The following is a 117,500-nucleotide window of genomic DNA, read 5'->3' as shown; positions in this document are numbered from 1 at the left end:
TAACTACAGTATTATTACTAATATCTACCACATGGGTTGTCCCAGAGCAACCCCCAATCAAAGAGCCAAGAAGGGAACAAAAAGAAGGAGGAGGAGCTGATAGCAAACACATTAGGCAGAGGGAGAGAGACCGTTCGACAATCTCTTTGGGCAGGCGGGAATACTGAACCATGTGTTCTTTTCCCCAGATCCCTCTCCTCGCAGATATAGGGGACTGCTACTGGAGCGGAGTTCTTTCATCGCGTCCATTGTTCGGGTGGATCTGAAGTGACGATCCCGAGGATAAACATCTAATGCCTTTGCCCTTTTGTGTCAAACCAAGTACTTAGTAACACAGTTGAACTCCTGCTCCACTCATTAAGTCTTGCTGAGTAGACCTAAATCACCGACCCAACAGACTCTGCTGAAACTGTTAGTGTCATTAAGAGATACACCTGTAAAGTTCTAAGAGCGCTCGCTTTCCTTTTTAATGATGAAACTGTACACTTTCTCCACCTGTGCAGTGGCAAGAATAAATCCAAATTGGCTACGAAAGACTGAGGAGGAAACCATTAAGGCAAGAACAACTGAATGGTACATATAATTTAACCAGGTGCTGAGGCTGAAGAAAAGAAAGAAAGAAAGAAAGAAAGAAAGAAAGAAAGAAAGAAAGAAAGAAAGAAAGAAAGAAAGAAAGAAAGAAAGAAAGAAAGAAAGAAAGAATACAAGTCAGAAAAAGAATAGGCCTAAAAGCCAAGATTAAACAATGAAATATTCATTGTCACTGCTGTAGGAAAATAGGATAATAGATGCTCAATATCAGCATCTCTTCTGTTTGCAGTATCATTACAGAAAACAAAATGAAAGAAAGAAAAAGAAAATGTTCAGCGGGGACTGAAATAGTGAGAGAGAGAGGGAGAGAGAGAGAGAGAGAGAGAGAGAGAGAGAGAGAGAGAGAGAGAGACCGAGACCTCTCTCTGTCCTCCTCTCTCTTTCCCCTTCTCTCTCTTTCTCTCTCTCTCTCTCTCTCGATCTCCCTTTTTCTCGGGCTGCCGTGTGGATGGACAGCTGCTATTAAACTCTGATTGTTTCAGGTTCACAGGGTGTGAAAGGGGCTGATTGGGGGCTACGATCCCTATGAGGGTGGTCCGCATGGTGGGGGAGGGGGGCGGCAGAGGGATGAGGCAAAGGGAAGCGTCACGTGACGCGTGCATCTCACCGCACAGCCCGAAAAAGGAATCCTGCATGGGAAAAACATACCGCTTGTTGCCGCCTGCCTATGGGAGCGTTAGGATACACACGCGCGCGCGCGCGCACGCACACTCCTTGAAGGAGAACCATGGAGCCTCCCACCCACGCGTATTTAGGTCTTCATCATTTCCAGCAGTCTGCATTACTGAAGCAGCACTACAGAATAACTATTCCATTAGAAATCAGCTATTTCTTGTCTCAGAATTGTAGAAAAATGGCAAAAAAAAAACCAAATACCTATTGCTTCACTAAAATTCACTATTGGAATTTTGAAATCTCCATCAAAGCTTAAATTCCTCTGACTACGATACTGTGCTTTGCGTTTTGATTTTAGATGCAACTTCTCTTCACACACATCTGACGAGCTCAATTACAGCATAATAAGCATGTGATAATAGCATAAGAACTACATTCATTTGACAGTGAAGATCGGTCTTGAGTCCTCCACCTCCATGTTAGCAAAGGGTGGCAGGCATACACCAGCTCCTTGACACCTCTGTGTTAAGAAGTTAGGACAGTCTGTGAAGATGATTCTAAAGGAAGTTCAAATTTGTGTGTGTGTGTGTGTGTGTGTGTGTGTGTGTGTGTGTGTGTCTGTGAGTGTGTGCTAACGAGAGCCTTTTGGCCCTAACACTGCTCCATCACACACTGATAATGAATAACAGGGGAGAGGAAGAAACCCTACTGAGCCTTTCTTACCTCTCATAGGGCAAGTTCAGCTACCATGTCAACCTGGTGCAAGGCACTGTCAGAGGAGTGTGTGCGTGTGTGTGTGTGTGTGTGTCTGTGTGTGTATGACCGCACGTGTGCATGTGTGTAGACACATGTGTACCTGTCTCAAACCTTCACTGACAAATAAAGGCAATAAACTGACATCCAGAAGGATTTCACAGGTGACGGTCCATTGTATTTTATCCACTTAAGCTCTGCACGTGTCCTGAAATTCTGACTCCAGGTAAGTCCAGCTTTATTTGAAACATGAGATGATAACAGAAGTGAGTGAAAGGGGCCTACCAGGGAGAGACCAGGAAGAGTTTGGGTGGCTCCGAGCTCCAAGAACCTTAAGTGATCGGAGCCTTACAATACTTAAAAACTATATGCAAACTCAGTTCAAAATGCCTGCCTGATCCTAGTTATAAGACCAAACTTTATACTCGGTTTCTACAAGAACTTTGTGCCCTTGTTATGTGTGCTAATCATAATTTAAGTAGGCCTAATATAAGGTCAAAAATGACTTCTTAGAATGTTGACAGGATCTAACCACAGTAAAAGCCGAGCAGAGCGCTTTACATTGCAATTACATAGATTAGCAAAGATTACATAAGCTTTTAAACTCAGCTCTCGGACCTCCTCCCTCCTCCGCTCTTCTCCCTCTTGATTACGGTTCTGATCCACTTTATCTTTTAATACCAAATCATGGAAACTCCATTAAAGTCAAAATAACACGGAAAAGGGGTCAACAACGGGGAAACGTAAAAGGTTGCTTGGCTTTTCTGCCGTAGTTTGATGTAAGAATTGGAAGGTTTCTGAAACTACGTATTTGTGGGTTACTCGGCACTGTGGATTGGTCTGTAAATTTTAAAACCAGTGTAAACATATTACAACCAAAATGACGTTGCTGTTACGTGGTAGGTCTCATATGCACATTTGGAAAAGATATTGGCACCTCAAGCATTTCAGGTTACAAGAAACAGCTGCTGAGGTGCGGCCTACGAGCCACACAGGAATTCGGTGACCTCTAAACTCCTAGGGTTATGCTGCCAACAAGACAGGCATATTCTCAAGCAGGTATGCAAAGCGGAATAGATGAGATCTCATTCTAAAGTCCTGATGTATCTACATGTATTTGGCATAGTTTGTATAGTCTCGACTGCCAGAGATCGCCAGGACGCCTAAGACGATCTAAGGAGACTACCATCAGACATTTTTATTTAATTAATTTCTCTTTATTTACATTTTTATTTAAATTATTTATTTACATTTTTATTTAATTTATTTATTTTTGCATTTTTACTGACAATAGATAAACATGACAAATAACTGAGCTATGAAACTTTAAGCTTGTTATTCCCTTATATCGTTTAAACAGCTTCTTCAGGTCTTTTAGTTTTGGGAATAAATCACATACAACGTAGAAACATCAAGGGATATGCCTGCGTTCTAATCAAGTGTTAAATTGGCACCAGTCAAAACTCTTGATCTGTCTGAGAGTCTGAAAGATCACGCTCATCTTCAGTGAGCTCTAGCAGCTACTGAGGGACGAGCTGGCATGTTTGTATGTATGCTTATGTTCTTGTGTTCACCATCCAGTCAAGTGACTCTCCACAGCAGTGTATGTTATAGGGACATGTTTGGTTTGCTAATCAATGCGCAAACATTCCACTTGATTAACACTCCAACACACTTACTTGAGACCACCACTCAGACAGCTGGTCAATAGCCTTTCCATATATTAGCTCATTAAAGCCTTAAATATTATAGCAAACGTTGGCATTTTTCTTCTTCTAGGTACCATTTTTTCTCCCTCAAATGAAAAAAAAGCTTAATATAAAAATGTTACCAAGAGTAGAGAATAGTACAGTAGCCTACCTTTTAGAGAATCGTGCCCGTCTGCATCAGTTTGTGTGGCCCTAAATTGATCCCAGCAAATTCTGCTTTCCCTGGAAAAACTGCAGAGGAGAGCTGAAAGCCGAGAGCGTCCCACTGGGGGTTCGAGAATTTCCAATAAAGCCCCTCTTTCTCCTGCTGGACACACACATGCAGATGGAGACAAACGTCCAGTCGCGTAAGTGTTCACTTTATTCCAATTCTCTACTTCAGCCGCGTAGGAAAACCGCCTCCAAAAGTTTCGCTAAAGTTGCACTTGAAAATCACTGACAAAGTTAAGATCCATTTTCGGTGTCCGGGTTCCACAAGCCCAAAGTTGCACAGGCAGCGCGAGAATGCGAGCTCTCCTTTCCCCCTCTCCCCCTCCCTCTATCCCAGACTCCGTGGACCACCCCGAAACAGGAAGTTAACTTTTTGTTTTTCTTGAAGGAAAAAAAGAGAAAGCCCGACTGCTAAGCCTGTGCTTTGCCGTCATGCTTAAAGCATTGGCCACGTAACTCGCAACTCTTCTACTTACTTTAATTATACATTTATAATAATAATAATAATAATAATAATAATAATAATAATAATAATAATAATAATAATAATAATAATAATAATAATAATAAACGAGAAGAACAACAAATTGTACGTTATAAAGATTTAAAAGATTTATTTATACAATTATTTATTCACACTATTTAACTAGGCTGGTTTATAGTACAACGCAGCAAATACTTTATGTTAGCCTCTTTTTTTTAACTGTTGCGAAGTGTTAATGAGGTAGGACGGCATGGCAGCACATCCTACTATTGTGCCTTAATGTTGTTCGGACTTTTGTTATTTGCCCAGTCTGATAGCTGGGTTTTCTACGTTTATGAGATGCTGTGTGTGGACGATCACGGTCGATCGAGTCTGTTAAAGTGCGCGCTGCAGTAACCACGGCGGTGCACCGCAAAACCCGGGCTGGAGCCCGAACAATCACGAGAATGAGTCGACACTTTAGGGGGTGGGGAGGGGGTGGATCGGGTGAGATCGGGCGAGATCGGGTTTCCAAAACAGCAACGTAGGTCTGCGCTGCATGGGTTAAATCAAGACGCGGGCTCACTCGAATATCAAACGATCCATTCAAAATCTAATAAGAAACAACATGTATTCTCAGTTAAGACTGCTGGACCTAGTATCTCCCATTGATAGCAAACAGCCTCTTGTGAGAAGCATATTGTGAATAAGAGCTGAGGTTGTTTGTGTGTGAGTGATCGGTAGAGTAAGTCCGATACAGCGGGCTTTTTCTGAGGCAGATGCTACAGCCATATGCCAATAGGAGGCCAAGACCATCGCCTTACAGACCCGTACTCTCTCTCTACCTTTCTGTCGCCCCAACCACACGTTACTTCATATAGTAAAGGTCGACTTCTCTGTGACAGTGGATTCCGAAGGTTTGTTGCTTCTCTGATTAGGCCTCACATACACCATCTATTACTTGGTACATATTTAATTGTCCTAAGTGTGCTGTTATATGTATGTATATGTGTCTACACAATAACACTACTCACGAAATTGAATGGATGGAAGCACTGTTTTCCTGATCTGAAAATAACTCAGATCAAATAACTGAAAATAGCAGAATTTTACTATGCAACACGCTTTATTAAAATTAAAGGCAGAAGTATTTAAACACGAAAGAACCTAAAGGGTACTATGTAAAATGGTTTGTGCTCAGGACTCACTAGATCTCTCACCAGCTGACCTCATATGGTATGGTCTTCACTGCTTGGTGAAACAAGCATGTCTGAGCAATCAGGGACTTCTGGAAGAACAAAGACAGGTTTGGAATGCCATAACATCAATAGGCCTGCTAAAGCATCAAGAAGGGATGACTTGAAATTGTCAGGCAGTTATCAAAGCTAAAGGAGAATAGTTTGAAAATGTCAAATTTACACCCAACAAAGTAAAAGTCCTTTAGTTAAAACCCTTTGTTTTATGTTAAAAGAACTACTGACTATTATCTCATGAAAAAGTTACATATTTTTGCAGAGTGAAGTGGCTTCCAAAACCTTCACCTGCACGTGTGAACTGCATGAACTTTGACCCAGTGGAACATCTCATAATGGCTCGATCTCCACCTTCCTCAGGACAGATACAGCTTTTGCGCCTTCTGGAAGAAGATTCAAAGAGGCTTTAAGGAGAAATCCACCTGTCTCTCAGACACAGTTCAGCTTTACTAATTCAGGCTCTGAGGAACTATTAACCACCTGTGCTTTATTTTTTGAATGAGAACAGGTGAAGTGCAGCTTAGTTTGCCATCAGCCTAAAAGTAGCAGGTGTCCATTCACAGGTGTCTGTTTGAGCTCATTGAGAGGTTACAACTCTCACAGGATATGCTCACTGGCAGATCTATTCATTGGGCTGAATTAAAAGGAAAAGATGTGAGTCTGCCCTTTACTTTCCAAGCAAGCATGAGATTTCAGGAACTATGTCAGTGAGTACTTAAGCTAACGCAATTGTTCAGGTTTTGATATTGGTCATATGGAAGACTTGGAATGATTCACTAAAGAAGATTATTAGCAGCTAAGATGAAGCATCAGAAGTAAAAAATCTGCACTCTACAGCACTGCTGTCAAAAGACCATTTATGATCCATAATACTAATAAAGAAAAATACTAATATGATCATATGATCAGGGTTAATGATTATAATGACATTTTTTTCTTACCTCTTGTCTGGAAATTGTTTCTAAATCTTTTCTGTGAAACACCAGACATGTGAAGATTTCTGAGGTGCCAAATGCAAATCAGTGGACCAATGAAAATTCCACACAGATGCTGGTACCTTCTACTGGGTTATGGTTCAAGCCTTCACCTCAGCTGGAGAGAGTGTGGAAAGGTATGTGTGTGTGTTGTAGACAGAGACAGGGTGCATCTGTTACCTAGGCCTCAAGCATCTGGACAGCACTTCCCTGCTCTGCGAAATCCACACCATCTTTACCGGATTTGTTTTTCCATTACAGATGGTCACTTGCACATGTTTCCTTCCTATTGCCTCCAGACGGAGAGCTGCTACCGATACTCCACACACGGCTTGGCATAAAAGGGGAGCGCGAAGAGAGCCGAAGGAGCAGGAGAAGAACAAACTCACTTGTGCAGAGGTGCACTGAAAACACACTGAAGACCTGCAAATAACCTGTAAATACAGGTAGGTTCCTTTTTTCATATTGGAATGAATTCAGTTTCAATGCTAGCAGAGTTTTTTTTTTTTCCTCAGAAAAACTAGGATACTCGTTTGTCATTGAAATGAAGGTATTGATGCAAAATAGTGGCTGCCCCAAAATCTCATTTTTCAGGCCAAATGTAATAAAACAATAATACATGTTTATTGTTTGGCACATACAATTTCATTATCCCGTGTTGATCATATGATCATATTGTGTGCTATTGACCACAGACTGTATTTGCACAGACTAAGAATTTTGCACAACAGCTTAATAAATCATCGCCTAATTGAGCAATAGATGTATGTTTCAATTCATTGATTTTTAAAAATGTATAGTTCTAATGTAAATGCTTGTTTTAATATCATCAAAAGGCAAAGTTTAACATAATAAATAGCATGGCATTTCAGATGTTATCATACTATTTCATTTTTTATGTTCAACTCTAATATTACACTTCATACATGTGAATTCACAAGAAAAATAACTTATATCACACAGTATAATATCAAGAAATAATATTACACAAATTTCCCAGTGGTGAATTAAAAATGTATAATACAGTGTTGTATTAATAATTAATGTGTTTCATAACATCCATTTAGAAAGAAAAATAATAATGAAAAGCTATCATTAGTATGATACTATTTCATCTTTTTAAATTTTAAATCATCAGTATATTTTAAAGAAGAGCTGGAGATGGAGATACAATTAAAAAATGTAAAAAAAAAAAACATTAAACCACTGCTATTCTTTGTAGGCAAATTTTTTATAAACCTACTAATAAAACAGCACATGGACTTGCAATACTATTTATGCTTTTTACTCTGTGCTTTTTATTTTGTAAAGATGATTATATACTACAAAGGTCTGGGTTAAAGTTATTTCCTTGAAACGTTATATACTTTATCCTCTTATATAAAGGATCCTCTTATGTGATTCTGAAGATTTTCAATTGTAAAAAAAAAAAGAATACAAGATAAATATGTCTAAGGATTGTGGTACCAAATAATCTAGCAATACACTTGTAATCATCTTGCAATACACAGCATCCTAAATTCTTCTTATGACCAGCAGAGGGTAGTGCTGCACAATATGAGATGTAACTAGACTAGAAGTGCTTTTTTTTTTTTTTTTTTTTTTTTTTTTTTTGTTGCTGTTGATGGATCAGATTTGGCAGTGACAGCATTTGAGAAGGTTTTGCACGTCCACAGTTACATCAGTATTCCTACTGCAGGTAGTATTTGGAGTTTTGCTGTGTTACTAATATTGTTACATAAGGAAAAGCCAACTAAAATACAGGCAGCAAATAAATCAAAATCAAGATCACTCTAGTGATCAGTCATAGTGATTAACTTTTGTATGTCACTCCCTTCTCTCCTCTGACCAGATAATATTTTACTCTTCACAAAGTCAAATGATCAACCACAGTGGCTTAAATGCTTCCCTAGGCCAGGGGGTAGTTTCCATCTACTTGAACCTTAAAGAATTAGGTCTCCTTAGGAAATGATGTGTGTTCGTAAGCCTTGACCCAGAGGGAGTTTAGGGAGAACAACATAACCTGTGACATTAATTCCCTGAGCTGTGCTGATGCAAGCTCACATTGGATCACTCACTAGATAAAGCTACCAGCCCCTGTCCTTAGAGCATGCCTTCTTTGCTATGTTAGTCATTGTTCGTGTGCTAAGCTGTATCAGTGGCGACAGCATGCACTGTGCAGTATGTACCTTTGCTACCCAGGGTTAGGTAATAACAATTTTTCTAATAACCATTTTACCAGTTTTTTTGAGAAAACATCTTAAAATTCAAATTCTGCTTCCAGGTTGTTGCTCCATTTACATTTGCAATTAGCTGACAAGTTTGTCCAAAGTGACTTATAATTATGACTGAATACAGCTTGAGCACTTGAGGGTTACAAATTGAGCAACTTGGCAGTGGTGGGGTTTGAACTGTTAATCTTCTGAGTACTGAACCACTGAGCTATCATTGCTGCAAAAAGTTACATTATAAGTAAACATTATTTGTACAGGTGAGAAACATGAATGTGTACAATAGTGGTAGTGGCTCATAGCAATGTTAGTCTTGTATTATCACTGAATATTTTTCATATCACAGGGTCTGAACAAAATAAATTCTGCTTATAATACAAATGCAGAATGCATTTCCCCAAACATACCTGCAAACCTCAGATCAGTAATCCAATATAAGTTAAAACTATGTACCCAGTTTGCAGAAACATTATAGTGTGATCATCTTAGTAAACTATTAAAGTGAGTTCTCAAGGTTCTAAAAGTTCTAAGAACACTTTACCCACTATCATCTTTGTGTTTGAAGAATGTTGGGGCGCTCATACCTGAGCAGAAATCACAGCTACAAACGTCAGATCAATAAACAAAAATACACACAAAAGAAGTGTACATTAATTTCTGAGAATGTAGACATTATCCATAGTTTTTCAAGTTTTGTTTTTCTTAGCTAGTGACTATCTTAAGTTCTAAATGTTTAAGTAGCCTGAGGAACCTTAACTATAAGCACTTCGATTTCCTTAGTTTCATCATAAAATAAGCAGTGCTACTTTTTAAAAATTATGCTTCAGAGTAAATTTTGTGAAGCAAAACATGAAATTCATATGTCATAATTCATTGGTAATCTGTTAAGGAAGTTTTGTAAAAAGAGATGAAGCAGATTTGAACACATTTGTTTCATAACATCAAACCTAGAGTCAGGGTATTGAAGACCAATATCAGTTAAAAGCCTGTGAACAGTTTGCAGAAAGCATCATAATGTGATCAGCTTAACAGCTAACTATTAGAGAGAGTTCTCAGGGGTTTAAATTCCGAAGAATACTAGGATCTGTTGTAAGAATGTTGGGGAACTCATACCTGAGCAGATATTGTTGTGATAGATCTGTTATAAGAAGGTTGGGGAAGTCATACGTAAGCAGATATAGTTGTGGTGGATCTGTTGTAAGAACATTGGGGAACTCATACCTGAGCAAATATTGTTGTGGTGGAGCTGTTGTAAGAACGTTTGGGGAACTCATACGTGAGCAGATATTGTTGTGGTGGATCTGTTGTAAGAACGTTGGGGAACTCATACGTGAGCAGATATTGTTGTGCTTTTGAGTCCTTTCTCCCAGTACCAGCTGCACCAAATTCCCACCTACTATGCAGATTTTTACTGCCACACAGTACCAGCCGGGCCAACACCATCCCACAAAGAATTTGTTTGAAGCGGATTTTGTACTTGTAGTTCATTGAAATTTCACATCTGATTCCCTGTCACTTCATTTTATGAAGTGTAAATGTCAATTCTTATTTGATTTACTGCAAATGTATGTCTTATTTTTATTCTTGGCTTGTTCTTAAGTCATCATAACATCATTGAAAATAAAAAGCTTAAAGGGAACGTTAAAAGGGAAAAGGTAGCACTTCGCTGACAGTTTGAATATATCTGAAGTTTTAACATATAATCTAAAACAACTAAACCTTTGTAAAGTCAGCTTGATTATAAAAATTTCTTATGATTTATAACTGAAACATATGATGTCACTATTTGTCCGGGTGGAGGGAGGTCTTAACAAAAACTTGTTAGTAGATTAAATTGTAAGCAAAGTTAAAAATGTATTACAATTATTAGATCATGTTGTCATGATTTAATAGACAGTTTATTCCAACACTAGAAGTGCTTTGAAGCTAGCCAACAATCTGCCCAAAGAATCTGATGGATTTTTCCATGCAAGAAACCAAAAGGCTTGTGTGAACACAGTACCCTGATACAGGGATAGAGTTCACAATATATGTAACAAGTCCATCAAGACACAAATACAAGCAAATACACAAAACATATCTCCTTTTAGAATTTTAGATAGATTAGAATTTACTACCTATAATCAAGGATTGTTAGAAATTCCAAGAATCAAGTTCCTATAATATTCTATAATCCTAAAAGTAGGGATTTGACATTTAACATATTTCTTTTCCCCCTTTTTATAAAACTGCAATACTTTCTTTCTTAATGAGATTATTTGTATCTTACCCATCACTTGGTAGAATTTCACATGCATGGTACAAAAATTTGGGAATTTTATAAATTACATGTCCTATTGCTTTCTAAGAGTCTCAGAATAGTATGACCCCCAAAATGTGTTCCCAGTGTGTGCAACAACAATAAAAAGAACAAAAAGATATCCAACTGATATTTACAACTGTGCCAAATATGTTGATGTGGCCACTTTATTACATATGATGACAATACCCAGCTGTTGCTTATCTGTGAATCTTGGTGTCAATGGTACAAGATAGGTGTCTGATCTGTATACAGGGTCGACTTTTTCCATTTCATTTAGGAATTTTTGATAATTTTACAACAAAAATAAATCAAACAAAAAAAAAATCAAAACATTTCAAACTTACATGACTGAATTGTCAAGTCTTCTTGGATATATTCTAGAAGTTTTTGCCAGTAATTGGGCTGGTTTGGTAATATTTTGTAGAAGAGGTAGTCTTCCAGATGATAAAATCTGGATCAGAAGTGATTCAGGTGTCCTGGGCAATCTAAAGATCCACTCATGTTGGAAAATTTATACTTGACCCCTTCATTCATGAGGAACCAAGCTGATGACTTTCAAATTCAGATGTCTACCAGCTGAGAAGAAGTCAATTAAGAGACAAGGTGTTGATTTTATTTCATATTTTAGTTATTTTATTTACTGACAATCTGTTTCTTCTCATATTTGTGCAATATATCTTTAAAACTATTTTTAAAAAGGTGAACATAAACTCAATGGGGAAATATTTTCTGGTTGCATAAGCCCTAAAGGAACTACATGTCTGATGTCTGCATTGTCTGCTATATGATTCCATGTTAGCTGATACCTTACCTATCTAATATGGATGCCCTCAGGTTCAAGATACTATAATGCATCATAACCTTTATTATCAAATGGTAAATAATACTCAAGGGCACAGAGTATGATCAGATCTTGATCTTGATTTATCAAACTGAATTCATTTAAACACTTTCACTATTACCAGATGTAAAAATCAAAGACTGAATTCAGATGAACACTTTCATCTCTAAAAGACTTTTTGTAACCCAAGTTAAAATGTGGCTGCTTGCACATTACATAAATGTTCAGTGGTTTAAGACAATTAAACTAACAGACAAATAAATTAGTTATTGTTTCAGCTTTAAAACTATGTAGTTAATCAGACTGTATACAGTGTAAAAATAAAAGTGTCCTGTCCCTTTAAGAAGGTCTGCGAGCTACGGAAAAAAAAACGACGTGAACGAAGAAAAAAGTAGTTCAGTTAAATCAGACAAAAGAGAAACAGTGAAGAAAAAGTACTGAAGAGCATGTTTTTGAAAAGAAAACAAACAAGAATTTGAAAACTAAATTGCAAGTAATTGAGACTGAAGACGAACTTCTTTAGTCATCTAATGATTTGTTCAGGGGGTTTTTTCCCCCCATTTTCCATTTTTTCCCCCTTTTTTTCCATTCCATCTTGTGAGTTACACACAGACGTGAGTGATGAAAATTGCAGATACAAGATGACAAGCCAACCCATGGACACCGTGCCTAACTACTGATGCATGTTACCAGGACTAGAGTGAAGATTACATTGCTCAGATAGAGGTTTTGTTTGTTTTTTTTACTTGAAAGAAAAAAAAGGAGAAAAAAAAATATTTTTTCATCTTTTTTTCCCTGTTTTACCTACATCCAGAATATTCCTGGGCAGAACTGCTCAGAGAGCTAACTGACTTACTCAGTAAGTGGTAAGCCTAGCAAGGACACCAAGGAAGGAAAGAGCAGAAACATATTGTTGTGTTCATAGAAGTTAATTGAATTAAGGTGACTTATGGTATTTCTCATCTTTAGCTCTATTGTGTATTGATAGCTTGACAAAACAAATTGAAAAGAGGTTAGCATTCACAATACTAGTTTTAATGAAGGAAGCAATTATTGCAATTATTATAATAAACTGTAATACTAGTACTTCGGGCTGACCTCAAGCTGCCTTACATTTTACACACAGATATGAGCACTGTAGAGTTAGGCGCCATCCTTTACCAGGAGCAAGAAGGCAATAATCACGTTATGCCCTATGCAAGCCAAGGTTTGTCAAAATGTGAAGCTAGATAAACTGGAATTTCTTGCTCCTAAATGGGCAGTAAATAAAAGTTCCAAGCTACCTATATGGCAGCTCATTCCTCGTCACTGATAGTAACCCACTCATATGCATGTTTACTTCCCCCACAAGTTACAAGTGGCAAGCTGTATTATCTACTTTCTATTTCCAGTTGCAATACAGGTCAAGGAAACAGAATCAGGATGCGGACGGACCGTCTAGATGACCAAACTACACATTGACTGATGACTTTGCCTCTCAGAAAGAGATGTAAAGAATACAGCAGTTCGCAAGAAGATACTTGGTGGAACCTACAAACCATGAGTTACTATCTCAGAGCACAGCCAAAGCAATCTGTGAGAAACACCTAGTCCATTCATTGACAGGTTATGAACCCAAGAAACTTTTGCCTGGTATTCCCTTGGTCTTGTTACTTACGCTTCACTCCAATTCAATACCATAGAGCTTCGAGACATAGAGACAGTTCGATGGAACCTGTAGTTCCCCACCGCATAGCAGATGAACTGCAAGAAGAGCAGAGAGCTGACACTTGCATCTGACAAGTGATTTCCCAAATAGAGTCTGGGGAGAAAACACCTCCATCTCTAAGACAAGAACTTCCTGACTTCCACGTATTCATATGAGAATGGAACTGCTTAGAATTGATAGATGGTGTCTTGTACAGGAGAGACAAGATGAAGTACTTATCCAATATCAACATTTGTTGCCTGAAAAGTTGAGGACTATAGTTCTAAAGAACCTGCATGATAATATGGGCCACTTGGGTGTGGAACATACCCTGGATCTTGTGCAGCCCAGATTTTATTGGCCTAAATTGTCTGCTGGAGTGGAAGAAAAGATCAAAATCTGTGACTGTTGGGTAAGACAGAAAGCATCACCCTTAGTGACCGTTAGAGCTACAAGACCACTAGAAGGGTAAGACAGAAAGCTGCACCCTTAGTGACCGTTAGAGCTACAAGACCACTAAAATTCATAAGCATAGATTTCCTGACCATAGAACCAGACTCAAGCAACACTAAAGACATTTTAGTGATAACTGACTTCTTCATCCCTACAGCAAACCAGAAGGCAATAACAGTGGCGAAGTCCTTATTTGATCACTTCATCATCCTTTATTGTATCCCAGAGAAGATCTGGAGTGATCAAGGCCAAGACTTCAAATTTAGAAGTACCAGAACAACCCTTTAACATCCACGACTGAACCCCTTTGAATGATTCAATCGAACCCTCTTGAGCATGTTATGTACCTTGAGAGAACCACAAAAGGAGTAAATGGCATAACTTTGTCAAGCCCTTAGTACATGCCTATAATTGCACTAAGAATGAAATAACTGGATTTTCACCTTATGAACTCATGTTTGGAAGACAGCCAAGACTCCCCATTGATCTGGCTTTTAGCCTGCCATTCAGATCCCAGCCAGAGTCGCATTCACAGTATGTGAAGACACTCAAGTCAATTCACGAAGCAGAGACATAGCAAGATAGCAAGGGAGAAAGCCAAGAAAATAACACACCATAACGAGGTTAGATTTAATAAGCATGTTGTTGCATCTTCCCTGAAGGAAGGAGACAGAGTTCTAGTTAGAAACGTACCTTTTAGAAGCAAACATAAATTAGCTGATAGATGGGAACCAGCTAAATATGTGGTTGTAGGTCAGCCCAGATCCTTGCCCGTATATACAGGGCAACCTGAGTCTGGAGAAGGTCCAGCAAGGACCCTTCACCGTGACCTCCTACTGCCTTGTGGATTTCTTCTCGCAGCTCTAGTCAAAACGGATGTAAGAGAACACCCATGCAAACAAAGAACTCATTATACTTTCAGAAAGTCTTGCTCAGTTCAGTCTGATGAACAGGAATCATTTTCTGATTCAGATAAATACAACCTAGATAATTCCTATAACTTCACAAGCTGTATAGAAGAGACCCCAAGGTTTGACCATGTGTCCTGTACAGTGATGTTCCTACAGGGACAGCAGAACATGAATCACCCTCATGAACCACTTCTGTGGAGTCAGATCATTCAGAGGCATTCAGAGTCTTTCCTGAGGATGCTCCAGCAAGGACCATGGTTAGAGACCTACATGAAAGAAACCTGATTAGCTACTCACCTGTGGTTGATATGATACAAGAGTTCCCTGTTGATGACGGAAGTGATGATGGTATACTTGAGTCCTGCTGAGAAGGCACCTCAGAATGCAGAATTCCCTATATGAAGTGAAATGCAAAGAGAAGGAGATGTGGATAATATGACTGAAAAAGAACCTTGTGTAAAAGCACCTACTAGCTATATTGAAGGCCCAATAAGCCTGACTTACCCAACTTTAGGGAATCCACTAGTCATTGTAGTACAATCTTTGTTCCAAAGTTTGAGCACAGTGATCACAGGTGCCCTTGTAGACCACACTACAGCAAGACCTCATAACATAACAATGGTTCTACTTGTTTAGCCAATGTACAGGGATGTGGATAGGGTAAAGGGGGTAGGATGTAATCCAGGTTAAAATGTGGCTGCTTGTTCAGTGGTTTAAGACAGACAGAGAATTTAGTTATTATTGCAGCTTTAATCATTATTCAGACTGTATGCAGTGTAAAATAATAGTGTTCTGTCCCTTTAGCTCTGTGAACTAGAAAAAAATTGACATAAACAAACAAATAAGTATTTCATTTGAGTCAGACAAAAGAGAAAAACTGAGGAAAAAGTACAAGAGAATATTTTTGAGAAGAAAACAAACATAAGTACTTGTAAAACTAAATTGCAAGTAACTGACACTGAAGACGAACTGCCTTCATTAGTCATTGAATGATTTGGTCAGGGTTTTTTCCCTCTTTTTCTTTCCTTGATTCATTCCATTGTGTGAGTTTCACACAGGAATGAGTGACGAACATCGCAGATACAAGATGGCAAACCAACCCGTGGACACCCTACCTAACTACTGATGTATGATACCCTGTTCCTCTGGTATGGTAGAATTGGACCAAGTCAAAGTATACATCGCTCAGATAGAGCTATATTTTTTAGAAGTTGGAAGAAATAGAATTCTGAGGAGAGAAAGATTTTTTTCCCGTCTTTTTTTCCCCTTTTACCTACATCCGGAGTATTCCTGGGTAGAACTGTTCAGAGAGCTAACTGACTTACTCAGTAAGAGATAAACCTACCAAGGACACCAAGGAAGGAAAGAGCAGAGACATATTCTTTTTATTTCTTTTTATTGCTACTTTGTACATATTGTATTATATTGTGCATTATATTGTACACATTCTTGTGTTCATAGAAGTGAATTGAGTTAATTGAATTAGGGTGACTTTTGGTTACTTCTCATCTTTAGCGCCATTGTGTATTAATAGCCTGATAAAACAAAGTAAAAAGAGGTTAGCATTCACAATACAAGTTTTAATGAAGGAAGCAATTATTACAATCATTATAATAAACTATAAGACTAGTACAAGAAATATACTTACCTTGAGCATGAACTGAAACAGACCTGAAGACTTGATTACATGAAATGAGCAGAAATCATAAATCTGAATAATTACATTAAATAGGCATAGTCCTAAAACTAACTAATAACTGGATGTAAATAATAATGGATTTAGTCAGGGTTAACTGAAACCCAGATTAAACTGAGACAGGTATTTAAACCAAGACCTTGAACTAAAGCAGATTGGCAAACCCTGGAAAGATCACCACAATAGGTACAAATACTGGATGTTATATGTTTTTATCTTGAATATTGCATGTTAAACCACTGTACTCCATTTTGTGAGATTTGTACACAGAACATCCTGTACTAAATATTGAAGCAACCTCTTACGCTTGTGTCTGTGGTTACTCACTGCACCAATCCTCACAGACCTAGGACTGGCCCTGTACACATTGTAGTGAGGGATTCCTGGCAGAGCAGGCGGTACCTAATATATTTCAGTCTGATATTTATTATCTTATATTTATTATTAGTTTTTTTCTTGAATTTTGTACACTTTTAATTTTGGACATTTGTACTTTGATTCTGAATGCAAAAATTACTGCAGAACTCTACTGCAGAAATTTGTAAAGAAATACACATGACAACATTTTCAAACCAAAAGTCTTTCATTCAAACCAAAACAACTCTTTAAAAAATGGGACTGCTTTGTGCAACATGAAATCCAAGATAGCAGTAATAACTGCTTTCTACACATAGCTATTTGCACTTATGTTGGTGGTTCTGTTTCTTTACTACCAATTTAATCCCATGAGACTCCCAGGCTGGAATGAAATACTTGCATTCATTTTGTTTCATTAAAAAAATTATTTGCCCGGTAACATCTAGCTTTGATTATAATATATATTAAATCTAGATACTAGAACTAAAGCGTTCATCTGTGTTAGGAGGTGAGGATGTGCAAAATGAACAAAGATTGTCTTTTCATGACAATGTTTTATTTTCTAAACAAATGTAGAATATCATCAAATTAATTTTCTAAAGCACCATAATGGTTTATGATGAAATGCTAATATACACTTTAACATCCTGCAAATTGAATGTAGTCCTATCCTTCTCTGTGATGACTAAGAGGTGATGTTGAAAAGTTATTGGTTTTGCAAGAGTGACTGTGATGTAACTGAGTGGATATATCAAGTAACTGGGTCTAGTCTAATGGGATCAGCACAAGGCTTTGTGAGTTATTTGAAGTGGCTTGTGCTTTGCATTATGGGAAGATACAAGCACAAACAATCTACATCTACCTCCTGAGGATTGTATAAATGATTGGAGATGTTATGATATATGATTGTTGAAGTGGCACATGTTCAGTAAACATTTTATTATGTCCTCTCTATGAATGTTGGTTGTGTTCTGATAATACTAAAAACTGTATCATGTTTCTAATGAGAGTTCTGTAAGAATTCTGATAAATCAAGGCATTTCAGAGAGGTACATTTAAAAAGATTATACAGCCTTTAAGCAAGAATAACACATTATTTCCTGCAGTCCAAGTAACCTGTAAGAGTAGTGGAAATATGTTTTGTGAATTGTAATATGTAAATGAACCTTGGCATGAAGGTGCTATTGGTGCCGCTGTACAATGAAAGGTTGGTTTAACCACATTAGATGTAGTATCTACATGTGAGGACATTTTGTAACATTTTGCTTCACTGCAAATCAGGAGGACAAAGTGCCATTAATGAATAACATGGGTCCATCTTTTCACAGTGCACTGGAACAGAGTGTTCCAATCTCTCTTTGGTGTACTAGAACAGAAATAAGATTAAGTGATCTAATATCCCTGCCTTTGCACTGTCTCTCATTTTACGATTAAATAAGGCATTCAACCCTTTCCTTGGACAACATAGCTAATATTAAGGTTTAAAAAATCCTTTGTGCCATATAGATCCATTGCTTGATTGTTTCTTGTAATGTTTTCTCTGTAATGTTAGTTTAAGACTTTCTTTAAAAAATAACTGTGTTTTAGATGTGTGAGGCCTTGACATATTCACTTGTGTGCAATATTTTTTGCACAAGTAGTGCTGCTCCCAAGTTAATGTGGCTAACATATGTCTTGTGATTTTTAAATCCAGTGTTCCGTGACAGTTGCATATATTTAAATAATTTTTCCCTTTGTATATAGAATTTTGCCATGTAAGAATTTCCAAGGAGCAGCTACACAATCCTAGACATTGTACTCTGGCTTTCTTCCAGAGTAGTGGGTCTTTCTTTAGTTTAGTATGTACATAACATGTCTCACACTTTACACCATTACAGATTAATGAGATTGAAGATTATGTGTGTGTGTGAGGACACGTGTTTAGATTAGGTAAATCAGTGGGTCTGTAGGTTAGTATGTCAGTGTATCAGTGAGTCACTAGGTTTCCTTGAAACAAAACCATCTTTCCATTAACCACACAAATCAGACTCTTCCTACTTGTGTAGACATTCACATTTATATGTTGGTCTTCTCTTGCTTAACAGTGTATTGTGATATCTTGTACCTGTAAAACTGTTTGGACTGCAGTTTGAAATCCTGAAACTGGGTACTGTATCCAGTGCAGTAGTCATGTCATCTGATTTTGGGAGGTCTGTCACAAAGGCCACTGGAAAATGGGACCACAGCAATCATGGGCTGGGAGGCAGTAAAACGAAGCAGTTCATAGTAGCAGCTACCATGGAAACTTGAGTACAAACTGGGCACCACTCACTGTAATCCTGGTGGTTTTTAATGTCCTGTTCAGAGGGACATTTATGAATTTCAGAGAGGGCAAGGTGTTTTTGTTCTTTGGGGTCTGTGGACCACAAACTGGAAATAAAAATGTGATCCTGTTTGGCTTGAAAGTGGTCAGTATACACTGCAATGGAATACACCTTCCAGCCAGTGTCCAAAGGGTCAGCTTGATGGTAAGGATGTTGTAGTACCTGACATTGTTGTTCCACTCTGTACTTTGCCGTTTGAATAAGAAAGCACACAAATGGAGCAGGGCTGGGTCTCCTTACCACTGTGATAGATCAGCTGTCTTCAGTTCATCTTGAGATGCATCCACATCCATGACAAATGGGAAAGAAGTGGAGCCATGGTAAAATGATGTTTCCAGACAATGAATGACACTGACCAAGAGAGTCTGTTTGAAGTGCCTTGAGGAGTGATCTAGAGGTGCAGAGGCAGTGCTGTAGTTCCTAATATATGTACAGTTGAAGATGGAAAACCCCATGAATCATTGCAGTTCCTTGATGGTCATGGGGTGAACTACATGTACACCTTCCAGTGACTGACATAAGATGGAACCGCAGAGAGTAAATATTTCTCAGTATTGAGATAGAATGTGTTACAGTAATCTTGACAGTACTGCTGATGCATTACTAACATGTGTCAGGGGTGAAGTGGTTACAGCTCTGTGACTTTGACCTTGCTAAACACTTCTGTTAAGAATTGGTTGTTCAATGGGATAGGGAATGCTATGGAAATCCAAGTACAATGGGGTGTTTTGATGCATTCTGTACTGTAATGTCCAAAGCTGAAATGGACAGTGTTTCTGAGCTCTGAAGATGGGGACCTGAAAGGATTGGAACAGGTGCAGATTGAAGCTACCTACTACCTCTGAGTTGATCACTGATCAAGCAGAAGTATGCTTATTTTCACAACTATCAGTTTCAAATATGGGGAATGAATATAAACAGCTAGGGACAGGGTAGACATTATGACCACTAAGTTTCCACTTCTTTTTGTAACTCTTGGTCTGGAAGGTAACCAAATAGTTGCTGGCCAACCTGTCCAAAACTGTCTACATAGCTGCTGATCAACATATTTCAAACTATTTGTGGGATTGTAAAACACAGAACATAGGAAGTAAACCAATCTAAGTACCATGTCTTCTGAAGTTGTTCCAAAATCATCACCCACTAGCTTTGCTAGACAGTAACAAGTTGACAAATGCAACTTTTGCACAGCAGATGTGAACAACACATCACCTTGGGCAAGGTATAGGAAGAACTGTAAAAGAAGTCCATTATATCTCTTGGGTAACTGAGTAAGAAGTATAGAGTTTACCAGCCTTATAGGAGCCAATGTAGATAAAAAGGTGGTCAGCTGTTATACCAGTAGTTTCATGGGCTCTGTGAGCTGGTTGATCTGCTCTTTATATGACTTTAATACTAACGTTTTTGGTTTTTTTTATTCTACTTTAATAACGAAACCATGTGGAGGTACTTGGATGTTGACCATCCTTCTGGTTTCAAGCTTGTGGTTTCCATGTGAGTGAAGAATACCCAGGCATTTTAAGTTGTCCTCCAGGTCTGTTATATGACTTTGTGGTAGCTCAGTTTCCTTTGTCCTGTATATATTTTGTCAGGAAAGACCCAAGAAGCAGCCTGTTCAAATGAACTCTTAAGACAAATCAATCCTCATTAGCAGTGTATAATAATACACTGAGAAACATAACCAAGTGCCATGGATTATGCACAGAAACATATGCAAAGCATTTGAGCTTGACACTCAAAGTCCAAATAGACAGATCCACAGAGAGTCGTGGAAAACCACAAACCTAAGACCCTGTGGGACTTCCAGATCTGGATAGACAAGCAAGTAATAGCAAACTAACCAGATGCAGAGATGTTAAGATGCAGAGAACAGCAGTGATTATAGATATGGCAATACCAAGTGATGAAGACATGCAAAATGAAGGAATATAAGAAGTTGATGAAATACCAGAAACTGAGAAAATAGAAAGAATAGAAAGAAAATAGAACGAATGTAAAAGTAGCAGTAATGGGCTGGTTTCTGAAGTAATTTATGGTTATTGAAACTAAATACGATACTTGAAACGTTGTTTTGGCTGTGGGGATACTTGGATGAAGGTGGGTATTTGTGGCTGGCAGGTATTTGTGAGCTCTGAAGAGCAGTATGCTGATTGGAGTAATGACCTTAAAAATTTGCTCGAAGTTAGAGCAGGTGACATACAAGCATACAGGCTTGCTAGTAGTACAGTGGTATTAGAATGTTGAGGTGGGTATTTAAGAGTAAGGAATATTCAAATGCAAGGCACAACAAAACATGTAATATAGATTACAATTTGATATGTCATGCTTTGAATGTACAATGTTTACAAAGGAAGAAGGATATTATTTATATGCTCATAACATACAGCAAGAAATTTATAGCCATTTAAAATTTTTATATTTTAAAATTTATATTTGATCATCTTTTATGTATTGTTTTGTCTTATTTTAAAGCATTATGGTGTATGAAAGTAGACGTTTTATGATGCTGACTAATTCCCCCTTGCGCCTAACCTTTTAGGGGCACACTCCAACATGGCAAAGGTTTTGGTATCATGTAAACAGGGAGTACTGAAGGGAAGGTTTTTATGGGCCAATTGAGACAGGGTGAGTAAATATTGGCAACCAAACTTGTTAAACACAAATGTAATTTTTTATAAAATACCTGGAAATCAGTGCATAACTGGGTGAAAGTACTTTTTTTCTGATCCACAGACATATTTTATATCCAAAATATATACATACTAAGCAATTGCTTACTGAAATAATCTTAAATTTGACATAACTAAGATAATATTGTTTTTGCCATCTGCCTGTTTTTACTGTCTACTTCTGTTTGAATGACACTTGTTACTTCAGTATATACTTCAGTCATTGATCAGTCAATCAATGATCATTTGCTTATCTGATATTCTAGCATAACAGTATTGGATTTTTCAGCAACACTCCTTTGTTATGGGACTCATCTTATTCTACAATGGGTTTGGGCCTTGCCAGAAAAATGTAATGAATGTTTACTTGACAAATATAGACGGCCCATAAAAAAACCAATTGAAATGTTTGCCCAAGCAAACACGCTCTTTGCCTTTCAGACATCATTGATTTTAAGTCCCCAAAATCAACAGTGCAATCAATCATTTGGCATCATAAAGATTAGTTTGCTTTATCGTATATAATCTTATATTATCTTGTGGATTACATCACAATATATGCATATACACATTAGTGTAATTTGCTGACATATGTTGTAGATTTTTTCATGATATTTTATTTCTGTTATGATATTTATCTCTATTAGTGTTTAGATGAATGTTTTGATGAAAAACATGATGAAACTTTAATAGGTAAAATACATATTTATTTTTAAAAATGCTTTCAACAAAATCAAAATGTAAAGTACAAGATATTCAAACTATCACACTGTAAGAAAATAGTATTGGTATAAAATTAAACAAATTACATTCTAAAATGAATTAATTTCTCAGAACATGAACTTACAGTCTTTTATATATGTATATATATGTGTGTGTGTGTGTGTGTGTGTGTGTGTGTGTGTGTGTGTGTGTGTGTGTGTGTGTAGAAGTCAGGCTGGCATGACTTCATAAAAAAAAATAATAATAATTAAATTATGAGTTTATAAGAGGTAAAGTGCAGCTGCAAACATGAGTCTATGGCTGTGATAGAAAACATTTCAGTTTCCAGAAATCCTACAGGGAGGCTGCCAAAGCACATGATGATAAATCATAAAGCATTATAAAAGCCCATCATTTTAAAAGACTTTGTTCTGTTACTGAGACCATGACCCTGAAATCAATAGACTGTAAACGTGGAAAATGAAGCAAACTATGATGCCATATCCCTGATATGGGTGCAGTCTTAATTTGTTATAATATATTTCAGCAAAGGAAGTGTTTAAGAAACAGTCAATCAAAAGACATATCTTTGGGAGGACCTTGGGGAAGTGTTGGTCTTTCTGTGTTGATGATAAAGCTTTTGTTTTGCAGAAATTCTGAGCAAACTGCCTTCGCCAAAAAGAAACTATTTTAAATAAAAGCAACATGTCTAAAAGAAAAAGTCTTTAACTTAACATGCACCTAAATAAAATAACGCAGCATTGTAAAGATCGTAAAGACACTCTATGTTTTCTACTGCTAAATGTAAACAAAACAGTGAAAGCATTGATAATTTTAGTGGGATGTACATCATGTTTTGCTTGAATATGCAGGCTTAGACAATGTCATTTATCTTCCTCCAGAGCTTTAAAATCAATCACACATGAGCATGTCACATATTCTCATTTACCATCATGTCGTTTTTTAGACCTTCACTTGAGCATGTGGCAATAACTAAATATTTACCCACCTCATTGGGTAACCAGAGAGAGGTCAGGCCAGTGACCTCGGCCAAAAACTGAGGTACAGTGTAAAGGCAGAGATTAATATATCATATATATAAAATCAGAAAATATCATATAATCACTACAATAGTTTTAATTTAATTTGGCTTAAAACTTTAAACTACTGATAAATAGCATTGCTTCATACTATAACAACATATGATGTATCTGGGTGCATGCATGTGTGTCATAATCACAAACATATCTCAGAACATAATATAGCTCAGAAATCTTTATGGTAAAAGTGCTTTCTGCATGATTCACATGGATGTGACTCTGTCATGCCATTGCTGTTTATGTGCACCCACAGGACTCCACGATCATGTCGGGGACATCGGTCTTTACGATGCTGTGCTGAGAGTTGAAGTAGACCATGGAGAGTGGCCGCCTCTGGATGGGCACGCAGCAGGAGGAGAGGGTCGTGTGGATGCCATTGGCTTTCAGCTGGCTGAACACGGTGGCGTGGAAGGAGGAAGCAATGCCCGGCGAGCCAGCCAGGTGCTGCGGGCACTGGCCTATACAGTAGTTCATGTGGTAGCCCTCGGGTGCGATGATCCAGTCCTGCCACTGGATGTCACGAAACTTGATGTAGAAGTCCTTCTTGCAGCAAACGCTGACGTCGTCACCGCAACGCAGTGAGCGCTTGCTCAGGGCGTGCTTAGAGTCGTTGTCACGGAGACGCACCTGTGCCACCAGGAAGGGCTGCTGGGGAGTGTCAGCAGCTGTGCCACGGTCGCACAGGTTGCGGTCTCCATTGCCGCAGCGCACCTCCAGCCGAAGGTGCCGCTGGTCACCGTCCAGGAAGGCCTGCAGGGTGTTGGTGAGAGGGAAGGTGTGCCAGCCACCCCGCACAACCTCTATATTGCGCTGGAGCAGCAGGGTGCGGTTGCCTCTGCCCGTGCCCGACAGGTAGACATGGGCGGGAATGTGGGCAGCTGGGTGGGGGCTATCGGCTGGGTGGATGTACAGCCACAGGGAGGATTGGAGCACCTGTATGCTCTGGCCCTGCTCCTGCAAGAACTGGAAGGACATGCTGGAATCAATGCCTCTGGAGTCAACATCATCTGGAAAGGAACAAGAGAGAATCATTGTTAAAAAATGGGAACAAATTGGTAGCTCTACGATGGAAGAGGGGAGAGAGATGTTGAATTTTTGAGAAAGAACTAAGAGAAAGGCATATAGATAAACATCTGCTCTGCAAAAATGACACTGGAGACATCAAACAAACAAGTACATTTTTAATTACCTATACATGCAAATAGCTAAATTATATCAAAAGCAAAGAACTAAAGAAATTTGGATTTTAGATTCATGGTAGACCGCCACAATACACGTAGAAAGTTAAAGCAGATTAAAGTAGCAAAGGTTTGCATGCTATATGATCCCCAAATAACGTGAATATAGGCTAATCAAACACTATTCACAACTTTCATATGTAGCTCTTTACCTGCCGTTGTTTCTTGCACTACTGTGTAAATTTAATACAGAGTAGTGCGAGATTACTGCCAGTGACTGAAAGGTTTTAAAAGTTTTAGATATGATAAAATCGACATACATATTTTCATGTTTACAGTGTGTAATACCTAGAAATACCTCAAATTGACTAAACTGCGTGTTTCAACCTATGACTCTCAGATCGCGTTCTTACCCATGTCTGCGAAATTGACTATCTCGTATGCTTGGTCTCTAGCATCTGTGTTCAGCTCCAATGTGCCGTCATGCCTGCCGCGGCCCGCGTGAAGTTTGCGAAGGGCTGTCAAGAGCGCTGCACGCGGCACAGTTTGTGTGATGTTTGGTCTCTCTCGTAGGTGAAGTTTGCTTAGAATCTGCTTTTTTGCTATCTCGGTCAGAAAGCGCTCCTCCGAGCCCTTGGGCAGCGGGCACGTTGCGCAGCCGGTGCTTCCCGCTGTTGTGACAGCTCCCATGCCTTCGAGCACCAGTGCGCTCAGCAACAACAACACAGACAAAAGAGTCGGCAGGAGTCCGCCGTGGGGACGTTCGGCACACAGGTAAATCCAGGTGGTTGAACAGAGAGAAACGACTGAGACAGAGAGTGAGAACATGTTGCTGTCCTCTTCACTTTAACTATCTCTCATTCACAAGACACGCACGTACAGGTTTGATGAAGAACCAGCTAGTGGTGAGACGGGTTGCTGAAGCGACTGAGGTGGACGGTGCAAGTGCCGTGTGCTAGAGGCAGGGCAAAACTGGGGTAATCCACCAAAAGTTAGTTATGACACGTTCAAGGGATGCACCAATGGACGTATCAGTACACACACACACACACACACACACACACACACACACACACACACACACACACACACACACACACACACACACAGAGAGAGAGAGAGAGAGAGAGAGAGAGAGAGAGAGAGCACAATGGGTACACGCGAGCGATACGTGCAGTAGCCTATGTAACTTCGACAATGTCCTCAGCATACTCAGTTGTGCAAATTTGCAGCCCTAAATAAAACAGAACAAACACAAATTGAAAGAAGACATCCGGTATCACAAGAACACACAAAATATAAAGAAAAATAAATGTTAGGACGATACAGTACGTGCCAAATAGCCACATATAAAGGCCAGGATGCGTGCATTCTGGCGCCGTTTCGATGAATAGACAGCGCATCATGGGTAGCGCGAGAGCTAAGTCCAGATCTCTTGATCTTTATCCCAGTGACCTCCATCCCTCCACAGATCCAAACCAAACAACCAACCTCAGAAAAGCATAAGGCAACACGTGTATTGTAAATATGATGCAATCTAGGCTAGTCACCTCCATGGGAAAAGTAGAAACTAATGGACGGGGTCGGGGAATGGAGGCCACCATACCCACGTTAGATGTTTGTTTATAGGACATTCTAACGGTTTTTCCACACTGGCACTATAGAAATGTTCGCTGTTACTACATAGACTTGCATGTTATCCCTGCAAACCAGAGTTTAAATGTTTATTATAAGTAAATAATTAAATGCGCTTATTTAAGCATTTAAGAATAAATGTATTTATATAGCACGTTTAATAGTAGACAGTCTCGAAGCTTTACAGGAACCACCTATAGACCTACAATGCGTAAGACAAGGGACAAGACTCAAAAGGGAACTCATCCGTTTTTGGGCACCCTGGATAGCAGCGCTCATTGCCCGAAAAACCCAATAATACAAAAAAGAACATTTCACTGTTTCTCCTTTTTAAATTTACGTTTAAACAATCTTACATGCAGTTCTTAAATCTGTATGTGGTTTTTAAAGACGGTCAGTTAATCGAATTAACAAAATATTGATAAACGCCGCTGATTTACATTCACAACTAATGATAGCCATATTGCGCACACAGCTTGTAGTCACCGTCTACCAGCGATACGCTGAGTGCAGTATATCTGGCATACCTATATCTCGGAGTTTGCAGACTATTCGTCAGAGACGGGGGAAATAGTATCTCTTCCAAATTAAAATTTACTGTAAAATACCTTATGGCAATTACCAACCTTTTCGACTGTTTCTAAATTGTCCGAAATCGATAAATACAATGGACTAAACGTTAGTTAAGTACAAGTTAGTCAGGGAGACAAGTAGCTGCTAGTTTTAGAATTGTTAGTAATATAGTTGGAATAATTTCTAAGTAGCCTGAGCTGTAGCAAACTTGTCAGCAATAGTATAAAACCACTCGATCGCCCTCTGGAGGACTCTACTTACGCCACTGCATAAAAGCGGGAACAGTAGTGCTAGTTGAGAACTTATTTCGGTTGTTAAATCGTTTGTTGCATGTATTGTTAAACAGCTTGCTCATAAGAACCTATTAGTAATCTTAAAGCCATTTAGTGGACGTAAATAGAATTACGATTTAACTCTTACGTCTAAGTAAAAGCAAAGTAAATGGTAAGTGGTAAGCCTGCCTGATTAGAATGACACTTTTTGATTTTGACTGTTAGAGGACAGAACAGGATTATCATGTCATTCTACCATGCAACAAGAAGTGAATCTGTACTTTGAACTGAGAAACAAACTTGGTTTCATAGGTGATCTCACTTGCTGCTGACTGTAAAACATGTCACATGAACTTTCCAAGTAAGTTTACCATAAGTCCTTATATATTTCTGGTTGATGTAATAAATATGATGTCACTAACGGCAATTATTATGTCAGAGTTGACCTTGTGAGGCTTAAGAGTACACTTTATGTGGAATGCATATCAAGAACACATTGGATGACCCTTGGATCAACTGAGCTGAACTAATATTATTATTTCAATAAATATTTTATTGTGAAAGTACATACTTCTGATAAATCACTGATAATATGATGATATAACATGACTTATGTTTTATGTTTGTGGGGGTATTTTTTAATCAAAAATGGAAAATATCAGAAATTTGGATGCCCTTTTTGATGTCAACAATTTTATGTTACAATGAACAGTAAAACAATAATTAAAACAATTATTTATATTTTATTTTTTTCTGTTATTTTGGTTACATTTACTCCATGTTGCATAGGTGTCAAATAACATACCTGGAGATCCACTGTACTGTACAGATCATCAAAAATGATGATAATTACCTTTGGATGAAGCACTCTTACATTAGATTATGAGTTGTGACAGGTACATTACAACACAAGAATCAAACTTGCTGTGCAAGAGAGCCATCTGCTATAGGAGGCCAAAACACTAATATGCAATTCATTTTTTCCTGCACAGGGCAAAATGTGGTTCAAAACATTTCAAGTTATCAAATGACTTGGAGCATGCTATTACTGATCACAGGTCTTAGAACCACAAAGGAGAGACAAAGGGATATCCAAGATTCCATGTAGGCATTTAAAAAATATATTTGATTATTTTGACAGAAGTGTTAAATTGATACAAAGAACATTTTGGACAACAGCAAGACATGACAAATGTAGTTTCAAATGTTTCTTTTTTCGTATCACCAATCATAATCACTTTACATACTGTATTTAAAAAAAAACATAAAAATGATTATGAAGGAAATAAAGAAAACAGTGGCTTATCTCACCTTATGCAAGGTTTTTAAAGCATAGCTGAGAATCATCATTTAGCCAAGAGCCACAGTACCATCTACTGGGCAAAAAAGTTGAGCTGCTTTAGTCAGCAAGAAAGGCTCAAACACACACCTAAAACTAAATAACTTTCCATCTGACTGGAATTGTGGCCTATGTGTTGCAAGTCACTCAGTAAGTGTAATTTGCATGCATTGCGAGTGTACTATATGACTACTCTTGTATGTCTTATGCCTATATTATAACAACTGGAGTAGATGTAATTGTGGAGTAGATGTAATTAAAAATTTTGTAGTTTGTCATTTAATGGTTAGTAATAGGATTTGGCTAAGGGATCTGGTCAAACATCAAACATAAATGGCTGTGTGTTGTTGTAATGATCTTTTAAAATGAAAACTTTTTCCACTGTAGAAAAAGTGTCTGACACTTTACATAGCCTGTTTAAATCTATGGTATAACTTTGAAAGACATTTTAATTGAATTGACTTAATTGAGCATAAGAATTATTTTCAGATGCATCAAGAAACCTTTATTAAAATAAATCTTTATTCCACCATGAGCTAATTTCTGATGAATGAATGAAGTTATGATAGATTGAAATAATAATAGATTGTGATTCTGCTTATAAATAAAGAAAACAAAACTACAAAAATTTAGTTGGGAAGAAAACTTTGGTGTTTTGACATATGTTATACATCTGTGAATTTAAAAGTATAGCATCATCTTAGCTTTCTCCTTCAGGTCAAAAGCATATCATGTAAGTTTGTACCCACTCAGAGGTTATAAAATTACCTCAAATCAATTCACCTATCCCCACAATGAAATCAGATACCAAGAGAGAACAATAAATAGTGCTTTCTGTTCAAAACATTCAGTTTCTCAAGAAACTTTGTGTCCTACATCATGCAGAATGTTAGCTTCAGTATAAGAATACTTACATGTTGGATGAAATGCATATGAATTGCAGCCAATTTTTGCAAACTCCCATTTCAGGGGACTATAAATAACTGCTAGCAGATCACTTGTTTCTTAGACAGGTGTGGCATTACATTAAGAGAAAACAAAGGGTCTAAAGTTAATTCTAGGTGTAGCATCTGTTGGAGAGACAACAGTTTGTTGATGTTTTCTTTTACCACAAGGACCAAATAAGGGTCTTCTGTTTTACGAATCAGTATCAGTAAAACAGGCTATTGTGGGGCTGATAATGAGAATAATGCAGAGACAGGGTTTGTCTGATTGGCTAAGTCCATAATTCAAATTAAAGCTTGCATTCTGTACTTAAGCCTAGTCATTGTTTCATTGATTTGGGTATTATCAATGAATTGGGTATTATTATTGTCAGTGTTTAAAGGTGTCTTAATTGCAAATGTATCTGCTTAAAACAGATCATATGAATAATTAAAAAGAAGAAGAAAAAAAACAAGAAATCACACGACACTGTTAAAAGAGTACATAAAAGTGACACAAAGCAAACAGATCTATTTGTGTTTTCTCTTATTTTACTTTAAATGTAATACAGCCAACCTTAGCTAATATTTGTACACAATATTAACACTGACATTCATTTCATTGTATTTGTAAGACTTGCTTTAAATTGCTCTTAGGTTCCCCGTCCCGCCCACAAAGCTAGTTTGACCATAGAGCGCATTTAACAGTCGGGGGTCGTAAGCAAAAACGCTAGCTAGCTAGCTAGATAATAGCACTCTAGCTAACCTAGGTTACATTAACCACACTTAACTAACATTTGAAAGCCGATGTATTTTAACTGACGAGAGACAGCAAATTGGATATTGGGACAGGGTCTACTGTGCTGGAGTAACTATCGAATGTTGGCAGTATTTATTTAAGCAAGATATACATGTATACCGTTAAATAGCAAACGCTTTTAGCTGTATGAATACAAGACACAGACCAGCCATTTATCCTTATGTAGACTAGCTAATTACAGTAGGCTAACGTTAAATTTATCAGTGTTGCTATAACTTGTGTGGTAAATTCGTTAGCGGGCTAGAGTTGGGTAACTTTAGCTGTATACGCAATCAAGATCGCTACCAGGGTACTACAAATATAGATATTTGCTGTACAAATATAGCTAGCTAGCTAGCTAACCTTATTCTGAGTCGGATGTTCGTAGGTAACAGTGGACTTTTGTCGTCGTTTCTGCTTTGAATGAATACATAAAGACGGTAAGTTGCTCAAATATAATACCAATTGACGTGTTTAACACGCGCGTAACGGCAGAAAGACATTGGTCATGAAATCTGGTTAAATATATCCATTCTAACAAATTTGGATGTCCTAGCTGGTCTAATGTTAGCTCGGCTACAGCTAGCTAGTTATCCAGCCGCAGGCGCCTTGAAGCACCACTTGCAAACGGTAGTATTAAACGTAAGCTAATTAGTTAACGTTAGCTGTCTAGCTAGCTAACTAGCTAAGCGAGCTTTCATAGCAATCCCCGCTGGCTTATATGGCGAGAGTAAAGGTCAGCCTTTACCTAACTAACTACTTTGCAGTGTAGGTTCGCTAGTTAGATTGGTTACTAACATCATCCCTTCCTATTCTTTAAAAAATAAACATATTTTAGATCATATATGTTCTGTGCAAGATTAGCAACGTTAGCTAGCTGGTTTGCTGACTGCATTGGGTCCAGCTAACCAGGACGACTAGCGAGCCGCGTTTGGTTCCGTAATGTTACATTATTTGAGGTGGGGAGAGGTGAAGTCAGCTAGTTTATGTTCCTTTAGGGTCCACCTCATTAACTGAAGAGTTAATTAAAGTAAACTGTTTTAGTCCTTATCTAACAAATACAAAGTTGCAAACTTTGGCCGAAGTAGCCTGTATTACAACAACCCTTAATACATATTTAATAGATTTGTGTTTCGATAGGAGATGTTTTGGTTTTAGACATAAGTCGACTAAACATTCGGACATTACGGTTGATGTCTGATGTCAGAAACCTCTTGGCGCTTTCCAAGTAGTCTGTGCATAGACTCTGACATGTACAACATGAGACATTCCTGGAGTCGAGATGTGTAGAGGAAAATTCCAGACTATCTTTAGATAGACTGAAATGTGTATTGGTGGTAGAGGATGCTGGATTTGTCAACATCAGTCACTAAAGATTAAAAGTAAGCTTTTCATCTTGCTTTTCTATTGCTGACTAAATTCAAAAACACATTGTAATTGTTACCGATTTATTTTTGAGAAATACACTTGGATCTGTGCCAAGTTTAAGTGTTTTCCTCCATTCTGACTTTATTAATTATGGTTGTATGCAAATGAATAAAAGTTGGTAAAATTTACTGCATTCCTACAGGCTAAGTCACACGTACCATTTTCTAGTGTAGGCTACATTGTTATTAATTGCAGTCTGCAGAGTTACTAACAGCAGCTCTCCATATTCCATCTTAGCTAATCATAACATCTTTCTGAAAAAATACAGCTTCAAAATTCTGTTGATCATGTTGGCTGAACAGTCTTTTATAATTATTTTTATTAGTTGCAAAGGAAGAAAATGGTCCTTCATGTAATTTGGGTTAATGACTTGTGTAGTATGTGAACAGCAATCATTTTCATTTCTAACACACCCAGTTCTATTTATCATTTTAAATTGTATTGTCTTTAATGAGCTGAATCTCATGTACTACAGCAGGAAAAGTGCTAAACTGTAGACTGCTTTGCCCCTCTAAGAATTAACTTTAGCTCTTTAGCACTCGACTGTATTATAGTCTTCAGAATTCCATAACAGTCTTTGGTTTTCCAGTGTTATGTATTGACAGATTTCCTACCCTAACATAAATCATATTGCACTCGCATCATTTAGCAAAATTGCAAAGTGAGATTTTGTCTATACCAAATGATAAACTAAAATAAGCCAAACCTATTGCTCTGTTTGATTCTATTCCATGTTCAATTTTCTATTACTTTGTTAAGAAAATGCAAGATTGTATGGCATAAGCTTACTGGCTTATGCCAGTGTCAGTGAAGCCTTTCCCTTGGTAAAAAGGCTACTGAGCTGGACACAAAACGGCACCCGGGTTGCTAGGTTACCCAGGGTACCCTTTGGAGCGCCTGTTATTTTTCACTTTTCAAAGTGAATAATCATTACAATTAATCAGATTGGTCTACTTGAGGAAAATATTTTTGCAGATGTATAATCAAATTCTAAAACAAGCCAAGTAGACAAACTAAAGTCTCTTGTAAACAAGACTTCTCATATCTCTAAGCTCAAGCAGTCATAAGGACTCCAATATACCTTAATATTTGTAGAAGACAGAGATTTCTTACCCACACCAGTAAAAAAAATGCTAATAATTAAGTCTTTCTGTACTTACATGCACCACAATCATGAATAATTTAGGACAAATTGATTGTCCCGTATATCCACCAGTTTGTTAAATCATTGAGTCTCCTTTCTCATATGTGGGCACTTTTCAAGACTCAGCCTTTTGCTTGGTGTGTGGGCTGGGATCAGGGACTTCGCACCATAGACATAATATTGTATTACACTTACACTGCTGGTGACACATGTTGGAACGTGACTTCATAAAATACACTGTGAACACCTTTTTCTTCTGACCTGGTTAAAGGCTGCACTACATGGTTTTGACAAAATAATTCTAAATTTGACAGACCATGGAAATGGCTATGAATCGTCATGGCACTTGTAGAATTCTGTTGCAGAACATTTGGAGAGACTTTCTGATTGGTAGACATGCTTATTTGCTGAGCAGGGCTCCTGTAGTCTGTCTAGGAATGCCTTGTAACTGTAATGTTCAGTGTCCTTACAACATGGAGTGCAGTAACTTTTTTTTTTTTTTTTTTTGTGAGCATCGTACCCTGTAGACCAGTTTTGACTTAATGACTGATATGGTGTATTGGTGTAGCCAGTTATGTGGATGTGGCTATTGTTAGATTTAAAAGCAATTGTCATATTTTTGTTGTTTTTTTTCCTGTCAAAAGGATAAATTTAGAGAAATTTGGTAACATCATCTGACATTTTAGGATTTCTCAACACTCGTAAACTTTTATAACATGGCAACTAAGGACTATGATCAAATGATTTGTGAATTAGCCTTATGCAGGTTATAGGCTATTTAACTTTCATTCTTGCATAGATGAAGCCATCTTTTGGACTAGGGATTTTGAATATGGATTACACTTAAGAATGCAGTTTAATTCAATTCCTCCTACCTCAATTTGATCTGCATCAGGCTAATCTTGTCCAGAATTGGTCATGATTGGTCTGCTCTTTTGTTCGATATTTGGCCATGTCTTCATGTTTGTTATAACCATGTGAAGCTTTATTTGGTGTCGTCCTCCCACGTACAGCAATGAGTCATAGATGTCGGTGATTCAGGCTCATGTTTAGCAGAAAGCGCTGCTTGAATATTGATGAGGGAGAATCCACAATATTACGTCTCAGTGTGTTTTGCACACAGCGTGTTTTTGGGGTTGGTACTGTGTCAAATGTTGTTCTTTTGGCTGCATATACACTGCAGTAGATGATGGAAATTCATGTGAAAGGAGACATACTGTATTTGTGTGTGTGTGTTCTCTCACTGCCTGTTTTCCATGTCTTATGCTGGCTTTGCAGCAGAAGCAGAATAGCCCCCCCCCCCCCTCTCAGAGATTTGAAGTGCTATTTATAGACCCCTACTGGAGCACCAAGCACACTCTGCTGCTGCCTTGTTCTCGCTCTCCCTCTCTTGCTCTTGCTCTTTTTCTTTTTGACATGCGTATGCACCATTACACTTTCCCCATGCTCAGTACCCTGATAAGGTTAATTGTCTTCCTCCTCTCTTATACCTTCATCTGACCATTTCCTTCCTTTCTTTGGTGCTTTTCCACCTTTTCTTTCTTCATGTCCTTTCCACTGCCCTTGTTTCAACATGCTTCCATTCTCTTATTTTGCCTTGTTGCCTCATTTTCGTCTTTCTCCTGCACCTCTGCCTTCTCTCTCTTGCGTGCGCGCGCTCGCTCTGTGTAGATTGCTGAATGTGAATTATTGATGGTAGCTGGAGGGTGGGGACTGCTGGCATGGCAAGCAAGGAATCTTGTTTCTGATTGGACAGACGAGCCTTGTCAGGCAGTGAATTTACTACATACAAACTCAGAATGGGAAGTGAAAGGTATTCTAATGCAAAAAAGCTGAAAGGAGCACAGACTGCAGCCTTGTTTCGCAGGAATGGCTTTTAGTGGCAACCTGATGGCTGAGGGTTTATTTGGCCACAGCTTCATGTACATGGAAGTCCTCAGACTGACAGAAGGATGGCCCTCCTGATTCTGTTTAGGGAAAATGACCTAGGGTCATACCTAAAGAACATGTATCTAACTCAACAACCATCCACAAATGTTTTTCCCAACCTTGTGTATGTGACTAGAAAACCCATGTTTCACTCTTAAGCCTTTTGGAAGATTGGCAGCAAAGCCTACTAAAGCAGACAGCACAAACACACACAGACAGACACACATCTCCAGTTCCTATTGATTGCAACATACCACCACCGTTCATTGGCAAAGTGCTGTACTAGTAGTCACGACTCAAGCTAACAGTTCTCTCCACTGCCCCATAGTGAATCACAGCATCTGGGTTTACTTATGCATGGACATTTTCCAATAGGCTACTTTTGTACAGTTTGAATAAATCTGGTCATGCAAGATTTGGAAAATATTGATTATTCAGTTTGGGGATTTCCAAAAAACACATCTGTCTGGCTACTGAATAGTCATTTGTTTGCTTGTACTCCAAGCAGTTAAATTATGAGTGAGGGGTGTATGTGTGTAATTTCTGTAATTATTAAATTTAGGCCTAGTATTTGATAATTTGTCAATTTATAGGTAAACATGCTTTCATTGCATATTCCTCTGTACCTAAATATCCTTGTATACTTTCTCTCTTTTTCATTTCTCTCATATACACAGATACACACAGCCTATACAAACACATGCAAGGGTCCCTCTTTTAGCTCTTGCAGTATTGGGTTTTATTAGTGCAGGTCTTTATGCTCAGTCACATGTTAAAACTAAGGCTGGCGCAGCATGCATGCAAAATTTAACACGTGATTTAAAAAAAAATTAAATTTAATTATAATTTGGAAGGGGGGGATAAATATATAAAGGAAATATTCAAAATGCTAAAATAGTAGATTTTCTTATCCTTGGTTTTGCTTTTCCCCCCCTTTTTAGATTTATTTATTTTTAAAAGTAAGCTTATGCTCATGCTTTGAGAGGATATTATTTGGTCAGTCAACTAACCACAGAAGTGTTACTTTGCAGAATTAAAGGTATATAGTGGGGCTAGCAATGGTGGGAGCTTGCTGAAACAGCAGGAAGCTGATTTAATAATTGCCCATTTCCCCAATCTGGGAGCATCATAAGGCTTCCCTGGTATGTCAAAGTTCCTACGATTTTATAAGGCACCTATACAGATTTGGATATCTGAATTACTAAGGGTGGATTTGTTAAAATCCAGTGTTTTAGCTTTAAATAGGAGTGTTTATTTTATTTATTTGTTTGTATTTTGGAGAGATGTAACAATATAATGTATCTTACTACTCCAAGCAGTTGGCTTAGAACTGAGCTCCAAGAGTGTGTAAATGTTTGTCGTTAGCTGGCCATCTCTGGGTCTTTGGCTGCTCATCAGTGCAATTACACTCTCACTATTTCAGAAAGAGAATCAATGGGTGTGGGGTTAGAATGAAGTAGCGCATGCTCACATGTCAGAGAGTGAGAGAAAGGGAGAGGAAGCGAGTGCAGCTCTTTTTCTCCTGCGCTTCATTCAGAAAAAGAAGGGGGGGCGTCAGAATCGATGCGCCCTCCGTTCACGGAGAAATAGCGGTGAGCGCGGAGGAGGAGTGAAGGAAGAGCAGACTAATAGGGAGAAGGGAGGAGGTCTGCCTCTCTCTGCAGGCATGGGTTGCATTCGTGTGCTTGTGTGCCTGCAGGTTTGCAATCGCCACCGCGCACACTGCTATCGCTAAAGCACTTCAGCACACTGAGCACCTGACGCTCACTGGGATCCCCAACGAATACAGCCCTCATCGCAGTAAGGTGTGTGTTTTGTGAGTGTGCGTGTGTGCGTGCGTGTGTGTGTGTGTGTGCGCGCATGCGTGTGCAGGTGCACACATGCATGGATGCTAAATATCTCTTTAATGGTACCTTATTGTGCAGTGTGGTTAATGCCTCGCATCATCTCTTCACTCCAAGCCTGTCTGTTCATGCCTCTGTTTCACCTCTATGATCATTTGCTGAGTTGCTTAGTGTGGCTTTGCTGTTTTGCTTTCCTGCCAGCTCAATAAAGATGATTTCAAAAATAGAGCTAGTTATGTAGCAATGGTGGTTTGTGTTTGATCGCCTCTTTTAAGCAAGTGGTGCAGATGCATTCTGGAACATTTAGTGATTAGCTAACTTGTGTGCAAGTTAGAGCAAGAAGCGGGGAAGAAAATGGGTCAGGGTCGTAATGCTCTGGTGGAATCTGAGTTTCAGTATGTACTGAGTTTTGCACGTGTGTGCACAAAACCATGTGTTCTGAACTTGAGGTGGGTGGTGACCTGTCAGGGTGTAAGTATCTTGTCTGCATGAAATAGAATAGTTTGGCTATTTCTTTTTGGTCTGTTCAGCTTGTAGAATGATTTTGTAATGGGATAACCGTAACGGACACCTTCCAAAGCCGTCATCTTGCCGCTAGAGTTTAAAACGTGTGGTGTGGCATCACGTTTTCACGTTCTTGTGCACTTGCTTTCGCCCCGTTTGCTCTCGCGTGTGCACGCGTGCACACACACAGTGAGAGAGATGGGGGAGGGTGGCAGGGCCTTTGCTGAGGTAATGAGGAATTCCCTTTTCCTGCATCTTTGCAGTCCTCACTCTGGAGAGAGGGGGAGAGAGAGAGAGAGAGAGAGGCGTCAACTTGCCGTACGATTGTCATATACATCGTCGCAGGGAGAGTGGTAGGGGGGTGGGTGTGTGTGTGTGTGTGAGACAGTGTGTAGGACTTGAGAACTTGGAGAAGGAATAAATTAAGAGCAATATCAGGGGGTGGCGAATGGAGAGCCAATAAGGGAATTTTCCAAAGACCTGTTCAGCCCGTTTACAATTGCACACAAATGCACAAATAAAAGCAGCCTCCCTCAGTTCCTGTCTCAGTAGCTGTGTCTACCCTTTCTGTCTGTATTTGGACTTTCCTTCTCTTTCTATATCTCTCTACCCCTGCAGAGCATCAGCCATCAACATCTCTCTCTGCACCTCCACCTGAGCCTAGCACAGGCGAATGAACAAGCACACGCGTGCACACACACTCACACAGGTTATTTTTGAACACTGTGTACTGGAACAGAGGCAGAGGGACAATGAGGGAGAAACGAAGAGGTAATAGGAAATGGGGGGGCATAAAGCACACCGAGAGGGAGAAAGGCAAAGCACGGAGACGCTTTCTCGAATAAAAAATCCGCTACTATAAATAGTGGGCAGTCCTCATGGCCTCGACACACTCTTGGGTTTCTTTTCCCCCACCCCCCTTTTAAACTACCTTTTCATCTCCTCCCTTCAGTCTCTCAGACCTGTTTCCTCTTGAAGCTTTCTCTCTCTCCCATCTCCCCTTGCACTGAGGATGCACGTGGCACTGTTTTGTTTTTTGTTTTGTTTTTCAAAATGTTATTCAAAATGCATCAGATCTTTCAATTGCAAAAAAGCTGCAAGCAACATTCAAAGGCCATCAGTTAGTTGCATTATTTTTTTAAATTGAATTGTTGCCTTATTGTTTGAAGTTTAGCCTGTATAATTAACAATAACAGTCCACCCTGTTACGCTTCATTCTCTCAGTTAGCTACAGGGACTGAAATTATTTCATTAATTACATATTGGCAGTAAGAAGCTTTGTTGTCATTATGGAATTTACATTTGTTGTGGAGAGGGTGCGTGTCGGTTAGCTGCTATCGCCGATGAACAACAGTGGGGCGGGGGGAGTAGAGTTTGTTCACTGCAAGTAAATGAGGACATGAGTGGATGGGGAAATCCAATCAATACTAACCTCTGGGATGACCAGCTCTGTAATTGGTTTTAAAGTCAATGAGGTCACAAGTTCGGAGACCAAATGCACACCCCAGTCATAAAGTTCGGATGTTCTCCTCCTGGATGTTGCATCTCACGCCCTTTTCTGCCTTCACCACAGATCTTCCTGCCCTGTCATTAACAGTTTTATCTTAGCATGGCTAAGAACCTTTTTCCTGTCTCAGTGATTGACCTGCGAATGCATAGACAGCCTCAAAACCACTCTGAAAGAAGTGGTGATGGAGTAAACCTGACTTTGTGTTCCTGTGAATGGTCCTCTACAGGATTAGTTTTATTTTTTATATATTTTTTTTAAACCTTGGATATTGGGTGCATGGTCTGAGAACTAATGTTGGATAAAAAAAATTATATTTATTTATTAATAAGTTATGTATTTTATTGGCTTAAATGCCGTAGATATGTAGTTTGAGGTTGGATGATTGTCTTGAGTTATATATGCCAGCTTCTTACCCATGTAATTCCTTTGTTGGTGAGAGTATCGTGGAACTTGCATTTTGTCAGCAGAATACTTGTGACATGCCCTCTTTAGAAACTCTGTACATGTTTCCCTGCTCCCTGTATAGTACATGAGACATGGAACAGTGTCCTATTATAAATTGAACTGCCATCTACATGCTTAACTATGGCAAGTCATGCAGTCAGACTTGGCTCACAAAGTTTCCAGGTTTCAGCTACTGCAGTGTTCTTCCCAGCAGCAAGCAACCTGCTGCCTGACAGCCCAGTGCAAACTCCTCTGAGCAAAGACATTGGAAGGACTACTCTCACAGGTTAGGCTTCAATTCTGATTTGAACTCCATTTAGGTCCCGAGTGGGATTTCAAGCGGCAAGTGTACTTTGGCTGCCTCATGTGTTGGAATCCATCACTTTATGCCTGCTAGTGAAACATTTGTGTTTGTCTGTTTGTTTGTTTGTTTATTGGTCAAGAGTTGTCGCAGGCCAGCTAGAATCATGCTATGACCTCACACGTAGAGTCATTCAAGAGATCTAGATGAATCAGTAGTGGCCCATGTGTGTCTGCATTCTGAGGATTTCTTCAGCCTTGTTGTGGAGGAGTGTCCAATGAGTGATGCATGTTTGAGCCTCTGTGGGTACTTTGGTCCCTCTGTGTGCCCAGTCCACCTGCCCACCACTCACATGCCAGGCGGTGGCCAACTGTAGGTTGTTCCAGGTTATAGCATGTGTACCAATTTCTCTGCTGTTCATTTCACTCTTTGGGTTCACCAAAGGATATTTCATGCCTTTTCTCTTCAAGAACACAAGAGTAAGCTACAGCTGAAGCAGCAGGAATACTGGGTGAAAATAGAAACACTTTTGCGCATAAGGGGGGGGGGGGGTTGGTAACAAGGAGATGGTGAAAGGACAGACACTTATGGGAGGGGTACAGTGAGTGTATACCCCTCACTTGTTTGTTTTTTATTGTTTTTGTTTATTTATTTTTCTTTTCCCCCCTCCCCCTGTCACATTTGGAGGAGAGTGGTACCTGAGCAGATGGCATGGCTGTATGAGAGAGATGCAGCGCCAGCACTGACGGGTCATTTACGTCACAAAAGACTGCTGCACCAACTCTGCAACACTAAAGTGCCAGGGCCACCAGTGAGTGTTCAAATACTAGATAATCAGAAGCCCAGGATAACAAGCTGAGCATTAGTGCTGGGCCATAATGGGGTCTAAAATTAAAGTGCAGTGTTTTTAAACCTATTGCTTTTGGTTTATAGCATCCTGTCTGTTTAGTATCCAGAATCCAAAATGCTTGCTGGTTGTACCGGAAGGTATTATCACCTACAAAATTTGTTTGTTTAGATTGCAGAAAGTCCATTTCATTTGCACTGAGAAAGATGCAGGTGCTTAGGTTCAGCCATGGAACAGGACTGTTGAATAGCCTGCATGGGACAGCCAGTGCAGAAGTGGACCTGCCATTGCATGTAATGGCCTTAGTGCCGGACATCCCACAAGGGCTCCAGCCTTACAGCTTTCAGTTCTACGTCACTGTTTGCTTGTGCTCTTCTCGCATCTCTTCACATTCACTACACTATGGACTTTGACAGCTACTAAACAGTCATGTAACTGGATTGTTTAAACGCAGGTTTAGCAATATAGCACAATATGACTTTATTCAAACTGGCATATTGGACTTACAGCTGGTGGTGTTTGTTCAAGTTTATTTGCATGTTTTCTCTGGTGGCGTTAGTGAAGAAGGCCTAAGTGATGTAGACTGATTTTGCTTAATACTCACTGGGATATGACCTATAATGCAGACTTTCTTAAAACTTGTACAATAAAATAATGTGAAACTATGATCGTAATATCTGTGCAGGTCTTGGTTTCACATGTGTGATGTTGAGTGTTAATGATTTTCATATTTTTGAGTGGGCAGGCTTTGTGTTTAGTTAGAATACATTTCTAATTTTTAATATCCTTTTTCATAACCCAACTATGGTATCACAAATGTGGAACTGCATGGAGTTTGTACTGATGCAAGAATTTGCACTAATGGTGTTATGATGCAGAGTTATTTGTTGCTGAGAGTCTTGATGGTATCTTTTTGTGGCAAAATGGTCCATATTGTCCAGTAAATGGTTCTCTCTACTCCAGCATGCCTTTGTATAATTCCACCCCATTCTCTAACCCAAGAGGCATGTGAGGTGTGGGAGGTGTTTGTCTGAGTTATATTGAGCTATGCATATGTGCCATGCAGGGCGTTACTCTAGCCTGAGCCATGTGCCCCAATGGGCACTCTGAGTGGATCTAATGAGGGCAGATTCTGCATTTGCCGTTTCAGAACTCAACAGATCTGACTGATGTAGACACAACCCCTTCTACTATTCTGACGCACTGAATTGCTACTGCAATCTCCATGCAAACCTACTACATTCAACTAGATTTTGGCTTCTTATTATGGATTTAATAGGTAATGTTAAGAATGTAGAGAGTAGATTTTAGTTCTTCAGGAAATATTTCAGTGCATCATAATCTCAACTTTCACCAAGATTTGATTCTATTATTTTGGTATGATTTCTGACACTGCTCGATGCTGAAGAGCTAATGTTAGCCATAACTAGAGTGCTTCTTACCGCTGTGCCTTCAACACACGGGTGTGTTCACTGCTGCTATGCACTGCTACATCTGGAATTTTGCATTTCAGAATACCTGTTTTGTTTTTTTGGTCAAAATAAGTGCAAATTTTTGATTGAAAATTACAATCAAAATAACATTCCAGAATTGATGCATTTCAATCGTCACCATCAGATCAACTAACCAGTGCATTTTTCTACTCCTGTGATGTAGTGTGAAGTCCTCAGTCCTCATGTCTATATAGCATTTTGTTTTGGTTGGAGGGGGTGGTCAGTCATTGGAGAGTGTAAACGGGTGACTTCTCTCCTGAGCAAACTGACATGCCAGAAGAGTCATGTTTGGCTGCCTATGGATGCTGGTGCTTCATCATTGCTCCTCAAAGGCACGGGCTGCTATCTTCATAAAGTTTCAAGTTTCAAGTTTGGTTTATTTGTCACATACATAGTCATACACAGTATAACTCGCAGTGAAATGGTTGAGAGTGCTCTGTCCAAACTGAGGAAAAAAAGAAAAAAGTATGGTATGATGCAGCATGCAGAATGTAGAAAGCTTTAGAGAAACTAAATCTTAAATACACACACACACTTAACCCCAGTAAGCAGCGTGTGGGTTTACTTGCCTCATGAGACTTGGATGGATGCAGCTGGTTCTTGACTTTTGATGCACTAAGCTTTTTTGGGGGGGTAGGGGGGTGGGATGTAGCACGTGTAATTTCTGATTAAAGCTTGGCGGTGCATTTATAGTTTACTGTGGGAAAGTGTTCACTGTAGAACACTGCACACTCGTTTTGGTTATATGTCCAACCCCTTTAAAGCCACTAGATCACTCTCTTCTCTGCTATTGTGGGCATGTCATGTTCGGTTGTTCAGTAACGATAGAGTAGGACGGCTACAGGAACCGATGTCCGTTATAGAACTAGGGATTGCCTTTGACTGATAGCGCTGTATATGATGCAGTCTTTGAATTTGGTCGAGACATGTCTCTGGCAGATGAGCCATGCCTTCTCCAGGTCCTCGTCTCATGAGCCTTTGCATGTTGCCTAAAAATGCAACATGCGGTTACTAGGTATAGAGCCTCTATGGTCATTCAAAGCCATTACTGTCTGTGTACCCGGAAGAAGAAAATTAGAAAGCCTAAATGTGAGAGGGAGAGATTGAGCAAGTGTGTTTACTGTCTCACTCTCTGATTGGGGTGATTCACCATGGTGTTTGTGTGCGCATGTGCGTGCGTGTCTTTGGGGGACAGGGTTGATGTAAGCCGGATGGGGGTTGTGGGAGATGACGGTTCTCTCTTGGTGACAGAGCCTGTTGCCATGGAGCTGCCTTTCCTATTGGTGAAATCCTTAGCCAATAGCAATGCTGCACAGACTGTTTCATCATTGAGAATTTTTTCCCTCTCTCTTTCAGTCTAACTTGGGCTCATGCTCGATCTGTTGCGCGCGCATGATCTCAGTCTTTACCTGTTTTCCCTTTCCACCCCACCTTGCTTCTTTACCCGACAGGAGAGAGTAGAGCAGTTGCACAATGGAAGTCAAAACAGGTCGATGTTTTACCCCAGGAGACTTATTTTTTAGAGAATCAAACATTTGAGGAGACAGGTGTTTTCAGCCCATTCTAATTGCCACACACACACTTAGCACTTAGCACACAGTTTAGCACTTTTTGGTGACTGGCACATGTATACCAGTCATATGAGTTATGCTTGCAGTTCAGCAGGAGTGCTTAGATAAATGGACGTCCTGCATATTATCAGGTTTGACCAGTTTAATGCTATCTGTCTCTCTCTCCCCTCCCCCCCCCTGCCTCCATCTCTCACTGCCTGTCCCTCTCCCTTGTGCGCTCTCTCCTTCCCCCCCCCTCCCTTTCTCTCCTCCGTCAGAGAGGATCCCCTCTGCTGCCCTCATGCCTCTCCTCCTTCTCTCTCATTCTCTACAGTGTAGTTTTATGTTTCTCTCTTTTCCCTTGTAAACCGTCAGGTCTGCTGACGCCATCCTCCCCCTCACAGCCCACTCGGTCCAGTGGGAACAGCTCTGACTCATCCCTCTTTCCCTTTCTTTCTTTCTTTCTTTCTTTCTTTGTCTCTCTCTCTCTCTCCCATCCATCTCTTCTATCAGTCTGCTGCTGCATCGCTCCCCTGTACATTTTCTTTTCTGCAAACACCCTTCCTCAAAAGGATGTTCTGTTCCTTGCTAAAACATCCACACTACATCTCTGCACATGACTGTGTTGCTATGTGAGGACACGCGCAGTCTTAAAGCCGAGTCACGATGCATTCTATTAAATGGATCCCAACTTTATATCAATGAATGTTCACCTGCCACCACCACATTCATATGCTAAAAAATAATTTCACATCCATTCTTCTCATTCAGCGGTACTCATTATCCTCTCAGCCAGACCAAGTCGGCTGTGTGGGAGAGCGCGGCTTCCCCGCAGCCAGGACTCGACAGAGCCAAAGCCAACAGAAAGAGATGCAGCAGACTGCAGCAGAAAATGGGAATGGAAAGAATAAATCGAAAGAAGAATTGGGTTTCCTCGCTCTTCCCCTATGCCTTGCTTTCTTTGTGCCTTTATTTCCTCACACTCTGTTCCCTCCCTCCTGACTAACCTTCAGCTCAAGCACAGAATGTTTTTAAATTTTAAATTTTGATGCACTGCCTCAACAGTGGGTCAGTCACGACTTCCAGTGACGATGACTGTGATCAGGAGGGCAGGCTCTCATCACAGCACTATAGTGGTGCTGGCCTTGCCTGGGGACGGCAGGCCGCCCTGGCCATGCTAGCCCGTAACAAGCCACGTTCGTGTTCGAGATGAACTCCTGAGTCTCCTCAGAGTCTCCACGGTGCAGAGTATGCAGAAATGGTTTAGTGATGCACCGCAGTTGCGGCTGGCCTTGCGCTTTTAGAAATACTTTTCAGCTCGACTTTCCAGTTGTAACGCAGAGTCTGCGGCACAAACACTAGGAACTTTCGGTCCTGGGAGGCAATGTGGCGAAAACGGTCAAAAATAGGCCTGTTTGCGGGACACGGACGCCACCGCGCCCTAGCTCGCTCCCGCTTGTTTCGATGTGAGCGAGTGACGTGGTGTGTGGACGACACCCGTGCGTCTTTCGCCGAGATTAGCTGCAGCTGTTGTTTTCAACATCCACGTTTAGCATTGGTGCTTCTCGTTGATGACTTTTGTTTTGTTCTGCTGTATACTAAAAGTATACAGCAGTTTCATGTCTTCAAATGCAAAACAAGCAGGTAGACCAGAAAGTAATAGTAGACTTTGTGTACTATTTATGATTACCTTTGTGACCATTATAATCGGGGCTGTTTCGTGAGATGCTGATGAAGTGGCAGCAGGTATGATTGTCACTGCTATTCTAAAATATAACACAAAGTCTAATATATGGTCAATCTGGCACATCGAAAATACATACAGCTTAATGTTCCAAAATGATAGTATATCAGATTTACAAATGTGCGCGTGCACCCACACAGACGGTACACATTCACCGGTGCACGTACACATTTGAAGGTCGCCTTAAAAACGTCTTGAACACTACGTTTTGTGTGCGTTTCTGTGTGTGTAAACCAGACCTCATATTGCCCATGCATTTGGTAGTTTGTGTGTATGCTGCACAAGTGTGTCCTCACCCAGGCCAATATAGTTGAATTCTTTTTGAATTGGACAGCATGAACAAGGGCACGTGGTTTCCGTGGTTACCAGAGTCCGCCCATGAACACGTTGTTTAACACAGTGGGAGGTGGTATTTGCCTTTCACCGTCTGGAAAACAGATGACTCTGTCTGTCTGTCTCTCTCTCTCTCTCCTTCACCGTGTCTGTTTCCCCCCACACTCTCTCCTCATATTTATTTTTAATTTCATTCCTCACTTTGCCCTTCTCTCACTAGCATAAATGGCAGCAGCTGAGAGTGACGTTACCGTCGCCTTGGCAACCCAGCGTGCCTGTGAAAAAGGGAGAAAGAGCGCAAGAAGAGGGGGAGAGGGGAGAGGGGAAAGGGGGAGGGGGAAAGGGGAATGAGCGAGAGATCATTCATTCATGAACATTTTCACCCCCATTCACTTTTACTGGATTTCTGTCATCTTGTGACAGTCTTCTGTTGCCATTACCGAAGCTGTAACATAAAAGCGTTGCTGTTACAAAGCGGTGTGTCTGTGTCTGTGTCTGTGTGTGTGTGTGTGTGTGTCTGTGTCTGTGTCTGTGTCTGTGTCTGTGTGTGTGTGTGTGTGTGTGTGTGCCTGCTAGCATGTGGTGAAGGGTTGTATGTGGGTGGCTGGTCAGCAGTGTCACGGACTGCTGATGACGTCTTCACTGCAGTCGGGAATCCCTGGTCTTTGTGTGTCTGTGTCTCTCTCTCGCTCTCTCTTGCTCTCTCTCTCCTCCCCATTGTCTGTCTGTGTGTGTCTGTCTCTCTGCCCTCTCTCTCTCTCTCTCTCTCCTCCCCATTGTCTCTCTGTGTGTGTGTGTGTGTGTGTGTGTGTGTGTGTGTGTGTGTGTGTGTGTCTCTCTCTCATTTTGTGTGTGCTGCTCTTGCTGTCTCTTGCTCCATTGCTCACCCACTTGTCCGCACTCCATCCCCCCCCCCCCCCTCTGCAGTATGACGTCACCTTTGGAGGTTCCTCTCTTTTCCTTCAGGCAGCACAGACTGCTCTACTTCCTTCACTCATACAGCCCCTGGCTTGTGCAGCCTGTGCCCTGCAACTTTGCAATTGTATGACTTTTAATGACGCGTGTTTGTGTGATTTTTCATTTCTGCTTTTCTGTGTGTACATACATGTTTGTTCAGTTTTATGGCAGATGGCAGGTTACTCAATCCTGGCACCTTGTGATCATACTGTTTCCCAGCCAAACACACACACACACACACACACACACACACAAGGGTAAGGTTTGTGTACATGAGGGTGACGTTCTCTTGAATCAGCTTGTTGTATGCGAATCTGTGTTTTTGAATGCTTTGCTGCACAAGATATAACTCTTGTTACATCACAAACTCATTCACACAATGCTCACTTTTTCCTGTAGAAATACTTAGTTGTTCTGTCATTTCACATGTTACTACTCACCCGCTTTTCCTTTTCTCTGGCTGATTCAGTGTTTTCCCATTCTCTCTCCAGCAGGAGGAGTGGGTGGGTGGATGTGTGGGTGTGGGTGTGTGTGGGGGGGGAGGTTGTGCAGGATGCAGGAACAGTGAGGAGACACACCCACTCTCGCCATGGCATGCTCGCCAACTCCTTTCCCTGTTTGAGCACCATCCTCCCTACAACTTGTCGCTGGGGCTTCAGAGTGGAGCCCCACCCAGCGCACACACACCAACACACTACAGCCCCCAGGTACTTTTGAATGTTACAGAATACCATATGTATGTTATTAAAGTATGATATGGTGCTTCCCCCCCGATGAGTTGGCTTTATCAGGTTATTGGAAAGATAAGAGTGGGTGCATGCACTAGAGCCAATTTCTCTCTTTCTCCCCTTGCTTTCTGTCCTCTTATCCTCTCAGCCATCTGTGTGTGTGCACAAGGTGTGTGTGTGTGCGTGCGTGCGCACGTGAGAGTTGGGTTCTGGCCCCCTGCCTGAGCGACCATGTCTGTGGTGTTGCCCCTGGATGGGATGAGAGAGGGGGAGAGTGTGCCAGCTTCTGAGGCCCTCGCTAGCACCCGTGGTAAAGGAGCCAGCACTACGCCCGGCAAGGACGCAGCCTCCGATAACGGCCCCGATCCCGACGATAATGTCTTGCAAGACACACAGGTAACACCCTCGCCATGAACCATCCAGTTAAATAAGAGACTTTGAGGGATGAGTTGTGCAGTGATGTACACTGAATGGCCACTTTATTAGACACACCCACGTTGGACGTCTTTTGGCCTTCAGAACTGCAGCAATTTATCGGGCCATAGATTCCACTAGGTATTGAAATCATTTTTGCATAAATCTTGGCCCATGTGGACAGGATGGCTTCTCCCAGCTATCGCAAATTATATGGAAGTATTGACATTGTCCGAAAGGTCTGCTCTACTTCATCCCAGAGGCAATCTATAAGATTATGATTTAGGGACTGTGTTGGCCAGCGAAGCAAGAAACACTTGCTGTCATGTTCCTGGAATCCATCCATGAGTATATGATGTTTGTGACATGGTGCACTGCCCTGCTGAAAGTTCTGCCATAAGGTAAACAGCTGCCATAAAGGGGTTAACTTTGAAGGCCACAATGCTTAGGTAAACTCTACTGTCCAAATGTCCATCCACAGGTATCAGAGGACCAGAGTGTGCCAAGAAAACATTCCCCATACAATTATTCCACCTGCACAAGCCTGAACTGTTGACATCTGACAGGAAGGGCTCATCAATTCATGCTGCTTTCACCAAATTCTGACCCTTCCATCAGCATGCTGCAACAGAAATCTGCAGTCATCTGACCTGGCAACCTTTTTCCACTGCTAAGTGATCCAATTTTTGTACTTGTTTGTCTACTGGAGTCTTTCCTTTCTCTTTGCCTGGCACTTGAACTGGTTGTCTGCTGTTATATCCCATCCATGCCAAGGAATGTTTGGTCTGGACAGGGTAGTTGAAGCACCAGCATTATATTTGCAATTTGCTTGACTGCACCTCCTGCTCATCAGAACGAGTCTTGACATCCTTCTCTGACCCATTTCATAGACAAGTTGTTTGTCTACAGGATCCATTTTTGTTGGATGTTTTTCCTCAATCTCAAAAAATGTTATGTTGCGCTCCCATATAATTTCCATACATGGAAGCTCCAATCATGAAAGGTCAGGTTTCACTAAAAGTGGTCATTCAGTGTATGTGTACTGCTGAGGTTAAATTAGGAGCTGTCTCCAAAGTATAAAGAACCTCATCACTGTCCATTAGCAAAAAAAAGCTCTAATGGCATGGCCACACAAAGGGATTATGTTGTCACATATTCCTGTACCAATGTTGAGACTTGCATTATAGGTTTTTTACATTTCTCAAAATCTTTTGAGAACAGATCAAACAGGCTTGCCAGTTTTGGCAGGGGTTTAATATTGTTTTGTTATAGCTCTTACTTTTATGTGATTATACCAAAAGCCATGAAGGTCAAGAAATGCATCTCACCCTCAGACACTGATCCCTCACACTGTTCTGATGCTTGCTGTTCTCCTATATTTCTATTAACCCACAGCACATCTCCAAAAAATGTGTGGCATTCAGAAAACCCATTGTTTGAGTATTGAATTATTTATGAAGTATGTGTGCGCTCATTTTTTCTTCTTTTCCTCACTGTGCTTCAGAAGCGTAGTCAGAACCATGGCCATACAAGGAAAAGAGCCAAGGTAAACAAGGCAGGGCTGCAATGTCCCATTAGGTCTGCATGTTCTTCTCCCACTCGAGTGCTAAGCTTCACGGAGGAGTGAGCATGTAAATGTGCACACATTTTAATCAGTTATGATCGAGGCTGTAGAACACGAGTGGAGCGTGAGCACTGCAATGGCATGTGTATTCCAGCTCTGTGTGCATGTTGAGTGCTCTCCTGTCTTTGTGAAGCTCTCTGCCATCTGCTTTTGTTGTTGTTGTTGTTGTTGTTGTTGTTGTTTTCTTTTATTCGCACACAGAATCAGCAGCATGGTCTTATAGAAGTTAGTTTTGATTGAGTTCTCTTTTCATATAATATCATTCAATCAGTGCTTTGAGAAATCCAGTTAAATTTTATGAATTTTAGTATTTATTTGAAATATTGATAGAGCGTTTAATATCTAAAAAAATTTTTATTCTAAGTCTTTTGATTTGATCAGCCTTGCTGATGTGTTCTGTCTCTATCTCTCTCTCTCTCTCTCTCTCTCTCTCTCAGTCCAATGCCAAGCTGAAGCTGGTGAGGAGTCTAGCAGTATGTGAGGAGTCTTTGGGCCTGTTCTCCACTGATGGATCCCCAGAATCCCAGGTACTGTAGCACACCTTCCTATTTCTGCTCCACGGTTAATAGTTCAAGGTTTACCAAGTATATTCATTTCTTGAGCCCTGCATAATTGTTTACTGAAGTTCCCAGATGCTCATATGATTCTGAAACCTCCAGGACATTATTCAGCTCCACATCAGCTGCCCATCAGACAAAGAGGAGGAGAAGTCCTCGAAAGACGAATATGAGAGTGAGGAGCGAGAGAAGAAGGACAAAGCTCCACGCAAGATGCTTTCTCGGGGTACGACACAATCGGTCACCACCTGTACTTTCCCTGGGAACAACTGCTCCTTCCTCAGATCTTCCTTCAGCCTTCCACACCTGCTTCCTCTGCGCTCACTGCAACAAGCGGTTGTGGCCCCTTGGTCGTTAAGTTAAGGCTGAGGTCTGATCTGCTGTCTGCCCCTCTTTTTTTTTTTTTTTTTTTTTTTTTTTTTAAACCACTCCTCAGTATATCCAGAATGGCCTCCATGTTTGTCAGTACTTGGGTCTTCTTGACACAGGGCAGACTGGCAGCAAGCACTGTGCCATTAGTAGCTAACCACTTCCAGGCAGTCTTAGTTTTCCTAATGAATTAATAATAGACTTAATACAGAAAGGGAGGTTCAGCTAGGTGCTTGATATATAAAGATCAAATTTATATAGTTTGTTTTTTTGTTTATTTGTTTTTTTATTTATTTATTTTTTCTTTTTGGAAAAATGTGAAGGTTACAGCAGGCTAAAATTGCATGGTAGATGTGCTTTTCAGGTTTAATAAAGGAGAGCTTAACAGGGGATGCAGATGAATAGGTAGTTTTGGCCAACAGTACCAGCATTAAGTGCTAGTGCTGCTACTGCATATTGGCACAGTGCTGAGGAAAGACTTCACTTTGGCCACTTTGTGCTCCATGCATATCCAAGGCCACAGGAACCTGGACACCCTGCTCCAGTGCTCTCTCTGTTGCTGTGTGGGTGGAGGGAAGGGTCATCCAAATGTACTTACTGTCAGTGAAATGGCCACCGACGTGAGATGAGATGTGGCTTTACTGCCTACTTGCTTTGAGCAGTGCACACAACCAGTGCCTCTGTAAAATATGCTATGAAACTGAATTGAATCCACATTGCCCTCAGAAACTGGGGATGGTTGGAATTATGGGGACTTGCTGTTGTTTGCCTCCCTACTGCAGACTCCAGTCAGGAGTACACAGACTCCACAGGCATCGATGTGCACGAATTCTTGGTGAACACACTGAAAAACAACCCCAGGTAAAAATGATTCAGCGCACACACAGTGATGATGCATGACCGCATTTGATGGCCCAAACCATGTTACTGCATCTTCAGCTTCCCTGCATATATTGTTTAACTGAAGCTGTGGGTATTCTCATCATGATTCACTGTTTACATATCAGACAATAATATAGGTATAATGTAGCAAGTTAAAACTTTGTGGTCACACCACATAAAACATGCATCTGTGGTGCTGGTGATGTAAGGGTAGTCATAAGAGTGGCCGTACTCCCATTTTTTAAAAGTAATCCCACCCTGTGTTTATCATGAACATCTACAAGGGGGGTTGGTTATAGAACAAAAATATAAAAATGATAACTAAATAATATATAATTTTTAGATTTTTGCTCTATAACCCACCCCCATTGTAGATTCTTGTACCTCAATGACAATAATATCGATAAGATTTAGGTTTATGCAGATTGATGGCTCCAGCTGTTCAGCGTTTTACCCATGTAGTTTACCACTGTAGACTTTTGTACTTTTCTTATTAACTTTATCTGACAGCTCTTGAGAGGCTACTGTTGTTGGTCGTCAGCGGAACTCTTCTTTCTGCTCTCATTTTATGCTCTGCCCTCTGTGTCAGGGACAGAATGATGCTGCTGAAGCTGGAACAGGATATACTGGAGTTCATTAATGATGACAAGTGAGTGTGTTTCACCTTATTCACTTGGAGTCCAGATTTCTCCTAGAGCCTTGTGATCTTAGTCTTATTTAGCGATCTTTAAATCATTAGCCGTCAGGAAATCACCAGTGAGATGGTGTTGACGGTCCAGCAAATGCATCTTGTTTATCAGATGTTTGCATGTAGCAAGGTATACTTTATTCATAAATGTTTTTAAAAAAAAATTTAAATTTGCAACATTCAGATAAACCTGTTTATAAATAGTTCTGTCCATATTGGCCTATATGGATGTACCAAACAGGGCTTTTCTATATTCACTGAGCTGTGATTTATTTGACAGGACTAAAAGCATGCTCCTGCCAGATTCACTGCCACCGTTTCTCCCTGTGCACTAAAATACATCCGCAACTGCTCTGGATGTGCCTTAGCAAGCTGTACATGGTGTAGAGGAATATTTCATACAGATTGGATGTGAAAGAAATGTTCCTGTAATCTCTGTTGAGTAGCTGTTTTTAGAAACTGAACATGAACAATATGACATTCTGATCTACTGTGCTTCTAAAATGGTGCTATATTTTCAGTATTGAGCATAGTAATTTCAGTAATGGTGCATTTCAGGAAGTAAATGAGGGGGGATAGCGAGGTTAATCTTTCTGGATATTTTCATTGGGGGAAAGTGTTCTAATGTAATTTGGCTGTTTACTCAGCATTTAGCATATCCTAAATGGAAAGGTGTTTTTACAAAATGGTGAGCAAGCAGAATTGACAGGATTTGTAAATTCACATAGAAACAAGGTTTGAAACCCTGGAGGATAAGACGGGGGGTTATGTCTGTGGAAGATGTGCATGGGGGCTGCTTGAATGCATTGCATATGGCCCCCTGCTGGTGGCTTGAAGCTTTGCATTGCTGGCAGTAATGTTTTTAGAGGTTGTTGGGTTTTTTTGGGGGGGTTTTTGTCAATTTTTAAAAAACATTTAAGTAATCAATGTCTTCTTATAGTGACCCAATGAATTTCTACTCACCAATCAAATGGAATAATGACTTATGCATACATCTTTTTGCTTTTTTTCCCCCCCAGTAACCAGTATAAGAAGTTCCCTCAGATGACCTCGTACCATCGCATGTTGCTACACAGAGTAGCAGCTTATTTTGGCATGGATCACAACGTGGACCAAACTGGCAAAGCAGTCATCATCAACAAGACAAGCAACACGCGCATGTAAGGGGCTTTCACACAGTGCTGGGAAATGGGTCACAGCTTCTTATTAATCCCTTGTTTCACTCCACACTTCCTCAAGCTGGTATAGCCATCCCATATTTTAAAACCAAGTAGCTAATAAATCTGTTGCCATGTGTCCTTATTTTCGAAATAACTGCCCACTGTTATCAATGTTGAGTACTTTTCTAAGCAAGTCTTGTTGACCATCGTGTGTATATCCTGATAGAACGAGGGACTATAACCAATATGCAGTTATATGCTTATGGTTGCATGCTAACACAAGTGTGCTACAAGATTAAAATATCAGTGCTTCACCTTGCCTTAATCAGCCCCTCTCTCTCTCTCTCTCTCTCTCTCTCTCTCTCTCTCTATCTCTCAGCCCAGAGCAGAGATTTTCAGAGCACATTAAGGATGAGAGGAACATGGATTTCCAGAAGAAATTTATCCTGAAGAGGGACGATGCCAGCATGGACAAAGATGATAACCAGGTGAACATTTCAATCCTGCATATGATTTTGCTGCTTTGTAGATTTGCATGGTGCAGTGCAGTTTTCCCCTCCTTGTACTCCACTTTCTTCGAACCCAAGTACACGTTCTGTGCTTTTCCACCTTTCTATCCCAGATCCGTGTTCCCCTCCAGGATGGGCGTCGCAGTAAGTCCATTGAGGAGAGGGAGGAGGAGTATCAGAGGGTGCGAGATCGGATCTTTGCTCGAGAAGTAAGTACGCTGGCGCTGTGGCACAAGCAGCATGGAGGTACCACAGACCTCCGTTCCACTTAAAACTGCTCGGCAATGTTGCAGTTGTGCAGCAAACCAAAGTTATGCACTCAGAAGATTGGACACACATGATCAGTTTGCTTCTGAGACAAATATAAATGGTGTGGTTGATGTCCATGTGTAAATGTTATTTTCAGAACCACAGGTTATTATGTTTTTATGCACACAGTTTTCATTTGAAACTGTAGTCAACAAGTGGTTAGCAAATGTGGAAACTTTCTGTTGACTTGAGAAAGCTTGTTAAGATAATGCAAAGAGTGTGCAGCGCTATTTTAAAGGCAATAGGTGGCTCCTTTGAAGAGTCTAATGTATAGGTTTTTAAAAGTTTTTAATTGTCTGACACGTCAATGTTCACTGCAAAATTGTGTACTCTTTTATGGCTTTGATTGGTTCACTGTTCTAAAATGAGTAGAAAGGGTATGGCCATACATTTGACTGATACTGTATATTGCCAGCGAGGTGTTTCAGAATATATTTTATGATTTCCTATATTATCATTCTGTCTAACAAGGGTAAAAAAAGGTGACCACACTGACTCAGATTGCTAGCCTGAAGTGTAATGCATTTGACATGCCCAGAAAGCTTTAAATAGGAGCCTTCAATCAGCAGTTTGCCATATTTGCTTTTTCATTTTATATTTGTTTTAACACGGGTATCTGCTTTGAATTAAAAAAAAAAAAAGTCGTTAGATTTATTTCGTTTGATTGAAGACTTTAAAATATTTTTGACAATTTCACTGAATCAGACAACTGTATGCTAACCTTTATATTTGCAAACAAGTGTTTGGGGATTGAGCACAGATGTGAAACACTTCATAATATGCAGGTGTTTTTTTCTTCACAGTCTTCTCAAAACGGATACATCAATGACAACAGGTAAGATGCACCTACACTGGGGAGTAATGCTGGTTTGAGTCATTGTGTTTTTTTTGGGGACAAGTCTAAAGCTAATGATGCACTGGCAATGTAGCTAGCTGAACCAGTATAGTACTGACAGTGGGATTTTTATGTAATGGGTTTCTTTCTGGCAGGTTGTTATGGTTCCCTCATTGCCTCTACCTCCAACCAGCATTGCCCACTAGCAGTAAATTGCTGGTGTGTCACTGGCCTAATGTTTGCCCACCTTATAATGTTGAGATGTGTGGATAAAGCTGCAAATGAAAATGAGTATAGTACAGAGTTCTAGCTGTAAGTAAGACCCCTGTTCCATCTGTAAATTAGGACTCCCGCTTCTTTTGTACTAAAACTATTACATCAAATTCGTTACAACAACAAACAAGTTATATCCCTCATATAAATTATAATAAGACTTTATCAACTTCTTATATTAGTATACCTTATTTTAGAGGTGCCTTAAATGCATGTTCTGCATATCAGAATTTTTACAGAAATATAGAGCACATGGGATGGTGTAATGGTTGAGGATTTTGCTGATATGAGAAGAGGGTGAGGTTGGAGTGCTGAAAGAGGTAAAGACTGATGGGCTTGTGAGGAGATACTGTTGTTGTTTTGTTTTTTGTTTTTTTCCCCTAAATTATTTGTGTGTTTGTTTATTTATTTATTTATTTATTTATTTATTTATTTATTTATTTATTTATTTATTTATGTTCCCTCCTCCGCCCCCCTGACACATAGTCACTGGTCCAGGTCCATATCAGACAAATTCTGAATCCTCTTTGCTTCATAAGTTGTGGTCTCTCTGGATGTGTGAAGCAGGCTTTAATTTTGTCCTGTGGGTTCCATGCCACTTTTAGTTTATAAAGTTGTAGTACCTGCTTTTAAAGCTGATCACAAGCACGCATATTAACTCATTCCTTCTAAAACACACACATCGTAACTTGCAGCCTTTTCCCCCCCCCCCCCGATGTGACCCTACAGACTGTCCACTGAAGTCCACTCCTCTTCCTCTCATAAGAGGAGGCAAATCTTTAGGTACTGAGTGTGCTGTATGTTACCATGCGCATCTCCGTGGTGACCGTGTGTTGCTTGGCATCAGCTCGGTGCTCTGTGGGGGTTGCTCTGTGTGGCCCGTGCATGGCTGCTATGTGAATTTGAACCAAATCTCTTTAAAGGGGTGGGATGGGGTTGTTCAAAACACAACCATTTTTGCACATGTTTTCTGGTATGCACCTGCACTTTGGTGTGTGTGTGTGTCTGGGGGGGGGGGGGGGGGGGGGTGCAAGGCTGAGCCTGGTTGCTATGGTTGCAGTGGGGAATGTTCTGGAATTGTCATTTTCTGTATGGTGATGCAACAGTCTTCTCCCTAATTAACGCATGTTTGAGTTATTGCAGTTTGTTGTCTTCTTGTCATTCTCATAAGTTTGCCAGTAATGTGCTGTTCAAATTTCTGTTGTGAATTGTTAGGCAAATGACCCATTTGTAATTACTACTTTAGTTTGTTGTTCAGAGAGAGCATGGCAGAATGAGAGAATAGAGGGAAAATGTCGGGTACTCTCCCTGGCTCTCTCTGTCTCCTGGAAGTGAATCTCAGCAATGGGTTGTGCAAGCAGCAAGTCTAAAATAGCTTATCCATTAATAACACAAAAATACTCACTGCACTATGCCAACTTTAAAAAAAAAAACACACACACACGCTGTAGGTTTGCCTTTTTTGTACCACACAGCTGGCCTATCTATTTTTGAAAATGCACTGCTAACAGCCTATATTGTCTCTAAACTAGTGTTGATTCCACCCTCATGATTTCTGTTAAGTATATCGTACAATTTCTCTGTTGGTAAGAACAGACTGCAATACGTTGATCTGAATATAATCTTTCATATCCTTACACAAAATTTTGTTTTTTTTTTTGTTTTTTTTTTTCTTTAAAAAATGTATCCAGGGTAGCATTAGCCATGTTGCATTCCTAGTTACACAACGACTAGAAAAGTCTCCTGTAGTCGAGATCTCAAAATTGATTACACCATTTGTTTCAACTGTGTGTGTGTGTGTGTGTGTGTGTGCGTGCGCGCGCGCGTGTGTGTGTGTTAGGGGGGGAAAGTGTTTGTTCTTTTTCTTCAAAATTGAGGAATATAGGTTTCTCAGAGATTAGGACATTGATCAGAGAGGGCAGGTTTAACAAATTGACAGTGGAAATCAATCTCCTGATAAACATCCTATAAGAATTTTTAGATATGTACTGTTTGGATAACATGGCATACAACTGTGTTGGCTGATTGCGCCTTTCAGAGTTCTAAAATAGACTTAATACAAGTCCACAGTCAGTATCAAACAGAAAGAAAGATAACGTATACACTGGAAGGTGCTGACTAATTCAGTGGATTTCCAGTGAAATAAGTGTTTTTAGATTCATAAAATATTCTTTAGTTTTAACAAGACGGCAGTAAGTTATTTAAAAAAATGTTAACACTTCTTTTGAATGTTTTAATCAGTCACATTGAACCATGCGATGGAATATCTCACCATTTATCAATAGACTGTGAAGCAGACTAGTTCTACGGAAGCAAAGTAATTCGTAGCAAGTATGAGGATGACTATGCGAAACCCACTGTATACTCTTTCTGCACCTGCACACTAGCTGAGAAAACATGCAGTGACATGGTGTGTGTGATGCAACAAGCAATATAAACACACTCCTTACCCAGAACACGTATATTCTTCCTCTTCTTATGTAGCACAGGTCAGTAGATTAGATTGTTTTGTGTGGTTGCGTAGTGTGCAGTCCAGTGACTTCATCTCACTTTCAGGAACCTGTCTTGTCCTTCACAGGCTGAGGGCAGATGTCGACTTGTCTGTGGGTGAGTATTGAAGCTCTCATTTGCGCTCATGTTGGATAGTGCTGCCACTGGTTCATTCCAATGTGAAACTCCCTTGCTTGCTGTGAATCCTGCTGGTTTTGCCAGCATGTTACGGAGACTACCTTGTTGTACGGTCCTGACACACATTCTGGCTGGAAGGCTCCATGGGGCTTTGGTTTCCCTGTTGCGTTAGCTTCTTGCACATTAGCATCGAAGCTAATTGCTGCTTTTCTTCAGCTCAGTCTGTGGCTGTGATTTTGACCTAGTACTAGTTTTCCATTCCTTAGTTGAAACTTTCCTGCAAATCTGTTCATATTAGCTGTTAGTTCCTCATGTGGCTCACTGGAAACTGTGCCTAAGGCAGTAAAACCCTATGATGGCCACAAGCTCTAAAGTTTTATCTGACTCTTGTATGGAACGTGGTGCATTACGATGCCATGAGACTGATTTTGAAAATCAATTCAAATTTTTCCCATTCTGATAAACCTTACTGAACGAAATGCCCAGCATGGCACCTTACTGCCATGTAAGTTCATCATTGGACATGGATCAAATAAAGTCTTTTCTGTTTGGCACATCTGCCAGATTCTGCTGCCTCTGCTAATGTTTTTTTTCCATCTCCAGAAAGGAGTCCCACAGTATGCCTTGATTTCAGCCAGATGGCCTTTTTATTCTCCTGATAGAGATCTCTTGTCTACTGATGCACTTTATAAACTGATTTCTTAAGTCAATCCTTGTTTAGAATACCAGACTCTGCTTCTTGCCCTGCATTGCATGGCTTAAAATGCTTTTTGTCTACACTTCTACTGTCTAGTAGAGCATTTGCCTTGCTGGTAACTATTAAATAGACTTTGACTCGTTTGGATCTAAATTACCTTCCCTCTCAAACTTCCAGTTTGAGACTAGTGTGTTTTTTCATTGGTTTAGAGCAGTCTGCAGAATTTCTGTGCTGACTTTGAATTCTCTGTGCTTGTACATACATTCCGCAGCTACATGTCCCATGTGTATATCTCTTGTAGATATAAATGTGGAGTGCAGATGTGTTGAACCATAAGCAAAGCATTAGATTGGGGCTAATGCAAAGCCGCCTTGTGCCTGTCACAATGTGGTTGGTATTGTTTAATGGGTAACGATGTTGCCTCTTCTGTGGGGACAGGGGTTCAATCCCTATTGAGGCAAGTGCTCTATGCTATACCAGTAAGAGTCCTTGGGCAAGACTTATGACCTTACACTTCACTACATTTGATAACATGATTTGATATCCAGTTGCTTTGGATAAGAGTGTCTGCTAAAAGCATAAAATGTGAATGTACAGTAAGATTGACCCTGTGCCTACTTCCTGAGGCCAGAAAGAGTAGCTTTGGACATCTACCCATGTTATCTGGACAACTGTTCAGTGCTGCTACTAAAAAAGCACTGGAACAGCATGTGCTGGCTTTGTTGGCATGGTTGGCATGTTTCTGCACAGCCTCCTAAATTCAGGGCCCCTTCACCACCAGCTAATAGTCTCTTACAACTTCTGTCAGCATGGCCATGATCAGGAACGCTCACCTGCCTATTGTTGGTTTGCTCATTCATGAAAGCACTGGTACCAAAGAGCAAGGGCAAATCATTGGGTTGTCATGACAACAGTTGTAGTGTTCTTGACAATAGTGACAAGGTCTCCAGTTGTTTTGGAGCCAGTCTCTGTTAATCATTTCGTTCTTCATATAGGTGTGATTCTGGAGATCTGATCTGTCCAGTAGGTTCTACTCAGTTTACTCTTTGGTTATCAAGAAAGATGGTGGATTTCACCTAATCCAGGATATGTACATGCCCAATTTGTTCCTAAAATGCCTTTAATTTCACATGACACACAACCAGTAGCCTGCTGTACAGTTAGATGAAGATTATATGTTGGTGCATCGATAATTCCTTGGAGGCATGATCTGTTCTATTTGGGTTTGAAACTCTTGCGCAGAAAAGTGTCACTACTTGTTTTGGTTGCATTAGAATCAACGCAATCAACTGGTTGAGTGCTGTTCACCTGCCGCTGACATGAGGGAATACTGGCCCCACATCTCCTGCTTCTTCCATATCGATCATTAAGGGAGCATAAGGGCAAAGAGCTTCTCCTTTTGCACAAATGGTCTTGATTCTGTCAATATGTCAGCATCTTATTACATCCTTTTGTGCTGAAGTTTAAGCCCCCGATGCAGCCAGATCCTAAACAGATTTCACCAGTACTTGTATTTCTACTGACAGTTACACCAGAAGCACGGGTGAGTGTGTGTGACCCCACTGTGTTTTGAGGTGTTTGTGGTGGAGGCCTGATGAATCTGCCATCATATTGTTGTCCAACCCAGGATTTCTTCCATTCGCAGGACACGGATGTTCCTTGTTGTGTCCTGTCTTTATCTGTTGGCGTGTCGGATGGACCAGTTATTTAGCTGCTTTAGTAAGAGTAATAAAGTTTCTTGTTTGTTGGCAAAGGCTCAAAATACATTCTGCTGCATCATAGTGGAATTTGTAGCTTCTGAGTCTAACCAGAGTATGTCCATATCCCAGCTGATATTAAAAAAAAAAAGGTTTTCAATATCACCTTTCATCTGTTGCTTTCCTTTTGTACATTTTTCCCAGTTTTATAAAGTCAGTGTAGCATTTCCTCATGTTTATTAGTCCTTCCAGAGAGTACCTCTATTTCATCTTGGGTAAGTCCTGCTCCTTGTAACCTCTTTGATATTAGTCATGCACTTTAATTTAAAAAAATAATAAATTAATAATAATAATAAGTCATTTTTGTCAGTCAGTATTAGTGAAAATAGAATGAGTTATTCATTTAACTGCAGTTCTGTGCAAAACACATCACTACACTTTCATTGTATATGCAAAAAGAATTTTGGAGGACACGTTCTGAGCAGTGTTGATATCACTGTCCTATTGATAAATGGCACGACGGTCTGTCCCTGTGTAGGCACATGAGTGTTCACGGTGCTTCGGTATGTCTGGTGGTTATCTGGATTGCGTGCGTGCGTGCATGTGTGTGAGACTATTGTTTTATTGTAAGGTAACTGTGTTCCATAAACTCCAGTCACTTGTATTTCAACACAGTGTCAGTGTAGTGCTTGTGCAGTTGGTCCGAAATTGATTACCTGCCCTGATTGGTGGAATTTTGATCCGAAAGACTGAATATGAAAGCTGAGGTCTGCAGAAGACGGTGACATGCAACAGGAATCTATACATTATGGATTATGCATTATGATGATCTGTACACCAAATTTAGCCCTATAGGTATGTACATATTTCAAATTCTAAGTTGAATATTTTGTTTCTAGGCATATTTTTTCTTTAAAAATAAATATTACTCATTTATATTGTCACTGCTAATATTTTCTTGTTTGTGATTTGTTATTGAATATTTGTGTTTAATTATAATGTTCTAGCTGGCAACCCTGTTGTAATTTTACATAATTGCTTAACATTAGTGAAATCATCACAGAACTTGGATCCAAGTTATCATAAATATCATACTTAAATTAACTGATTTCTTTTGCGTTCTCTACAGATTTTCATGGAGTTCTTACTGTTTTGTTCTTTTTGTGTTTTGTATGTAGTTATTAATAAATAGGTTTAAAAAAGTTATTTTGATTGTTTATGAAACATTTGTTAATTTATGGGAGATTTAATTAGGTCCAGCATAGTTTAACTTGGATTAGAGTTGGGAACATCACATCTGATCCAGTTAAACAAGGCCTTCATAATATTTAGAGCCTGGAATGTTTACATTTACAGGCTGGTAACGGAATTGGGCATGTTAACCCAAGGTAAAGCTAATATTATTTTTAATTGATCTTGCAACTTCTTTTGAACTTTAGTGGTGACCCACTCTCCTGTACATTTTCAAAATTTTCTTGCCCCAACATGCATCCTCCAGCTTACCAACACTATCATGAACTGGACCAGGTTTGCAAAGATAATATTAATTTGAATTTAGATCAGGCAAACCTTGCAGACTTGCAGGGCAGTGTGTTTAAAAAGAGGTTGGGAACTGAAGCAACTGAGCGACTTTTGCTAGCAATGTTATCATCAGGCAGGTTTTATCCTAAACCAATCTCTCTTCCTCAATCTAAGTTTACCTTGAATAAATTTACCTTGATTTAAACCATAATGGCATTAATCTGTTAACTTGATAAATTATGATGCTTCCTGTTCCAAACATTCTTAGTTTTGTTAGGTTGTTTTCATCAGCATAGCTAGCACTTTATTAAAGGAAAATCACCATAGTATGAAAAGATATTTAAAGTTAAAACATTTGTTATGCAAAATACTATTGTTTAAAAAATCATTGACCATTTTTAATTTCCTGCAGTTAGAATATTTGTTACTCAGATTACAAAGAGCAAAAGGAAAGTGTGAAAATTTGGTCATGTGGAAAACGAGGAGAACCACCTACAATGTGTAGTAGTAATGATTTGTTTTATTGAACTGGGTATAATGAATAAATTTCACTAATAAAGCTCAATTGTATGGAACACTGTTACCTTATGTAAGTTTGCAACTACTTTGTGGTATATCCTGCTGTGTGTACACGGTCAAACCTCATTAAAAAAACAGCAAGCAAAAACACCCATCAGTGTCCTGGTAGGTAGAAAAAGATGGACAACCATTTGGCACTTGGTGTCAAACGTGTGCTTGTTTCTGTGCCAGAAACTGCATGCACATAGAATATGCTCATGGAGAAAGTTGCTGTTTTGGTATTATGCTGTTCCTTTGCATAGGGCAGCTTTTGGCTTTCTTCAGTATAGAAAGTTGGCTGGCACGCCAATCACCACAGATGCCGTAGGGTCCATACCAGAACACTCAAGTTCTAGTTAGTCCCACTATTCCTGCGTTGTACACCGTCGTCACCGATTTGGACATGGCTTGTGTTCAGTGGGTACTGTAGATTGTCTGTTTCATAGCAAATTATAGCTCTCAGATAAAGACAAGCCAAGTTTAATCATGTGTTCTCAGGTAAGTGTTTGTTTTGATTTGTATGTAAGCTGCCTTTTAGGGGGTTTCAGAGTGTTGTCTGTGAGAACTGGTAAGGGATTTTGCAAAGTCTCACTGTCCAATTAAACTAGCAAAATGTCAGTTTTACTTGTTTAATTGAGCTACGTGATTTATGCAGCATACCCAGAAAATAAACCATCTAGAAGCTGGTAGGCTTAGAACATGAAATCCAGCTGTCTGGCTTTGATACTGTGAAGGTTTTATATTAATCCCTAACCTGTGGAAAAAAACAACTGCTAAATATGCAATTGGCACATCTGCTTTTCCAGATAGTACTTTAAGTTTAAGTGTTACATGTGGAATGTCACTAAAGGAAATTTTGGATTATGAAAATGACGACATAAAAATGACATGATTGATTGGTTATTGATTTTCTTGGCAGCTGCTCCTGTCCGGAGGGACAGCGTAGCACACAGAAAATGAGTGTGTATGCTAACAGTTAAACAAAATGGTAGTGTTGGTGTGCGCGTGAGTGTATTTAGTTGTTTGCATTTTGCTGTTTGTCAAAAGGGCATGAATTGATGTTTAGAGGTTTTGTCTCCATGTTTGTAAGTTCTATTTGTTTATTTCATGTTGTCTTGTTTGCGTTTTGCTTGCTGTACCAATACTTGAGGCATATTCCAAGTGTGCATCTTGTGTGTTTTGTGTGACTGGGGCCTTGTCGTGTTAATCTTGTTGGTTTCAGAGTTTTCTTTGAGATACCTTTCTGATGTCTTACCACTTATTTTTTGGGATGTGCAGTGGGGGGTGGTGTGTCTGAAGATTTGTATGTAAATGTATGTGTTTAACTCTCTTTTTTTTTCTTTTTTTCCCTTCCTCATTTAAACACATGCAAAATGAGATTTGTGATCTGAATGTACCATTCTGGAGATGAGATGTGCTTGAATTCCTCATTGGCCCTTTGTAAATAAGATCCACTCTGCTCTTCCTCTCCTCTTCCCTTCTGGTTCCCTCTCCACCCTGCCCTTCCTGCCTCCAGGGGGAATAAGGAGAGCTCAAGTAGGGCCTCCAGCAGTCGGCAGAGCAGCACAGACAGCGACATGAAGAGCCTGGAGCCGCGTCCGTGGAGTAGCACGGATTCGGACAGCTCCAACCGCACACTGAGGCCCCCCGTTACCAAGGCCAGTAGCTTCAGTGGCATCTCTATCCTGACACGCGGGGACAGCCTGGGCAGTAAGGGCTCACAGGGCAGCGCCAGAGGCTCACGCACAGGTATGTGCACATGTGGGTCTGCAAGCCACACATAAACACAGCCAAATCTTAGGCGGCTGGTGGTTTGAGCTGGTGATTGCTGTAGAAATCTTTCTTCCACACAATTTAGTACTCGAGCTGCCAAGTCACAAGCCTGTATATGATTTAAAGATATGTATTTTGTCTATACACAAGGAAGAATATTCTTCAATGCCACAGTAAGCAAACATTATAATTCATCACGATTTTGCTTTTCATACAAATAGAAAGGCCTGGGTGACCTCTGACCTCACTTTTGCAGGTCTTCCTCTTACCACCACGGACACGTGCCCACAGCCTCAGCCGCCCCAGCAGGGACGCAGTCTCCTGCCCTGCCCTTCCAACTGCCCCTCCAACGCCCCACAGCCCCAGAGCCAAGTCCCGCCTCCACCTCCACAGACTGCCCTGCTACCCACCCCTACGCACACCCACACCCATCCACCGCACCCCATCAGCAGCCACAGCCACAGTCACAACCACAACCACATGCTGCCCCAGGTGAGTGGGCTTATTACAGCAACCCTAGACTACAGTCGACTCAGATGTCTTAATCTTTTTGGTTCATTCTGTATTACACCTGTCTAATAGTGGATCTTTCGCACACAATGTTTCATGATCTGTTCCCTACTTTCTCAACTATATCTACTCCTTTGGTGTTCCCACCTCTAACATCCATTTTTTTTTCCTCTCTCCCTGCTTTCTTTTGCATTCTCCGTCTGCCCCCTCTCTCTATAGCCGGTGGCGTCTCTGCAACCCTCTCCGCAGCCTGTCTCATACTCCAGCCCCTCCTGCCCTCAGGTCATCCTGCCCGTTTCTCCTTCTCAGCAGTATAACATGGTACTACCACCCTGTCCTGTTCCCCTTCACATCTCCCTGACGTCGTCTCTCGTTTCCTCAGTCATACGATGCTGGCAGGTTCTCAGACAGCGCAGCTTTTTGCTCGTCATCAGGACTCTGTCCGTCTGTAATGGCTAATGGGGGAAAATGGGAATGTGGCTTTCATACTTAACAGATTCTGTAACATGATGCTAAGCCTACATCTGCTTCTCTGTAACATCATTCTGTGGTAATCCAGACCCCTGTGCAGACAGTACCAACATGTACTAGTGTGTCTTTAATCCGCTCCCATGCGTCTCTCTCTCCGTTTGTCCCAGGCTGATGAGCTGACTCCAGCCTTCGGCCAGATGTCGCTGAGCCGCCAGGGCTCCAGCGAAGCTCCGGAGGCCCCCGGCCTCTACCAGCCTCCCCCTGCTGTCCTGTCCCAGCACCCCCCGCCTCAGGCGGGCTACATCATGCCCCCTCCACCCTCCGGGTACCAGCCTCCCACACCCCATCCTCACCCCCCTCCACCCCCTCCTCCCCCCACCCAGCCTGTGCTGCAGACAGCTCCACCTGCACAGGGCTACATGCAGCCTCCACCACCACCTCAGCAGGTACCACACAGCCCATCTCCACTTCACTTTCATACCTGCAGTTAGTCCGACTTCTCTGGCTGGATTATTTGTTTATCTGATTGGTATACCTAGAGTGAGTGGGTGAGTGAGCGGGTGAGTGAGCGGGTGAGTGAGCGGGTGAGTGAGCGAGTGGGTGAGCGAGTGGGTGAGCGAGTGGGTGAGCGAGTGGGTGAGCGAGTGGGTGAGCGAGTGGGTGAGTGAGTGGGTGAGTGAGTGGGTGAGTGAGTGGGTGAGTGAGTGGGTGAGTGAGTGGGTGAGTTCTCCCTAAGCATTGTCTAGTTTCCACTGCACAGCATATTTCACATGGGTATCAACAATATATCTGAAATCTCTAAAGAAACAATTCTATCTGTCTTTAGTAGTCACGAACATCCCATGTTACTAAAAAGTTAGCTAGAATGTTAATTCTTACAATCAGTACTCCCATACATCTAATTATGTGCACAGTGGGAGAACAACAGTCTATTTTTATAGGCAAAAAGATGTTTATTGCTGTCTGCTAACAGCTAACATTTCTGGATATCTAGCTAGCTACGGAACGGCTGCACTACAGCCATTTACGCATGCATGCTTCCGCAAAGAAGAGCCGTCAGTCACTGGCTGAAAATGCCTCTTCTAGGCCACTAGGCAGTCTGCCAGAAAAGCAAGTGCAGGCAGACAGTGAGGTCAGACAGAATGCATGGCTGTTTAAAAGCCTCAGAAAGGACTGGTCATTCTGAGGAAGGGAAACGGTTGCCTTTCCTTTTGGCTAGGCTAATTGTCACCCAAAATATCTGTTTTACACTTTAACAGGAAAGAGGAAGAACTGAGAACATGGAGTCTCAGAAATGGTTTGTTAGATAATTAAGTGCATGTGGGAACAATCAATAGTGTGATTCCGGTGAGAGTTGTTGGGTGTGTGTGTATGCACCAAGTGTAGAGGTGGCTTCAGCTTAGAGGTGTGAGTAGTTTGTGTGTGTTTTAAAAAGGTGTTAAAATGGAGCCATTGAGGTTTTTCCTCAAGTACTTTTATTCTTTGTTTATTTTTTCCTGGTGATTGTCCTGCTGGTGTGGGTTCATGCCATTGTACTCCCTTTCAATGATGCACACACAAGCTCCTTCAGTGCTAACAGTTCACAGTTGTGGAGAGGTTTAGCTCTGATAAACATGAGGGAGTGAGTTCCAAGCCTTCTGTATAAGATGATTACATTCCAAAAGGAAAAAAGACGAAGGATGTACACAGTGTGTTGTGCGCGGTTGTGTGTGTACGTGTGTGTACGTGTGTGCATGCCTGTGTGCTCTGGAGGTGGACATTGTAAATCAGTAGCAGTCTTGCAGAATGAGTCACGGTGAGCTTTCTATCTGTAAACATGAGCATCTGCAATATTCGCGGTGCTAAAGAAATATCTTGTTTTAGAATGGAGAGAGAGCGAGATCGATCTCCGCATGTGAGGGGGTGGGTGAGTGGTTACAGACAAGCATGGGCCAGTCCTAATCTCTGTGTGTCTCTCTCCCAGATCCAGGTGCAGTTTTACTCAGCTGGTGGGCAGTACCCAAGTTCAGGGCAGCAGTACCGGTCCATTTCCCACCAGGTGTCGTACCCAGCTCAACGCTCTCAACCTCTCCCCCCACCAACACAGCCCTCTGGTCTGTTCTAACTTTTTTTTTTTTTTTTTTTTCCCCTTCCCTCTCAATAAAAATTTCCATTGTAAACAACTTTGAAGAGGAGAACATTAAGATTTGTCTTCAATCACTTACCCTTTTTTAGTTCTTTTTTTTAACTTATTTTTGTTTGTGTTTAATTAGGTCTGTATAAAGTATCATTATATATCTGCTCATGATGTTCAGCTCTGAATACTGTATTGTCAGACATTTGCCATACATGCTTAAACTCAGACACGTATGAGGGAACTTTAATCTTTTGCTTATCATCTTTGTCCAATCAGCTCCTCTCCAGCCATCTCCTCTGATGGCCAGTCAACAGCCAGCATACCAGGGCATGATGGGTGTTCAGCAGCCCCAGAGTGCCAGTATAATGAACTCCCAACGTACAGGCATGAGTGGACAGATGCAGGGCATGATGGTCCAGTACACGCCTATGCCCTCTTATCAGGTTGTGTGTGTCACTGTGTGTGTCACTGTGTGTGTCACTGTGTGTGTCACTGTGTGTGTCACTGTGTGTGTCACTGTGTGTGTCACTGTGTGTGTCACTGTGTACAGTGCTTTTCAGAAGTATTTAGCGCCCTTAACCGCTTTGGTTTTATTTGCCCGCCTGTCCCCATCTGTCAGATTCATGGTCTGACCAATGCTCCTTGAACCCACAGAAATAGGACAACAGTAAGCCAACTGTGTTCTCGTTAGGGTAGTGTCTTTCATTGGTGTTAACTTGGATCGTCTACAGCACAGGGGTTGAGTACTGTATCAAAGTGTCATTTGTAATTCAGACAAATCTGATGTCTTTTAAGAGGTTTAGATACCTTTTACAAAGAACAATATGTATGTATATAAAATGTAAGTGTGTGCGCGCGCGCACATATATATATATGTCGTTTTCAGTCTCTGTGTGTTTGTAACGCTCCTGTGCTCACCCCAGGTGCCTGTAGCTAATGAAAGTCAGCCTGTGGTGCAGCAGCAATACCAGCAGCCCGTCATGGTACCCGTCAGCCAGTCTGTACAGGGTGCTATGCCAGCTGCTGCACCCATGCCACTCTACTACAGTGTCCTGACCCCCACACAACAGAACAGCACAAGGTACACATTGCCACCAAAATAAGCATACACAACGTACGCTTATAACATGTACACAAGACTTTTCTGTAGATGCATCTACTCGCAAAGCAGAACTGGGTGATGTACTGATTTATTTATTTTGTATGTGTGTTAGCCCGTCCGTAAGCTACCTGCAGCCTCCCAGTTCTGATCAATACCAGATGACCCAGTCTCCTTCCCCATGCAGCCCTCAGCAAATGCAGCAGCAGTATTCAGGTTCTCCAGCAGTCTTGCACGCAAGCACATTACACTTTCACCACACCATTTTCTAACTGTGAGTTGATGTAGTGGTGATTTCAGTCTGTTCTTAATTAGACACTGCATCAGAGTTGTGGGCCACAAACAACACAGAAGGACTATACTACAGCAAAACATCTACTCAAAGCACCCAGCTTTGATGAGAATGGGTCTGCTGATTAAAAATTAATATGTATTATGTAACTGAACAAAATATGATCATAGAATGTTTCTGTGGAATCAGCTTTGTCAAAGTGATCTGTTCCAAAGCATAAACAAAGCATTGGCCAGTAAATGAACATGGATAATAAAATATTCATCTGTTTATCTTAGACAGTGGTCAAATATATTAGGCCATTTATTTGAGAATGAAACTTGAAATCGGTCTATTGAGACCCATTTTTGCTTCTGATGCTACAGCCCAAATACCATTAACATGACAATTTACTGCAAACAAGTCAGTGAAACTGTGAAACATTCCCAGAAAGATCTAAATCTGTAAACTGCATTGACAGCTGGCAGCTGTAGTCCCAGTGTAAATTGTTTGTACAGCCTCGTGCTGTGAACTGTTGACCTTCTGGGGTGAATGAGGTAACAGTGCTTATTGGCATGACCTTTTCCCCAAATCCTCACTCTCACCTTTTACCTGATTTAGTCTTGTGTGACTGATGTCATGGATGTGCCTTCCCATGATGCCATGTGGCAGTGGACAGTGTGGGGTCTGCTGTCTCATTGCATTTGCCTTTACCAAAATATTGTGAGAATCTACAGCAGATTTTTATGTTAATAGCTTTACAAGTGCAGGAGCGGTGCGTAGGTGATCAAATGAGTGATCAAACATATGAGTATTATTCACATGATTTTGGGTGAATATCTGCAGCTTCCTATAGCATATGCTATAAAGGCCAGTGTGATTGAATTAGGGCATATATAAGTAGACTAATGTACAAAGATTAAGTGTGTGTGTGTGTGTGTGTGTGTGTGTGTGTGTGTGTGCGTGTGCGTGCGTGCGTGTAGGAGTGCCACCCCCTGGCCCAGGTGTCATGGTGATGCAGTTGAGTGTTCCAAATGGGCCACAGCCTACTCAGAATCCTCCAATGGTGCAGTGGAATCCCTGCAAGTATTACAGCATGGAGCAAAGGCCCAGCAAGCCTGAGCCACAGGTATACACATGTGCTTACATCTCTGGCTCCTGTGTTTGCTATATTATCATACTATCTAATCTCTCTCTCTCTCTTTTTGTCTGTCTCTCTGTAGGTCAGTACTCAGTTGAGCAGTCCTCTGGCATCTCCTACCCAGTCCCCCACTCCCTCTCCATCCAGCAGTGGGAACAGTGTTTGTCCTGGGCTCGGCCCACTGCCGCTCATTTCCCAGTTTCCTCGGCCTGGTGGACCAGCACAAGGTACCTGCGCATGCATACGTTCCTGTGTGTGTGTGTGTCTGTACAATATGGTACTAGTGTGTATGCATAGCACAAGATGTGCAGCTGTCTCACTGCCTGCCAGCAGAGGCCTGATTAGATTTTCTACTACAGATTGTTGAAAACCATGCACTCTGTTCTTTCTTCCCCAACTGCCCTACTGATGTAGTGTGTTCTGATCTCCTCCTTGCCGCTGTCTCTTCTCCAGTACTGAATCCTTTGCTCTGGGTTTATGTTACAGGAGATGGACGGTATTCCTTACTGGGACAGCCTTTGCAGTACAGCCTGTGTCCTCCGCCCATCATGCACAACCCCAACCAGTCCTCCTATAGCTCCCACCAGGTGAAGCATGGGTGGGCAGGTTGTGCCTCAGGCTTTTATCAGTGGGCCTCAATTCTAATGAAGCAAGCTCACTTAGTTTACTGTTTATGGCGCTCTCGCACTGCCTCTTCAGTTGTTGTTTTTTTTTGTTTGTTTGTTTTTTTCTCTCTTCTCCATGTGAGCCGTATGAAACTGCTGAGTTGGCTCTGTGTGTATCCGTAGGGTCCAGGAGTAATGAAGCATGGAGCTAGAGGGAAGAAACAGACACTCAAATCTGCCTCTACCGACTTGGGAACTACTGATGTGGGTAAGACGCGCGCACGCATTTATGTACACACAGAGACACACATGCAAGTCCATTTTACGCTAGACCCATAGCGAGCAATATGCTATTATGTTAAGCTTGCAGAGTAATCTTTTAGACTGGCTGTGTGCAGCACACGGCAGCGCAGTGGTAAAGTTCACAGCAAGTGCAAAGATGTGGTTTGGTTCTATTTCTGCTGTTTGCTGCTCTCGGAAAGCCAGCAGTTTCTTCCCTGAAATGGTAAAAATCAAGTATTCTTGCTGTAAAATCGCTGGCCTTGTGCTCTATTTTTACTCAGCAGCATTAATACAGACATCAAGAAAAGTCTAGACTACAGTTAACTTTTCTTAACTGTATTTGATCTTTTCAATCGTAAAAACTGACCATCTCAGAACAGAAGCTGTTTTAGATTAAATTATGTGGGAAAGGTTGATAATAAATGAACTAAAATATCTATCATTATTCCCATGCGAGCACCGTAAAGGTCATCCCCATTCCCATCGTCACAGGTTAAATATTTTTCATTGTGTCCCTGTACATGCAAAATACTGCAGTGAGTTGCATCTGGTGTGAAACAGTAAGCGTGGTGGAGTAGCGCTTGTTGCACTGCAGTAAAATACTTTTAACTCTTGCATGTTGCAGCCACAGAAACTACAGACTACTTGCGCACTAGCCTTCTGCTGACCAACAGTGGTTAGGACATCTTTTAGTCCTGCCTCATCCAGTGTCCTGCACATTCATTTCTCCCAATGGAAATCGATGCTGACTTTCTCTGCCATCTTTGCCTATCTTTTAACAATGAGTGTAGACTCGCTTCAGGACTTGAGTATTGATTAGGAATCTGCAGAGAGTCGATGAGAGAATAAGTACAACTTGTTTCTCGCTGCAGTGGTGAATCGTGTGCTAGAAGTGACGGACCTGCCCGAAGGCATCTCTCGCCCCGAGGCCGAGAAACTCTTCAACCAGCTCTCGCTCTGTGGCGCCAAGATCCAGTGGCTCAAGGACCCCCAGGTGCCCCGGGGCCCCTCCAGTGGGGTAGGAAGTGGAGTGGGCAAGAGCGAGGCCCACGACCCAGCGCACCTCTACACCGTTGTGGCGGTGTTCCCCAACACCATGGCCGCCCAGAGCGCTTCCTTCAAGCTGAACAACAGCGGAGGGAGCCTGTTCAAACTTCGCGCTGCCAAAAAGAACTATGACCTGCGTGTGCTGGAGAGAGCAAGCTCACAGTGAGGGGAGGAAAGGAACAAGGGAGGGAGGGAGCTAGGAATGGAGCGAGGAAGAGGGAGAAGATTGGGGAAGGAGAGTGGAGAGGGGGAATATGGATCTGCGGCTGGTGTTTGAGAGGAAGCCGAGGAGATTACAAGGGAAGAGATCTGGTGATTCAGTTGTTTTGGTTTTTTTCCTTGTAATTTTAATTTAATTTATTTTTTTGAGAATTACTTGAAGAGCACATAAGATGTGAGCATGTGTAACTCTTTTGCTGTATATGTCCTTACACACACACATACACACAAGGCCATAAAGTGGTAAATGCAGCGTTAGCACATAATGTTCTGGACAGAGGAACTTGGAAGAACCCCTACCCTCTCCCCTTCTTTTTCTTGTCCTTTTATTCTGTCCCTCCATTTCTCACCAGTCTTCATATGCAGCTCCTCTTGTGTGCTCTCTCTCTCTGCTGACCTTTCACTCTTCCTCTCCTCCCTCTTTCTTATGATGCTCTAGCCATCTCTCACGCACTTTCTCTTTCTACTGTTTCTCTTGCTTTCTGTTTGCCTTAATGCTGTTGTGGACTTCTGTATTGCGCTGTTTTCCTCTCTCTCTCTCTCTCTCTCTCTCTCTCTCTCTCTCTCAGATGAAATAATGTTCCTTTTTTCGGTTCGATATATTTATATAAGTGATGTAAGGATTATAAGAAATCTATATATTCAGTGATTCTCCCCCCTCCCCCCCCAAGTGGATAAGTTAAAGCTCCTTACCTCCCTGACCCTCACTCCTCTCCTTCTCCCTCTCCCCACCATACCTCCTTCCCTCCTCTGCCTCCTTAATTGTTTCTCTTGCGTTTTTTTTGTTTTGTTTTGTTTTTGTTTGTTTTGTTTTTTTGAGTTGTGCAGGAAGTTTTCTGAGGTATGTAAAAGTGCACAATGATTGCAAATGTCTACTGTAAATTCCATTTAATCTGTTTTTTTGTTTTTTTGTTTTTTGTTTTTAAAAATATAAAATATGACAAAATCGGTTTGTGTTTGTCTGTTTTGCGGAGGGGCGGGTGCAACCATTGGTGTGAGTAAGAAAGCAAGCAGACAACCTGGAGCAAAAGTGAGCTGTTAATAGGATTAGATGCAGTTATATAAATATCAAATTCACTTTGTCACTTGTGCATAAATCGTACATTTTTTGGAGATTTGTTTGTGTAACTTGCTGTTGATAACTGCAGTTGACAGTCCCTGTAGCCCACCTAATTTAAGACTGGGCACAACAAACATTACAATGCTAACATAACATAAACCACTTTTTTGCCCTACCCATCTTAGTGGCTGTATGCTGAGAGTGGCCTTCCATATGGCCATGGCTAATTTGCTGACTTCAGTAGTATGGATGTTTCTGGTAGCACCTCTTGTGCTTGATCAGGTCTCCCAAGTGATGCCTTATTTAGGCTGGTAAGTCAGATTATTTGGAAGATGTCTTCCATGTGGCTTGTACATTTCTGTCAGGCCACTGTAAATGTCTGACAGGTGCAGCTGTTTAAAATTCTCTTCATGTTCCACCCACACCCCCAAATGTGAAGGGTGCTCCCCAAGTGCCCCATCTGTTGGGGGTGGGTAAGAGGCTTTAGGCTGAATTCTGAAGACCACTTTGAACCCTGAAATTGCAGCTAGTGTAGAATCAGAGCATGGCTGTGTAGTATGGCAAGACAGCATGACCATGGAGTTCTCTACTGGCACAGTGTGAGAATCACATGACTGGTTTCCCAGAACCGGAAGAAAGATGAATATATGTGGAGTGGGGTTCTTGGAATAATTAGGACAAGGATTTGTCATCTGTTTTGGAGGACTTTGATAATGTCTATTTGTGCTCTAAAGACGTGGTACCCATTTGATAAATATACTAATGGAAACGCACCTTCAGTCATGCTGACTTGCAAAGGAGGGTTTCCTCACACCGATGTGGAATGAAGTGTTTCCTCATGGCATAATTTACAGAAAATTTAATTATGTGGAAAATGAAATGAGGTGATTGTAGTGTGGTGTTCTTATTCTGGGACTTGTAGTTCCAAGTCCAAGAATAAAGCCAAAGGAGATTGCCTCAAAATCTGAACTGAATTCAATCATTGTTTGGTAAAATTGAACAGAATCTATTACACATATTTCAAGTGTTTCTTTGCGATGTTTAACATTTGCCAGGTGTTAGTCAAATTATGAATGTTTTAAGAAGAATTTTGGTAATTTCCAATCTCATGAAGTATGCCTAGTTTCAAGCAGTGTTCTAAACATACCATGTATCTTATTAGTAAGATTTAAAATGAAACTGCACATTTGAGCTAAATGTAATTTGAAACATAGTTACATCATATACCTTACATGATAAATCCATCTTACTTAGTTTTTATGCCTATAGCACCCTCTATTGGTGCTATATATAAAAAAAAAAGTTCTGCTGCTCCTCCACAATAACCTATGACCCAGTATGAGACTTTTGAGTCCTGCCATTTTACTCTTTTTAAAGGAGGTTGTTAAAGCCAGACCATAAATCGACACCCCTTCAGTGCTATATGTAAATCCAGCTCTTGAGTTAAGCCTCCACTCTACGCAATAACATGTTCCACTTGTGTTGTTCACTTGGCCTCAGCGGCCAAGGACTCCCTGGTCTTCCACCACCTCCCTCGCACATCTGATACCACAAAGGAGGAGAATGCACTGTGCTTTTGGTCCCTGATGCTCCGCTATGTCTCTAACCTCACACACAAAACTCCCACAGAGCCCCACAGGCCAATTCCTCTTCCACGATGTCAGCTCATATAGTTAGAACCTTCCGTGCTTAATGGAATGCCGCTTGCTCCCGAAGCCGCAATGAGGAGGCAACTGGTTGTATCTGATTGGTTGTTCTCTTTGCTGTTAAATATGTATGAATAGGAATATAGGAGCCATGCCAAGTTCCTGTAATCTCTGGTGAGAGTGTTACTGGTCGCAGTTAGGCATTCTGAGACCCGTGTGGTGTGTGCTTTAGATGCATGCTGTATCTGATGAGGAGGGTGTGAGGAAGCATCAGGCAGTGCCTGCTCGAGCACTGGGAGGCATAATGGCTCACCCACTGCGCGCAGCAGCACCTTCAGACATCGGACAGTCCTGAGGGATTCTGGGGATTAGGCCGAGCATCAGTATTACAGCAATGTTCCTGTTGAGAGCTGTTGAGTCCAGACACACCCCTGCCCCCTGACAAGTTAGGTGTCAGAAAGAAACATGTCAAATATAAAGATCCTGTTGATGTCCTTAAATGTCCTGCCACCCAATTCCAAACACACCGCTTGGATGTGAAGAAGATATGAAAGTTTTCACTGATACCAAGTGGTATAAGAGGTGTTGTCATGAATCCTTTAGTGCTGGGCCTAGCTCTTCTCCTACAGGATGAAACTGTAGAGCTGTCTGTTCACACTGCGGGAACTCCCTCACATTATTGCTAGATGTTTTGTCTCCACGTTTCTCCTTTCCCCTTAAGACAACTAAGCAGCCAGACTTTGTCCAATAATGAGCACCTTTGTGTTAACACAATACGGTGGTAATGCTGCATGTGTGGGACCCGGTTTTCATCACATTGACGCAAGTGTCAGAGGAATGTGTCAAGCCTCCACATCTGTGTGTGTGTGTGTGTAAGGAGAAGAAAGAGGACCCCCTGCACCTGAGACTGTCGAGCCTGACAAGTTTAAAACCCACTACAAGAAGCCCAAGTTCTGTGACGTGTGTTTGTACATAATTGTGTGCTGGCCTGTGAGAGACCAACACCATGGTGTGCTTGTTTTCCTTCATTTTAGGAGGCCCAAATGCTGTCTGTTCTTGTCTTATTGGTTTTGCTTTGCTGTCTATAACAAGTTTGCACTGAGGCGTATATAAATTGCAAGACACATTGCTACATTGGTGGTGGTTTGGTGAAATGGTAGGCTGTGTTCTAATACTGCCTATGTTGTACATTATGCTGCATTATATGAAATGTTGCAATGTCTGTATTCTGATTACATGTACATCTTTTAGAGCATATTAAGTATGCTGGTTTTAGACAGACATGCAGCCATACAGCTCTCCTCCATCACCAGAATGCCACAGTTAGAGTTGATTCCCTTCTGTTAGTTGTTTATATCCTCAATACTTCGCCAGCCCTAATGATGCCCTCTGAAGCCAGGTCTGAGTCATTTCAAACCCTCCCAGGCAGGCCTATGGATCATCGTGTACAATATTCTTGAAATGTATTGTATTTTTCTGTCTGTCTCTAGTCCAGTCTCATTAGACTAACCTGGTGTTGGCGACACTACTTATCGGAGCCATAGCCAACAAGGAGGGTAAAAAGCTGTCGGAGGATAAACAGATTAAGGTTGCAAAAGTGAGAGTAAGATAAGAAGACAAATACATTTAAGCTATTTAGAGAATGTTATCCTCTACCACAAGCACACTGATAACTTTGTTGAGTGGTGTAAAAAAACAACAACAACATATCAACAAAACCAAGAAGCTGGTGGTGGGCTTCTGTAGGTCCGGGAGATGGTGGTGAGCTTCTGGAGGTTCAGGAGCTGGTGGTCCAAATAGAAAAAAACAAAAAACAAATATATACATTTTGTCCAGGAGATGGTGGTGAGCTTCTGGAGGTCTAGGCCCCCTCTGCCACAAGTCAATATTAATTGTCAGGATGTAGAAATAGTGAGGTAGACTGAATCCATGAGACTATTGAACTATGTGCAACAGTTCCTGTTGCCACAACATCTCATGCGGTCAAAGAAGTTCTATCTCTTACTTATCAGGTGTTCCACTGACATAAGCCAGTAGTGAAAGCATTCCTTGCTTCACCATTTCCTTTTGAACTTTTTCACTCATATAGATGATGAAGATAAAGATGATGATGATGGAAGAACAGAATTCAAAGCCTAAATCTGGAGAAGGTGCACAAAAGGAAAGTAAGAGATAACTGAACATGACAGCAGACAATATAACCACAAAGGAAAACACAGTAGTTGTAAAAGCACTCTGAGCGCAGAGCTAGGGAAGGAAGTGGTTAAGCAGGAGCACATGGCCAGGTATGGGTCTACATGCTGATGGTGATGTAGGGATGTTTGCTGAAGCGCTGTACATACCTTTAAACAACTGTCTTGGATCAGGTATGTAATTAATCTGACCATGATCCAAACAGTGATCTGTCACTCTTGATGCAGGTGAGGTCAGCTCAGTGAGGTAAACTGGTACTCTTCTCACAGTCCCACTACTCTCTCTCTCTCTCTCTCTCTCTCTCTCTCTCTCTCTCTCTCTCTCCCTCCCTCTCTCCCTATCCCTGTCCCTCTCCCTCCTATGTCAGTCCCTGTTTAACTCCGTGTGTATGTTTATGTTCCAGTCCATGAGATCATGTTACAGTGGCAGATAGTGAGCATTTCACAGGGTTGAACACTTCTATTGTACATGAGCTTATATACAATGCATGCAATTTGGTTCAGGGCAAATGAATTCTTTTGCAGTCCCGTTTTGGAATGTAGCAAAAATACGATAAGCAGATTAAAAGGAAAAGAAGAAAGAAATAAAATTGCCTTTAATCATGCATTCCAGAATGGGACTGGAGTAACTGCCTCTAAGCTGGAGTGAGGAGGATATTTAGTGATGTGAACTGTCGGAGGGTAAAGAGATGTGGCCTCTTCCTGCCAAACTACATCATGTGTGTTCATCATGAGTGTGCAAGGTGACTCGTGGGCAAGCATGAGATGGGCCAAATCACACGGAAGAAAGACCAGGTTCAAACATGCTCTTACACACAAGCACACACTCACGCTCACACATAAATAAGAGTACAGTAATGTATCTGTGTTTGTTAGAATGCACGATTAAGCTTTTTTTTTTAAATATCGACATTTTTATAATAAATGTTTGCAGCCCTGCTATAATTAAACATATGCATTTGTGTGTGACAGTTTCTTGTGTCTAAATGCATGTCTGCGCACACCTGTGATCTGGCTTTTTTCCTACAGACATCTTCTGAGAGAGCCGAGTTATCTGTCTCTGCTTGTGTGTGTATGAATGTGTGTTTGTGTGGGTAACAAAAAGAGCATGCTCACATGGTGAAACAGAACGTGTGCAGGTATGTGTAAGCATGCATGTGCACAACTGCCCCAGCACATCTACAAATTAAGTGTACCACAATACTATGGAATGCTTTTTCAGGTAATTTCTTGTTTGGGCCGAGTCCAACGTGGTTTTAAAAGGAAAAAAGGCCTTATACTTTTCGCATTCCTCATCTTTGTTTATATTGAATAAGGCACACAATGCAGTTAGAACACATAAATACATAAAGCAGCTGTGTAAATGAAAACGTTTTAGTTGTTAGTCTGAGTATGTTAAAGAGAAAAAAAAACAAAAAAATTCACAGCCATTTGAAACACACATACCAGACTACAGCTCTCCCTCTCTCACTGTGTGTGGGCGCGTGTCTAGGTATCCATTTCTCACTCTCACACCTTTCCTCTCTTCCATGTTATTTGTGCCTACAGGTTGAAGTGTGCATTAGTCATAATTACTCGTAAAATTCAGGTATGCTTATATATGGAGACACTTACAAACACACAACTCTAGCTGTCGAGCGTGAAGCTTTACAGGTAACGATTAAGCTTCAGTAGTCACCTGATTGGCTGAAAGTAGCCTCTGTCAGATATGGGTGACTTCCTCTTGATAGCTGGCTTCACGGCACTTGGCAGCAATGCTGAGGACAGGCCAGGGTTGCATCAGATCTACCTTGTCATAGTTGACCTTTGGCCTCTTCTGCCAGTAAAGACATAAGATGGAGGACACTGCATATAATTCATGCTCTTAGTTCCTGACTGAAAATGGTCTGTATTTCCGATGCATCAAATGCATGGATGCGTGCTTGGTTTTATTTCTTTTGTCTTTCTCCATCTTTCTCCAGCTCTCCATCTCTTACAGACGCGTAAGGCCAAATGCATATTTTTAAACACCAGATGTCGCTGACGCGTCTTGTTCGCCACCTCGCAGCTCTTCATCCTTGAGCCTGCTCCCTCATCCGGCCTCTCCGTATCAGTACCTCCACTGCCGCTTTTGTGCGGGCTCGAACCGTGTCTCCCGTCATCATTTCATTCCGAGGCCAAATCTATAATCTATTTGCTCAGCTTCTGTGAAAAGCCGTTAATGTGGGTTTTAGGAGAACAGGACAAGTGCACTTCTGATGTTTTTTTTTCCCGCTCCCTTACTCTAAAATTAGATTTGGACAAATATACATTTATTAATGTTTAGGTGGCACAGATGATGAGATATTAGAGTCCAAAGTACCCAAATCCGTGTGCTTTGTAAATAGATTAATGCCGGTCTTGTGAGCGCACAATATGTACAAAATATTAATAATTTTAATTGTCCAATGTCGACATGATCTTCCCCAGAATTTCTCCCCATCTGATTTAAACTGAGTGCTCATAATTTTGGTTAAATCTAGAATGAGTTTTATCCTGCTCAATCACAAAACTTACGTCGCTTGTCGCGTCGCGTTTAACAAAACTGCGCGCTTGAAGTCCTTCCAAACTGGAGGGCGAAAGATAACAACTGAGCTAAAGTTATCCCAGCACTCTACATCTTACGACAATCTGATTCCTACTATAATCAAAACAATGTCCGATTGAGCCCCTGCGTAAAGCCGAAGCAGCACTTCTTCTGTAGGTATAAACTTGAAGCATTGGAGAAAGGAATGTCAGTCAAGCCTGCTTATTACATTACTTCACGCCTTCATGGTTAAACGGCGATTTAACAGATTTTGTTTGTTTTAGGCAGGGTTTTTATGAGGGTCTTTTTCTTTCATCTAAATGGTTATATATTATATTATATTATATATAAAAATACAAACATTTTAACAGTTTACATTATGTTCCTGGGACTAGGTAGAGTTTTACCTGTTCACCTTCTGACTTATATGTGCTAGCTCTCCTTTTTTAACCACACAAATGAAAGCATGGAAGTCCTTCCACCACCCCAGAATTTCCGATCTCCGGGGGCAAAAACAACAGTTGTTTATAAGCAACGGAATCAACACGACATGTTCTAGCTAACCGCGGAGTGCGATAATTGTAGTCGGCAGATGAGACGGCTCAGAAAGATCTTCAATAATTAGTGGCGATGTTCAGTAAAAAGAAAGAAATGGAAACAGTTTTTTAAAATCCCAGATTGTACTTTTCTGTACGATTTCTCTACAAACATGAGAGGTTCCTATTAGGGCAATCAATTATTTCCCTCCAGCATCAGAGCTACAGGTAATGATATTTTTTAGGCAAAATATCAGGAGCTGTTAGTGTTGGAATAAAAACTACACACCAGTACTGAAATGAGCCTTCCTGCTGCACGTAAGGTGGAATGTCAGCCATGCCATGAGCTGTTTTCAGTTTTTGGGATCTGAAGAATACTACAAACTTCAGTGAAAACATTAATAAATGAGCCTGCTATGTTTATTGGCACGTTTCTCCACGGAAGTGTATTCCTGTTATAATTATTTCTGGTCATTGTAACTCTGGGGTCCAAGTGCTGTTTTGTGTCTTATGTTTTAGGTAGGGGAGATCAGAACAGGTGCCTTATGGGTAATGCATTTTTACACTCAAAACATCTGATTGCATTCAAGGGCCTGTCCATCCATTGGTGCTTCAAATCATATTAAGGGTCTAAAGAAAATCCATCCATCTATGCTTTGAGCTACTTTTAGACTTTGAAAAATGCTGCAAATGTGTTTAGAAACTAGGCTAATAGAATAAAAGTATTTCCCACGGCAATGTGCAAGATCGAGCCACTATTGATTTTAACACATTGTTTCAGACACTCTCGTCCGCTCCATTAATGTTTCTCTTCCCAGTCCCTCAAAGCCACCAAACCACATTACGGCATTAGAGAACGGAATCTGTTATTTTTACATGTTTTTCCCCTCATTGAAGATATATTGCATTATCATTGTGCAAGTAAGTATGTGTGTCTAATGTCCTCTATCTTTGTCTCCCTCTTCTCGTCTGTCTTTCTCACACACACACACATACACACACACACACACACATATATTTTCTCAATCTTTCATATTTGCTTTTCCGGGTCTGCTTTACCAAGCCCAGTCTGGGCTAAATCTATGAGGCGAAATATTAAATCTCTGACATGGCTCTTTGGGAAATTGTTGAAGAATAACTATTCTTATTCCATCTCATTTTTCACTGCGACTGAATTCAATTATCTAATATGATTTGTATGCTTATTAATCTCCATTATTCATAGATTCAGAGTGGCCTTGCAAATGCAGGCAAGTTAACAATATTTCCATGTTTTCATGGGGGAGAGGCAATGAAACTGAAATTCGTTAGATGACCTGAGAGCGAGAGAGAGAGAGAGAGAGAGAGAGAGAGAGAGAGAGAGAGAGAGAGAGAGATGGTGTGGGCTGGGTTGTTCTAACCCACTCCGTTCCGACAGCTGTGATGGGACCCACCTGTACTTGTGCGCTGACACTCAGTGCAGCCGAAGCGTGACAGCCTGCCACTCCACTCGAGGCTCAGAGACAAAGGGGAGGCTGTCTCACTTCTCACCCTGGCTTGCACTCTCCTGTCTGTCTGTGTCTTATCTGTCTCTTTTTTGTCTCTCTGGTTCACCCCCCCCCCCCCCCCCCCGATTTCCACTAGCACACACTTCTACACACTTCTACACGTTTAAATAAGCTTTATTTATGTCACTAATATGATCAATATAGTCTCAATTACGACATGCAGATGTCAGTATGCGTGTGTGAATGCAAGAGAAGGAGGAAAGTGTACGGGTGAGGAGAAGAGTTGCTACACACACATTGCCTGTAGGGATGCAGGCCTGCAGAGAAAGCTGCAGGGTTGGGAGCAATTAAGGGTATCGGAGTCGCACATGCTCACCCACACAGACAGTGCTGCACGCACGCACTCACACACACACCCACACACACACACACCCACACACCTGCCCACAGTGTGGCTCTGTGCCCCTGGGGAGTGTCGGTGAGAGTTTGTGTGACAGTGTGAGCGATTGTTATCATTAGCATTATTTATTCGCTAAGCACAGGCTCACTGCAGGGCCAGGTCTAATAGAATTCAGGAATTACAATGAGAGAGAGAGAGAGAGAGAGAGAGAGAGAGAGAGAGAGTAAGAGTAAGAGAGAGTATGTGTGTGTGTGTGTGTGTGTGTGTGTGTGTGTGTGTGTGTGTGTGTGTGTGTGTGTGTGTGTGTGTGTGTGCGTGCGTGCACATACGCACACGCTTTGTAACCTGTCAAGACATTCACTAAATCTACCACAGTGAAAATACTGTATTTTCTCAACTGTGAGTTGTAATGTCTCTGTGAGCTAAGGCTGCAAGATTGCATCTGTTTGAATATATTTGTCCATATCTTTATATTTCTTATCAAACTTGTTTGGGATCACTCATGTTATGTACGCTGCCCAAAAATCAAGATATGAGATGACTGCTTGGATCCACTTTTAATATATGCATCTATTTCGGTGTGATACTTTAATACATAAATGCAGTACTGTGCAGTGTGTACCAGTTCAGTTCACTGTTGTTCTATATGTTTTCATGTTCTGTGTTGTGTGTCTCTGCATGCAGGTATATGAGTTATGCCTCTTTTTGGCATGTTAGGGTCTGTGTGTGAATGAATGTTCTGCCTGGACTCTCTCTCTCTCACACACACACACACACACACACACACACAAACACACACAAACATTGCTCTAACCCTGCTGGAGACTGTTTGGTTTTACAGTGGCTAGTCATCAGGATAAGAGATGATACAGAAAAATATTACATTATGTATCATAAGGCACAATGTTTTAAGAATACCTCCTTTTGATAAAGTAATAAAAAACCATAGCATTATTCTCTAACTCTCTCTTTCTTCCCCACTCCTCGTTCTCTCTCTGTCCCCCTTCTCACTCACTCACACACACACGCACACACACACACACACACACACACACACACACACACACACACACACGCACACTCACACACACACACACACACACGCACACACACACACACACACACACACACACACACACACACACACACACACCCCTGTCGTATATTATAAATCATCTCCAGTATTTGTCAAGTAAATTGTGGAATTGCACTTCAGGGTGTGTAAGACTCAAAATGGATAATTCACTGGTGAAGCTGACCAGATCCAACATATGAGACGGAGCATCTCTCTGGGCCAAAGCCTTTGTGAAGATCACCCTGTCACGGGTGGAGATTAAATTTCATCCATTAGTCAAGTATTCCCAAAGTTGAATGAGATGTGTCTTCTCATAACAGCTGTGCTATTTCTATGGTCATTACAAAAGATGTGTCCTGTGGACTGAATGCTATATGCATAAACACCCTTTTGCTTGCAGCCTAAACTAGATGCTTCAGGTTAACACAATAGATTCTGACATCTAGTTAGTGCACTAGGTATCCATTAGATTCAGAAGCGCACTCTTAGTACCTTAGGTGTAGTTTTGTTTTTTATTTTCTTGCTGGGGGGGTGCACACATGTCCACCCCAACTATTCCTGCTCACACTACTCATATGTGTTAGGTTTGGTGGTGTGAGCAGTGTCTCCCCAAAAGTTGAATTGAGACCTCTTTCCTTTGCACTCGTTAGTACAATAGTTGGCAAGTACACTAGTTGCTGAGGTGCTCTGTGGTCCGTGCAGAAGTCACGATTCCTTGAACTGAAGAATCCTAAGGGGCTGAACTCAAGCTGAGAGACTCTTTTTGCATGCTTAATCGATATTCAGGCCTCGATAGAGCCAAAGGGATGGGCACACTGGCCAGGACTTTGTGATGAAGGATGAGAGTGGGGTTTCCTTTATTCACACAGGACCTCTGCATACCCATGCTGACTGGGTCATTCTTTTTTGAGAGAGAGCGAGAGAGGGAGAGAGAGAGAGAGAGAGGGAGAGAGAGGGAGAGAGAGAGATGGGCAATAATACAGCATGAAAGGAAAGACAGGCAGAGGATAACTGCTGTACCAGGACACCGGGGAGGAAGCAGAGCCGCGGAGACCTCTCTCCACACGCAGGTCAGCACACACCCCACACAGGTCAGCTTTTCTTCTCTCCTTTTCCCACCCTGCGCTTTTTGGCTGGTGCGGTGATCTACTCAGCTGGAGCACGGAGGCATTCCGTCTGCTCCTTTCGCGGTAAACCATCATGTAATCTAGCTGAGAAAACCAGGACAACTTCAGCTGTCTTTCATTAGATCATGCTGATACAACACACACTAAACCTCAGTAACCCCCCCCCCCCACACACACACACCCGTTTTGCACTTCTCCGTCTCTGTACTCATCGCCTTTACTTCTTCCTCCAGCTCTAAAGAAGTGTCATCTATACCCTGCCTGCCATAAGACCGGCAGTACTCGGGGGATGCGGTGCAGGAGTGCGCGTGCCGGTACACTCTCTGTCATCTCTTTGTGGTACCCCACCCCCGCTCTAGCCCCCTCTGCGCCCCCCATGCGCCGTCAGTGTGAGTGTGTGAGTGATGGCGAGATGCTGACGGTGTGCAGGACCGATGACGGATGCCTGTGACTGGCAGATGGTTTTGGTTGTCGTCTCTTTAATCACTGCGACTCGGCTGGGCGTGAAGGCAGAGCTTTGTCTCGTCATGGAAACACAAACAGGAGACAAATGCATCCTCAGCTCTCTCCCTCTCACTTCTGCGCTCTCTCTCTCTCTCTCTCTCTCTCTCTCGCTTCCTCTCACTTCTGCGCTCTCTCTCTCTCTCTCTCGCTTCCTCTCACTTCTGTGTGTTCTCTTACTCTTTCTCTACATTATTGTTCATTTTTTCCTCCCCCGTTGTCTGAGCAAGAAAAAACAAGCAAGAGAGAGCTAATGATACTGGGCAAATAGTGTTTTTAAAGAAAGGAGAGAGAAAATAAGATAGGGAAAATTGGGTTTTAAAGAAAGAAAGAAGGGTGTGAGGCACGTATTTTAGCATCTGGAGCTGGGGCTTTTGGACTGCAGTGTTGCTTCCCTGGCCTCTTCATCGTTCGTGTTTCTGCTCCAACTGTGGCTGGTGTCGGAGCTGCAAGGCCGTGTGGCGTGTAAACAAAGCTATTAGGGTGTACTTTGGAAATTGGCTTGATTTGATCACAACATGGCTTAGCCAGGAGTGATGCTGGACTCAACAAGCTTCTGTTTACTTCCCTGCTCTCTGAGTTGTATGTGGGAAAAGAAGTTCAAAGATGCGGAGGAAATGGCTTTGTCATTTTCTCATTGACATGATTACATATAATTCATTCCAACTGGTCATATATGATTTATTTAAATATGATATGGACAAAAAGACAGGAGGCTGCTGAACACACACGCACACTTTGTCTGTTCCACTTTCTACCTATCAGTGAGGAGATATGGCTGTTATTTCAGTACTCTTCGAGAGACATGTAAAGATTACAATATTTAATCATTTGTTCCCTTACATACTTTCTCTCTCATTCTTTCTCTTTCTCTTTCTCTCTCTTTCTCTCTCTCCCCCCTTGAAGTGTATCTCAAGGTTAGACTGTCAAGGTTAAATTAGCTTTAGATTAATTAAGTGTCAATTAAAGTGGTAATTGTTTCATAATGTGGTCAGCCCTGGAGACAGAGGTGTGAGCGAGCGGAGGATGGCACTGTCAGACTTGCTTTAGAAGCAGAATAAGAACATCGTCTCTGTGAGTGTGTGTCTGCGTGTGAGAGAGATGAAAGGAGATCATTTGGTTATGCAGATAATTCATTTGCCTTCAGTGATGATTGGGCAACCCCCTACACAGAGATACAGACACTCACTCTGACTGTATTTCAAACAAGAAGTGAAGAGATTTAGTAGATGAGGATGGAGCTAATGAAATAGAGACATGGAAACCTGCACAGGCTGTGAAAAGAAATGGAGAGGAGAGATACGTTGAGCTATAGAGAGATAAAGAGAGAAGGGGGGGGGGGTGTTGATGAAATGGTGATTGCCTCTTGTCTTTAATGGCTGGCCTGGAGGTTTCCTGCACAATGGAACCCATTCATTCTCTCTCTCTCTCTCTCTCTCTCTCTCTCTCTCTCTCTCTCTCTCTCTCTCTCTCTCTCTCTCTCTCTCTCACACACACACACACACACACATATTCTCTCTCATGCTCTTTCTTTAGAGAGTCAGGTGTTGTTTCCTAAATAACAGAATATGTTTATCTGTTTATCTTTGTATATCCTTGTACCTCGTCATTAGTCCAGACCATTGGTGTGTCTCTGTCCTTTCACTCTTGTGCCATAATGTATGTATTTTAACTGCTTATCACTGTAGTATTCCTAAAGAATAGGCTTCTTTTTTTTTTACCTCCCCAACACAGACCTTATTAAAATGGTTGTTTCCCTTCAGTTGTTTTATTAATGTTTTATTATTGAGGACTACAGTCCTCCTCTTCAGCCTCCCACTGAGTTTATCTGGTCCAGCGAAGCCGTTATTTAAGTCTTCAGGAACTCGGATCTCTTTGACAACAGGAAGCAGACTGTATGCACGTGTATGGTCCAGGTATGGTGATGTACGGTCACGGTAGAATTAGAAGAATCTTGGTGTGTCCGGGAAGTGAAAGGTAATAGCCGAAGGCTCCTGTATCAGTATGAAGGTTTTGTCATTACATGTACATTCTGTAACCTTTTCTCTGCTGGAACTGAAGCTGTCTCATTTCTGAACTTTCCAAGTGGATCTGAAAAGCTACATTCTTGAATGTAGTTTTAAATTTAGACATTATTCTTTAAAATTGCAACTTTGTCAAAGTATTATTTCTTTATATTTGTATTTTTTCAACATTAGGCAACATTATTCCGAAAGCACAGGTAACCCTCTGTTTTTAGTGTATAATTCACTGTAGGAAGGTCCAGTCCCTTCTTTGGAGTAGAGGATACAATAGTTGGGTTACGTGACTGAACGGCTCTAAAAAGTCTAACACACTTCCCGGGTATTTTTTCTGCTCTCTCTGTGTTCTCTCCCCAGGGTCCCCCCTGGAACATTCGTCCATAGGAGCCCAATTACCAGGAATCATGACTGGCCTAACAATTCTCTAGCAACATATGTCCTGTCCTATTACAGTTTACCTGAATGAATGAAGTGAATGAATGAATTAAAAAAACTAAAACTAAAAAGGAATATTTAAAATAATGTTTATGTTGTGCTTTTTGTTTTTGCGTTTCTGGTGTACATGTTTTGCGTTTTGATTGGATGCCACGCCTCACACAGGTAGCGTGTGTGGAGACTTATTGGCCGCATCACCTGTGCGTCAAGTGGTCATGCTTGCCCTTTCTAAGGCTGTTGTGTTTGCATGACCAATTGTCAGCCATCTTTGTTCTACTGGCTTTCTTTTTCTTCTTCTTTTGGTTGGTGCGCGCGTGCGTTCGGTTTCGTTTCATTAGCTTCACTGAACTCTTCAGCTGGAGACGTGTGTGTTTGCTTCCTCCCTTCCTGCACTTTTGCCCATGACAGTTGCAATGGAATGCGATTTTTGATCTTGATATTACTTCGTGTTCTCCTGGAAGTACTATGCAAATCCTGATTCTTTATTTTTGTCTGTTTAATTAAAACATGTAAAATAATAAAGCTGTAAAAAAAAATGGCATAAAATGTTATCCAGGATCTTTGACTTGAATCTGTAATTTTGATACCATATGATGTTATATTTTTCTGGGAGTAACATATAAATGTAATACTGAATCTGCCCCATCAGTAATTTATCTCCTATTATATAAAGTTCTAAAGCATTTTTGTAGTGAACTACCAATGAGAATGTTGAAAATTGCATTTTAGTAGAATGCTCATTAATTGCCTTTATATTCTGTGCCAAAAAAACATATCTTCTATTGTCTTGAAACCTGGCATGTGTGCAAAAAGTGTGCAGTTGGTCTATGGATCTATTTAGGGAGCAGTTCATGTAGAGTGGGCTTCTATAGACAGACCTCATGTGCCGAGGTTACCACTTTCGGGACTAATCTATTTCAATTAAATTTTGAATCAGTGCTTCTGTAATGAGTTTAAGGCAGAAACATTGCGCCTTGGCTCTCATGCTAATTGATATCAGCACCGGAGGTGTTTGCTGTCTGGCTAGGTTGTGTACTCGCTCTATACGTTTAATTATCCTCTCGCTTCTAGGCTTTCGTTTTCTCAGCACTGTGCAAGAAAGTGAGGCTGATTGGTTTTCCTGGAGTCACTCCTGTCCAGGCTGGTCATGTCCAAATGTACATTTCCTGGAAAGGTAGTGTGTGAAGTATTGTGTGCATGCCTCATTATATCTTTTTATATGAATATTAATGCATGTTATGATTTAAGCAGCTACTACTTTGAACATAAACCGGTTTCACCTGCAGAAACTTCAGAAGCACTTTATGTCCTTTGAAAACCCATATATATATATATATATATATATATATATATTAGAGAGAGAGAGAGAGAGAAAATAAAATATATATATATATATATATATATATATATATATATATATATATATATATATATATATATATATATATATATATATATATATAAACTCTCTCTCTCTCTCTCTCTCAATCCCTCTCTCTCTCTCCCTCCCTCCCTCTCTTATCATTTTGCATAGTTATTTTCTTCACTGCTCAGCAGATGGTTTGGACACACACTGCTGCTTTAGTCTGAGGTGATTGGATGGTGTTGGGGAGACGTGTATGTGTGTGTGTGTGTGTGATTTGCGCATGTGTGCTTTTCTTTTTGATCACCCTTACAAAAATGCTCCCCACCTCCCTTTGTCATGCTAACTGGCTGTGGCTATCAGCACTGGGCTCTATAAACCTTTTCTAACATCTCTATTGATTATAGGCTCACCTGGAATTATGGAGATGATCACATGTTATCTACCTTGATGCGCCAGGTGGCTAAGCTCAGAAAGCAGTGCATAAGCATAATCACTAGTCTATTCAAAATGGATGTAGATAAGTAAGAACTTTTCCTACCAGCAGGACAAAATGAAGTGAATTTTTGGAAGAGTATTATGCTTATCCCCCTTATCTGGAACTTACTGTAGGCACTGGACGTGACAAACTAAGACTTGCTGTGTATTTGAGAATCACTGTGAGTATAATATGTTTAGTTTATTGCATCTTATTGAGTGGTTTGAGATATTCAGGCACGTAAGCACTCAGCATGTCATGCACGTTCACACGCACGCACGCACGTGCTCACATACACACGGTCTGCTGCTACTGCTGTTTATCGAGCTTTGACCTTCCTTTTGTGTATGTCCAGTCTTTCTTTCTTGTGCCATGACAATACATTTATAATACCTTTAATGAGAAAGGTAAAAGGCATTGAAGTTATGAAGTAACAAACATTCCTTTTTATTTTGTATTATTAAGAATATGCCACCATCTGCTTTGCAGCTAAATAATCGCCACTACCCTTAGTGGTTTTGGTTTTTGCATTTTTGTGGATCTGAAAAACTTCTTTTTTGAACACATAAAGCTGTAGCTTTGTTGAGGTCTGTGGTACATTTTAGGAAAAGATTTTCAAGCTATGAAGTGGGACAGGAGTGCTGAAATGTGGCTGACCTACCCTGGTTCTATGTTCACTCTGAGTGCACTCTGGGCCTGTGTGCACTCCAGGTCTGTGTGCTCTGGGTCTGTGTGTGCTCTGGATCTGTATATGCTGGATGTATGTGTGCTCTGGGTCTGTATATGCTGGGTCTGTGTGTGCTCTGGGTCTGTATATGCTGGGTCTGTGTGTGCTCTGGGTCTGTATATGCTGGGTCTGTGTGTGCTCTGGATCTGTATATGCTGGATGTATGTGTGCTCTGGGTCTGTATATGCTGGGTCTGTGTGTGCTCTGGGTCTGTATATGCTGGGTCTGTGTGTGCTCTGGGTCTGTATATGCTGGGTCTGTGTGTGCTCTGGGTCTGTATATGCTGGGTCTGTGTGTGCTCTGGATCTGTATATGCTGGATGTATGTGTGCTCTGGGTCTGTATATGCTGGGTCTGTGTGTGCTCTGGGTCTGTATATGCTGGGTCTGTGTGTGCTCTGGGTCTGTATATGCTGGGTCTGTGTGTGCTCTGGGTCTGTATATGCTGGGTCTGTGTGTGCTCTGGGTCTGTATATGCTGGGTCTGTGTGTGCTCTGGGTCTGTATATGCTGGGTCTGTGTGTGCTCTGGGTCTGTATATGCTGGGTCTGTGTGTGCTCTGGGTCTCTATATGCTGGGTCTGTGTGTGCTCTGGGTCTCTATATGCTGGGTCTGTGTGTGCTCTGGGTCTGTATATGCTGGGTCTGTGTGTGCTCTGGGTCTGTGTGTGCTCTGGGTCTGTATTTGCTGGGTCTGGGTGTGCTCTGGGTCTGTATTTGCTGGGTCTGTGTGTGCTCTGGGTCTGTGTGTGTATGCTGAGTCTGTGTGTATGCTGGGTCTATGTATACCCCGGGTCTGTGTGTGCTCTGGTTCTGTGTGTGTTTTGAGTCTGTGTGTGCTCAGGGTCTACATATACCCCGGGTCTATGTGAGCACACGTCTCTGTTCAACCGCTCAGGTACAGGTTTGAACACGTAGTTAGTCCCAGGGGAGACAGAGTGAAAAGGGAAGAAAATGTATGATGTGAAGAGGTCTCTGGAGCCTCAGAAGAAATGGAAGAGGTGCACCAGCAAGCAAGCAGGAACACAGATGACAACAGGGGAAAAAAAACAGTTCTTTATGTTCAGTAAAGACCAGCGAACTGTTGAGTCGAAAACGAAGTCCCCCTAGGTGCCTTTGTCATGTGCATTTTGATAGAGCATGCACAGACTACTATGAGCTATAGACCATGCAGACCATCAGATGCACCCACTGAACCAGTACTACCAGTGTGTTGAGAGCCTGGGAAAAGTCTGTGTCACTGTGACCATGGACACATGCAGGGGCCTTGTGATGATGGACCTGTCTTCACTATCGCGGATAGCAGACTGAGGCATAGAATAAAGAGCTCACCGTTACCGTCTGGGTTGACGCAACGCTCCTGGGAAGGCACATGTCCGGGAAGTGCGTATAATTCTAGACATCGGACTATGCCACTTGTCTTGAGAAGAGAGTGAGAGAAAAGGAGGAACTGGTTGAATGAAATGCATTCCAATAATATACCTGTCTTAGTATAATCAATCACAGAACCATAATAATGTCTTTATTTATGTAACACTTGGTAATTCTATAGAGAAATACATTGCCTAGTCTGAATATGAATGTGTGGATGAGATGTACACCTATAGTAATGTACTGGATTTTACCTAAATAGTTTGGTGGGAAATTCAACTTATAAATATGCAACCCTAACCAACCCTAATCAGTACCCTGGGTGAGTCTGTTGTGGAGCATCGTTATAGCTGTGATATAATCGGAATTACTTGTATGTTGCCATGGTATGGACTGATTTTAAACACTGTATGAACGTTTTTACTTTCGTCTTAAAATAAGACAAAGAGCACGCTGACTAGGAGTGCGCAGGACTATTCTTGTCTGTGTTTTATGTTGTTTGAACCACAGGGACTTATGTGGATAATGCTCGGCACACTGGTTTTTATGGGATTTGCTGGTATTGAGAAAACTGGAAAAGAAACAAATGAATAAAAATCTTCAGCTGAGGTGCTTGTCCTGTCTGCTTCCTACCATGGGACCTCCCTGCCACACGGTCACTTCATCACAGGCTTCTAGAACAGGGCAATCAGATGTCAAGAATGAATATGCTGTAACGCAGTAAAGCTTTGCTCAACTAGTTGTTATGTTAAACCTCAGTTTATCTTAAATTGCACTTCAGTCCAGGGAGCGACATCCACACACTGCGCTCCAAACATCCTCTTTTTACGGGTATGGAGGCTTAGAGCACCACCTGTCTCCCTGACGGTGGTGAGGGGCACGCCATCCTCCAACGGCCAGTTTACGATACAGCACCACCTCTCCATCTGTGGTACTCCTCTTCACTCAGCCCAGACACAATTGGAGGTGGTTCTGGCATGGTTTAGCGAGGACAAACCTCAACGAGGCCACCCCATCAAACATGTCATATCAACTCCGAAATGATGCATTCGTTTGCCGCGGGGACAAGTCCTGTGCTCTATCACACAAGCAGCGGTAATCTAACGCAGACGGCCGCCACTGATGATGTGCGCTTACCACGTGCGTGTGGAATGACGGACTACCAGGGAGATATATGAAGATGCATCTGGTGAGGCATAATGAGACGCTGTCTTACATCTCTACTTTGGGAATTTGCGGGGAAAGATCCAAAACAGTGCCTGTCACTCTTTGCGTGGGGGGTCAGGGGAAAAATAAATTACGGAAGAGAAAAATGAATTAGGGATGACAAAGCGTTGGCTTTGAAAAATTGGACTGTCAAGGCAAGCAGTCGTGAAAGTCTGATAATGGAAGAGGATGAACTTCTCTCTTTGCTTTTAATCTGGAGTGTGTGTGTGTGTGCGTGTGTGTGTGCATATATGATATGTGTGCGTGTATGTATGTATTACGGGGGAATAGTGTGCGGCACACTGCATAATTGATAGCACAGATATCGGTTAAACCCACTCATATGTGCTCTTCATCTGAGGTGGACCCATTGCAGGCAGACTGAAAGTATCTAGGCTCAGTTCTACTGCACTTCTAGAGTGGTCAGCTATAGCTCAGTCGACTTTGCTGGATCTAGCTGCAGGGCTTGGCACTCCTGTACCTCTAGCCTGTGAGCAACCTACTTGTGGGTCTCAGTGTTCAGCTCTCCTGGGCAACACTCTGTAATGTTATTTATGTGGCTGTTGGGTTGTAATTGGGTGAATAATGGGCAGGGAGAAGAATCTAAGTGGGGAAAGGCTATAGGCTCATTATAGGCTACTAGAGAGAGAGAGAGAGAGAGAGAGAGAGAGAGAGAGAGAGAGAGAGAGACAGAAGTGAGGTGATGTCTGCTGCAGTCACCTGAGTCCTGACATCCTATAACACCAGCCTAGGGAGAATGCTGACATCTGGAATGGCACAATGCTCACAAACACATAACCACAAAGTGCAAACACACGCGGATCACTGGAATGGAAAACGTTCACACACACAAGCACAAAGTGCAAAAACACAGAGATCATTTTCACTCCTTCTCTTTCCCAGCTGAATGCACACAAACATACACACACAAACACACCCAGCAGCAAAGTGCAATTGCACAAAGATCATTTTCACTCCTCTTTTTCACCTGAGCGAACACACACACACATGCTGTGCTGTCTCTCCAGTCACTGGCTAGAGTCTTATACTCTGCAGACCGTAATCAGGAGATATAAATGCATCAGACAGCACAAAGCAGCAATCCCCTGCACAGTTGGCCTCACCCTCTCTCTTACTCTCTCTCCTCCCTCGCTCTCCTTCTCTTCCTCTTCTTCTCTCATTCTCTCTCAGTCATTTCATCAGACATGGTGCCTCTTTCCCACGTGGCCACTGTCTATGTTCCTGCCCTGGTACCTGCCTATGCAAGTAAACAAACACACACACAGAGGGTCACCTTTTCTCCTCTGTCTCTGCAACTAATACCTCCTCTGCTAACTGTGTCCTGACTTCTTACTTGAAAGGAATGGTAATACTTATATGAAGAAGGTCTACAGAACACATTCATAACTATTACATAATGTTATTATGAACGTTTACAACAGCTTTCATGTGTTCATATTTAACAAGTGCTATCATTTAAAAGTTCACAAGTACTATAGGCTACTATTTTGAGTAAAAATGTGTATTTGGATTAAATGCAGTAATATATTTTCATTAGATTGCATACTGAAATACTTCATTCAAATGACTTGATTTTCAGTTTGTAATATAATGCAGCATATGACTGTAATGTAAAACATGAATAGTTCATTACTATTGATAAAAACATTTATAAATGCACATGTATCATTTATGTAAGTTCTAATGTTGTCTAACCTTATTTAAAGTGTTGCAAAATGACAAAACAAAATACATCTACAGCAATTATGACTTACTTTTTAAGCACATAGCTTGTGCAATGAAAAGAAACAAACTTGTAAGTGAGTGAGTAATTAGTCATAGTCCAGTTAATGCGCCTGTAGCTAATATGCATGTGCTAACTGTGTTTACAGCTGCTGACGGCTTGCAAATTTGCCCTTTGGCATCCAGGGCTCCCAGTCCGAAGCATGCGAGATTGAACAGAGCCCATGGAGCAACGGAAGGATGGAAGGAAGCGGGTGCTGGGTGTGGGGCGGGGGCTGTGCAGGAACTCTGGTCTCCTCCAGCACTGTTTATGTCTCGGATTTACTCACTTGGGATTTGTAAAACTGCAATCTGTTCAATGAGTGTGCATTTAAAGAACCCTAAAAGTCAAGTTAAGCAGTACATGTAAGCTTAGTGTAAACCTGCGTTTTCATTGATCTCCCATTTTGAGTACTGCCTTGATTAGAATCAATCTGATCATTAATCATCCAATTGACTGCTGCGGTGATGCTGCCAGATTCATCACATCTTTGTTTACTTTGCTGCAAATTCATTTGAGACATCAGTTCTATGTACATCAGTATAGTCCAGGAATGATTTAGAGGAGCTTTCAGCCCTCAGAACTGATTGAGGAGCAGTGATCGTCAAACTGGAAGTTCAGGCACTGTGGCCTCCACATTCTTTGGCCTCATTATAGGCCACAGTGTGTGTTCAATGCGATCCACTCCACAGGCAGTCTTAAATATTCCATAACAATAAATGCACTCCCTCGACTCTGGTACTTCAGAGCAAGCAGCGCATTCATCCTGAAAGAGATAATATCCTCCAGCATTTCTTTCTCTCTGTGTGTGCCTCCCTCTCTCAATCATATCATGGACTACCTCTTCTCTTAATGAAATGTCGCCCTTGCTCACTGATCCACACATTTCTCCCACACACACACACACACACACACACACACACACACACATATATATATATATATATATATATATATATATATATATATATATATATATATATATATATATATATATATATATATATATATATATAATAATATATATATATATATATATATATATATATATATATATATATATGCTCTGAGTGGATGCTCTGAGAGATTATCAGAGCCCAATTGTACCCATTTTGCTGTAATGCCACAGTGAATGGTGTTCTTTGTTGCTAATTGCATTAGCCAGTGGCTTATTGAAGTTTCCCTCCATAAGTTGTTGTGATGAGAGATAAATAAAGCGCTGAGCCTCAGCGGCTTGTGAGGCCCTGCGTGCCGGCCTGCCTAATGTCAGTGAACGGGGAGCTGGATACTTAACTGCAGGCTGTCCGGAATTAACTGCAGACTTGTCCAGAAAGTTATTATAAGGTGTCATAGAGAACTGTGCTTTGTGCATGGTTTCAAGGGCTTGACCTTTATGCTAACACTTAGGGGCATCATAAGGCATTAATGACACCTGGGACTCGCTGCTGCCATAATATATAATACAAGGCTATCTGTGAGTGTAATGATAATGCATCCGTTCAAACAATCTTCCAAAGAGGCTATTTCTAAGTGATGATATTTCTAACTGAATTTTTAGAAAATGTGAAATCTTTAACATACAGCACAGCCTGACCATAAATTATTGTTAGTGACAGCTAGCTTGCCTTAGCTAACCAATAAGACCGGTAGCATAGCTGGCTTCTGGTCTGGAATGCAATGTTCCAGGAACTGCTGATCTCCTGGACTCTGCATTCAGATGAAAAATGCTTATTAGGTATTTTATTACTGCTTTCACACCTTCCTGATTAGGCTATGCACCTTTCTGCCTAGAGTCTACTTAAGCTTTCCATGTGTCTCACATGAACACAGTGCAGTGTTCGTGTGTCTGGCTCAGGATCATCGGAGGAAGAGTCCAACTAGGGTAAATATTCAGGACTTCATGTACAAGATGTCATAGATTTCAACATGGGCAGCGGCAAAAGTTCAGTGCTACAGCCCAGTTTGGTGATTTTGTTAAATGCATTGTGTTAGAGAAGAAAGGTTCGGGACTGGAGTTGGACACTCCTGAGTTGGGCGCCCCCGGTTTAAACAGCCTGGTATAGACTAATAAAACACGAAGCGGCAATGAAATTACTTGATATATTCTGAAAGAACAACTTGTGTTATGAAGCTTTAGTATTGTCACGGGATTGCTTAATGTAGTCAGTGAACAGATGGATCAAACCCCCTTTGTTTGGGAGAAAAAACTGAAAGTTGTGCTTTAGTCCAATCTTGCTGCCCAGTGATATCTACTTCATCTAGGCTACCTCTGTATAGTGTTTTGTATTTATTAATGGTCTGTAAAAAAAAAAAAGGAAGTCAGACTTATGTTCCTTTTTCTTTGTGCCCAAAAAACATTCAGGACTTTTTAGAAAAGAGCCAGTCTAGCAATGCCATTGGTAGTATTCCTCACCATTTATTCATTCATTCATGTCTTTTCATCCATCTATCCATCATTCTACTAATTTATATACATTTATTTAGACATCTTTTTATGCTTCTGTCAGTTTATCCTTCACCCAGTTTTGGATGTGAGGTTGGGGTTAGGTTTGGGTTTGGGGTTGGGGTTGGGTGTGGGTTTGGGGTTGGGGTTGGCTGTAGGTTTGTGGTGGGTGTGGGTTTGGAGTTTGGGTGTTGGGTGTAGGTTTGGAGGTGGGGCTGCATTTGGGTTTGGGGTTTGGTGGTTGGGTTTGGGTTTGGGGGATGGGTATAGGTTTGGGGGTGGAGGTGGGGCCACATTTCGGTTTGGGGGTTTGGTGTGGGTTTGGTGGTTGGGTGTAGGTTTGGAGATAGCTGGAAGGCAGCCTTTAAGAGAGCATGTGCAGAGGGAACAGGTAAGTGCACTGATGCCCCACTGTGACATCACTTTCATTAGTTCTAGCAGGTTACAAAACCTGTTAATTATGTATAAGTGACAAATGTTGAACCAGATGTGTGTATTACAGAGAGAGTTCAGCATTCTTCTTAAGCTCTTCCTCAAACTCTAAAATCTAGTTCTAGAAATTCTAGTTATTCTGGACTCTGGACTGTTTTAATTTTCCTTTTTGATGCATTTGTGCTGTTGTTAGGCACATAGAATTTTACATAGAGCCTCACCACCTCTCTGTTTTCACGCTCCACCTCCTTTCTCCATTCCCAGTCCTGTAACAGAGGTAGAGGAGTAATGTGAGTGCAGGAATCATGACAGCAGAGCAGATACAAGGAGGAAGAGTGCTTATGTGTGGGTGAAGAAGGCGCCGCCAACCGCAAAGGCAATTCCAATTTGTCGGTGAGCATTGTGGTGGTGTGGTGTGTGTCTGTGTGAGTTAATGAGGCAAGTGTGTGAGCTCTTACTCATCCTGCCAGCACTGGCCGATCTCTTTCTGATTACTATAATGAAATGGTCAGGAGATTATTAACCAAACGGCACAATGCATACACCCACACACACACACTCACAGGCATGCTTTCTCACACACTAAAAGGAAAAGTGTGTGTGTGAGAGAGTATTTCAGGAAGATATCACTGCCAAAACTATGGCCTGGCCAGGTGCCATACTACAGAGTATGTGGCCCCTAGCCACGACAGTGTATGACTTTCATTAAATAGAGACAGAAAGTGAGAAAAACAGAAACGAATGGCACAAAATAAGACCAGAGGTATATTGTAGATCTGCACTGATAGGCCAGTCCATCAAATGGAAATACTGCACATCCTCCTACTGTGTGCTGGTCTGAATTTCTGTAAAAGCCAACACACTGTAGAAAGCCTCTTATAGTCTAAGCACGAGGCATTACATTCATTGACAATTACAGCTGAGCAGATGTGTGAGCTGTGCACAGCTGAGTCGTGCCAAACCAGCTTGACTGTAACAACTAGATACGCAAAGCATGCATTATACAAATTACATGTCTGCGTGGGCTGGGAGGGTTTCTATCCAAGCTGCAAATAGCATAGATACTCCCATTTCTCTATATCACCTACCATTTAATTTGAAAAGATTTTCTCCTGTTGAGAGTTACCCAGACATTGAATCACAGTGGCCTTTCCTTGATTGAGATGCTAATGCTACTCCACTCAAAAGGGCAGGGATAAGACCAGGGATTAAAAAAACACCCCCCCCCCCCAAAAAAAAAAGTCAGAAAGCGAGAGAGGACCAACTGCAAGCAAGTTTGTTTTCATTGCACCAATACTTGTAGGTAGATCTTAACAGTCAAGTACTTCTGTGTAGGCAGAGTCGCCTGATGTAGGTATTTTTCCACCAAATTATCTCCTATAATGAGCAGGGTGTGTAATTAAACCTTTGATTAGGAATCGCTCTTAAGTACCTTATAGGAAATGAACTACAATTTATCCTCAGTGGCAGCTTGCAGGTGGAGATATTCAGCCATTCGACTGCTCTGCTCGGGCCTTCTGATGCTAAAGGGACCAGCTCTGTTATTCTGGACTGAACCCATGCAGGGCATGGCTGCACATAGAAACACCAAAACGCATCAAAGCTGCCATAATTTTTTTATTGTACCTCTCTTTTCCATTTTCCCCAATTCCCAATTCTAAATCTGAATCCAAAAAATAAGGGCATGGGGAGAAACATGCCCACACCTGCTCCAAAGTGCTCTGAAGCATGGACCATCCCACAGGGGCAAATGACCGGTCACAAACAGGGGGAACACCACATGCTCAACTAGTTGGCCAAATAAATTGGGGAACAAGGGTTCCCTGCTTTTGGACAACACCATCAAATATGTTCCAAAAGATTCCTACTTACAAATGGCACAGATGGGGGATGAGCTATACATGATTAACAGATTAAGCAATTGTACTATTTTCACAATCATATTTACCTCTTCTTTATCCTTCTCGCCTGTTTTGTGTTGAACTTGGAATGATTTTATATTCCCTTCCCCCATTTCTAATCATTCTTGTTTTATATGTGGACTCCTCAGGTTCTTATACATAAGTTCATTTTTACACACACGCATGCACACACGCACACACACACGCACGCACACACACACACATACACGCACACACACACACACACATGCACACACACACACACACACACACACACACACACACACACACACACACACACACACACACACACACACACACACACACACACACACACACAGAGAGAAAGAGAGCACACAGCAGGAGTAATCAGAACAAGCAATAGCAATCACATCACATCGACCAGCCTAATTCAACCCAGCATCACATTTAGGGTCATTCTGTGACTCTTCACTATTCTCCAGAGCTCATCATCCATGTGCTCCTAAGAAAATCAATTGCCTGAATTGTCACATGGCGTCGATGTTGTGTAAATTCTGATCGCTGCACAATGATGCTGGTGTTTTGCAGCCTACTGAGAGCTCCTCTCAGAGTGGTTTTTCCATCTTTCATAGTAAGATAAAGGTCTGCATGTCTGAGGTGCAGACATTGCCATTATACAAAACTACAGGTTATTCGCAGCACTATTTTAACATCCTTGTGGATAACAGCCAGAGATGTTTAGCTGAGAGTCTTCTGTTAGTAATGTTGTAATACTATAATGCAGCAAAGGGTGAGGCTTGTCAAGATCAGGCTGTTAGTATACACCTTTGTGAAGATCAGGCTGTTAGTATACACTGGTGGGAAGATCAGGCTGTTAGTATACACTGGTGGGAAGATCAGGCTGTTAGTATACACCTGTGGGAAGATCAGGCTGTTACTATACACCTGTGGGAAGATCAGGCTGTTAGTATACACTGGTGGGAAGATCAGGCTGTTAGTATACACTGGTGGGAAGATCAGGCTGTTACTATACACCTGTGGGAAGATCAGGCTGTTAGTATACACTGGTGGGAAGATCAGGCTGTTAGTATACACTGGTGGGAAGATCAGGCTGTTAGTATACACTGGTGGGAAGATCAGGCTGTTAGTATACACTGGTGGGAAGATCAGGCTGTTAGTATACACTGGTGGGAAGATCAGGCTGTTAGTATACACTGGTGGGAAGATCAGGCTGTTAGTATACACTGGTGGGAAGATCAGGCTGTTACTATACACCTGTGGGAAGATCAGGCTGTTAGTATACACTGGTGGGAAGATCAGGCTGTTAGTATACACTGGTGGGAAGATCAGGCTGTTAGTATACACCTGTGGGAAGATCAGGCTGTTAGTATACACTGGTGGGAATATCAGGCTGTTAGTATACACTGGTGGGAAGATCAGGCTGTTAGTATACACTGGTGGGAAGATCAGGCTGTTAGTATACACCTGTGGGAAGATCAGGCTGTTAGTATACACTGGTGGGAAGATCAGGCTGTTACTATACACCTGTGGGAAGATCAGGCTGTTAGTATACACTGGTGGGAAGATCAGGCTGTTAGTATACACCTGTGGGAAGATCAGGCTGTTAGTATACACCTGTGGGAAGATCAGGCTGTTAGTATACACTGGTGGGAATATCAGGCTGTTAGTATACACTGGTGGGAAGATCAGGCTGTTAGTATACACTGGTGGGAAGATCAGGCTGTTAGTATACACCTGTGGGAAGATCAGGCTGTTAGTATACACTGGTGGGAAGATCAGGCTGTTACTATACACCTGTGGGAAGATCAGGCTGTTAGTATACACTGGTGGGAAGATCAGGCTGTTAGTATACACCTGTGGGAAGATCAGGCTGTTAGTATACACCTGTGGGAAGATCAGGCTGTTAGTATACACTGGTGGGAAGATCAGGCTGTTACTATACACCTGTGGGAAGATCAGGCTGTTAGTATACACTGGTGGGAAGATCAGGCTGGGCCATATTTTATGATTAGAATATCTAATTGCACTTGTGTTTGCCAACAGCTACATAGCTTTATTACATGAACTTTAAGAGTTTAGGGTGAAACCTAAGGTTTTCATTGAATTTTAGTACTCAGAGCACTTGTTTAAAACATTTTTTAATATTACATTGTTTTTTTTTGACATGTGAAAATGTAAAAAATGTCTGCAAAGCAGAGGAAGTGGACATAGCTGTTACAGTCCCATGTGTTTGTGGGGGTTTTTTGTGTGTGTGTGTGCATGTGTGTGCATGTGTGTGCGTGTGCTTGTTTTTCTTTGTGTGTGTATGTTCCTGCATGGTCAGCTGTACAGCCAGGGTTACTCTCTCATCCAGTTGCAGGATAGCACCAACCTTTCACTGGACAGCACCTTGGTTGCAACATCTGTGAGGAACTGTGAGACTAAAACAAAAAGCCATCTATGAGGATTTCAAGTGACATCTTTACTCTGCCAGATGACAGTAATGAGAGGAAGTGAGCGTGGGAGAGCTAGCCCCAGGGACAGATGAGTGTGCCAGACTCCATGGGAGACCTCAGCTACTGAAATATACATTTCCATCCAGACGTCAAAATAGTTATTTTTACATAATAAAGGATTTTCACTTGAAAATGAAGAGATACAGTATGAGAAGAAAGTAAAGAATGTGACCTCATTTCTGGGGACATCTATGCAGTGTAGTCAATAAATAATTGGACAATGACACAATTTTCATTTTCACTCTGTACTCTAGCACACTGGCCGTGAAGTGGTGGCTCTGAGGTTTAGGTGCAGAATGTTAGGTTTACTTGAAGAATATTTATATTTATTTTGGCTGAATCATACAGGTGTCACAGTCCATATTTCAGGGAACCATGAGTAACTGGACAATGGGCTGTTCCATTTCACAGACAGTTGTGTTCTTGCAGGGTTGGAAATATATCCCTATTTCTGTTTATACAGGTGAAAGACAAATAAACTCATTGTACGTAACTTGATTTCTGCATGAATGACTCCTAAAATATAAAATCTTCATATACAGTAATAAATCTATATTTCTAACACAACATCCATTGTTTTACCATGTTTAAAAAAGTCATTGTCATTGTTCGAAAAATTCCAAACTTCTTGTGTTTATCTGTTAGGTGATGCACTAGGGAGTGCATTAAAAGCAACTCAGTGGATAGTTTCATTTTGCAGCAGGACCATGACCCAAAACATATAACACATAGTAAAGTGACTATGTAGTGTTTCAGTGAATTGTAACTGTAGTGTTCTTGTCTGGCCTGGTCAGTGACTAGCAACCCATCCAGAACCTCAGTAAGCATACAAGACTGAAATAAGAGCTAAGAGTCTTTGTAATATTAGGACTAACAGAGTATTACTGGTATCTGGTGATGTCTATAGGTCACAGATATCAGGGTGTGATTGGTTGCAAAGTATTTAAACCAAGTACTAAATATGAAAATTGTATTCACAACACATGAACAGCAGAAGGTTGAGGGATTCCCATAACTGAAAGAACATTTTAAATGTCAGAGTTGTTATGTAAGATATATCTGTTGCCTTTGACATCTAAGGAATCAACCAAATATATCTTGTATAATAGGTGTGTTTGGTATATAGCAAGAACTAATAGATTCATATCCTCTGGACCAATATAATTTAGAATTATTGCAGTGGTTCCTTGTTTGACATGCAAGAGCTGATGGTGAAAATAAAACTAACAGAAAGTATTAATCAGTTTTTGGGTATTGCTAACACCTATTCTTCTTCATTTTATGCTAATAAAACATCACTTCTACACAAACCATCACATAATCAACTGTACTTTGGGTAACTGCAATAGCGTCTGAAACATGGACATGGAACATTTTAACTGCAAGTTCACTGCATGTGTACAAAGCTTTTAAATGCTCTACTGCATTATAAATTCATGGGTGCAACTCTAGACTGCTAGCCAGCCTTGGAAATGACTCCAGAGCAGATCAAAAAGTGCGCATGTTCTGGGCCAGACCCCCAGGACACCCTTTGCTTTGGAACGACTCTGCCTGGGATCAGGTGCATTCTGTGAATGGGACTGAATGAACGATCGATGAGCATTTCCCATATCCACACCTGATTTGTATTGCTGTTCTTTGGGTGCTGGATGCTACTCGCTGGCATGTTGTGCTAGGTGGTGCAGTTTTTTAGAGGTAAGTTTGCTTTAACATGAGGATGACCTCTATAGTTTATCATTTCAAATGACTGTACTCTGCAAGACTGGTTTTCGGAAGGAAAATATCCCCAAACTGGTTTTAGCCAGGATTTGTGTATATATGTTTTAGCGGGAATCAGGATAAAAGTGCATGACAAAAAAAAAAAAGAAGTGAGAAATTTAAACTCTAATTTGCATAATATACCAGGATATTTCCATGTAATTATTACAGAACATACAAGTAAGGAAAACAGTTGTGAGACTCCCTAGAAAAGAATATTAGTGGTATTAACAGAACAAAGTTCCATTGCATCCTAAAATGGCTTTCCACCTTGTAAACAGCCGCAGATGTATGTCCTGACATTTGTGTTCGTGGTACTGTGGTAAACAACCGGAGCAAATAATTTCCATGCAAAGTGCCGATCCCAAAAAATATGAGGAGGTGAGATTGGAATACAGAAGTTCATCTTAATATATACCTCTCACCTAATGGATGTTCTGTCTCAATTAAGGGCTGATATAGATGTAGCACAGCACTGGCATATCCACGAGAAGTTCATCAATCTTAGAAGCTCCCGTCCTGCCAATGAAACGGAGCAAAGCAAATTTCTGCATTTAATTAATGTAGAGGTTCTGTTACAGATGCTCAGCATCTTTCTACTGCCAGTACAGGCAAAAAAAAAAGAAAAAAAAGAACTAATATTCATCCATGCTGTACATCTGCAGAACAAGTGAGAGTGATAGAGAGAGGTAGGGAGAGAAAGATTAAGTGAAGAGCAGAGAGATGAGAACAGCAGGAATCTGCAAACTCTGTGATGAATGTTTGAGTTTGGCACCTATGATGGATGAGGACAGAATGGTGTTTGTCACAGTTGCAAGACTCTTTTTGTATTACATATCTAGTCTGCAACACTAATGTAGCACACTTAGCCTAGAGCCTGGTACTAACTATGCAATTATAGCACAGTTTGACTTAAAAAAATGACTAAGATGTTTCAAAAATGTGCTAATGTTATAATTACATTCATTACATTGTTTAGAAACAGTGGATGGTTGTGAACCTACTACTCCTAAAGATTTGATGAAACCAAGATGTTTTTTGTATGTGTGTCCTTAACGAGTTAGGTGAGGCCTGTTTAGTTTAGTGAGGCCTGTCTAGTTTAGTGAGGCTGTTTAGTTTAGTGAGGCCTGTCTACTTTAGTGAGGCCTGTTTAGTTTAGTGAGGTCTGTTTAGTTTAGTGAGGTCTGTTTAGTTTAGTGAGGCCTGTCTAGTTTAGTGAGGCTGTTTAGTTTAGTGAGGCCTGTTTAGTTTTGATGTCGCACATAAGCAAATACTAAGCTGCTGTTTGTATATTAGATTAATATAATTCACATGTAAATTGTATAACCATTCACTTACGATACAAATCATATCACTAACTGATAACTATTGACTTTTGACACAAATAACATAAATGCTGCTATACAGTTTGGACATGTTCAAATCTGAACATTTCTATGATTAAATTATGAGTGAAAGTAGTTATTGCTACTAAAAGTACTTATAGTAGGTCTGGAGAGTTACTGCACCTCAATGTAGTTACTTATTCATTTTTATTCATATTTAATAGTACTGCAATATCTTTAAATTAAAAAGTACGCTTTGATGGTGTGATGGCCCGAGTGCCGCAGGGCAAGGAGCAGGATGCACAGACCTCTCTCGACGGAGACAGACATTTACTAGAGAAGACTCAGACGATAAACAAAATGGCACTCGCATACGACAGGCAGCGTGAGTACAAGAAATGTCTAGCATTAACATCTAACATGGACAATTAACATGAGCAATGACTGACTCCGAACACAACCAACACATAAACTAAACACATAAACCATACCAAGAATGGGGTGCAGGTGTAAAGCAATAAGGGGGTGTGGCTACAAATAAGACAAGTCACAATAATCAGTTAATCACAATTAATCAGTTACATTAAGTTAAAACTAATGCTTTCCCTTAAAATTATAATGACAACTGACAATTCTTGATTTTATATTAACTAAATAAGTTATCAACTTATTGTATATCAACTAAATAAGTTGTTTTTACCATTTGTGTGAACACTATTGAAAAAGAGCTTTTTATGGCTCAAAGAGTTATAAATGTTTTATACTTTTATTGAAGTGTTACAAAATATAGCAGTATTGATTCAACATATTTGATCTTACATCTAAATTTGTTTTACATTCACTGTGTGTTGCCCAAAGGGTAGTGTGGATATCTAGATTGAGATTTGAGATCATATATTTCCATTGTTCTACAGAGAAGATAAATAAGAAAAACTTAATGAATACCAGTATACCACGGAAATACCACTGTGATCCATTTTAAGACAAAAGAATGAGTGTGAGATGTCTGAGAATGAAGAAAGAAAATGAGATACAGCCAAAATGGAAGAGCAGAGGTGTAAGGGCCCTGGGAGAGGAGCGAGGTGAGAAAGATAGCTGGAGAGGAAGAGGACCCATTCGAATGAAGGAGAGAAGTAGCAGCAATGCCACATTTGCAAGCAGAGGGTAAAAAGCAAGGGATGATGGAGAGAGAGAAAGGTGTTAACCTTGAGAGAGCTCATCCATTATAGTGAGGCTGCTGCTCTCGCTGTCACACTGTCAAAGAGATGCCACCTCTATAGCCTAGAAAAGGTCACTGACTACTCTACTCAGCTTCAGGCAGGTATGCAAGACTCTGCAGTCGCATTAAGACGTAACTAGTTATTCAGAAATTGGACTAGCACAAACACATGTATGCCAGCCTTATCTCTAGAGGAAAAGATGTAAGTGTTCTTAAATTATGCTGTCTATGGAATTTTTAAAAAAAAATCACATGAATGTGATGTCCTGTACAAATCTTTTTAAGATACTGAGCTGTGTTTTCTTTATGTTTGTAGTAGTGCTACAGAAATGAGATCATATTGTTTCCACAGCATTCTCTCTCTCTCTCTCTCTCTCTCTCTCTCTCTCTCTCTCTCTCTCTCTCTCCTCTCCCGCCCTCTCCTCTCTCTCTCTCTCTCTCTCTCTCTCTCTCTCTCTCTCTCTCTCTCCTTCTCTCTCTCTCTCTCTCTCCTCTCTCTCTCTCTCTCTCTCTCTCTCTCTCTCTCTCTCTCTCTCTCTCTCTCTCTCTCTCTCCCTCTCTCCTCTCTCTTCTCTCTCTCTCTCTCTCTCTCTCTCTCTCTCTCTCTCTCTCTCTCTCTCTCTCTCTCTCTCTCTCTCTCTCTCTCCTCTCTCTCTCTCTCTCTCTCTCTCTCCCTCTCTCTCTCTCTCTCTCTCTCTCTCTCTCTCCCTCTCTCTCTCTCTCTCTCTCTCTCTCTCTCTCTCTCCCCCTCTCTCTCTCTCTCCCTCTCTCTCTCTCTCTCTCTCTCTCTCTCTCTCCCTCTCTCTCTCTCTCTCTCTCTCTCTCTCTCCCTCTCTCTCTCTCCCTCTCTCCCTCTCTCTCTCTCTCTCTCTCTCTCTCTCTCTCTCTCTCTCTCTCTCTCTCTCTTCTCTCTCTCTCTCTCTCTCTCTCTCTCTCTCTCTCTCTCTCCCTCTCTCTCTCTCTCTCTCTCTCTCCCTCTCTCTCTCTCTCTCTCTCTCTCTCTCTCTCTCTCTCTCCCTCTCTCTCCCTCTCTCTCTCTCTCTCTCTCTCTCCCTTCTCTCTCTCTCTCTCTCTCTCTCTCTCTCTCTCTCTCTCTCTCTCTCTCTCTCTCTCTCTCTCCCTCTCTCTCTCCCTCTCTCTCTCTCTCTCTCTCTCTCCCCTATTTTTCTCTTACCACTCCTTTTCCCTTTTCCGCTCCATCGGGAGTATGCTTACAATACACTTAAATGACCTTTGTGTCAAAATCATCCCCTTTATATAAAAAGAGAGTAATGCAGTGATGTTTGAAAAAGTTTCCAATCCCATAAAATCACAGTGGAACTCCCAGTGCTGAACACCAGCCAGGCTGCTTCAGCCTGACAGGCTTCCTCCTGCAGCATCTGTTGCTGTGTGGCCTTTTCTCCTGCCCCGTTGGATAAAACCCCTGGCTCATTTACATCCTCCCGTGTCAGCCCAAACTACCCTGCAGGTCTGCTGCTTGTTATCTTTCAATCAGTGTACAAACGAGTGGAATCTGCACCACAATGTATTTGCCTTTTTCCTGATCTGTGTCTGATCTGGGACCTGTGCCCACGATCTGATTCTTAGCTTCGACCATTCTATGAGAAAATTGCAAAACTGTCCTGGTATAAGTGTATATTCCCCACTTCACCCATGACAGTTAAGTGCTCCAGCTTCTTCCTCAGGTCATCGACTATGTTTGAGTAATAAAGTTAACTGGTCCATTTTTGTTGTGCATGGATGTTACCATACAATGATCTTATTTTTTAGCTTATTCTGTACTTTATGATGAACTTATACCAGTCAAGCAAACTAAAAAGGCATCTAGAGCGCTGATCATTTCGTCATTCTTTTTCTAGGGGAGACAATTGAGATTTCACTGATTCAAACCACAATATTTACATGATGATTTATTTATTAGACATCACTGAACTTGTTTGTGATGTCATTTATTTTCTTTCACTGCACTGGAAAATATGGCATATGGAAAGTTCCAAAATACTCTAAAAGGCACAAAGTAGAAGTTGGAAGTGAAAGCCTGGCAGGAGACTGAATCCCCCTCTTAGGAGCACCATGCTCAAATCGGAAATGGCCACACATTGATAACCCCTGATTTCCCTGGGCACATGGAAGTGAATGATCCAAAGAATTATTCAATCTTTTCTAGTGTAATGCCAGAGCCAAGTGTTCCTTGCTTACTTTGTTTCATCCACCCCGTTTCTCTTTATCACTTTGTTACATGCACACACACATACACACACACACACACACACACACACACACACACACACACACACACACACACACACACACGCCGATAACTCGGGTTGAATTAAAAAAAAAAAACAAACTCAAGCACATATAAACCATGTGACAGTGGACCTAATGAAGTACATCTGGTCTTCACACCCTCCCACTCAGCAAGTCCATAGTGTGTGTGTCCTTTTATTAAAGTCCTGTTATCGGGCTGATTATCCACTGGAAGCTCGGCACTGGTGTTGGCACTCCGGCATCATTATCAACTCCTATACCATGTGTCAAACTGCTTACATTACTCCGACAGAGTTTTACAGAGTTACAGAGAACCACAATAAGCTTTTAATATATTTGTGAGGGCCAGCATACTGCTGCCGACAGACTTCGCAGCCCTCTATGAGCTCAGTGAGTAGGCGACAATCAACCAAATGACATCTCTCCCTCCAGCACCTCCCCACTGCACCTCCCCCTTACTGACAGTTCTCCTCTTCTCTCCTGCAGGTGAAGAATCCAGAACAGGCGCGCAGAAGCCCTGGTCCAGGCGCCATCTTCCCATCATCCCTCCTGCCACTCCTCTCTCCCTCATTATCGGTTCTTTTGACGCAGAGAAGAACAGGTGGCTGAGAGGCGCTGCCAGTGCCCCTCAGAGAGCAGGAGCAGGCACAGCTCGTCTGCTGCCAGCGCCATGCCAACGCTGGGCGCCATCCCATTCCTAGCCTGACACCTACCTCACGGCCGTGGAGGAGTCGCCCCTGGACTCCTGGAGCTGCTATGAGAAGTGAGCCGAGATGGCTTGAGAAATCTGGAGCTCGGACTGAGGGTTGGTATCTCTGGAGTTCTCGTTTCAGGACGTGAGGGGTGAAGACTTGCTTGGCTTCGTCGATTGTTAGCTGCTGTTGCTGGTGGTGTTGTGGGACCCTCGTAACAGGCCTATTTGCTGACTCTGTTTATATGCTAAATTCTGCTATCAAGAAAATTGAATTTGTGTAATGCAAACATCTGCGTTAACCTAACATTTGTGGTAACGTATGCCTCCAGATAGCTGTGGGCAGCTTTATTTCTGCTATCTGACTGATAAATTAAACATTGCTTAAACAAACACCCTCTACCCCCTCCTGAGACTGTTAAACCAAACCAAACAGGTGATGCAGCCATTTATGTAAACTGTTTTTGTCTAGGAAACACAATGCCTAAAGCATGAAGCCAGAGAACAGTGAGCACCTTTGATGTTTAAAGGCAAAGCCTACATTTTAGTGCTCATTCTGCTCTTTGGTTGAGCTCCCTATCTTCTAAGTTTTTTTGTGTGTGTTTTCTATAGAAATTAAAACAGATATTAGAATAATTTCTAAGAGCAACACTGTCATAATCACAAAGAGAGGAGATAGAAAAACTTGAAAGAATTACTTATTTTTAATGAATCTCAGAGTATTTGTCAGACTGAAATCTGCAGGATTCCTGAAGGTATTAAATATCCTGAAGGTTTAAATATTGCGCAGTCCATATATAATTGGACAGTGATTCAGTTCAAATGTAATCGGAGAGTCATTCAAGGACTTGAACTGAAACAAAGGCTGTGTTTTTACAATACAGAATGTCACCTTTATTTCAAGGGTATTTGCATCTAGGTGAGGCTTTTAGGAGCCACACCATTTTTTACACAGTCTCCCCATTTCGGGGAATAAAATCTTGGACAAATATTGGACAAATCTTCATAGTCATGTTAAATAAAACTGTCATGTTTAGTGCTTGGTTGAAAATTATTTGCAATTAGTCACTTCCCATATAACTCACAGACATCTAACCTCAGACGTCTAACCTCAGCCACTTCCGGCGACTGAAAAACTAGCCTCTTTAGCAGTGTATTTTCAGTCTCCCTGCTCTCCTGCAGTGTGACACGTCACGCAGTAACTCTGGAGGCATTTGGCTGAACAGTTAGGTATGCATCCTTCAGAATTTATTCTGATGGCTTCTTCCTCACCTGCTCTCATGCACTCCCCGAGTCACGTCATCGGTAAAGCCGTGAGCATCCTCCTCCCCCACAGGCCTGCTGGCTCCTCTACCACGGCTCACAGATGAGTGTGATTCACATCATGAGCATTTCCTTTGACTTCTTCTTGTTTTTCTCCTTTCATTACCCTGGTTCATGTTAACTTTCATCTCACCTGTTTATAACACTTTCTCCTTTTACTTTTTAGAAATATGGAACTTGGCCCTTATGGTGTTGAGGCTTAGGCAGAGTTTCCATCTTTTGGTAAACCCTCTGAGATCACACCTGTACTTTTTTTTGTCGATGCTACTCTTTGACACGGCTGTGCTTACATGATGGATAGGTTTTCCTCATGATTGACAGTGTTTTTCTGTCATGCATTGCTCTGCTCTTACATCTTCTGACAGTTTGGATTTTTAGATTCACCAGGGCATTATAACTTCTTACCAGTAAACCAACCAATTTTGACATTCCCATTTAAGTCTCTGGTTGGTTTATTCAGTTTTTTTTAAATTACATTTACAGTCCACTTTCCAAGCAGTGGCAACATTTTGGTGCGCATGCTGAGAGACAACATCGATGCCCTCCTGAGGAAAAGGCCACACTATTGGGTGTCTTATGTTTAAATGTGATAGTTGGCTTTTATGTTTCTTTATATTGCTCTTAACAAGTCAAAATGGACATTGTGAGAAGTTTACCATGCATCATGGTAAACAAAAGGTTAGGTATACCTAATGTATGTAGCCTTTCTACTGAAGTGTAACAAAATATCTACGAAGGGATATAGAAAACTGTTTTGATATCATCAGTGATCATGACAAAGAATTCTCTACCAGCACACCGAATCCAATAGGTCGCAGAGCAGCCTAGAGTCTGTATAAATAAGCCAGCATTGACCATATTGCACATTATACTTCTTCTCTTTCTAAGGGAAGCTATACAGTTAGTATCCAGACAGAGAAAACACTTCAGATCTCTGATCGGCAATTAAAGGAGAAGCAGAAGAAGTGTTTTTATTTATTTATTTGTTTGTTTAATAATTGGGTTGGCATGTTACCATTTCTCCCTCTGTCTCTTACCAACACACACACACACACAGCCACACTCAATTAGTCTCGGCCAATCAGTGGCCCAATTAAGTGTTTCAGTGACTGGCTCCCCCTCTGGTGTGTGTGTGTGATTAATCAGGAGTCATCTTCCAATTAGTCCTCCAGTAATTAGGACTGACAAACGTGAGGTGATGACAGTGCCATTGTGGCACTCTGGGGTGTTCCCAAAGAATGGATGGGAGAATGAGAACATATAAAGCACAATGCGGTTCTGTGTGTGTGTGTGTGTGTGTGTGTGTGTGTGTGTGTGTGTGTGTGTGTGTGTGTGTGTGTGTGTGTGTGTGTGTGTGTGTGTGTGTGTGTGTGTGTGTTGGCGCAGTGTTTCGGCGCAGTGTTTCGGCACGTGTGTGGAGAAGAGAGAATGAAGAAATCATGCAGGGAGTCTGACCGGAAGTGCAAAGACTAGATGTGCCTATCTGCAGTCACCACTGAATCTTTGTCTGCTGGTTCTTGTGTGAGAAGAAACGTCATCTCACACAAGATGGTCTTTCTGGTGGGTTAAGAAAACAAACTGCGCACGCACACACACACCTACCTTTCATTTTCCTTTGCTCCGGCTGTTCCCTGAGCTTCTGTTAGATCACAAACAATGACTGTGGCTTCTCATGCTTCTGCAGTCTCTCTCTCTCTTTCTCTCTCTCTCTCTCTGTGTGTGTGTGTGTGTGTGTTGTCTCAGCCTTGCTCAATGACTCGAGGAGAGTGTCATTTCTCAGGTTGTTCCCGGCGGCTCTGCGTCAGGCTGTGGAGAGCAGAATGGAATGTTTGAAACAGACTGTTCAATTAGGCGCGTGCTGCTGTGAAATTGCCTCCAAACGATAAGCCTTTATTATTTCTGCTGCCTGCCCAAAGCTGTGCATCACACCCACCCAAACACAGGCACACATACACACCTATACCCCCACCCAAACACAGGCACAAACACACACACATACACCAACACACACACAAAGTGCTTGATGTGCTTGTCTATCTGCAAATATCATAACCTGGCTAAGAAACAACTTTAGGACTGTTGTATGTTTCCTTGTTTTATGTACATGTGCCTATATAAAACCATTTCAGTTTAAAACTGCTTTATTAGCACAATTGTAAATGGCACAGTACCACATTTTCCGAACATTATATCGCGAACATCTTGCTGTCTATCAGTCTGTCTGCCCCTCCCTCTCGTTAGCCTGGGGGTCATTTGCTTCTGCCGTGCATCATTTGCTAAAGGTTAAAGAAAAGAGCTAACTCTTGGAGTAAAAGGAGGAGACAAAGAACAGAACTTAGAGAGAGGGTACATGCATGCAATTATCTACCATCTCTCTGTGCCTTACACAAAGGAGAGGAACATGGCAATTAGTCAGGAGATGGTGTTCAGCTAGAGAGGGTGAGGGGGAGTCTCTCTCTCTCCCCCTTTCCTTCTGTCTCTCTCGCCCACTTAGCCTGTGATTCTGTGGGGGCCTCCTCCCACTCGTGTGAAGAGGGCAGTGTTCTGTCATTAGAGGCAGAGACTCTTGGTAAGTCTTTTGACACCCAGATGGCCAGTGCTAATATTGTCAGTTCTTTTTTTTGTGTTCCTAACAGACAATGGGCAGGTGCACTTTTGTGTCTACTATATATATAAGGTTTAAAGATAAGGTTTACTGGACCTGTGTGCATATTTCTGCGTTTGTGTATATATATATATATATATATATATATATATATATATATATATATATATATATATATATATATATATATATATATATATATAGTGGTTGGTGTGTGCGTGCGTGCATGCATGTGTGTGTGCGCGTGTGTTTTTGTAAATGCACACCCGCTGTCCCACCTGGTACATCCGTGCCGTTTAAAGGCCTGATCTGTAATGACTGCATGTAGTGGGCCACATCTGACTACTGCTACAGAGGGGGCTTTCAAACACCAGCAACAAGGCTATGCAGAGTGTAAATGATTCATCCTGGCATGGGGATTCAGACCTTGTCCTGGGGCAAACCAATATTGGGACTTTAAGATAGATAGAATGGTAGAGAGAGAGAGAGAGAGAGAGGAAGTGTCAGTAGGTCAGGAATAATGATTGATGACTAGTTTAAAATTCTTCATCCTTTGCTGTACGTTTTTGAACTGGCCTCCTTATTCTTCTTCCTGCAATTCTTCGCTGCTTCCTTTTGATCTAGATTTTTTTCTTCCTTTTTTCATTTTTCTTTTTTAAAAATTCATTGACTGTGTGTGTGTATGTGTTCATGCGTGCATGTGTGTGCACATGTGTGTGTGCGTGTGTGAATGCACTTATATGCAATATTCTGATTTAATCTCCTCTTTGAAAAACTGACCTGATGAGTTAAGATCAGTGGGATGGAAATGATTGTATTCTTTGATTCACCTGCTGAATGCAGTCTCACATATCTCCAGACCAACTGCGAGTCACTTTCACAGGGACTGTGGGGGAGGTCCTGTCCACGCTTCATTGGAGAGGGTGCCTATGTATCTCAAGTACCATGAGATGTATTGTAGACCAAAATAGTCCTAAATCCTTAAGCTACATTGTTTCATAGCCGATGTGCTTGTGTGTGTGTGTGTGTGTGTGTGTGTGTGTGTGTGTGTGTGTGTGTGTGTGTCTCATTATCAGTTGATTCACACCAGACTTCTTTTTTGTTAACAGCAGGAAGACCATCCTGCTTTGGTGAGCTCTTTTCTTTTTAAAATGTATTTCTTCAACATACCACATCACAGGTTTGACAAGTTGCTGTAAAATTGGCAAGTGTGTGCATTTTGTGCGTGTGTGTGTGTGTACGTGTGTGTGTGCGTGTGCGTGCACTTGCGTGTGCACTTGCGTGTGTGTGTGTGCATACACTTGCATGTGTGTTTGTGCGTGTGCATGTGTGTGTGCATGCGTGTGCATGTGTGTGTGTGTGTGCGTGCGGGTGTGTTCATGTGCATGAGTGTGTGCCTGTGTGTGCGTGTGAGTGATGTAACTTATTGTGGCACTGTCGGCCTGTGAGAGAGGATTTGTGGAGGTCTCCCACCCCGTCACTCGGTCGGACAGTCAGACTGGAAAATGAACCCCAGACTTTTTTTGTTGGAGTCTGGCTGAGGGAGGTAACACTCCCTCATAAGACAGTGAGTCTGGATCACTGGAGTGGAACAGCTTGGACAGAAGAGCCTGTTTTGCCTCTCAACACTTGCTTGCCTCACTGATATGAGGGAGTCTGTGTTTCATTTCATGCAATCTTGTTTCAGTAATATACAGTGGAGTCCAAATCAAGCCTTCCATTCTGAAACTTCACACTGGAAACTTTGTTTTCTCAAGGAGAGATGTTTTTTGCAGGCTCTTTTTTCATTATTGTATTAGGTACATGGATGCTGAATATATAAATATAAAATACAGCATAAATATAAAATACTGCACAAGCATCTTCACACTCACATTTAGTTACAAGTTAATGTGTTGTAGCAAGTCTGCAGAACACCATGCCTTCTGTGATTAATGCAGTTGTGTCTGTCTGTGACTGTGTGTCTGTGTCTGTGTGTCTGTGTGTTTGTCTATGTGTGTATATGTGTCTGTGTAAAACTGAATACATTTCATCTTGGATACTGAGGTTAAGTGATTAAGGTCAGGATTAGCTGTGTGTGTGTGTGTGTGTGTGTGTGTGTGTGTGTGTGTGTGCGCGCGTCTGTGAGCATTCACTGTGTTTGCCTCTTTTGTCTCCAACAAAAGATAGGTACTCTTGCTCTGTTATTTATCACCCATCCACATGCACACATACACATGCAAAGACATGCAGAGTTCATGCACACATACACACACACACACACACACACACACGTGCGCGCATGCATGCACACACCTACACACACATACACACACACACACACACACACACGTGCGCGCGCATGCATGCACACACCTACACACACACACACACACGTGCGCGCGCATGCATGCACACACCTACACACACACACACACACACACACACACACACACACACACACTTTCTTGACTTTTATTTGGCCATATCTGTGTCTCTTGTTCCTTGCTCCTCTGTGGTCTACTGCTCTCTCGTAATTTAAATCTCTCTCTCTCTCTCTCTCTCTCTCTCTCTCTCTCTCTCTCTCTCTCTCTCTTTAAACAGGCTGTGGACACTATCCTTCACATCAACCCTCTCCTTATTTTTTTGTCCATCACTCTCTCTCAATCTCATACTTTATTTCTTTCTTGTTATTTCTGCTGGGACAGAAGACCCACTCTCCAGTCCACTCTTAAAATACATCATTAAGCTCCAAGCCTTACAGAATGTGTATTCAGAAATCTGCAGGCGTGTGCATTTGTGTGTGTGCAAAATGAAACAAGTGAAAGATGAATCAACCCTGCCTACAACAGTATAGGTGTGTAATGAATCAAATTCTCTTGGCTGACTAACACATGGTGGAAGTACAGTAGGACTTTCTTGTAGTAGACCAGGACCAGAGCATTTACAGACCTATGGTCTATCATTAGTTGTCTAGTGGCACACACACACTCACATACTCGCCTGTCCTCTCCTGTCTTGAGGTTTATTACTGTATACATTCCTCTTTTGTTGGACTAGAGATATTCAATGCTGTATCCAAAATCTCAGATCTGAGTTGAGACAGGCGCGGTGTCCACGCATGCACACTTAGATAAATCGTGTTAACACCTCAGTCTCAGCTGACACAGATACATGCAAATCGCATTTCTGATTACGTATGCATTGTTCTCTCTGGCAAGAGAGCGGTGGCTCATAATGGTGAAAGCTCCAGGTTGGGCCTTTAGCAATGATGTGACTGGAATAAATACCACAACTCCAAGGCGATCCTCCAGTTGCATTCAAATAGTGCTGGAATATTGTGCTCAAATAATGAATGTAGCGCTCAAATATTTTTCAAATACTCCTTAACCCTTAATCAGTACACCTCAATTGTGCATTGTTATAATGAGCATGAAGACTCAACATGAGATAATGAATCAGCCGAGAGTCTTCCTGTTCACCCTCTGAGCCCTACGCAACTGCAGGCAACAGGCAAATTGATATTAAATGTCTGCTTGCCAGAGTGTAGTCTGTGGAGCCAAGTACATAAACAGAGCAAGAGATAGAGGCAGACTGGAATAGGAGTTCAGTTCAGTGTTAAGTTCTTTATGTTAGAGAAATCGTAAATACTCATAGTACTCGTAGATGTTCGTATTACTACATTGTGATTTTGTACAAGCATAGTTTACATACCCAGCAGCCCACTGTATACATGCAGTTTTGTGCCCCTCCCAATCATTATGTCTCAGGCCATGCAGATTGGGCTTTTCAGGGCACATGCTATGAATGATGATGAAGTCTTAATCTGAATCTCTCTGTGTGTGTGTGTGTGTGTGTGTGTGTGTGTGTGTGTGTGTGTGTGTGTGTGTGTGTGTGCGTGTGTGTGTGTGCGTGTGTGTGTGCGTGTGTGTGTGTGCGTGTGTGTGTGTGCGTGTGCGTGTGCGCGTGCGTGCGTGCGTGCGTGTGTGCGCGTGTGTGCGTGCGTGTGTGGGAGTGTGTGTGTGTGTGTGTGTGTGTGTGCGTCTGTGTGCGTGTGTGTTGAGCAAGGTCTCTGATAATCAGAGGTGAGGGGAGGAGCAGACGTTTTAACTAAAACATTTGCTAACAAGCTCCCTAGCTGTTTGGTGCTTGAGTCAGCCATGCCACTGTCATGCTCATTAAGATTAACACAGCCAGGCTTACCTGTATACACACACACACACACACACACACACACACACACATATATATATATATATATATATATATATATGCTAAATTTTTCTTGTTTGTTTACTTCTTACACTACTTTTAAACACTTCCTCTGATATGTACTCACCAGTTTGATCAGGCAGTGTACCCTGACACTGTGTATTTTAGACAACCAGTCATGTAGCAGTGTGTAGAATCCAAACATACTCAAAAAAGAACAGTGTTTTACCCAGCCGCATTGTCATGTGACCACGTTTGTGCCTGAGTGGTGCATCTCACTGACAGAGAGACAGAGAAAGGCTGACTTGGTCTTTGGCACTGTTGTAAAAAGTGAAATATACAGATTATATGCAGTATTTCTTGAGATTGTTGAACGGTTTTGTAGTATCACTTTTGGTAGCATGAGTGAACTGTTATTAATCATTTATTAAACATATATTATGAACTTGAATTACACCTTCCTTTTAATCATGCAGTATTGCTCGGGTGGATATTTTAAGGCTAGTGGAAATTTAAATATTAAGGGTATGTATTGCAGTGCTTATTTCTATTTTGTGAAATGTGCTGTGGGACTAAGGAGTTATTTAAATCCTTGGTCATTAAGAGCTGAACCAGCACCACAGGCTAAAGTTTAAATGGTTGCAGTTTTGTGTTGCTGATAGGATCTTTAAGCTCATCCTGGGAAAGGCTCGGAAAAGATACCCGTAAAGCCTTGTGTGGTGGTCAGGGGCATTTGTGAAGCAGTTTCTCTGTTTTACGACTGTTATTTTCTCCACACTTGCTTTCTTGTCGATGTTAGACACTTTAATATCATTTTCACGTTATGCACCCAAATTTCTGGCATCTCTCTTTTTTGTTGTTCTTTTGGTATTCAAAAAGATGCGAGTTCTTCAGTGGATACCAAGGAGCCAGTAAAAATGTTCGATAAACCCTCGCTATTACAGTGATCTTTCATTTACATTTCATTATCAGCTCTCTTAGAGTACAACAGACACATACGCAGAAGAACATTTTCTGTTCTCACCTAATTAGGTTTCATTTGAAATTCAGAGTTGGTGAAGACCTTCTCACACATGCTGAGAAATGCCGTCTGGACCTTGATGAGATGAAAAACCGGAGGGATTCGGGTCGCTGTGTGTGTGTGGGCGCCCACGACAAAATGTGCAGAGGATAAAGAGAAGGATCTGGCAAGCTACTGTCGTGGAGGCAGGGAGGTGAATGAATGTATCGCAGGTATAACAGCATGGGATCAGGTGAAGCCCGCTTAAACTCACAGGCTGAGGG

At 41.4% G+C, this 117,500-nt stretch overlaps 3 protein-coding genes and 1 long non-coding RNA gene across 12 annotated transcripts in view; 2 read left to right on the top strand and 2 right to left on the bottom strand.

Moving 5' to 3' along the window:
- The window catches only part of gli1 (GLI family zinc finger 1), a 37,120-nt gene extending 32,937 nt beyond the window's left edge, over window positions 1-4,183 (bottom strand). The window contains exon 1 of the mRNA XM_027010941.3: window positions 3,820-4,183. The gene's annotated coding sequence lies outside the window, so the exon portion shown is untranslated. The remainder of the gene's footprint in view (window positions 1-3,819) is intronic.
- Window positions 4,184-22,942: 18,759 nt separating this feature from the next.
- LOC113577990 (inhibin beta B chain) lies at window positions 22,943-26,458 on the bottom strand. The gene is made up of 2 exons (XM_027010935.3): window positions 25,472-26,458; window positions 22,943-24,887 (listed from the first exon to the last, which is right to left on the bottom strand). The coding sequence occupies exons 1-2, from the start codon at window positions 25,884-25,886 to the stop codon at window positions 24,118-24,120; spliced, it is 1,185 nt and encodes a 394-aa protein (XP_026866736.2). The 5' UTR covers window positions 25,887-26,458; the 3' UTR covers window positions 22,943-24,117.
- A 4,040-nt stretch (window positions 26,459-30,498) lies between these two features.
- On the top strand, window positions 30,499-72,556 carry r3hdm2 (R3H domain containing 2). Of its 9 annotated transcripts, none has more exons than XM_035524038.2 (26): window positions 30,499-31,039; window positions 47,122-47,334; window positions 47,504-47,751; window positions 49,274-49,315; window positions 49,831-49,920; window positions 50,053-50,176; window positions 51,102-51,180; window positions 51,791-51,850; window positions 52,909-53,049; window positions 53,429-53,537; window positions 53,672-53,767; window positions 54,653-54,702; window positions 55,705-55,758; window positions 63,593-63,825; window positions 64,106-64,341; window positions 64,579-64,680; window positions 64,998-65,276; window positions 66,794-66,923; window positions 67,223-67,389; window positions 67,870-68,027; window positions 68,161-68,261; window positions 69,300-69,445; window positions 69,540-69,684; window positions 69,944-70,044; window positions 70,246-70,330; window positions 71,217-72,556. In XM_035524038.2, the coding sequence occupies exons 3-26, from the start codon at window positions 47,587-47,589 to the stop codon at window positions 71,555-71,557; spliced, it is 3,234 nt and encodes a 1,077-aa protein (XP_035379931.1). In that variant the 5' UTR covers window positions 30,499-31,039; window positions 47,122-47,334; window positions 47,504-47,586; the 3' UTR covers window positions 71,558-72,556. The 9 variants fall into 9 exon arrangements, with proteins under 9 accessions (XP_035379931.1, XP_026866712.2, XP_081573210.1 ...); XM_027010911.3 differs by having other exon boundaries at window positions 47,119-47,334; window positions 54,671-54,702; XM_081717084.1 differs by having other exon boundaries at window positions 47,119-47,334.
- A 16,953-nt stretch (window positions 72,557-89,509) lies between these two features.
- Window positions 89,510-93,679, top strand: LOC113577979 (uncharacterized). Its single transcript, XR_014124568.1, has 3 exons — window positions 89,510-89,524; window positions 92,968-93,042; window positions 93,669-93,679. It is a non-coding gene; the product is annotated as an uncharacterized LOC113577979 (long non-coding RNA).
- The last annotated feature ends 23,821 nt before the right edge of the window (window positions 93,680-117,500 follow it).

The sequence above is a fragment of the Electrophorus electricus genome, chromosome 7 (genome assembly GCF_041902795.1).
Source record: "Electrophorus electricus isolate QZ-2024a chromosome 7, ASM4190279v1, whole genome shotgun sequence".
NCBI lineage: Eukaryota > Metazoa > Chordata > Actinopteri > Gymnotiformes > Gymnotidae > Electrophorus > Electrophorus electricus.
The sequence above is the reverse complement of the archived record's forward strand: the minus strand, read 5'-3'. Positions and strand labels throughout refer to the sequence as shown.

Bases quoted from the DNA above. Each gene is read 5' to 3' on its own strand.
- LOC113577990 (XM_027010935.3), bottom strand. From the start codon at position 25,886: ATGTTCTCACTCTCTGTCTCAGTCGTTTCTCTCTGTTCAACCACCTGG. The intron at 24,888-25,471 runs GTAAGAACGCGA...GTTCCTTTCCAG, and splicing joins AGTCAATTTCGCAGACATGG to ATGATGTTGACTCCAGAGGC.
- r3hdm2 (XM_035524038.2), top strand. From the start codon at position 47,587: ATGTCTGTGGTGTTGCCCCTGGATGGGATGAGAGAGGGGGAGAGTGTG. The intron at 68,262-69,299 runs GTTCTCCAGCAG...GCGTGCGTGTAG, and splicing joins AATGCAGCAGCAGTATTCAG to GAGTGCCACCCCCTGGCCCA. The intron at 69,685-69,943 runs GTACCTGCGCAT...TTTATGTTACAG, and splicing joins GCCTGGTGGACCAGCACAAG to GAGATGGACGGTATTCCTTA.